The sequence below is a fragment of the Scyliorhinus canicula genome, chromosome 15 (assembly GCF_902713615.1).
Source record: "Scyliorhinus canicula chromosome 15, sScyCan1.1, whole genome shotgun sequence".
NCBI classification, from domain to species: Eukaryota; Metazoa; Chordata; class Chondrichthyes; order Carcharhiniformes; family Scyliorhinidae; genus Scyliorhinus; species Scyliorhinus canicula.
The window spans coordinates 64,968,292-65,112,470 of record NC_052160.1 but is presented as its reverse complement, the minus strand read 5'-3'; positions in this window follow the sequence as shown (position 1 = coordinate 65,112,470).

Genomic DNA, 144,179 nt, shown 5'->3' with positions numbered 1-144,179 from the left:
TCGGAAGACCCAAACCCCCTGCCTGCCTTCCCCTCTGTAGCAGCACCTTTCTAACGTATGGCCACCTTCCCTCCCCATATGAACGAGATAATCATTCCTTCAATCTCTCTGAAAAAAGCCTTTGGCAGGAAAATCGGCAGGCATTGGAACATAAACAGAAATTGCGGCAACACAGTTCATTTTAACCGCCTGTCCCCGACCTGCCAGTGACAGAAGGAGACCATCCCACCTTGCCAGATCAGCTTTTACCCACCCCACCAAACTAGAAATGTTGTACCTACGGAGCCCCCCCCCTCCCCCTTACTCCTGGGCAACCTGAACCCCCAGGTACCTAAAGTGAGTCCCTGCCCTACGGAATGGCAGCCCCCCCACCAGCCCTGCTCCCAGCCCCGCCCGAGACACCACAAAATATTCACTCTTGTCTAGATTTAGTTTGTGCCTCGAGAAAGACCCAAACACCGGAAGCAGATCCAATACTCCCCCTAGTGACACACTCGGTTCCGATATGTATAACAAGTCATCGGCATATAAGGACATTCTATGCTCTGTTGCCCCCCACTGCACTATCCCTTTCCATACCCCCAAACTTCTTAATGCGATGGCCAACGGCTCAATTGCGAGTGCAAGCAGCAGGGGGGGACATAGGACGTCCCTGCCTAGTGAGTACTGTACTTGAAATTATTGTCTGATGTTCAGGTTCTTCACCTGCCTGTTGGTCATCTTTTATCTTGCACTGTTTCTTGAACAATGCATCACGTGCCCCAGGGAGTGTCAGTGAGTGATGACTGGGGAGATCTGTCTGCAGTTGTCTGTTGAATAGTAATTCCATGCCTGTTCTACTGCATGATGTAGTGTGCACCTTTGGAATGAGTATGCATTTTCAGTTCAAATTGTGCTGCTCAGTCAGTTCTGTGTTACACAATTCAGTGATTTTCTCCCAGCATAAGCGGGGTTTCCAGTGTCGCTCCTTGTGGCCTCAAGCCTTTGTCGTTGTCTTGAGCGTCACAGTCAGAACTTACGTGGTTCCTGTTTTACTGCCCGTGATCGAATTGTTTATAAGTAGGGGGTGTGCTTTATTTCAATTTCAGAGTGATTGGCTCCATTAAATAATTCCATCAGCAAGCTTTTTGTGAGTTTTAGAATAAAGAAGGTTATTTATTATCACAAACTTACCTTCGATGTTTAAAATGTAATGTCTCAATCACTCATCTAACACACGCTCTCACACACAGCAAGCTTTTAAAAAAAGAAATTTAGAGTACCCAATTATTTTTTTCCAATTAAGGGGCAATTTAGCGTGGCCAATTCACCTACCCTGCACATCGTTTCGGGTTGTGTGGGTGAGACCCACGCACACACGGGGAGAATGTGCAAACTCCACACGGACAGTGACCCAGAGCGGAGATTGAACCCGGGTCCTCAGCGCCGTGAGACAGCAGTGCTAACCACTGCGCCACCGTCCCGCCCACACACAATAAGTTTAAAAGGCAAATGAAGGTAAAAGAGTACAGTTAGAACTTATAATTATCTCAGTCTCTGTGGTAAACCACTGTATTGTATTATACCTGCTGTATGTAACATGCCTGGGCTTGCCCCTGCTGGCTCCACCTGTGGCTCTTCCCCTTGGGCTCAGATATAAAGTTGGCCACCCTCCGGCCCTTCCTTCAGTCTGGGGCCGGCTGCCAGCAGATATCTTTAAGCTAATTAAAGCCACAGTTTCACTCTCAGCACATCTTCTGTCGTTATTGATGGTACATCAATTTAATTAGCTTAAAGTTTTAAGGTGGACCAATCACTCAAACCTGATCGCCTGGAGCTGGATCCCCAAGCAGCCGACACCACTATCACGTTCTAACACTGGCTACGCTGCTTTGAATCCTCCATGGAATCCTCCGCCATCGCCGTCGCCGAGGCCCACAAGCTGCGAATTCTCAACACCCGGGTGAGCCCGCAAGTTTACCTTATTATCAGGGATGCTGCCTCGTACGCGGATGCGATAACACTCTTGAAAGGACAGTCTGTCAGGAAAGTCAACGAGGTGTATGCTAGGCATATCCTTGCCATGAGGCGACAGTGCCCCATGAAAATCGCAAGCTGAATTTCTGCGCGTATTGCGGGTACTCGGCCGGAACTACAATTGTAAGGCGGTATCGGTTGTCGAGCACACAGTGTTGTTGATCCGGGACGCCTATGTCGCAGGCATAAAGTCAAATTACACCTGCCAGTGCCTACTAGAAAGGGGTACACTCGACCGCCAAGAGACAGTACAGCTTTCGGACTCGTTAGAAGTGGCCCTCCACAACATGGATGCCTCCACCTCCGACCACGCGGCGACCTCGTGGACGTCGTGGACACCGCCATCACCCGACCCGGGGGCGCCACAAGCCTGTGCCGCACAGCAACCCGCCAATTCCGGATCCCCAAAGTGCTACTTCTGTGGCCAGGGTAAGCACTCCAGACAACGTTACCCAGCGAGGACCACGAATTGCAACAGATGCGGAAGAAGGGCCATTTCACTAAAGTCTGCCGGGCCCGTCCTGTTTTTAAACCCAGCAGCACTGCATGTAGCCCGTGGAGGCCGCCATCTTCACCGCCACTCGCCACATGCGACCCCTGGGGGCCGCCATCTTTGAATCACCCCACCGCCTCCCGGAACCCCTGCTCACCGATCGTAAGCTGGCCTCCGCTACCCTCGATCAGCCTGCTCACCTTCTGCAGCTCGCCTCCATCACCCTAGATCAGTCTCGACCGCATCACCTCACCAACTCCATAAGGGTCGTCCGGATCAATGGCCACGAGACGACCTGCCTTTTCGACTCCGGGACCACAGAGAATTTTGCTCATCCAGATACGGTACGGCGCTGCTCCTTCCCAATCTTACCTGCAACCCAGAAACTCTCCCTGGCTTCCGAATCGCATACCGTGGAAGTCCGTGGGCACTGTGTTGCAACCCTTACAGTACGGGGCATTGAGTACAAAAACTTCAAACTCTATGTCCTCCCACAACTCTGCGCTGCCGTGCTACTCGATTTCCAGTGCCATGTCCCCCTCACCGTCTGTAGCCTCTCGACCCTTAAGGTCGTCCCCACCCCGGACTGTAAGCCCGTCGCCACTAGGAGCAGACGATACAGTGCCCGGGACAAGGCCTTTATCAGGTCAGAGATCCAGCGACTCCTACGAGAAGGGATCATTGAGGCTAGTAACAGCCCCTGGAGAGCCCAAGTGGTGGTCGTCAAGACTGGGGAGAAACACCGGTTGGTCATTGACTACAATCAGACTATCAACCGGTACACGCAGCTCGATGTGTACCCCCTCCCCCGCATATCTGACATGGTCAATCAGATTGCACAGTACCGAGTCTTCTCCACCATTGATCTGAATCCGCGTACCACCAGCTCCTTATCCGCCCGGAGGACCGCCAATACACTGCCTTCGAGGCAGATGGCCGCCTCTATCACTGCCTCTGGGTCCCCTTCGGCGTCACCAATGGGGTCTCGGTCTTCCAACGGGAGTTGGGCTGAATGGTTGACCAGTACGAGCTGCGGGTCACGTTCCCGTATCTGGATAATTTCACCATCTGCGGCCATGACCAGCAGGACCATGACGCTAACCTCCAAAAATTCCTCCACACCGCCAAGCTCCTTAACCTCACGTACAATAAGGAGAAATGCGTTTTCTGCACAACCCGCCCAGCCATCCTTGGCTACGTTGTGGAAAACGGAGTCCTAGGGCCCGACCCCGACCGCATGCGCCCCCTCCTGGAACTTCCCCCTCCCCACTGCCTCAAGGCCCTGAAGAGATGCCTGGGGTTCTTTTCCTATTATGCCCAGTGGGTCCCCAATTATGCGGACAAGGCCGGGCCACTCATTAAATCCACCCTTTTTCCCCTGACGGCCGAGGCCTGCCTGGCCTTTAACCATATCAAATCGGATATTCCCAAGGCCGTAATGCACACAGTAGATGAGTCCATCCCTTTCCAGGTGGAGAGCGATGCGTCCGACTTTGCCCTGGCCGCTACCCTCAACCAGGCGACAGGCCCCTGGCTTTCTTCTCCCGTACCCTCCAGAGCTCTGAAATTCGACACTCCTCCATTGAAAAGGAAGCCCAAGTCATTGTAGAAGCTGTGCGACATTGGAGGCATTACCTGGCCGGCAGGCGATTCACTCTCCTCACTGACCAGTGGTCTGTGGCCTTCATGTTCAATAACACATAGCGGGGCAAGATCAAGAATACAAGATCCTAAGGTGGAGGATCGAACTCTCCACCTATAATTATGATATCCTGTATCGACCCGGGAAGCTCAATGAGCCACCAGATGCCCTATCCCGCGGTACATGTGCCAGCGCACAAGTAGACTGACTTCGGGCCCTCCACAATGACCTCTGTCACCTGGGGGTAACCCAGTTTTTCCACTTTATCAAGGCCTGCAACCTGCCTTACTCCATCGAGGAGGTCAGGACCATGACCAGGGACTGTCAGGTCTGCGCGGAGTGCAAACCACACTTCTATCGGCCAGACAGAGAACACCTGGTAAAGGCCTCCTGCCCCTTTGAGCGCTTCAGCATCAACTTCAAAGGGCCCCTCCCCTCCACTGACTGTAACGTGTACTTCCTCAACGTCATTGATGAGTACTCCAGATTCCCCTTCGCCATCCCATGCCCTGACTTGACCTCTGCCACAGTCATCAAGGCCCTGCACGGCCTCTTCACCTTGTTGGGTTTCCCGAACTCCATCCATAGTGATCGGGGTTCCTCCTTCATGAGTGATGAGCTGCGTCAGTATCTGCTTACCAAGGGCATCGCTTCAAATAGGACTACCAGCTACAACCCCCGTGGGAACAGGCAGGTGGAGAGGGAGAACGCGACGGTCTGGAAGGCCATCTTTCTTGCCCTACGGTCTAGAAGTCTCCCTGTCTCCTGCTGGCAGGAGGTCCTTCCCGATGCGTTCCACTCCATCCGGTCACTCCTGTGTACCGCCACCAATGTGACCCCTCATGAGAGAATATTTGTCTTTCCCAGGAAGTCCACCTCAGGGGTCTCGCTCCCGTCCTGGCTGACGGTCTCAGGCCCGTCCTCCTCCGGAAGCATGCGAGGAGTCAAAAGGCGGATCCCCTGGTCGAAAGGGTCCATCTCCTCCATGCTAACCCCCAATATGCCTACGTGGCACACTATGACGGGCAGGAGGACACAGTCTCCCTTCGGGATTTGGGACCCACAGGTTCCCCAGCGACCACCACCACCACCCCCGGCCCTACACCTTTTCCCTCCATTGCTACCCATGGTGCACCAGGGCCACGGCATACTCCACTAGTCCCAGTTCATGGCACGCCAGAGCCTCAGGGTCCATTGCCAGACAGTCGTCTATTTGGTGACGCAGAAGAAGACATGCAGGCCTCAACACTTCATCCGACACCAGTATCCACAGCACAGCCGGGACTGCGGTGCTCACAGCGGAAAGTCAAAGACCCCCGACAGACTCGATATATAATTCAACCGTCCACTTCACCCCCGCCGGACTCCTTTTAAACAGGGGGTGAATGTGGTAAACCCCTGTATTGTATTATACCTGCTATATGTAACATGCCTGGGCTTGCCCCTGCTGGCTCCGCCTGTGGCTCCTCCCCTCGGGCTCAGTTATAAAGGTGGCCAACCTCCAGCACTGCCTTCAGTCTGGGGCCGGCTGCCAGCAGGTTATCTTTAAGCTAATTAAAGCCACAGTTTCACTCTCAACTCATCTTCTGTCGTTATTGGTGGTACATCAGTCTCTTTTGTGGAAGACTAGTTTCTTAGATTAAGCTGATGCTTTAGTTGAAATGAAAGTCGTGTAAAGCAGGATTCTCAATAAGCTGTCGGGGCTTCTTGCAGTCACATTTCCAGATGGATTTGAATATTATGATGAACCCAGACCAGACCCCGACATTTGCTAGGATATCAGACTGGAACCCCAATCACTATTTTAAAATAGGTAAAACTGTGAGGAAAGGATACATCACTCGAGGAGTGATTCCACGCACAAATAATGATCTGGGGCGTGATTCAGGGGACTTGAGTTAAAGTCAGCTGACCGTACATTTAGCGGGTTGTTTGTCGGTGGCTACAGCGCGAAGAAACGTCCCGCTATTCAACGGCCCTTTGCCATTCTCTTTTTTTTTAAATAAATTTAGATTACCCAATTATTTTTTCCAATTAAGGGGCAATTTAGCGTGGCCAATCCACCTACTCTGCACATTTTTTTGGGTTGTGGGGGCGAAACCCACGCAGACACGGGGAGAATGTGCAAACTCCACACGGACAGTGACCCAGAGCCGGGATCGAACCTGGGACCTCAGCGTCGTGAGGCAGCTGTGCTAACCACAAGGCCACCGTGCTGCCCTCTTTGCCATTTTCTTTTGGATTCGGGGAGGTTCGCTCTGCTGAGTCTGCACTTAGAGGCTTCTCACAGATCAGGGTGCTATTGTAGAAGGATACCCCGATCTTTCCACACCCTTTCAGTCCCCTCCCCTATTTTTGTGACCTTCTCAACCCCCCCCCCCCACAACCTTGGGGAGGCCCCCTGGAACTCCCCCTCATCCTCCCCGGGCCTAACCTTTGGCAGTGCCAATCTGTTATGTGGGCATTCTGGCACTGCCAGCCACAGTACCCAGGTATCAGCTGCCCCGTCGCCGTCGACCCGGGGGTGTCCAATGACTTGAGAGACCCTCGCCAGGTGCCTGGTCCACGTTTGTACTAAACGCCGCCTTGACGAGGTCTCCCAGCAATTATGCTCATTTTAATATTCAGATCTGGATCACGGAATCTCACAAGACATTTCAAGCATTGCGAATCTCACAAGAGACCACTCGCGAGATTCAATGCCCTCATCCCAATACCTAGTCAGGTACAATGAGGCCACTGAATCGTGCCCATGGTATATTGAAACAGACTTTATTATTAACACTGTATTAAACTACCTTTAATAGCACAGAAATATAGCTTACAGTTACCAGTTAAACAATACTTAAACATCAAATAAAACACATTAACTCCTAACTGCTAACTTCTTTATTTCCAATCAAGCAAAACTCATCACACGTCAAAACTCACTTTGAAATAAGGTTACCAAACATAGGATTAGGTGCCAGCCCTGATAAAGAATTCCTGTATAGAATCATAGAATCATAGAATTTACAGTGCATAAGGAGGACATTCGGCTTATCGAGTCTGCACAGGTTCTTGGAAAGAGCATTCTACTTCAGCTCTCATCTCTACCCTATCCCCATAACCCAGGAACACAACCTAACCTCAGGGCTATTTAACATGGCCAATCCACCTAACCTGCACATCTTTGGACTGTGGGAGGAAACCGGAGCACCCGGAGGAAACCCATGCAGACACGGGGAGAATATGCTGACTCCGCACAGACAGTGACCCAAGCCGGGAATCGAACCTTGGACCCTGGAGCTGTGAAGCAACTGTGCCAACCACTGTGCTACCGTGCTGCCCACAAGAGACTGCTTGGATAGAGTGAGAGAGAGATCCTGTCAGGAAACAATTCTTGTCTGTGTCAGACTACTGCTTAACTTGATAGCCTTTTGCAGAAGCTGCTGTTCAGTTCACAGACAAATCTAAACTAAAACTGAAAACTGACTGCTAGAGATCTGGTACAGACCTGGCTCCTCCCATTACTACATTATCTTTATCACACTCAAATCCCATGATGTAATTACTTAAGTTTAAACAAGATGGGCGCGGTTCGGCAAACATAAAACTAAGTTTGTTTTCGGCCATATTTGCCGGGGTGTTTCTCAGTGGCTGCAGCGGGATTTTCTCCCCACTGAGGCTGCACTTTAGTAGATTTCCTGGACTAACGAGCTGGTGTTGGGATGAGGTTGTTGAATCTCACGAGAGGCCTCTTGTGAGATTTGCGATGCTTGAAATGAGTTAGCCAGTAGGACCACCTCCTTGCAGATCGGTGAGCCAATTTTAATTGCAGCTCCAACCTCCACGCCCCCTCACCCCCCCCCCCCCCTCCATTTCAGGCCCCTCAAACTTCTTGTGGTCCCAGAATCCTCCCTCTTATGGGCAAGGCCCCTACCCGCCCAACTCCGGGCCTGACCTCTGGCAGTTCCAACCAGGCACCTGAGCACCTTGGCAGTGGTACTCTGGCAGTACCAGGGTGGCACTGCCAGGGTGCTAGGCTGGCAGTGCCAAGGTGCCTGGGTGCCAGAGGAGTGCCAGTATACCACCCTTCCCTGTCATCAATCATCCAGTGGTTTCTAATGGCCTGTGAGACCCCTTGAGGTGCCAGCTGCACAAATTAAATTTGACTCGGTTGATGGAGCAGATGAAGGGGGTCTTCAAGCGATGGGATGTGCTGCCACTGTCGTTGGCAGGACGGGTGCAGACAGAAAGGATGGCAGTGTTGCCAAGGTTCCTGTTCGTATTTCAGAACCTCCCGACCTTTGTCCCGAAGTTGTTCTTTAAAAAGGTTAACGCGCTGATCTCTGGGTTTGTATGGGGGGGGAAAGTCAGCGCAGGTCAAAAGGGCTTTTGGGAGCAGAGGCGAGGATGGGATGTTGATGTTGCCGAATATGATGAATTATTATTGGGCAGCGAAAATTGCCATGGTTAGGAAATGGGTAGTGGGGGAGAGGTTGGCATGGAAGCGGATGGAGGCAGCTCCTTGTAGGAGAATGAGCTTGAGGGCATTGTTCTTGCCGGCCAGGTACTCTGCGAGCTCAGTGGTGTTGTCGGCCTTGACAGTATGGGGGCAGTGGAGGCGGCATTTGAGATTATCACCGATCTGTGATAATCATAGGTTTGCACCGGGGGGGGGGGGGGGGCCTGCTTGTGAGGTTTCGGGGGGTGGCGGCAGGCAGAAGTTGAGCGAATCGGGGACCTGTCTGTAGGGGGCAGTTTTGAGAAATTAGAGGACCTGGAGGAAGAATATGAGCTGTTTCAGGTACTTGCAGATTTGGGATTTTGTGAAGAGCGGGGTGACGTCCGTTCCCGAGTTGCCACCCTTGGGGTTGCAAGATAAGGTGCTGTTGAAAGGGGAGATAGGGGAGGGGAAGATGTCTGAAGTCTACAAGGAGCTGATGGATTGGAAGGGAGCCCTGGTGGGGGATATAAAGCAGAAGTGGGAGGAGGAGCTGAGTGGGGAGGTGGAGGCCGAGACTTGGGAGGAGGTCCCGCAGAAGTGAATGCGTCCTTGGCCTGTGTGAGGCTAAGCCTTATTAAGTTTAAAGTAATTCACAGGGCACATATGACGGCTGCGCAGATGAGTAGGTTTTTTGAGGAAGTAGAGGATAGGTGTGGCCCACGAGTCATGTCCACATGTTTTGGTCATGTCCAAAGTTAAAGGGGTTCTTGCAGGGGTTTGCGGACGTAATGTCTGAGGTGTTGGGGGCCCTGTCCAGAGGTAGCCTTTACCTTCCTGATAGCCTGGAGATGGATCTTAATTGGGTGGAAGGACTAGGGGGTGTAGGTGAGCGACCTGGCAGAATTCCTGAGGCTGGAGAAAAGCAGTTCTTACTGAGTGAGTTAGTTGATGGGTTCGCTCGGAGGTGGAAGCCGTTCATTGACTTCTTTAAGAAGGATTGAGGAGTCAGCAAAAGGGGAAGGGGTGTTAAAATGGGGAAGAAAGGAGGGGAGGAGGGGGCATGATTAGGGAGCAGGGCTGGAGTGGGTGTTGGTTATTTATAATGTTGTATAATTTTACTTCTGCTTAGGTCTGTTTTTTATGAAAATGACTGAACTAAATATTTTTTCAAAAAAGTAAAAGGCTTTGGCTAATGGAGTTTAGTTTTGATTCAGGGAATTCCCTGTGGAGTTAATTAGATTTCAGCTTGGTAAGATGATATCCTTCCTGGGTGGAGCTAAGTTATCAGGCATTGTGCAGGGAAACAGATCAGTGGAGTTCTAGCTGTAGCTGTGACCACAGGTCAAGCAGTTTGCTCTCTGCAATTCAATTAACAGATATGTCTTCAGACAGAAGAGCAGAATGGTTGGGAAGGTAAACAAACCAGCTGAAACGGCTTCAGAAGAAATACAGGCAGATCTTCTGCATGGGTCTGACAGGAGACAGGTCTTTTCTTTAAAGCAGTAACAAGAGATCTCTCTTTCTCAAAGAACATCTCTCTGAAGCAAGTGTTCCTTAGTGCTAGTGGTATTTAATAGTGGATTGAGAGCTCAGATGGTTTTTCACCTTGTTAAGTAGGAATAAAGAGTGTGGTTAAGTGTATTGCATTTGTTGTACTGAATTGCATTGTTTAAGGAGTAATTGTAAGTTATTTTTTTTTAAAATTTAGAGTACCCAATTAATTTTTTTTTTCTAATTAAGGGGCAATTTAGCGTGTTCAATCCACCTAGCCTGCACATCTTTGGGTTGTGGGGGCGAAACCCACGCAAACACGGGGAGAATGTGCAAACTCCACACGGACAGTGACCCAGAGCCGGGATCGAACCTGGGACCTCAGCGCCGTGAGACTGCAGTGCTAACCTACTGAGCCACCGTGCTGCCCATTGTAAGTTATTTTAAGGTGTGATGTTAAATATATTTTAATACAGTATTGGTAATAAAGTTTGCTTCAATACACCATATCCCTATTTCTTGGTGAAATCACTCCTGGAGCGAGGTATCCTTTCCTCACAGTCTAACAACATTAAAATAAGGTATTGGGCTTTCTACCCAGTATCCTAGCCACTGTTGGCGACTGGTCTTGGATCGTAGTACAATGGAATTTAATTAGCATGCAGCTTCTTGCTGAACGTTTAAGTTCAACAATAAGAAGGTTTCATTATCATGTGACTTGCACAAGTTCAAAGTCTTTTCCCTGAAAAAGGGCGGTGTGCTGGTTACACATCCGATGTTGTCACTTGACACCTTGAGAGTTTGAGGGAGCCAGTGCCTCTGTGTTTGAATCACCCATTCAATTTGAAATCATCCTTTGGAATAAGTTGCAGGAACAGCATTGAATATTCTTTTTGTTTCCTCTTGAGACGGGGAAGGGTTTCAATCCTCAAACGAATTCTGCCCATTGTTATTTCTCATTCCAAATGAAGAAACTCATGTTTTGCCATATCGATTTTGAGTAGTCATTCATCCACACACTCTGGAAGCCTGTTTATAGCTCTCTTCATTTCTGTGCAGCTCTCCACATTATCACTCATATCTCCCAATTTGGTAACATCTGCAAATTTTCACACTATTCCTCCAATTTCAAAGTCCACATCACCTATATATAAATTACTGTGATGAACGGTGGACCAACAGAAATTCACACTTTTTGCAATTCCAAGAAACTTCCCTTAACTCCTGCTCTCTGCTGTTTGTTTAGTGCTAATCTTTCAATGTATTCTGCTACACGACCTCTGACTCCACACCTTTGCCATCAGTTTCTTATCTGGCACCTTATCAAAAGCCATCCCTGCTTTCTGTTATATCGGTAAAGAGTTCAATAAGATTGGTTTAGAAACCTGACTTTTAGAACTCCTTGTCATCCTTCATTACGTTTTCCATCGCTCGATAGGTTGTTCTTCGATCTTTTTGTAAAGATCTGATTAACTTTTCTCCATTGACATTAACTGGTTTATAGTTTTGTGGGCTAATTCATCCCCCTTTTTAAATATTGTCAGTGGAGGTAGGCACCAAGAAGAAACTATCACTCATTCAGCAGGAGAAAAACCATCAAGTAGCTATAGATCTCTCGCATCCATCATGCCCACTTGTGAAGTATTGGCAGAAATTGTTGCATTTTGGAGTGGGTTGCTCACTAACATCTCCACTGAGGATTGGGAGAAATTTCCGACGGGTGCTATTTTTATTGCAAAATACTTCAGCACTTAAACTAGATGACTTCTTAACCAAGCTTACTGAATTCAGAATTACAGAAAATACAGTTCAGAAGAAGCCTTTCAGTCCATCAAATCTGCACCAAGGCATGAAAAACCCCTGACCTGTCGACTGAATCCCATTTGTCAGAATCTGGCCGATAGCCTGGAATGTTACGACGTGCCAAGTACTCATCCAGGTACTTTTTAAAGGATTTGAGGCAACCCACCTCTACCACCCTCCCAGGCAGTGCATTCCAGACCGTCACCACTCTCTGGATAAAAACGTTTTTCCTCAAATCCCTAAACCTCCTGCCCCTCACCTTGAACTTGTGTTCCCCTTGTGGCTGACCCTTCAATGGGTGCTCCCTAGGCTGCTCCCTATCCACCCTGCCCATGCCCCCCAAAATGTTGCACACCAAGTTGCCCCTCAGCCTTCTCTGCCAGCGAAAACAACTCAAGCCAATCCAACCTCTCTTCATAACTTAAATGCTCTACCCCAGGCAACATCCAGTGAATCTCCTCTGCACCCGCTCCAATGCAATCACATTCTTCCTATAATGTGGCAACTAGAATTGCATACCGTACTCCAGCTGTGGCCTCACCGATGTTCTATACAACTCCAACATGACCTTCCTGCTTTTGTAATCTATTCCTCGATTGATAAAGGCAAGTCTCCCATATGCCTTTTCCACCACCCTATTAACCTGCCCTTCTGCCTTCAGAGATCTATGGACAAACATGCCAAGGTCTCTTTATTCCTCAGGATTTTGTAGTATCAGGCCATTCATTGAGTACTTACTTGTCACATTACTCCTTCCAAAGTGTTTCACCTTACACTTTTCAGGGTTAAATTCCATCTGCCACTTTTCTGCCCATTTGACCATCCCTTCTATATCTTCCTGTAACCCAAGGCACTCAACCTCGCTGTTAATCACCCGGCCAACCTTTGTGTCATCCACAAAGTTACTGATCCTACCCCCCACATAGCCATCTCTGTTATTTCTATAACTGACAAACAGTAGGGGAGCCAGCACGGATCCCTGTGGTATGCCACTTGGCTGCCAGTCACTAAAGCAACTGTTTGTCATCACCCTCTGTCTCCTGCAGCTAAGCCAATTTTGAATCCACCTTATCAAATTAACCTGTATCCCATGAGTATTTGCCTACTTTATAAATCTCCTATGTGGGACTTTGACAAAGGCGTTGCTGAAATCCATGTAAACTTCATCACATGCACTAATTCCTTGATGATATAACAGAAAGCGTAAACAAGTGGCGGGATTTTCCGGCCTGTTCTAACGGCCAATAGGGAGCCATCTCCGTTGCCGGAAAAGACATCCTGGGAGAACTGGAAAATCCCGTCCACAGCTTTTGATAAGGTGTCACATAGGAAACAGGGCTGGGATTCTCACTTACCCGGCGGGGCAGGGAGTCCCGGCGGGATGGAGTGGCGTGAACCACTCTCTCGTCGGGACGTCCCAAAGGTGCGGAAGTCTCTGCACCTTTAGGGGCCAAGCCCTAACATTGAGGGGCTAGGCCCGCACCGGAGTGGTTGGCGCTCCACCGGCTGGCGTGGAAGGGCTTTGGCACCGGAGCGTCAGCGGCTGCTGATGTCATCCCCGCGCAAGCGCAGGGGAGGGGATCACTTCCGCCTCCGCCATGGTGAAGACTATGGCGAAGACGGAAGGAAAAGAGTGCCCCCACGGCACAGGCGCTGACCCACAATGGGAAATCCCATTGACCAGCCGGCGGGTCGAGGCAGAAATGTGCTGCGGCGGGGCGGAGAATGCAGCCCATGGAGTCAGAGGCCATGTTGCAGAACGCATTGAAAATTTAGTGCTGAGCAGACAGCAGAGAGCATGAGTCAAGGTTTGGGAATGTTCCCTTGTGGTGTGGCCCAGTAACATGCAAAGGAAGCAGATGAGCAAAAAAATTAAACAAATTGTTCCAGATATTGCGCCACTGTGTTATTGCACGACACGTTAATTCCTGAGGGAGAACAATTTCAGCACAACCTCACGCGACTCATATTCATTATCCCCGTACACTCCACCTAACCATATACAGACAAAAGCCATATTAAAAACTACTGATATATTAGCTAGCTCTGACAGCTCAACACAATGTCACACTCATATCACGCTAATTGTTCTATGTGCATACAAGGATGTAAGTCTGTAAGGAAACATGATACAGCATATGTGGGAGATTTGAAGTGCTTAATGAAACTATTCACAGACAATGCCAAACAATGTACGTTTTAGGGTGTGTGAAAAACAACCAATTTAAGGCTACAGGTGGAATTTGGTTTGTTAACCACAGGGAAGGCAGTGGAGCAGCTCAGAAAGGCGAAGGGGGCGATCTACGAGCACGGTGAGAGGGCAAATAGGATGCTTGCACAGCAGCTCAGAAAGAGGGAAGCAGCTAGAGAAATAGGGAAAGTTATTGACGGGGATGGGAACTTAGTTGGGAACTCGGCAAGGGTGAGTAAGGCCTTTCATAGCAGGTTGTATAGGTCAGAACCCCCCTGCGGGGCCAGAGGGGATGAGGCACTTCCTGGATGGGCTGACTTTCCCGAAGGTGGATGGGGAGCTGGTAGAAGGACTGGGGGCCCCGATCGGGCTGGAGGATTTGAAGGGAGGGTTGAAGGCCATGCAGTCGGGCAAAGCTCCAGGACTGGACGGGTACCCAGTCGAGTTCTATAAAAAATTCTCCGGAATATTGGGGCCGGTGCTGATGAAGGACACATAGGATGACCAATGAACACACAGAACACAGCAGCCAATCACCAGACAGGACACAAACACTATAAAGCCAGAGGGCACTAGTTTTCCCACTCTCTGGGGATCCAGCCTCTGAGACAGTCAGCGCCCATGAGAAATAACTAGAACTTATACCATGTGCTAGTAAGATAGTCTGGTCAGGTTAGCCTCAGGTCTCCAGTCAACTCAACATAGTGTCAACTCACAGTTAAAGTATGTATGATAGTTAAGAGTTCTGGAAGCCTGTCTCTCTCACTGCTGCAGTAAATGCAGTCCTCGCAGACCCAGCTTACCCAACACATCAAAGGAAAGAGGCGTTCTGCCCTAGACGATGTCACAGGCCATGATCTCGCTCATCCTGAAATGGGACAAGGACCCGGACCTATGTGGGTCTTACCGGCCGATTTCCTTGTTGAACGTAGATGCCAAACTTCTGGCCAACTTCTGGATGTTATTGTGGAGGATCAGACGGGGTTTGTTAAGGGCAGGCAGTTGGTGGCCAATGTAAGAAGGCTGTTAAACATGATCATGATGCCCCTGGAAGGTAGGGAGGTTGAGGTAGTGGTCGCGATGGATGCAGAGAAAGCCTTTGACCGGGTTGAGTGGGATTACTTATGGGAGGTGCTGGAGCGGTTCGGTTTTGCGAGGGGCTTTATTGGCTAGGTTAGGTTGCTGTACCGGGCTCCGGTTGCAAGTGTACGGACAAACAGGATGACTTCGGACTATTTCAGACTGCACCGGGGGTCAAGACAGGGATGCTCCCTCTCCCCACTGCTGTTTGCGCTGGCATAGAGCCGCTAGCAATTGATCTGGGGGCCTCAAGGGGCTGGTCCGGGGGAGGGGGGGGGGGGGGGGAACAAGGGTCTTGCTGTATGCCAATGAACTACTGTGTCTCAGATGCAATGGAGGGGATGGATGAAATTATGGGAATTTTCGGGGAATTCGGCTGATTTACAGGGTATAAGCTCAATATGGGGAAGAGCGAGATATTTGTAGTCCAGGCGCGAGGTCAGGAGAAGCGACTGGGGGAACTGCCATTCAGAGTGGTAGGGGACAGCTTCAAGTACCTGGGTATCCAAGTGGCGAGGGATTGGGACAGGCTACATAAATTGAACTTGGCCAGGCTGTGGAGCAGGTGAAGGAGGATTTCCGGAGATGGGATGCGCTCCCGCTGATTCTGGCGGGCAGAGTTCAATCGGTAAAAATAACGGTCCTCCTGAGATTCCTATTCGTTTTCCAATGCCTCCCCATCTTCATCTCGCGGCCCATTTTTAAACGGATCAATAAAGTTACTGTGGGCTTTGTGTGGGGGGGGGGGGGGGGGGGGGGGGGGGAACGTCCCGCGAGTGAAGAGGGCAATGCTCGAGCGGAGTCGGGAGGATGGTGGGCTGGCGCTGCTGAATTTCAGCAATTATTACTGGGCGGCTAATATAGCCATGGTGAGGAGGTGGCTGGTGGGGGGGTTGAGCCGGCGTGGGTGCGCATGGAGGCGGCTTCTTGTAAGGGCACAAGTCTGGGGGTGTTGGTAACAGCGCCCCTGCCGTTCCCGCCGGCGTGGTACTCCACCAGTCCAGTGGTTGTGGCGGCCCTGAGGGTCTGGGGGCAGTGGAGGAGACATGTGGAGCAGAGGGGGCATTAGCGTGGTCCCCAATCTGCGATAATCATGGTTTGCCCCGGGGAGGATGGACGGGGAGGTCCCGAATTTGGCGGAGAGCAGGGATCGAGAGGACGAGGCACTTGTTTATAGAAGGAAGCTTCCTGAGTATGAGGGCGCTGGAGGAGAAGTTTGTATTGGCGAGGGGAAATGAATTTCGATATCTGCAGGTGCGGGACTTTCTGCGGAGGCAGGTGCCAACCTTCCCACTCCTGCCACTAAGAGGGATTCAGGATAGGATGGCTTCTAGAGGATGGATAGGAGAGGGGAGCATCTCGGACATATATAAAGAGTTTATGGGTTCGGAAGAGAAGCAGACCGAGGAGCTGAAGCAAAAGTGGGAGGAGGAGCTGGGGGGAGATATAGAGGAGGGCCTTTGGGCAGACGCATTGGGTAGGGTCAACGCGACCGCAACATGTGCCAGGTTCAGCCTGATTCAATTCAAATTCGTTCACCGGGCTCACATGAAAGTGGCCCGTATGAGCAGATTGTTTGGGGTGGAGGACAGGTGTGTGAAGGGCCTGCAAACCATGTCCACATGTTCTGGACATGTCCAAAACTGAGGGGATTTTGGCAGGGGTTTGCCAACGCCATGTCCAAGGTATTAAATACGAGGGTGAAAATGAGTCCAGAGGTGCCGATTTTCAGGGTGTCGCAGGATCCGGGAATCCAGGAGGAGAAAGAGGCAGATGTTCTGGCCTTTGCTTCCCTGGTAGCCCGGAGACAGATATTACGAGCATGGAGGGACTCGAAGCCCCCGAAATCGGAGACCTGGTTATCTGACATGGCAGGCTTCCTCTGTCTAGAGAAAATTAAGTTCGCCATGAGAGGATCTCTGTTAGGGTTCGCCTGGAGGTGTCAACCATTTGTTGACTTCTTCGCAGGGAATTAATAGTCAGCAGAGGGGAGGGGGGGGGGGGGGGGGATTAGGCTAGCGTAGATTAGGGGGTAAGCAATGGTGGGACCTGTGGAGAGCGAGGCGGAATTTGCACTATGTTTATATTTTCCTTGTTATGTACATTGTTGATTGTTGCTGTAACAATGCCAAGAAATACCTCAATAAAATGTTTATTAAAAGAAAAAGAAAAGCAACCAATATGCACAACTACTTCGGCCCCAGACAAACTTATTAAATAACTAGAGATTTATTTCCTCAGTTGGCTGTTCGCTCATTTTTATTTTAGCATTTCACTCGAATTAATGGAAAATTAGCATTTTCCAAGTGTGGAGCTGGTATTTAACTTGCCTTTTGCAAAAAGGTAAGTAGAACAGGCCTTGGGATATTACTCCCAAGTTACCCAGCGTCGCATTTAGGAGATACCCCAATGATATGCTGGGGAATCCTTCTGGAATGTTCCTCTGGATAATTGTGCTGCGCTGGGAACCATCCGGCAGAAGTAATTTAAATTGCTGGCTTTGGATGGCTCTTCCAGTTTTACCCTAATAGTTACTGTGAAAGAGTTAGAGAAAAAAAATTACTTGTAACTCTAGCGTGCCTACTGAAAACACCAAAATCCAGCGTTGCACAGGACACCCTGCACACACACAACCTCCCCAGCGGATCCACAACACAACCCCCAGTCCGAATCGGCCTACCCTCCCAGTTGGGTTAGGTACGTTTTGGCGCAGCCATTTGGGCGCGGCCGTTGTGGCGCGGCCGTTGTGGCGCGGCCGTTGTGGCGCGGCCGTTTTGGCGCGGCCGTTTTGGCGCCAGCCGTTTTGGCGCCAGCCGTTTTGGCGCCGGACGTTTTGGCCATAATAACATTTCTTTATTTGTAAATTAGCCTCAGTTGAGTTGGCTGCTGGTGCGGGTCCGCTGTCACAAGTGTTTCGTTCTATCACCATCTTTTTATATATTTTTTAACTAAACCAATTTGCATACCCATATGATGGCTGAGGAAGTATCAACGAAACGTGGTAAAGAAAAATTTGTTCATAACGGATTCCTTTACGTCTTTGACAAAACAAGCAAAGGTGACAGCGAAGTGAAATTTTGGCGTTGTGAGCAAAAAAACCGGTGCAAAGCACGGCTCCATACCAAAGCTGCAAACGTGGTGAGGCAGCTGAACAGCCATTCGCATGATGCTTCTGCTGCACAAGTAGAGGTTGCACTCGTGAAAACTAAATAAAAAAGATGAGCACAGGAAACCCTTGAGGGCACCGACTGTAGTTGTTAATGAATGTTTGACAGACATATCCCAAGCTAGTCTACCAGCCATTCCTAATATATCTGCTTTGAGGAGAATGATAAGCAGAAAGCGTAATTATGTATTGAACGCCCCCACCAATCCAAGTGATTTACAACAATTGATTGTGCCAGAATGCTACAGGATATATGTCCCTCAACCCAGGAGTGGAAGAAAATTTTTTACTTTGTGATAGCGGACCAGGTCACGACCCGGATATTAATCTTCGAAGACAGAGCTGGCTACAGCACTTATTGACATCTGATATGTGGTTTGCAGATGGCACATTCAGTATTGCTCCCAGCCTCTTTTCTCAGATATATGTAATTATGGTAAAAAAAACACGGAGGAGTTACGCCTACGGTTTATGCTCTTTTGCCCAACAAGCAACGCACCACATATGCGAGAATGTTCGCATTATTGAAAGAAATCGAACCCAACTTGAAACCCAGTTCAATCGTCTGTGATTATGAATAAGCTGCGCACAGTGCTATGAAAGACATATTCCCTGATGTTCAAATAAAAGGATGTTTTTTTCATTTAGCTCAAAATATGCAAAAACATCTAGCTAGCATGGGGTTCCGTAGTTTGTATAACACTGATCCAGATTTTGCGTTAAAAGCTAAAATGATTATTGCCATTGCCTTTGTACCTTTGAACAAAATCGATGAATATCTGGATGCTTTAGCGACCCAACTGCCGCAAGAACTTCAAGATTTACTCAACTGGTTTGAAGATACATTTGTTGGTCGCCTGAACAGACGAGGAAATGGTAGACGAACACCTTTATTTCGCCCTGAGATTTGGAACCTTTATTAGAGAACATTAAACGGGGCAGACCGCACAAACAATAATGCGGAGGCAGCCCACCGTCGATTGAAATATGAACTTGGCATGCATCATCCCACCATATGGAAACTAATTGATGGCCTGCGTAAAATACAGAAAGGTAGAGATGCATATTATGAAAGGTTACTAGCCGGCCATGAACCGCCACAAAAACTAAAAAAGTATAGAGATGCAGATAAAAGAATACATGAAAACTGTTCTTAAATTTGAAAACATGGATGCTATCGAGTACTTGAGGAGCCTTGCTCATAATTACCAAATGAACTAAACTAAATGAACTAATTTAAGGTTTTTAACTAAATGAACTAATTTAAGGTTTTTAATTTACAATAAAGTTAGTTTAAAACCTTTTTAAAGCTCATCTTTTAATTTACAGTTTTAAGCTTGCTTTTAAGTCCTTCCTTCGAATGATACTGAATCTTGCAACAATTTACTTGCAACAATTTACTAGCCACAAAAACTAAAAAAAATTCTGTCGTCTGCGCCCAAACGGCCGCGCCAAATTGGCTGCGCCCAATTGTCCCATGGCGCCCAAACGGCTGCGTCCAAACGGCCGCGCCAAAACGGCCACGCCCAATTGTCCCATACCGCTCCCAGTCTGACCCAGTCTGACCGGCCCCTCCCCCTTCCCATTCGTGATCCGGCCCAATCCCCGCTCCCAGACTGACTGGCACTGACACCCATTCCTCCCGGACTGACTGCCCCTTCCAGACCAAATCCCCCCCTAGCAGACCGAGCCCCCACTATCCGGTCTGACCCTCCCCCTCCTCCCGCACCAACCCCCACTGACCCCCCTCCAAATCAACCCCCTTCTGGACTGACCTCCCCCTCCCAGACCGATCTCCAGTCTGACTCTCCCATCTCCGGACTTCCCCACAGTCCAACCCGAACGTCACCTCCCCCCCACACTGAGCCGACCAGACCCCCACCACCCACATTGGACCAACCTCCCCTCCCGGTGCACCTCAATATGAGCCCCTGCTCCTGGACTGACCCCCCCCTCCCAAACTGACCCCACCCCGGTCTGACAATTCCCCTCTCCAGTTTGTTCACTCCATTCCTGTCCGATACCCTCCACTTCACAGGTCCGACCCAACTCACCCCCCCCCCCCCCCCCAAGTCTTCCCCCTCCTGTGTTCCCCTTTCTCTCCCTCCCCACCTCCTCCATTTCCCCTCTCTCCTTCAATTTAATTGTTATTATAAAAGTTGAGATTATACTTTCGGGAAGACATAGAATAATGGGCTAATAGCTATGCTAATGAAATTGTGACATGTATTGTAATATAACAATGATATCAACAGTCATGTGCAATGATTAAGAGAAGATAGAATAGTCTGTACAAGTGAGAGAAGAACTTGTTTCGAAGCTGAGGATTCTCTATAATGTAAATAAAGTTTTTGAAAAAAGCTAAATCACTTATAAATTGAGGGAAACATTCCCAATGTAGCACAGGCCCCATGTTACCCAAAGAGAGACCTAAAACCTATTCATAGTGGAAACCAAACCGCAAACCATTGTTCGCAACACTTAAATCATTAGAAACAGGTCCTCTTCATTTAGTCTATCTAAATTAGGTATGATTTTAACACCTCCAATCAAATCTTCTCTCAGCCTTCTATACTCTGAGGAGGACAACCCCAGTTTCTCCAATAGATCCAGATAATTATAATCCTTAATCCCTGCAACCATGTTGGTAAATATTATCTGTGTCCTCCCCAAAGCCTTCATATGCTTCCTGAAGTGTGACACCTGGGACTGGGCACCAAACTCCCAATGTGCGATTGTGGACTCGGACCGCGGACTGACATCGAGAATGTAGGCCCCCCTGAGATGGCGCACGCCCGCGGATCCGAGCCACCCAATTGCTGCCCTGGCTGCCCATGAGACACCCCCACCCCTTCCCCGGTGCTCGATTCTCCGACCACCACCAGGGCGGCCGTGGGCTGAATCCGCAGCCACCACTCGAGGTTCCCGACGGCCAATACGTGGTTAGAACCACGCCGTCAGGAAGGCAGCCAGTTTTGCCCAGAGAATCTCTGTCAGTGGTCCCCCAGCCTCACCACGTAATCCGGGTGCGAGCGATTCTCTGGGGACTGGAGAATTGCGGGAGATGCGCCGGCTACGATTTCCGCGTAAAGATCGATTCTCCGTCCTCGCGCCAAACGCGATTTTGGCCGAGGCTGTGGCGATTTCCACCCAAGATGCTTATCCGAGTCCCTGCCTGCCCTCCCTTACATGTAGAAGATCCCACAACACCATCTTGAAGGAGAGCAGGGGAGTTCTCCCCAGTCCTTGCCCTTCAATCAACATCACAAAGACAGATTATTATCTCCTTGCTGTTTGTGGGGGAGTTTGCTGTATGCAAATTGGCTGTCACATTTCCCACATTACAACAGTGACTAGGCTTCATAAGTACTTCAGTGACTCTGAAGCATTTTGAAAGTCGCAATATAAATGCAGATCTTTCTTTTATTTGTAATTATTAGATTTCTAAAATCAATGCAGCCTCTGCACAATAACAATCCAAACACAATGGGCTAGATTTTCAGGCCATTGGATCCAATGGCCGGGATTCTCTGATCCCAGTCCGCCCCGCTACCGCTGCTAGCAAGGACGGCGAATTTGGCGCACAGACAAGTCTCCCATTCACCGAGTGGGCCCGGAGAATCCCACCTGTGTGAATGGACGGAAAATCCTGCCCCATGTACCTTTACCGTGGTGGCAAATGATAGTGCTCAAATTCATAATCAATTTGTCTCTTACAAATTCCTGAGTGATGAGCTCTGAATTGGCACTGGTACAGCTCACCTCCACCTCAGGGTACATTCCGCGCCACAGCGCAGCTGACTCACACGGTTATGGTAAAAATAGACAATTGACTAGGGCCTATAATTTCTGTTGCCCAACTGGTTTCTTTAATCTCCTACTTTCTATGACTCGTTACTGTTTAGAACACATCAATAAAAGTATTGTGAGGCATATTTTCCTCCAATTGATGGATTAGTGATAGCAGAGGATCTGCCCACTAATGTGAATCTTCTCTTTCTTTGGGGGTCCCCAGTTCCTGTCTGTCAGGAGCTTGCATTTAGGAACAGCAATGTTGCTGCTTCTCATTGGATTAGATTTCCCAGTAATGGCAAAACTCACTGAATCACTGAAACCAGGGACGATCATGAAAAATAAGAGCAGGAGCAGGCCATTCAGCCCATCGAGTCTGCTCTGAATTCAATAAGATCACGGCTGATCTGATTGTGGCCTGAATTCTACTTTCCTGCCTGTCACCCCGTTCCTTTTGATTCTCTTTGTAGATCAAAAATCTGCCTAACTCAGAGCAATGGTTAAGAAAACAAGCTCTCACCGGCGATTCAGGTGACCCATTCATTCCTCAGACCCTGCTGCATTTGGATAGTGACCTTTGTGATTTGGGCAGGTGATGTGTATTTGTGACACCATTGCGAGACAAAATTTTACAAAAATGTTAACCATCGTTAGAAATAAGAATATTGCTATGGGAATTTGAACTAAAAAGCTACCATCTTTGATAATGTTATGGCTGTGATAGCTGAAATATAAGCAGGATAATTAGAGATAAATCAAAGGCAACAGAGATATGAGTGATATTTAATAGAGGTGTTGGGGGTCTCTCTAGTTGGTTAGAGAACCCCGCATTACCATTTTCAGGGAAAGCTTGCTATACTAAATGTCTCTTATGCAGGTATTTAAAGGCATGCGGCGGGTCTCCCCTGCAATCAAGGCCGGAATTCTCCACTTCCATTTTCATGGGCGGGAAGGCCAGAGGGGCCAGAGAATCCCAACAGCAGGCTTTTACGCAGGTGGGATTTCCTGTTCCCATTGGATTGGATGCTTCCGCCCCGCTCACATCAAGATCGCCAAAGATGAGACCGGGCTGGATAATTCCCCCTAATTGTCTCCACCCCTGCCAATGTTGTAATGAGTTTCCCGCCATGAAGTGTCACATTACCACATATTTAAACATCTTTAGCAAGCTTCCCTCCTGTAGCATTCCCCTACGTTACGGCCTCACTCTTTTTGACAAACAGGGACCTGCCGACAGTCCCCGCCTGGGACGCACAGGGTAGGTACAGCTCCGGGGGGGAAGGGTCATAACCAGGCAAGTGCTAGGGCATAGTGACAGTGGGCACCTAAAGGGATGGGGACTTCTGTTGAGGATGTTCGTGAGGGGTGGGGAGTTATCCGGGGCGAAATTCTCCGCAACGGCTGACGCAGGCGTGAAACCCGGAGTGTTTCCCCCCCCCCCCCCCCCCCCCCCCCCCCCCCCGGGGGCTAGGAGCGGCGTTGCGGGAAACTCAGCTGCCGGGCCTTGACGCTTGCGTCAAGGCGGCGCACCAAGAATGACGCAGCCGGCGGTGCCTAAATGATGTCAGCCGCCCATGCGCAGGTTGGCCGGCGGCAACCCGCGCATGCGCGGTTGCTGTCTTCCCCTCCGCTGCCCTGCAAGACGTGGCGGCTTGATCTTGCGGGGCGGCGGAGGGGAAAGAGTGCGTCTCTTAAAGACGCCGGCCCGACGATCGGTGGGCACCGATCGCGGGCCAGTCCCCTCCTAAGCACGCCCGTGGTGCTCGATCCCCTCTCCGCCCCCCACAGGCCCCACACTTCCCTGTCACGCACTGTTCACGCCGGCAGCGACCAGGTGTGGTTGCCGTCGGCGTGAACAGGTCGGGAACATCAGGCCGCTCGGCCCATCTGGGCCGGAGAATCGTTCATGGCGACCGCCGATTCTCCAAGTGGGGGGGTGGGAGAATCGCGGGGGTGCCAGAGCTGCCCTCCCGCGATTCTCCCACCCGGCCTGGGGTGCGGAGAATCGCTCCCCCCATATCTGGGGGGTTCCCATATCTTGGGGGGGGGGGTTTTGAGTCCATGGAGGGAGTGTTCCCTGGGGGGGGGGGGGGGGGGGGGGTGCTGGGTAAGATGTAGGGTGGGGGGGTCCTTTTTAGAATTTTCTTAAATTCTCAGAGTGCACTTTAATAAAGGAACCTTGATCTCTTGAAAACCAAGGTTTCTGATGGTTCATTCAGAACTTGCCCGCCGGCGTGACAGCGTGGGATCCGCCTCCAGGGTTTCTTTTGACTCAGTATCAAAAACTATGGCGGGAAAGGCCAGCAGTGGAGCCGGCAGGCTGAACCCCGCTTTTCCTGCCTGAGTTGAGACTTAGTCAAAAAAATGATAATATTCCGCCCCAAGGGTCAGACATCCCCCCAGCAAAAGCTGCCAGCCTCACATTGCTCTTCGGCTTTTGATGGCACTACACCAGAGAGACCAAGGATCAGCAGTGGATCCCACACCAACAGGTGATGGTGGGGGAGGTTTGTGGAGAAAGGGTGGAAGTGGGATGGTGAAAAGGACATCCTTTTCACGGCTCCCCCCCCACGCTGTCCTAATTCCCAGGTCCCTCAATAATAAGGGCCCCCACACCCGAATCCCCTCACCCTCACCCCACCACCCGAAACCCCCAGCATATAAATTTGCATTGTAAATTTAAAAATTTTGTTTGGCTCCCTGTATGGCAACAGGCCCACCGGCCAATGGAATAATATCTCCAGCAGTGGGATGAGGCTTTGAACTGGGCATTAATTACGGGTGTCAATTGGTGGCGGCAGGTTTGGAAGGGTCAGAAAGATCATTTATCAACTTTAGATCGGGTGGACAGTGAGAGCCTTTTTCCTCGGATGGTGATGTCTAGCACGTGGGGACATAGCTTTAAATTGAGGGGAGATAGATATAGGACAGGTGTCAGAGGCAGGTTCTTTACTCAGAGAGTAGTAAGGGCGTGGAATGCCCTGCCTGCAACAGTAGTGGACTCACCAACACTAAACGCATTCAAATGGTCATTGGATAGGCATATGGACGATAAGGGAATAGTGTAGAGGGACTTTAGAGGGGTTTCATAGGACGGTGCAACATCGTGGGCCGAAGGGCCTGTACTGCGCTGTAATGTTCTATGTTCTATGTTCCCGGCTGGACTTAATTTTGGCGAAGGTGAGAAGATTGCATAGTTCCAAGCCACCACCCTCATGCCCAATTAGTTCCCAAAATGTCCTTGGGGAAGGCACGAGGAAGTTTTGAGGAAAGCACGAACCTAAGAAGAAACTTTGCAGATGATCACTGGGAGCCAACTACAATCCTTAGCAAAGAGAAACTAGAGCAGTTGGTAAAACCAAGGCTGCCGGGCGAGAGGAAGACAAAGGAGGAAATACGCTGCCCATTTAAGAAGCACGATAGGTATAGGGGGCGGGATTCTCTTCTCCTGAGGCTAAGTGTTGACGCTGTCGTAAACGCCATCGCGTTTTACGACGGCGTCAACAGGCCCCCAGGATCAGCGATCCTGCACCTCACAGGGGGCCAGCACGGCACTGGAGCGACTCATGCAGCTCCAGCTGCCGGTACCGGCATCAAACGGGCACCGCTGTTCTGCGCATGCGCGCTAAGGCCGGCGCGAATTTGCGTTACGACCGGCGCAAACTCGCGCATACGTGCTAGTTACCTTCTTCACGCCGACCCGACGCTACATGTCAGAGAGCTACAGGGGCCAAGTGCGGACGAACATAGGCCCCCACCAGGAGAAGCTGGCCCGCCGATCGGTAGGCCCTGATCGCGGGCCAGGCCACCGCGGAGGCCCTGCCTGGGATCGGATCCACCCTCCTCCCCACCAGACCGCCCCCCCCCCCCCCCCCCCCCCCCCCCCGCAGGATGAACGGCGAGGTCACGCCGGGTAGGACCACACGTGAACGGCTCCGGCAGGACTCGACTTATCTCGGCGTGCACACAGCCCATCGCGCGCCTAGAATCGCCGGGGGGGGGGGGGCTGAGTAGAGCGGCCCCCGACTAGCGCCGCTCCAATTGCGCCGGCGCCAATGCTGCTGATTCTCTGGTCACTGGAAAACCAGCGGACCCGGGTCAGAGCAGCGTCGCGTGAATCACGCCCCCCCCCCCCACACACACACCGCCGGGTCGGAGAATCCCGCCCAGGATTTGAGAATAGCACCAAGATGTTGACCACTGATAAGGGGCGGGATTCTCCTCTACCCGGCGGGATGGGCCGTACCGGCGCCAAGAAGTGGTGTGAACCATTCCGAGGTCAGGCTGCCCGAAAGGTGCAGAATCCTCCGCACCTTCAGGGGCTAGGCTAGAGCCGGTGGGGTTGGCGCCAGACCCCCGCTCCAGCCATGCCGGAGGTTGACAGCAGCTGGCGTGGAGGGACAGAGTGCTCCCACGGCACAGACCCGCCCATGGATCGGTGGGCCCCGATCGCGGGCCAGGCCACCGTGGGGGCACCCTCCGGGGCCGGAAGATTTTAGTTTACACGGGCAGTATGTTCGGTGCAGGCTTCGAGGGCCGAAGGGCCTATTCGTGTGCTGTAATTTCCTTTGTTCTTTGACCCAGAATCTACTTCTCCCACGCCTGTCTTTGAGCCATGCGTTAACCTCTCCAATCAGATTTGTCCTATACCAATTTTCACGTTGCTCAGGTGATACTCCAGTGATTTTGACCTTTGAGTTTCTGATTCTTAATTTGGTGCCTAGCTCCTCAAACTGTCTATGCAGAATCTCATTCCTTGTACTGCCTATGTTATTGGTACCTACATGAACCACAATGAATGTGTCCTCCCCCTGCGCCTGCAGGTTCCTTTCCAGCCCAGAGCCGATGTCCTGAACCCTGGTACCAGACAGGCAACACATTGACTGGCCTCTCACTCCTTGAACGTCAATATCATATCTCCTTCCACCACCTCCTCTGACGTGTATATAACAGACCCACTGGGGGAATTGCAGGAATTATGGGGATACAGGAGGAATTTGGCCGGTTCTCAGGTTACAAACTGAATATGGGCAAGAGTGAGGTTTTTGCGATCCAGGCAAGGGGGCAGGAGAGGAGACTGTGGGATATGCCATTCAAAGTGGTGGGTGGGAGTTTTAGGTACCTGGGAATTCAAGTGGCAAGGGACTGGGGTCAACTTCATAAACTAAATTTGGGCAGGGTGATTGAGCAAATGAATGGGGACTTCTGTAGGTGGAACATGCTCCCACTATCACTGGCGGGGAGGGTACAGACTGTGAAAATGACAGTCCTCCCGAGATTGCTGTTTGTATTTCAGTGTCTTCCAATCTGCATCCCTGTAGTAATCCACGGGAGGCAGGAGTTCCGTCACCACACAAATATTTATTTACAATAACGATATTACAGGAGCAGCTACAAACAGTGCTGCTAGCAGTCCAGTCAATTTAAGACTGGCTCACAAAACCTACACAGGTGATTATATGGGCCCCCTCAATGAGCTATCATTGAGGGAGCTCATACTCCAATTGGCCAACCAATAAAGCCAATTGGAGTTAATTACAATCCCCAAAGCCCCGCCCTTCCCAGAAATCCCAAAATACAAACCCATGCATGACATAGAAGACAAAGAATTTACAGTGCAGAAGGAGGCCATTCGGCCCAGCGAGTCTGCACCGGTCCCCGGAAAGAGCACCCCACTCAAGCCCACACCTCCACCCCACATCCGTGACCCAGCAACACCACCCAACCCCTTTTTCATCTCTAAGGCCAATTTATCACGGCCAATCCACCTAACCTACACGCCTTTGGACTGTGGGAGGAAACCGGAGCACCTGGAGGAAACCCACGCAGACACGGGAAGAATGTGCAGACTCCGCACAGACAGTGACCCAATCCGGGAATCGAACCAGGGACCCTGGATCTGTGAAGCGACAGTGCTACCCACTGTGCTACTGTGCTGCCCACCATGATGGGAAAAGTATCAGGAAAACGCCTTTACAACGGGTCAAGGATTAAAATCAGTCCACAAAATCACATTGATCAATAGTACAGTCTGTTTCAGTGACTCTTCTGCCTTTCGTTCTGTTCCTCGTTTGCAATCCCTCGAATTTTACCCGTATTTTGTTAGGGTCTGGCTGGAATTCGAATTGCCTGGACTTTGTGTGATTTTGAAGAAAGAATTTTGCAAAATATCCCTCATTTTGCAATTATATCAGATTAGGCTACATCAGCGGCCAAGTTAGCACAATAATTAAAGAGATTGTTAATCATTCCAGAGGATTGTGCAATAACTGGTATTCGTGCCACTACCGCAAGCTCCAATTCATCCAAACACAATAACTACTCCCAATATTTGGAAGCTGCAATCTTTTTTCGGAATGTTGTCCTTGGAAACATAAACAGTCTACATATTATTCTTCCAGTTAGCACTCGTCGGAAGCAGTTCTTAGATTATGTATCATGAAATGCTGATGAAGGGGGGTCTTGTGGCTCAGTGTCTCTGCCTCTGAGCTGAAGGCTTGACTCCCACTTGAGGAATTGATGGTCACGGAAGGTACGCTCGTGATGTGGCCCAACGGGTTGATAATCACTCTGTAAATCCTTCCAATGTGCCTTTGGCAAGTGCTACGGGCAGAAGAATCTCGTTCAGCTAGAAACATGTGATAATCACTATGTAAATCCTTCCAATGTGCCTTTGGCAAGAGCTCCGGGCAGAAGAATCTCGTTCAGCTAGAAACATGTGATAGCTGCCTCTCCACATTAAAATACTCCACTTGCAGCTTCTGGCCAGACGCTGTATTCTGTGGCACATCAGAACAGGAGCAGGCCATTCAGCCCATCAAACCTATTCTACCATTCAATGTGCCCATGGCTGATCGGCCATGCTGCGTATTCATGTTTATTCGTCGTTGGAACAAGGTCTTTTTAAGATTCCGATCACCTGGTGTATTGATGCTTTCATCATCCTTTTGCATGGGGAAACGGATAGTCTATCCTAACAGCCTGTAGAATTAACACCTTTCCAATAAAGCTCCTGTTTGATTGTACCTTTGTGGCCTGCAGGCCTATCCTTTAAAGGTACCGCAGCAAAAACTGGTGATGAGGAGGTCGAAACCACGCTGGTAGACTCCTGGAGCAGAAAATGTATGGAAAAATCCAAAAAGGACTAAGAGGCTACAAACTTGCTACACCAAAGCTGGAGATAGAGGAGTGCCAAATATCAGTAGCAGCCATTCGAAGGAACCAAAATTTAAAGACAGGTTTGGGAGGAAACAACAATATCAAGAAATATCAAGTACTGTGCACAATAGTTTAGAGCTGGGGGTGTTCCAAAACTCGGAAGGAAATAGGCTGAGCTCAGCGGTACCTTGTTTGAAAAAAAAGAAAGGTAGGGCTACAAATGTCATGGCACATCGTGCTTACGCAAAGCCCTTTCCATAGTAAAAATGGCAGGAATTTCTGGCACTGTGGGACTGTATGATGAGAACACCGAGCGGTGGAGCTCATTTACTGAAAGACATGGGGCGGGATTCTCCTGTACCCGGTGGGGCGGGGGGTCCCGGCGGGACGGAGTGGTGTGGACCACTCCGGTGTCAGGCTGCCCACCGCCCATGCCAACCAGCGCCGAAATGCCTCCGCCGGCTGGTGCGAGTCGGCGCATACATGGGAGCGCCAGCGCATGCTGGCGTCAACCCCATGCTTGTGCACAGGGATCCACTTCTGCACTGGGAATGGCAGATGACCACGGCCTCTGGTGCGGAAGGAATAGAGTGCCCCCATGGCACAGGCCCGACCGCAGATCGGTGAGCCCCGGCCACAGGCCAGGCCAGTGTGGGGGCATCACCGGGGCCAGATCTCCCCACGATCCCCCCAAGAACCCCGGAACCCGCACGCACAGCCAGGTCCCGCCGGAAAGGGACCAACTCTAATTTACGCCAGCGGGACTGGCATAGAACGGGCGGGACTTCGGCCTACCGCGGGCCGGAGAATTCGGGCGGCCCGGCACCCATTGAGTCGAGCCGGACCCCGCCATTCTCCGAGGCGGGCAGCGTGACCCACACCGGGCCGGTTTTTGGGGACGGGAGAATTGGGAGGACGGTGGGGGTGGTATTCACGCCGACCCCCGGCGATTCTCCCACCCAGCGGGGCGGGATTCTCTGCCAGCTTGATTCTCCATTTTGCCAGCAGCATGGGGGTTTCCCGTCGGCATGGGGCTGCCCCACAATGGGAAACCCCATTGACCGGCCGGCGTAACGGAGAATCCCGCTGACGGGTTGTGGTGAATGTGATTCACACCGGATTATAATCTGTATATACATGTGTCTGTATTGTAAGTGCAGTTTAATACACTCAGGAAACAGTCGAAGTAAATCATGGAAGCAGCCCTCAAGCCCGGACGCCTAGATCTCGACCCAGAGGATGCAGAGGCTAAGGAAATTTTTTCCCACTGGCTGAGATGTTTTAAAGCCTACCTGGCAGAAGCCAGCACCGCCGGAACAACGGAGGAACAAAAACTCAGCCTACTGCACGCGAGGGTAAGCCACAGAATCTCCACACAGCTAAATCCGGCCGGTTCTTACACCGCAGAGCTGGCAATATTGGACAAAATGTACGTTAGGTCCATTAACGAGGTTTATGCACGCCACGTGTTTACGACTCGCCGTCAGCGGCCTACAGAAATGCTAGCCGAGTTTATAAGGGAATTGAACAATCTTTCCAATGACTGTAATTATCAAGCTGTTACCGCAGCTGAACATAGGGAGCTTGCTGTGTGGGACGTTTTCGTGGCAGGCATTAGATCTAACCATGTGCGCCAAAGACTGCTAGAAAAGGGGGCCCAGGACTTAGACACTACTGTGGAGGCTACTACCACTGTGGAAGTTTCCTTCCGCAGCCCCACCTCGTTTCCCGTGGACCCCGCGACCTCATCGTGGACTCCCGACCAACAGTCCCCCCAAGCCTGTGCCGCACGGCCCCCCAGCTACCGCGCTGCCAAAGCCAGTTACTCTGCTGCCCCAGCCAGCTACTCGGCTGCCCCAGCCTGCCATTTCTGTGGCCAAAGCCAGCACCCGCGGCAGCACTGCCCAGCCCGATCCGCGACCTGCAGCAGCTGCGGGAAGAAAGGCCACTATGCCAGAGTGTGTCTGGCGAAGAAAGCCCCAGCCTCTAACCCTCTCACGGCTCAAAGCACTCATTCCCTGAATTCACAGGCCTGCAGGCCCCGAAATGCTGCAGCCTGTATGCCGACTCAGCCCCCACCCAGCATGTGCAACTCATGGGGGCGGCCATCTTGGAAATCCTCCTCCATGCGGCCGGCCATGTGCGACTCATGGGGGCGGCCATCTTGGGATCCATCCCCTTCAAACTCTGAAACTCACCTCGACGACTACAACCTCAGAGGGCAGTCATCACGGGGCCACTCCAGCACAGCTGATCGAGCCGCCGACTACCCGCAACTCAGCGCAGTCACCCTGGATCAATCCCGCCCCAAGCACCTACGAAGTTCGATGGCGGAGGTCCAGATCAACGGATACAGCACGCCATGCCTCTTTGACTCCGGGAGCACCGAGAGCTTTATACATCCAGAGCTGGTAAGACGCTGTTCGCTTTCTATTTTTCCGGTGAGCCAAACTATTGCCCTCGCTTCGGGCTCCCACTCAGTCCAAATCCAAGGACGCACCGTCGCTACGCTCACAATTCGAGGCGCTAGTTATTCTAAATTTAAACTTTATGTCCTGCCCGACCTCTGCGCGCCTCTCTTATTAGGCCTGGATTTCCAGTGCAATCTCAAGAGCCTCACCCTCAGCTTCGGCGGGCCCCTGCCCCCACTCACTATCTGCAGCCTAACCACGCTGCGCATCTCCCCCCCTCCGCTCTTCGCCAATCTCACTCCAGATTGCAAACCAGTAGCTACTCGCAGCAGGCGATACAGCCTACAGGATAGGGTCTTTATCCGATCGGAGGTCCGACGGCTGCTCAGTGAGGGGATCATAGAAGCCAGTAATAGTCCCTGGAGAGCTCAGGTGGTGGTCGTCAAGACCGGGGAAAAGTTTTGCATGGTCGTCGACTATACCCAGACCATAAATCGCTTTATGCTCCTAGACGCGTATCCCCTCCCAGAATTGCAGACATGGTTAATCAGATCGCCCAATATCGGCTATTTTCCACGGTGGATCTGAAGTCTGCATACCACCAGCTCCCAATCCGCCCGGAGGACCGCCACTACACGGCATTCGAGGCCGATGGCCGCCTCTTCCATTTCCTCCGGGTCCCTTTCGGCGTCACTAATGGGGTTTCGGTGTTCCAACGAGCAATGGACCGAATGGTAGACCAGTACGGGCTGCGGGCCACGTTTCCGTATCTGGACAATGTTACCATCTGCGGCTATGCCCAGCAGGACCACGACGCCAACCTCCACCATTTTCTCCAAACGGCACAGAAATTAAATCTCACTTATAACAAGGAGAAATGCGTTTTCTGCACAAACAGACTGGCCATCCTCAGCTACGTCGTGGAGAACGGAGTCCTGGGCCCAGACTCGGACTGCATGCCTCCTCCTCCCTCATTGCCCCAAGGCCCTCAAACGGTGCTTGGGGTTCTTCTCGTACTATGCCCAGTGGGTCCCTCAATATGCGGACAAAGCCCGCCCACTCTTTAAGGCCACACGATTTCCCATCAACTGAGGCGCGCCAGGCCTTCAGCTGCATCAAGGAGGACATCGCCAAAGCAGCCACGCGGGCGGTGGATGAATCCACTCCCTTTCAGGTTGAGAGCAACGCCTCAGAGGTAGCTCTAGCAGCCACTTTAAATCAGGCAGGGAGGCCCGTTGCATTTTTCTCCCGTACCCTATCCGCTTCAGACCTCCGACACTCCTCAGTCGAGAAGGAAGCACAAGCCATCGTGGAGGCTGTTCGTCACTGGAGGCACTACCTCGCAGGTAGGAGGTTCAGCCTCATCACCGACCAACGATTGGTTGCCTTTATGTTTGACAACTCGCAAAGGGGCAAAATAAAAAATGATAAAAGCCTTCAGTGGAGGATCGAACTCTCCACCTATAGTTACGATATTAAATATCGACCGGGGAAGCACAACGAGCCCTCGGATGCCCTATCCCGCGGGACATGCGCCAGTGCGCAGATCAGCCGTCTGAAAGCCATCCACGTTGATCTCTGCCATCCAGGGGTCACCCGGCTCGCCCACTACATCAGAGCCCGAAACCTGCTTTTCTCCAACGAGGAGGTAAAAGCGGTCACCAGGGATTGCCCGATCTGTGCAGAGTGCAAACCGCACTTCTATAGGCCAGACAGGGCCCACCTGGTCAAGGCTTTTTGGCCCTTTGAACGCCTTGTGATCGATTTCAAACCCCTTACCCCGTTCCCTATGCTGTTGCCCCCTCCACTAACAAGAACATTTATTTCCTCAACATCATCGACGAGTTCTCCCGATTCCCTTTTGCCATTCCATGCCCTGATATGACCTCCCGCACAGTCATTAGGGCCCTGCATAGTGTCTTCACCCTGTTCGGTTTCCCCAGCTACGTGCACAGCGACCGGGGTTCGTCCTTTATGAGCGACGAGCTGCGTCAGTACCTGCTCGATAAGGACATCGCCTCGAGCAGGAATACCAGTTACAACCCCAGGGGGAACGGGCAGGTGGAGAGGGAGAACGTGACGGTCTGGAAGACCATCCTACTGACCCTCCGGTCTAGAAAACTTCAAGTCTCCCAATGGCAAGAAGTCCTCCCAGATGCGCTCCACGCAATCAGATCCCTCCTCTGTACAGCTACAAATCAAACCCCTCACGAGCGACTCTTCATTTTTTCGAGGGGCACTACCGTGGGAGTCTCACTTCCGGCGTGCCTGAGGACACCAGGCCCGGTCCTCCTGAGGAAGCACGTCAGGGGGCACAAAACTGACCCCCTTGTTGAAAAGGTGCGCCTCCTCCATTCCAACCCTCAGTACGCATTCGTGGAGTTCCCGGACGGTTGCCAGGACATAGTATCCCTCCGCGACCTGGCACCCGCTGGATCCAGACCCCCCCACCCCCACTGAGGAACCCCTTACCCCGTTCCCTATGCTGTTGCCCCCTCGCGCCCCCGATTCCACAAGCTCACCCCACCGGTTCCACGCGCCAGAACCTGCCCGCCCCCAGCGCCCCCAGTCTCCGGTCGAGCCAGAGGTGTATAAAGTTCGGACAGGGCCCGCCCCAGAGTCTGCCATCGTACCCCAGCTCTCAACACCCACCCAGCCACCGCAAGAGGCTGCAAGCCCGGTGCTCCGCAGATCGAAAAGAACAATTCATCCACCGGACAGACTAACTCTGTGAGCCACCACCCCCGCTGGACTCGATTTCTTCACAGGGGGTGAATGTGGTGAATGTGATTCACACCGGATTATAATCTGTATATACATGTGTCTGTATTGTAAATGCAGTTGCACTACCTGTCCTCCAGGGGGAGTAGCTCTGGGAATGCTCGAGTTGTATGGGGCTTCTCCCTTGGCTCTGCCCAGGACTCCTCCCCAGGGAGCTGCTGTATAAAGATCAGTGCCACATGGTCAGCCGGCCAGTTCACCGAAAGTTCAATGGCTAACCGGCTGGCTCTGTTGTGAGTATATTAAAACCGCTATTCTAATCCTACAAGCACGTGTCCGTAGAAATGTTGGTTCCAACACGGGTCGATGCTGAAAAGTGGCATGGCGGGGCAGAGAATCCAGTCCATGGTTATTTCGGCCAAGCAAATAAGATTGCAGCAGATAATGTAGTCCCAACTTTCCTGAGTACAATGGGGTGGGGGAGGAAACATTCAACCTCCTATGAAGTCTGTTGAAGCCAGAAAAAACAGGCTTGAAAACCCACAATGAGATTGTGGAGATATTATATGACCACTTCTCTCCTTAACTTTTGATCGTCACCAAGAGGTTCAGGTTCTATAAACGTAACCAACAAGAAAGTGAATCAATCACACACTTTGTACCTACTTTCAAGAAACTAGCTGAATACCGAAAATTATCTTGAACAACATTAAAGACAGACTAGTGTTTGGATTAAGAAATGAAGCTATCCAAAAAAGGCTGTTAACTAAAAGCGCCTTAAACGTAAAGAAGGCTTTATAATTAACAGCTAAGGAAGCCCAACAATTAAGTTTGAGCACTAAAATCCATAAACTGTCGGCTGAGACCTGAACACAGACACATGTTTGAAATTGCCACTGATGTGTAGAAACTGGTCACACAGCAGCAGACTGCTAGTGCAAAGATGCAAAATGCAGGAATTGTGGTAAAAAGGGGCACATTGAATGTGCATGTTGGAGAAAGAAACTTCAAGTTTCACACAAGAACCATAAAAAGCAAGAACAATGTGTATCAAATAAAACATCGAATAAAGGGGAGGAGTATCCACGTGATACAAAAAAGGTGCGAAAAAGGACACGAGCTACAGTCAAATGGCAAACTGTTGTTGAGCGCACTGGTCAGTGCGGGTGCAACAAACCATTACTGGGTCACTCCTTTGCTGGTCGGACCACCGGTGAAAATGGAGGTGGACACTGGAACACCAGGTTCAGTGGCAGCTGAAAATGTTTCGGGAGAAACTATGGCACATTGCCTTTAAACCCGCCAAGAAAACCGTCAAACATATTCCGGGTAAGTAGCCTTGTTGAGGGGCCATATCGTATCGATGTAAACGTGCAGCTAAATGGACAGACTGCAGACTTGTCCCTGCATGTCGTTGAGACAACTATCCAGCCCTAATGGAAAGAACCTAATTTGGAGGCAGTTTCGACAGCACTTCGGGCTGGGGGCAGGGTCAAGGGAAATGCCGATTCGGGGGAACCATAGATTTGAGCCAGGGAAGTGGGATGGAAATTTTCGGAAATGGGAGGAGAAAGGAATTAGGACACTAATAGATTTGTTTCTTGGGGGTCGTTTTGCGGGATTGAAGGAAATGGGAGCAAAGTATGCGCTGGAGCAGGGGGAAATATTTAGATACATGCGGGTTCGAGACTTTGCCAGAAAGGAGATACAGAGCTTCCCAGTAGAGCCGGATTCCTCATTGCTGGAGGAGGTGCTGACGACAGGGGGACTGGAGAAGGGGGTAGTATCAGCTGTTTATGGGACTATTTTGGAGGAGGAGAAGATGCCGCTAGAAGTGATCAAGGTAAAGTGGGAGGAAGAGTTGGGAAAGGGTGTGGGGAGGAGGGGTTCTGGTGTGAGGTGTTCCGGAGGGTGAACACCTCCACCTCGTGAGCGAGGTTGGGATTGATACAGCTGAAGGTGGTGTATAGAGCGCACCTTACGAGGGCGAGGATGAGCCGGCTCTTTGAGGTCCTGTCCAAAGCTGGAGGATTACTGGAAGGAGGTGTTTAGGGTAATCTCTAAAGTGGTGCACATGAAACTGGACCTGGGCCCTCAGGAGGCCATATTCGGGGTGCCGGACCAGCCGGGGGTGGAAATAGGTGCTGAGGCAGATGTTGTAGCCTTCATCTCGTTGATTGCCCGAAGGCAGATCCTGTTAGGGTGGAGATCAACCTCTCCACCCCGTGCCCTGGCGTGGCCGGGGGGGGGGGGGGATCTGCTGGAATTCTTGATGCTTGAAAATGTCAAATTTGAACTGAGGGGAAGGATGGAAGGGCTCTACAATTTATGGACGACATTCATTATGCACTTTCGAGAATTGGATCACATTGAACATTCGGGTGGTCGGGGGCTGGGAGAGTTGGGGGTGGGGGACTGTATGTGTTAATGGTGACTATGGGTGATTCCTAATTCCTTTTTGTCATTTGTTTACATGCGGGCTAATGCTTGGGGTTTGGTGAGAGGATGGGATTGTTGTTATTGATATGGGGATTAACATTACATTTGTTACTGATTATTGTTTATTGTTGGGTATAGATTTGGGAGAAAATGTGAAAAAGGAGGAGAATAAAAAATATTTTTTTTAACTGGGGAGAACCTGGCTGTAGAGAATCAAGCTAAACTGGGTCAAGGTGAATCTCATGTTGGAACCTGAAGACGGTCTACTGAGGATTTTAAAGAAACATCCCATTAACTTTAATGGAGAGATGTGAAGACATCTCAGTCAAGCTAAAGATTAAGGATGAAAGTCAAGCCAGATGCTTAAAGGCTAATGTCGCGAGGCTCAATTAGGGAGGCTGGTCAAGATGGGTGTCCTCAAACCCATAATGTAAGTGATTGTGTATTGTCTCTTCTCTTGCCATCCCTGATGGCTTTGCGGAGGTCATACCTAGATTTCTTGTAAACGTCAGGGTCACCTGTCTTGAATGTCTCAGACCTGGACTTCAGTAGGGAGTAGATCTCCTGATTAAACCATGGTTTCTGGTTGGGGAACGCACGGATTACCTTCTTTGGCACACAATCTTCGACACACTTGCTGATGAAGTCTGTATGGTGGTGGCATACTTGCCTATGTTGGCCGCTGAGTTCTGGAATATGGACCAGTCCACTGACTCGGAGCAATCACGTAGGCACTCATCCGTTGCCTCTGACCAACATTGCATGACCTTCTTAACCAGTATCTCCCGATTATATTTCTGCTTATATGCTGGGAGAAGGAGCATCGTCTTGTTGCTTCACTGTTTTTGATAGTGGTGTACAATTCATTGAGCACCTTCTTCACTTCGCCTGGGGTGGGATGTAGACCGCCGTGATGATAGAAGTGAATTCCCATGGAAGGTATTATGGGAGGCATTTCACAGTCAGGTATTCCAGATCTGGGGAGCAGTAGTTCGCCAGGGTCGCCACGTCTGAACACGAGCAGGAGTTGACGAGGAGACAAACTCCTCCACCCTTCGCGTTGCTTAATGCTGCCGTGTGGTCCATCCGGTGTATTGAGAAGCTGTCAGGTTGTATGGCACAGTCCGGTGAGGCAGGAGTGAGCCACATCTCTGTGAAACAGAGCACACAGCAGTCTCTTACTTCCCTCTGAGTGCGTCTAGCTTGTTTTCGATCGCTGGAATACCTTTACCTAGCGAGTCGTCAATGAAATGAAATGAAAATCGCTTATTGTCACGAGTAGGCTTCAATGAAGTTACTGTGAAAAGCCCCTAGTCGCCACATTCCGGCGCCTGTCCGGGGGGGCTGATACGGGAATCGAACCGTGCTGCTGGCCTGCTTGGTCTGCTTTAAAAGCCAGCGATTTAGCCCAGTGAGCTAAATCAGCCCTTGAATGAATGAATAGGTCAAGTGGTAATATTTCCTATTTTGAAGAAGTCAGTAATATTTGTAACTGCAGGACAAGTTAAGAAGTATATGTGAAATAATCCACTACTGTCAGAGGTTATGGACATGGTACTTGGTTGCAAGACCCCAGAAACAAATCCGGAGTTGAAGCCATATATTACCCGAAGATTTGAACTATCTGTACAAGCCGGTTGGCTCCTCTGGGGAATGAAGACCATCATTGTTAAGGAAACTCGTCCTAAACCAACTTCATGAGGTCATTGTGGGATAGTAAGGAAGAAGGAGAAAGCCAGAAACTATTTTTGGTGGCCAGGACACAGTAGCAAAATCAAGGAGAAGGCTGGCATGTGTTTCGCGTGTGCAAAGGTTAGTAACCTGCCGCCACTTGCGCTATTACATCGATGGGAATGGCCAGAAGGGCCATGACAAGGAGTTCATGTAAATTATACCGCACCATTCGAAGGATGAATATTTTTCTTTGTGCTAGACCCGACTCGAAATGGCCTGAAGTTATCGTTACGCAGATTACATCCTTGGAGAGAACAATAGAAAGACGGGGTGAGATTTTTTGGCAAGATTCGCAAAAACTTGTCCGCGACAATGGGCTACAGTTTATTTTGCTAGAATCCAAAAATTATCGAAAGGAGAATGGAATCCAACACATCTGATCCGCTTCTTATCATCCTGTCACAAATAGGCTGGCTGAAAGGTTTGTTTGGACGATGAAACATTAATTATAAGGAACGCATGAGCAAGGATCACTGTCTATGTGAATAGGTCAATTCTTGATGACATGCAACACATCCAACTGGTTCTCTGGCATTACTCATAGTAAAATGTCAGTTACATGCAGCACTTGGTTTACTGAAGCTGTCTAACACAAGATAAATTGTTGAGAGGAGACAACAAAGTCAGGTTTTGAGACGTAAGAATAAGGCTAAACGCTGTGCTTTTCAGCAATGTCAGGAAATATTGGCAAGGAACGATGCCACCAGTGAGAAGTAGATATCTGCCTTTGTCTTAGCGCAGACAGGTTCTACACTGTTCAAACTTGGGACAATGTATGGCGAAGACACATTGATCAACGTTTAGCAACTAGAACTAATTTGCCTGAGAAATAGTCAACTGAGAGTCCGCATCAAAATGGGCCAAGTGAAGACCTATACATTCCTGAGAACGCGACAATACCAGAAATAACTGTGAAGACAGTGCCCCAGTTGAGGACACTTCAACACCAAGTCAACCTGTGAACACAACATCGACTCCAGTTGAAACTACAGACAGTGCCCAAAATAAGTCAAAAACTGCAGAGGTTGCAGTCAACGTGAAAAAGAAATCGATGTCTCCGAAACATCTAAATATTTTAATTTAAATTTTAAACATTTTAACACTTTTACATAAACCCAACACAAACCTCCACGACCTCCCAAAGTACGCCCCCCACCCCCCACACCGCTTGACGGCAACCGCATCCCCAAAGTGTAAGATAAACAAACCCCATCTCTTGTAGAACCCTTCACCTGCCCCTCTCAGTGCTAATTTCACATTTGCCAAGGACAGAAACTCCATTAGATCCCCCAGCCACGCTGAGGCTGGGGGGGGGGGGGGGGGGGGGGGGGGGGGGGGAAGCTGACCTCCACCCCAACAGGACCCATCTGGGAGCGACTAATGAGACAAAGGCTCAGACAGCCACTCCCGCCCCATTTGCATCTCCAGCAGATCTGACACCCCAAATATGGGGCGGGATTCTCCGATAATGGGGCTAAGTGTTGACTCCGTCGTAAACGGCGGAGCGTTTTACTACGGTGTCATCTGGCCACTAGGAGCAGTGATCCTGAGCCGCACAGGGAGCCAGCACAGCACTGGAACGCTTTACACAGCTCCAGCTGCCAATACATGCCCCAGCACGGCTGGCGCAGGTCCGTGCCTGGCCATCGTGGTGGCCCTTCCCGGAGTCGGATCCCCCCCCTCCCCACAACCAGGACGGCCCCCGCAGCCAGAACGCAAAGGTCCTGCTGGGTAGGACCACATGCGAACGACACCGGTGGGACTTGGCTGAACTCGGCGGGCTTTCGGCCCGTCAAGCGCGGAGAATCGCCGGGGGGGGGGGGGGGGGGGGAGCCAAATTGAGTGGCCCCCAACTGGCGCCACGGCGACCGCACCAGAGCCATTGGCGGCGATTGTCCGGTCGCCAAAGAATCGGCGGCCCGGTGTCGGAGCAGCGTCGCGGGATTCGCCCCACCCTCCCCGCCAATTCTCCGACCCGGCGCGGGATCGGAGAATCCTGCCCCGGTCTCCAGGGAACCAGGCTCCAAATCCACAACTAGGACCTATGACATGGTGCTGAAAAAGACATAATTTTTCCAACTTTGGCCAGGACCAGAACATATGAACATGGACCCCTCCAACATTGTTTGCCGTTAACCTCCATCCCCTCAGCAGCCGGATCATCCTTGCCTTCGTTAAGTGCGCCATGTGCGCCACTTTTAATTGAAACAACTCCAACCTCGCACACGAGGTTGAGGCATTAACCCTCCATAGCTCCTCGCACTATCATCTCTCCTCCAATGCCATCGCCAGCTCCTTCTCCACTTGGCCTTAATTCCCTTTCATGAACACCTTGCGTGGGATTCTCCGGCGGCGGGATTCTCCGTGTTGCCGATACTCTGGGGTTTCCCGACGGCATGTGCTTGCCCCACAATGGGAATCCTCATTGACCGGCCGGCATAAAAGAGTATCCCGCCGGCGGGTCGAGGCAGAAATGTGGCGTGGCGGGGTGGAGAATCCAGCCCTGTACCTTCCTCCATGATTTCCCGATGTGGCAGTCACCACTGATTTATATATTGTATATAGAGGATGGCAGTGTAGGTACTACAGGTACGGGGGTAGTTCCGTGCCTGCTGGCTCCGCCCAGTAGGCGGAGTATAAATATGTGTGCTGCATTAGGAGGCCACACATCTTAGTGTAATAAAGCCTTGATTGCATCCAACTCTCGTCTTTGTGTAATTGATCGTGCATCAATTTATTACACTAAGTTTTCAGAAGATGGACCTCCGCATCAATCCTGATCGCCTGCAGCTGGATCCGCAATCAGACAACGCCAAAAAGGACCTTCAACATTGGCTAGCCTGGTTCGAAGGATACATCGGATCTGCGCCTGATGAAATTCCAGAAGCTCAGAAGATTCAGATCCTCTACACGAGTCTGAGTTCCAACGTTTTTCCACTTATCCAGGACGGGCCGACCTACGCAGAAGCCATGGCGCTACTGAAGGAAAACTACGCTCAGCGGACTAACACGCTCTACGCCAGACACATCCTCTCCACTCGTCGTCAGCTTCCTGGTGAGTCAGTGGAAGATTTCTGGCGTGCCCTGATTCCCCGAGTTAGAGACTGTGACTGTCAGGCCATCAAGGCCACGGAACACTCAAACTTGCTCATGAGAGATGCTTTTGTCACAGGGATAGGGTCCGATTACAGCCGACAGCGCCTCTTAGAAGGGGCCACGCTCGACCTCATGGAGACAAAAAGCTAGCGCTCCCACTTACGGTCATTTCACGCAACATCCAGGCCTACACTCCCGGCCGCGCGGCCCACCCCTCCTGTGCATCGTGGACTCCGCAGACGGCCGCCCCATCCTGGACCTCACCAGCGACCCCCCTCAGCCAACCCAACGCCTGTGCCGTACGGCAGCCCGCCAACCCCGGGAGTCCCAAATGTTACTTCTCTGGGCAGCCTAAACACCCCCGACAGTGCTGCCCGGCCCGGAGCGCCCTTTGCAAGGTCTGTGGCAAAAAGGGACACGTTGCTGCGGTGTGCCAGGCCCACGCAGTCGCCGCAATTGTTCCAACTCCCCCCACGTGCGACCAGTGGGCGTTGCGATCTTCACCTCCTCAGACCACTTTCGACCAGTGGGCGCCGCCATCTTGTTCGACCCCCACCACGTGTGGCCCGTGGGTGCCGCCATCTTGTTCTCCCCAGGATCATCGGGCGCCACCATATTGTCTTCCCCACGACACATGCGGCTCGTGGGCACCACCATCTTACCATGACCCATACCCATCGCCTGCCACTATCGACGACCAGCCGTGTCTCGCCTCGGTCACGATTGACCAGTCCGCCCACACAACCTGTCAACTGCTTCCACCAACGTGAAAATCGATGGGCACGAGATCTCCTGTCTGCTGGACTCCGGAAGCACCGAGAGATTCATTCATCCCAATACTGTAATACGCTGCTCCCTCGCGGTACACCCCGACAATCAGAGAATCTCCCTGGCCTCCGGGTCCCACTCCGTGGCGATCTGGGGGTACTGCATAGCCACTCTCACCGTCCAGGGCGTGGAGTTCAGCGGCTTCCGCCTCTACGTCCTCCCCAACCTCTGAGCTGCCCTGCTACTCGGCCTGGACTTCCAGTGCAACCTCCAGAGCCTAACACTGAAATTCGCCGGCCCCTACCACCCCTTACTGTGTGCGGCCTCGCGACCCTAAAGGTCGACCTACCTTCCGTATTTGCAAACTTAACTCCGGATTGCAAACCTGTCGCCACCAGGAGCAGACGGTACAACGCCCAAGACAGGACCTTCATCAGGTCCGAAGTCCAGCGGCTGCTTCGGGAAGGCATCATCGAGGCCAGCAACAGACCCTGGAGAGCCCAAGTGGTAGTGGTGAAAACTGGAGAGAAACACAGGATGGTCGTGGACTACAGCCAGACCATCAACAGGTACACGCTGCTCGACGCGTACCCCCTCCCACGCATATCTGATATGGTCAATCAGATTGCACAGTACCGGGTCTTCTCAACTGTGGACCTGAAATCCGCCTACCACCAGCTCCCCATCCGTAAGGCGGACCGCCCATACACTGCCTTCGAAGCAGATGGCCACCTTTACCACTTTCTGAGGGTTCCCTTTGGCGTCACCAATGGGGTCTCGGTTTTTCAAAGGGAAATGGACTGAATGGTTGACTGGTACAGACTGTGGGCCACCTTCCCGTACTTGGACAATGTCACCATCTGCGGCCACGATCAGCAGGACTATGACACCAACCATGCCAAATTTCTCCACACCGCCACTCTCCTCAACCTAACTTATAACAAGGAGAAGTGCGTATTCAGCACGAACCGCTTAGCCATCCTCGGCTATGTGGTCCAGAACGGAGTTCCGGGGCCCGATCCCGACCGCATGCGCCCCCTCATGGGACTCCCCCTTCCCCACTACCCCAAGGCCCTCAAACGATGCCCTCAAACAATCTCTTATTACGCCCAGTGGGTCCCAAACTATGCGGACAAGGCCCGTCCACTCATTCAATCCACTCTGTTTCCCCTGACAGCCGAGGCTCACCAGGCCTTCAACCGTATTAAGGCTGACATCGCCAAGGCCGCGATGCACGCAGTCAATGAGACGTTACCATTTCAAGTCGAGAGCGACTCATCAGACGTCGCTCTAGCCGCCACCCTCAACCAGGCAGGCAGGCCCGTGCATTGTTCTCACCAGATCAAGCGCACCTGGTGAAGGCCTCCCGTCCCTTTGAACGCCTCAGCGTGGATATCAAGGGGCCCCCTCCCCTCCACCGACTTAAACATGTACTTTCTTAACGTGGACGACGAATACTCCAGATACCCCTTCGTCGTCCCAAGCCCCGAGATGACGTCTGCCACCGTCGTCAAAGCCCTCAACACCATCTTCACTCTGTTCGGTTTCCCCGCCTACGTCCACAGCGACCAGGGTCAGCTGCGCCAGTACCTGCTCAGCAAAGGCATTGCCTCGAGCAGGGCGACCAGCTACAACCCCCGGGGAATCGGGCAGGTGGAGTGGGAGAATGGGACGGTCTGGAAGGCCGTCTAGCTGGCCCTACATTCCAGGAATCTCCCGGCCTCCCACTGACAGGAGGTCCTCCCCGACGCCCTTCACTCCATTCGGTCGCTCCTTTGCACTGCGACTAACGAAACTCCCCATTAACGTCTCTTTTCCTTCCCCAGGAAGTCCACCTCCGGGGTTCCACTTCCAGGACCCGTTCTCCTCTGCAAGCACGTGCAGCTCCACAAGGCGGACCCTTTGGTTGAGAGGGTACAGCTACTTCACGCAAACCGCAGTATGCCTACAGTACCCCGACAGCTGCCAAGACACATTCTCCCTCAGGGACCTGGCGCCAGCTGGGTCCCCACACCCCTCCTCCCCCTCTGCCCCGGCGCCACCCTCCCTCCCCCCAGCGCATCTCACCACAGCCCCCGCTCCAGGACGATCAAGTCACCGGCGACCGGACCGACACCTGCATCGCCACCAGGACTGCGGCTCTCACAACGAAGGATCAAGGCGTCCCATCGTCTGAATTTGTAAAATCTTCCTATAATGTTAAACATCTGCATGTAAATAGCCTTCCACCACCCTCGCTGGGCTCTTTTCTAACAGGGGGTGAATGTGGTAGTCATCACTGTTGTATTGTATATATTGCATAAGAGGTGTATTACGGTAAGGCTCCTGTACTACAGGTATGGGGGTAGATCCCTGCCTGCTGGCTCTGCCCAGTAGGCAGAGTATAAATGTGTGGGCTCTCCGAGCTGCAGCCATTTCGGCAGCAGCTGCAGGAGGCTACACATCTCTGTGTAATAAAGCCTCGATTACTCTCTACTCTCGTCTCGTCGTAATTGATAGTGCATCATTCGGATTATGATCAAACTTTCAGAGCCGCCGAAGAAAGGAGAAGTAAAAGCTAGAACTGCCAGAACTAACCCACAGGGTAACAACGAATCAGGATCCAACCCAAGCTCCATACTCCCCTGGTGCACACTGAGCAGCCACCCGCAGGGGTACAATAGGATATCCTGCAAGCACAGGACTCGGCTCATCCCCTTGTGCACTGAACAAGCTAGACCCAATCTCCCTGGATGCTCCAAACAAGCACCCTCGAAAAGGGACATCCCAAACAACCAGAGGCAACAGGATACTTACCACAGCGCGGACCTGGCCCAACCCAGCACATCCCGACTCACAGGAAACTATACCCCCGGGCCTCCGGTACACCTCAAAACCTTCATCCCAGCCGAGTCCATCCTCTCCTAACCAATCTGGGGCAATGCACCGTCCCTGCTAATGCTAAGAGGAAGAGGATAATCACTCCAGCCCCAACCGGGATGGGTCCCCAACCCAAGAGGAATAAAAACCGTCAAGACCCCCAACAATTGGGGGCCTTGGAAGGGAGCGCCAATTCCCTCCTCCCTGGTACAACCAGGGGAACCTCTTCGAAACCACCGGACCAGACCAGCATTAGAAACAGTCCCCTGCCCACCCAGATGAAGAGAGAAAGAAAACCCCCAAGGGAGACGCCCAAACTGACTCCAAATTATCGTCATCACAGGAAGGATACCAGGAGCAATCTCTATCCTTAACAACCCAAACAGAATTAGGCAATCTCACCTCAACGTGCGCCATTATTCAATCTTCTTGTTCTAACAACTCATAAAAAAGACCACAGAGAGAGACCCAAGCAAAAGAAGTCAGGAATCAAAAGGAATCCAGTCGTCCCCAGGATACAAAATCTGCCTGGGCCATCAAAGGATAAAGGCACGTATTTTTAAATTCAAGCACCCTAAAAAAATCTGTATAAATCTGGGAAAGAAAACCTGATGTGAATTAGCTCTGACTGGAGGGCTATCCTCAAACTTGGTGAAGCCATCCACCCTTCACCTTGCTCCGGCACCACTCATCTTTCTGATAAACAAGTTAGGGGGCGATAAAAAACAACATTCCTCTGGACTTCCAGTGGCGTTTGCAAGTGGGTCGGCTGCATTGAGGAGCTCCTGCCGGTGGCCACTATTAGCGGCATTTCGGGGGTTTCCCCGATTCTTTGCTCTCCCCCTGATTACTATCAGCCTTTGGGGCAGTTACGGGTATCAAGCGGGGCCGGTTTGAAAACCGGCGAGGAATCCCGCGAGGGTGTCGGGCGGCTGGAGCTGAGGCATCGGCCCCAGCGCTTGTGGAGGTCGGAGCAGCGGGGGCGGAGCCAACCAGAGGTCAAGGCGGCAGGCCCGAAGCCAGGGCGCGATGTAGGTGAGATGTCCCACATCTGGTGGCCCCAGCCTAGAATGTTGTGAGAAGACTGAAGTCCGGTCCCAGGGAAATTCTGGAGGAGTGAAAAAAAGAAGAGGAAGAAGTTTTAAAGAAGCATGGTGTAAGTTTTTTTCTTTTTCTGAAGGAAGAATTTTTAGTTTTTCTAGAAAAAAAAAGATTGAGGGAAAGAAGGGTGAAAAAAAAGGAAAAATAATAAATCATTAAAGGATGCGAAAAGAAGCGTCAAAAAAGGGAGGAAACGCGAGAAAATGAGAGGACGAGCAAAAGTGCTGACAAGATGGCGGATGCCGGACTGCATGGTGGGACTGCACTACTTACAGTGGAGAAGATGACCGAGGTGATGGCTGTGGAGCTGGAAAAGCAGTTTGCGAGGCACATGGAGGCTTTGAGGAAGGAGATGGCGGTCGTATTGAAGTCATTGGTGGAGGAGGCAATCGCCTCAGTGAAGGTAGCTGTGGCAAAGACAACGTCTGAGGTGAGAGAGCAGGGCAAGAAGGTGAAGGAAGTGGAGGAGGCCGTGTCGCAGCACAGCGACCAGCTCACCTCGATGGAGGACGAGCTGCGGAGGGTGGTGGAGGTCAACAGAGGACTCCGAGCAAAGCTCGAGGACTTGGAGAACCACTCGAGGCGGCAAAATCTGATCATTGTGGCTTACCCGAAGGGACAGAGGGCCAAGGCCAACAGAGTACTTTGCTAAGAAGTTGGAGGAGCTGATTGGGGAGGGTGAGAACTCCTTCCGGTACGAGCTGGACGGAACTCATCGGTCATTAAGACCGAAGCCCAAAATGAATGAGCCGCCAAGAGCAGCAATTATCTTCTTCCATGAGTACTGCATGAAGGAGAAGGTGTTAAGCTGGGCGAAGCAGAAGCGCGAGGTGCAGTGAGCTGCTTCTGGAGTCCGATCTACCAGGACTTGACGGTGGAGTTGGCAAAAAGACGAATGGCGTTCGGGCGAGTGAAGGCGGCACTATACAAAAAGGAGGTGCGATTTGGTATGGTGTACCCGGCAAAGCTGAGGGTAACGTATGACACCAAAGACTTTTATTTCGAGACAGCAGAAGCGACTGAGGCGTTCGTGAGGGCAGAAGGCTTGGGACAGACGTGAGGAGCGGAGCTGGAAGAGAGACTGTGGACTGTGATTGGGATGCTGGAGAATGTATAAATGCTATAACTTTCTTTTTACTGGCGTGCATTGTTATTTACCTCACTTCATAGAACGATACAGCGCAGTACAGGCCCTTCGGCCCTCGATGTTGCACCGACATGGAAAAAAACTAAAGGCCATCTAACCTACACTATGCCCTTATCATCCATATGCTTATCCAATAAACTTTTAAATGCCCTCAATGTTGGCGAGTTCACTACTGTTGCAGGTAGGGCATTCCACGGCCTCACCACTCTGCGTAAAAAACCCACCTCTGACCTCTGTCCTATATCTATTACCCCTCAATTTAAGGCTATGTCCCCTCGTGCTAGCCACCCCCATCCGCGGGAGAAGGCTCTCGCTGTCCACCCTATCTAACCCTCTGATCATTTTGTATGCCTCTATTAAGTCACCTCTTAACCTTCTTCTCTCTAACGAAAACAACCTCAAGTCCATCAGCCTTTCCTCATAAGATTTTCCCTCCATACCAGGCAACATCCTGGTAAATCTCCTCTGCACCCGTTCCAAAGCTTCCACGTCCTTCCTATAATGAGGCGACCAGAACTGTACGCAATACTCCAAATGCGGCCGTACTAGAGTTTTGTACAACTGCAACATGACCTCATGGCTCCGGAACTCAATCCCTCTACCAATAAAGGCCAACACACCATAGGCCTTCTTCACAACCCTATCAACCTGGGTGGCAACTTTCAGGGATCTATGTACATGGACACCGAGATCCCTCTGCTCATCTACACTACCAAGAATTTTACCATTAGCCAAATATTCCGCATTCCTGTTATTCTTTCCAAAGTGAATCACCTCACACTTCTCCACATTAAACTCCATTTGCCACCTCTCAGCCCAGCTCTGCAGCTTATCTATGTCCCTCTGTAACCTGCAACATCCTTCCGCATTGTCTACAACTCCACCGACTTTAGTGTCGTCTGCAAATTTACTCACCCATCCTTCTGCGCCCTCCTCTAGGTCATTTATAAAAATGACAAACAGCAACGGCCCCAGAACAGATCCTTGTGGTACACCACTCGTAACTGAACTCCATTCTGAACATTTCCCATCAACTACCACTCGCTGCCTTCTTTCAACTAGCCAATTTCTGATCCACATCTCTAATTCACCCTCAATCCCCAGCCTCCGTATTTTCTGCAATAGCCGACCATGGGGAACCTTATCAAACGCTTTACTGAAATCCATATACACCACATCAACTGCTCTACCCTCGTCTACCTGTTCAGTCACCTTCTCAAAGATCTCGATAAGGTTTGTGAGGCATGACCTACCCTTCACAAAACCATGCTGACTATCCCTAATCATATTATTCCTATCTAGATGATTATAAATCGTATCTTTTATAATCCTCTCCAAGACCTTACCCACCACAGACGTTAGGCTCACCGGCCTATAGTTACCGGGGTTATCTCTACTCCCCTTTTTGAACAAAGGGACCACATTTGCTATCCTCCAGTCCTCTGGCACTATTCCTGTAGCCAATGATGACCTAAAAATCAAAGCCAAAGGCTCAGCAATCTCTTCCCTGGCTTCCCAGAGAATCCTAGGATAAATCCCATCCGGCCCCGGGGACTTATCTATTTTCACCTTGTCCAGAATTGCCAACACTTCTTCCCTACGCACCTCAATGCCATCTATTCGAATAGCCTGGGTCTCAGCATTCTCCTCCACAATATTATCTTTTTCTTGAGTGAATACTGACGAAAAGTATTCATTTAGTATCTCGCTTATCTCCTCAGCCTCCACACACAACTTCCCACCACTGTCCTTGACTGGCCCTACTCTTATCCTAGTCATTCTTTTATTCCTGACATACCTATAGAAAGCTTTTGGGTTTTCCTTGATCCTACCTGCCAAAGACTTCTCATGTCCCCTCCTTGCTCGTCTCAGCTCTCTCTTTAGATCCTTCCTCGCTTCCTTGTAACTATCAAGCGCCCCAACTGAAACTTCATGCCTCATCTTCACATAGGCCTCCTTCTTCCTCTTAACAAGAGATTCCACTTCTTTGGTAAACCACGGTTCCCTCGCTCGACCCCTTCCTCCCTGCCTGACTGGTATGTACCAGTCTAGAACATGCAATAGCTGTTCCTTGAACAAGCTCCACATATCTAGCGTGCCCAACCCTTGCAGCCTACTTCTCCAACCAACACATCCTAAGTCATGTCTAATGGCATCATAATTGCCCTTCCCCCAGCTATAACTCTTGCCCTGCGGGGTATACTTATCCCTTTCCATCACTAACGTAAAGGTCACCGAATTGTGGTCACTGTTTCCAAAATGCTCACCTACCTCCAGATCTAACACCTGGCCTGGTTCATTACCCAAAACCAAATCCAATGTGGCCTCGCCTCTTGTTGGCCTGTCAACATATTGTGTCAGGAAACCCTCCTGCACACATTGTACAAAGAACGACCCATCTAATGTACTCGAACTATATATTTTCCAGTCAATATTTGGAAAGTTAAAGTCTCCCATAACAACTACCCTGTTACTTTCGCTCTTTTCCAGAATCATCTTCGCCATCCTTTCCTCTACATCCCTAGAACTATTAGGTGGCCTATAGAAAACTCCCAACAGGGTGACCTCTCTTTTCCTGTTTCTAACCTCAGCCCATACTACCTCAGAAGAAGAGTCCCCATCTAGCATCCTTTCCGCCACCGTAATACTGTCCTTGACTAGCAGCGCCACACCTCCCCCTCTTTTGCCCCCTTCTCTGAGCTTACTAAAACACCTAAACCCCGGAACCTGCAACAACCATTCCTGTCCCTGCTCTATCCATGTCTCTGAAATGGCCACAACGTCGAAGTCCCAGGTACCAACCCATGCTGCCAGTTCCCCTACCTTATTTTGTATACTCCTGGCATTGAAGTAGACACACTTCAAACCACCTACCTGAACACTGGCACCCTCCTGCGAAGTCAAATCTGTGCTCCTGACCTCTATACTCTCAATCTCCCGTACCCCAAAACTACAATCCAGGATCCCATGCCCCTGCTGAATTAGTTTAAACACCCCAAAAGAGCACTAACAAATCTCCCCCCCAGGATATTGGTGCCCCTCAGGTTCAGATGTAGACCATCCTGTCTATAGAGGTCCCACCTTCCCCAGAAAGAGCCCCAGTTATCCAGAAATCTGAATCCCTCCTGCCTGCACAATCCCTGTAGCCACGTGTTTAATTGCTCTCCCTCCCTATTCCTCATCTCACTATCACGTGGCACGGGCAACAACCCAGAGATAACAACTCTGTTTGTTCTCGCTCTGAGCTTCCATCCTAGCTCCCTAAAGGCCTGCCTGACATCCTTGTCCCCTTTCCTACCTATGTCGTTAGTGCCAATGTGGACTACGACTTGGGGCTGCTCCCCCTCCCCCTTAAGGACCGGAAAACACGATCCGAGACATCACGTACCCTTGCACCTGGGAGGCAACATACCAAACGTGAGTCTCTCTCGCTCCCACAAAATCTCCTATCTGTGCCCCTGACTATTGAGTCCCCAATTACTAATGTTCTACTCCTTTGCCCCCTTCCCTTCTGAGCAACAGGGACAGACTCCGTGCCAGAGGCCCGTACCCCATGGCTTACCCCTGGTAAGTCGTCCCCCCCACAAGTATCCAAAACGGTATACTTGTCACAAGTATACCATTGTATAAACTTCACATTGTTACAGAGTTCAATTATTGGTTGGGTTGATTTGCATTCTGTATTGCGACGGTTATATCTTATTTTAGTGAATTATATGGGTTGGATTGTTATTTTTGTTTTTTCTTTCTCTGGGACTGGGTGGAAAGGGACGGTATACCTTGGCGGGGGGGGGGAGCCACCCGCGCTAGCTAACTAAAGTCAGCTAGTGAACGGAGGTGAGGTGAGAGGAGGGCTGCGGACATTAGAGCCTGTTTAGCAGGTTTTGATGGGCCTACGAGGCGAGCGAGGAGGGTGAAGTGATTGATGCTGGAAGATGGTTTTTCGAGAGGAAATGTAGGAGGTGGGGTTTTGGGAGGGGGGGAAGAGGTTCGATGTTAATAATGGATAGGGGCGGGTCAGGCTCATGGGGCAGGGCCCGGTGGTATGATGATGGTGGATAAGAAAGGTGGGGGGATGAGAGATCCCAAGTTAGGATAGTCACGTGAAACGTGAGGGGGTTAGGAAGTCCGGTCAAGAGGTCATGGGTGCTTGCGCATCTTAAAAGTTTGAAAGCCGATGTAGCAATGCTGCAGGAGACTCATTTGAGGGTGAAGGGCCAGGTGAGACTTAAAAAGGGCTTGGTTAGTCAGGTTGATGCACCATCAATTACGACGAGACGAGAGTAGAATGAAATCGAGGCTTTATTACACAGAGATGTGTTGCCTCCTGCAGCTGCTCCCAAAATGGCTGCAGCTCGGAGAGCCCACACATTTATACTCCGCCTACTGGGCAGAGCCAGCAGGCAGGGATCTACCCCCGTACCTGTAGTTTCATAGATACAATATTATACAACAGTGGTGACTACCACACAGGTGGTCATTTTGGATTTGACGGAAGGGCTCGAGGGGTAGCGGTAATAGTCAGCAAGGGGGTACGCTTCCAGATGGAGAAGGTGGTGGTAGATCAGGGGGTAGATAGGTGATTGTGACAGTGGCGCTGGAGGGGAGGTTAGTGGCGCTGGTAAGTGTATACGGTCCCAATTGGGACGATGTGGGATTCGCGAAGAACGTGTTTGGGGCCATCCCCGACTTGGACACACACGAACTGATAGTGGGGGGAGACTGGAATTTGGTGCAGGAGCCAAGGTTGGACAGTTCATGACCGTTCTCCCTGGTCCCATCGGGGGGGGTGGCGAAGCCGTTGGCTGGGCTAATGGTGGAAATGGGAGGGGTGGACCCTTGGAGGTTTCTGCACCCGAGGGAACGGGAGTAGTTGTTTATCTCAGCAGTCCATAAGGTATACTCGCGGATCCAACATCACTAGTTTGGTGGGGAGAGTGAAAACCAATCTGGCAATGTGGGATGGTCTCCCTCTGTCACTGGCGGGTCGGGTACAGGCAGTTAAAGTGAATGTGTTGCCGTGATTTCTGTTTATTTTTCAATGCCTACCGATTTTCCTGCCAAAGGCTTTTTGCAGGGAGATTGAGGGAAGGATTACCACGTTCATATGGGGAGGGAAGGTGGCCAGAGTGAGGAAGGTGCTGCTACAGAGGGGAAGGCAGGCAAGGGGTTTGGGTCTCACGAACCTGATGTACTACTACTGGGTGGCGAATGTGGAGAAGGTGCGGAGCTGGGTCAGAGGGGTTGATTCCCAGTGGGTCAGAATGGAGGAGAGATTGTGCAGGGGGTCGGGATTGAAAGCACTAGCAACAGCGCCGCTCCCGATAGCTCCGGGGAAATACTCAAGGAGTAATAGTAGCTTCATTGAAAATCTGGAGGCAGTTTTGCCAACACTTCGGCTTGGGGGCAGGGTCAAGGGAAATGCCGATTCGGGGGAACCACAGATTTGAGCCAGGGAAGTGGGATGGAAATTTTTGGAAATGGGAAGAGAAGGGGATTAAGACGCTAAAAGATTTGTTTCTTAGGGATCGGATTGCAGGATTGAAGGAGCTGGAAGCGAAGTATGGGCTGGAACAGGAGGAAATGTTTAGATACATGCAGGTTCGAGATTTTGCCAGAAAGGAGATACAGAGCTTCCCAGAGGAACCGGCCTCCACATTGCTGGAGGAGGTGCTGACAACAGGGGGACTGGAGAAGGGGGTAGTGTTGGCGGTTTACGGAGCTATTTTGGAAGAGGAGAAGGCACCACTGGAAGGGATCAAAGCAAAGTGGGAGGAAGAGTTGGGAGAGGTTATAGAGGAGGGGATCTGGTGTGAGGTGTTCCGGAGAGTGAATGCCTCCACCTCATGTGCGAGGTTGGGGCTGATACAGCTGAAGGTGGTATACAGAGCACACCTCACGAGGGCGAGGATGAGCCGATTCTTTGAAGGAACGCTAATCACGTTCATATGTTTTGGTCCTGTCCAAAGCTAGAGGATTACTGGAAGGAGGTTTTTAGGGTAATTTCTAAAGTTGTGCACATGAAACTGGACCCGGGCAGTATTCGGGGTGTCGGACTAGCCAGCGTTGGAAACGGATGCGGAGGCAGATGTTGTAGCCTTCACCTCATTGATCGCCTGAAGGCGGATCCTGATGGGTTGGAGAGCAACCTCCCCACCCTGTGCCCTGGCATGACGGGGGGTCCTGTTAGAATTCTTGACTCTTGAGAAGGTTAAGTTTGAACTGAGGGGAAGGATGGAGGGGTTCTACAATTCATGGGCATTATTCATTATGCACTTTCAAGAACTGGATAACATCAAACTTTAGTTGGGGCGTGTGGGTGGGAGGGTTGGGGGGGGGGGACACTGTGTGTTGATGGTGACTGTGGGTGATTCCTGATTCCTTTTTGTCATTTGTTTGTGTGGACATGCGGGCTAATGTCTGGGGTTTGGTGGGAGGATGGGATCGTTGTTATTGATATGGGGATTGACACATTTACTGAATATTGTTTATTGTTGGTGGGTATAAATTTGGGAGAAAATGTGAAAAAGGAGGGCACTAAAAAATATTTTAAAAAAAAACAACATTCCCTGAACACAGCCTCAAGGATTATAAAACATAATAACAAAAAGGAGTAAAGCTGTGCACGGATCATATTTCACATAATCAACTCAATATGATTTTGCTTGAACAGCTGATTGACAGCCCCCCCCCCCCCCCCCCCCCCCCTCACGCTCACATCTTATACTCTCTTGCAGGAGAAAGAGCAACATTAGATATTACATAATCAACAACACAATCACAAGAGAGTAACATCAGGATTATAGAAGAATTGCAGGATAAATTGCCGGAAAAGACACCATCCACGAGAAGATAAAGGATAAGGCAGGATCAGCGAACACTCTTCAGGATCGTAGCAGGAGGCACCATTCCTTCCACCATGCTGACCCTCCAATGCCCAGGTGGGCCTCAGCCTAGGCCCTGACCAGGAGGATGATTCGACCCGCTTGGCCATTTCCCCGGCACGCCTATCACCGGGAATAGGACGATATAGATCAGTGGGCCCAATCGACCCCTGGACTCGAAGATCGAATTTGCTATGCACCATTGAATCTGGGGCACCCAGCCTCCAGTTCAAGATTACTAAAATACGGCAGCCAATTTTCAAACTCAACGGAGAACTCGCCTCCCACCTCTCGCCAGGTGGCGAACCCTTGAATCCGTCAGGATAAACAACACACCTTGCTGCAGGATCTGGATGACACAAAGGCGGGCCCTCACTAGAGAAAATGCTCTTTTGAGTACAAGAATTCTCTCTGCGCCTCCGCCGCTCTCCCAAAGGTGCCCCGCAATTCTTCAAACTGAGCTCTGACAACCGGCACCACAGAGCCGAGATCTCCAACCGCGACAACATTCTCAATGGCGGCCATTATCTGGATGCAGTCAGCTTCGCCGGTGTGAGAGCCCGCCCAACAGCAACTCCACCACTTCAAGCTGGGCCCCACCCCAGCCCACTCCCACCGCCATGAACTCATGATGATTTTTGTTTTTGATTTATCTCAGCTCTTCTTCACAAAACACCAGTCAGGATCTTCCAGGGACATAATGCAAGCCATGTAACCCAAGAGAAAGCAAATCTGAAATTGCACCAGGATAAAGCAAAGGAATAAGAGCCAGAGCTCATGAAAAAACAACCGCTCCTGTGCCCACATCATGTAACCCCCAGATTGTCAATTTTCATTGTTAACATTATATTGTGTTTCATTGCAGGAACCTCTGATGTAAAGGGGGAGGAAAGTGTTGTGTATTGAGGACTTCCGGTGACGGGGTCGTGCTGAGTAGTTGCACATCAGGTGGCTCTCCTCTTATGAACCCGAAAATAGGCTCTTTCACTCAAAATAGCCCGCGAATCCGGGGGAAAAAGTATCCCCACAACCCCAACCAACATCAACACCAACGGAGATGCCGAGCAACAGCAACTCCAGAGGCGTAAAGAGACAAGAAATGGGAAAAGCCGGGAGAAGCAAGTGGCTAAGCTGGAGGAAGCACAAGGCGATGAAGCTTGGGCTATGCCAGAACGAGAAGGACCGATCTGCCGCACAAGGAGCACCCCCCACCCCCACCCCCCCCCCACCCCCACCCCCCCCACCCCCACCCCCCACACCCCCACACCTCCGCTCACCCGAGGGTGGTTGGAGGATGTTTCTCTCAAGGGAACTGAGAGAACAGACATGAGACCAAGATTCAGGCTTTGGTCAGGGTGGCAAGGTGGGAGAGGTGATTGGAGGCCCAGGAGAGCACCATAAATGAGCTAAAAAAGGCCTCAACAGACCAGAGCAATTAGATCGCCGCCCTGGAAAAGGAAATAACAAGGTTGGTTGCGTCGCAGGGGTGTCTGAGGGGAAAGATAGAACAGCAGGTGAACCGATCAAGGCGCAAAAACCTGCGGATAATGTGCCTGTAAGAGGGAATCGAAGGCAGTGACCCCACAGATTATGTGGCCCAAATGCTGGGCAACCTGGTGGGAAGAGATAGCTTCCCCAAGCCACCAGAAATAGACAGAGCACACCGGTCACTCCGCCCAAAACCTAAGGCCAGCGAGCGTCCGAGGCCGATAATCAGTAAAATGCACCAGTATCAAGACCAGGAAAGAATCCTGCGCTGGGCAAGACAGACAAAGAACTGTAACTGGGTCAGATCTTCCAGGACATTGGAGCTGACCTGGACAAGCGCCGGGCGGTGTTCAACAGGCTGAAGGCAGCCCAGTACAAGAGCGGTGTAAAATTTGGGATGCTGAACCCAGCCATTCCAGGGCAGGGAGCACTTCTTCACGGCCCCTGAGGACACGGACAAATTTGTCCTGGAAAATGGGCTGGAGAAGCGACAGCAGGGACAACGATGAAAAGTGCACCCGCAGAGATTTTATTAAGGTTTATAACCAACTTGAAGGACGCTTTGCCTGGTTCTGAGCACGGGAGTTGCAGCAGAGGAAGGAAAGAGCGAGGGCAGCAGAGCGCAGGAAAGGGTGAGGGGAACGGTAGATAGGGAGAACAGATAGTGGGCAATGTGGGAATACATAACAGACCCCGGGAGGGGGGGTGCCACCATACCGACCCCGGGCGGGGGGGGGGGGTGTCACCATATTAGCTGGAAAGCTATCACTAGGAAGCATGAGAGAGAGCTGGGCCACGGCCACAAGGGAGAGAGCACCTGGCAAAGCGGGGGGGACGGGGGGCGGGGGCGGGGGGGGGGAGGGGGGGCGCCGCGGGGGGGGATGCATTAGCAATGCGGGGGCAGGGAAAGAAATGGGGGGAAGGAAACATGGGAGGGGGAGACAGTAACAGGAGAAGGGGGGAGGAGGGGTGGTGAAAGTACAATAGGGGAGACAGAGGAACAAAGATATTAAGGGCATTAGGCTGGCTACAACAGGCCACAAGTGGCAACCTGGAACACAAGCAACCATTATGGGTGGTCCCTGAAGAACAGGAAACCCCACAGTGCAGGGCACACCCACATGGCATAAACATTATGATGGGTGGCCCCTGGACAAAGCGAAACCCAGGAGCGTAGGGGCCTGACTCATGGTGAGAACGGTGAACACGGCTATTTTGGACGGCCCCTCAACAAAGGGAAGCCCCAGAGTGCAGGGGCCCATCCACCAGGTAAGTATGGGTGATCCCACAGGAAGCGGGGGAGAAAATCCCCCCGTTAGGATTATTACTTGCAACGTCAAGGGACTTAACGGCCCAGTGAAAAGATCTAGGGTCTTCGCCCAACTGAAAAACATGAAAGACTGTGGTAGTCACCACTAACTGTAGTACGGTAAGGCTCCTATACTAGATGTACATGGGTAAATCCCTGCCTGTTGGCTCCGCCCAGTAGGCGGCGTATAAATGTGTGTGCTCGCCGGTGCTGCAGCCATTCTGGTGGCAGATACAGGAGGCACAACATCTTTGCTCAATAAAGCCTCGATTATTCCACTACTCTCGTCTTTGTAGTAATTGATAGTGCATCAATTTATTGAGCAAAGATTTTAAAACGATGGAACTTTGCATCAAGCCTGATCGCCTGCAGCTGAACCCTCAAGCAGCCAACGCTACGTCCGCCTTTGACCACTGGCTAGCCTGCTTCGAAAGCTACCTCCGAACATCTGCTGAAGAACCCTCGGACGCACAGAAGCTCCAGGTCCTTTATTCATGGGTGAGCCCTGACATTTTTCCTCTCATCCGTGATGCGCCCACTTACTCTGAAGCAATGGAGCTCCTGAAAGGACATTACGTTCGGCCGGTTAACAAACTCTACGCCAGGCACCTCCTGTCCACAAGACAGCAACTCCCCGGTGAGTCCCTAGATGATTTCTGGCGTGCCCTGCACATCCTGGCGAGGAACTGTGACTGCCACGCATATTCAGCAGTCGAGCATACAGAGACGCTTTTGTTACGGGCATGGGGTCGGCGTACATCCGCCAGCGCCTATTGGAATGGGGTACGCTTGACCTTGTGGGAACCAGGCAGCTCGCGAACTCGCTAACAGTGGTCTCCCGTAACGTCCAGTCGTACGCCCCCGATCACACGGCACCCTTGTGGGCATCGTCGGCCCCACCAGCTACTGGCCCCAGCCCATTGCAAGCCTGCGCCGCGCGTCAGCCAGCCAACCCTGGGGGGCCCAAATGCTAATTCTGTGGGCAGACCAAACACCCCCGGCAGCGTTGCCCGGCGCAGAGCGCTACCTGCAAGGGCTGCGGAAAGAAGGGGCATTTTGCTGCTGTGTGCCAGGCCCAGCCGATCGCCGCTATTTCTAGGCCCAGCGTTCCTACACCCCCCACGTGTGGCCAGTAGGCGCCGCCATCTTCGTCTCAGCAAACCACGTGCGGCCCGTGGGCACCGTCAACTTCTTCTCCACAGGCCAATTGCGGCCCATGGGCACCGTCATCTTTAATGAGGCCCGCCATGTGCGCCCTGTGAGAGTCGCCATCTTTGACGCCATTTTGGACGGCGCCTCAGGACCCCTGCTCGTCGGGAAGCTCGTCTGGCCACCCTTCGCCTGCCACCACCGCTGACCAGCCCGAGGCCTCCCCGCATCAGGCGCAGCACGCCTCGATCACCCTCGACCAGTCCCGGCTTCACAACTTCACAACTGCAACAACAACGGTGAAAATCGATGGGCACAAGACTTCCTGCCTTTTTGACTCTGGGAGCACGGAAATCTTCATCCACCCCACGACGGTAAGGCGCCACTCCCTCGTGGTACACCCCATTACCCAGAGAATCTCCCTGGCCTCCGGATCCCATTCGGTGGAAGTCCAGGGGTACTGCAACGCGACCCTCACCGTCCAGGGCGTAGAGTTTAGCAACATCGGCTCTACGTCCTTCCCAACCTCTGCGCTACCCTGTTACTCGGTCTGGACTTCCAATACAACCTCCAAAGCTTAACTTGAAAATTCGGCGGACCCTACCCCCCTCCCCTCACCATATGCGGCCTCACGACCCTTAAGGTCGATCCACCTTCCTTGTTTACAAACCTCATCCCGGATTGCAAACCCGTCGCCACCAGGAGCAGACGGCACAGTGCCCAGGACAGGACCTTCATCAGGTCGGAGGTCCAGCGGCTTCTGCGGGAAGGCATCATTGAGGCCAGCAACAGCCCCTGGAGAGCCCAAGTGGTAGTAGTAAAGACTGGGGAGAAACACAGGATGGTCATTGACTACAGTCAGACCATCAATCAGTACACGCAGCTCGCGCGTACTTCCTCCCACACATATCTGATATGGTCAATCAGATTGCACAGTACCGGGTCTTTTCCACAGTAGACCTGAAATCCGTCTACCACCAGCTCCCCATCCGCAAGGAGGACCGCCAATACACTGCGTTCGAAGCAAATGGCCACCTCTATCACTTCCTTAGGGTTCCCTTCGGCGTCACTAATGGGGTCTTGGCCTTCCAACAGGAGATGGACCGAATAGTTGACTGGTACGGACTGTGGGCCACCTTCCCATACCTAGACAACGTCACCATCTGCGGCCACGATCAGCAGGACCACGACGGTAACCGTCGTAAATTTCTCCACACCACCAAACCCTTTAATCTCACGTACAATATGAAGTGCATGTTCCACACCAACAGCTTCGCCATCCTTGGCTATGTTGTGGAAAATGGAGTTCTCGGGCCCCACCCCGACCGCATGTGCCCCCTCATGGAACTCCCCCTCCCCCACTGCCCCAAGGTCCTGAAACGATGCCTGGGGTTTTTCTCCTATTATGCCCAGTGGGTTCCTAACTATGCGGACAAGGCCCACCCACTCATTCAGTCCACAGTTTTTACCCTGACGGCTGAGGCCCGCCAAGCCTTTAACCGCATCAAGGCAGACATCGCCAAGGCCATGATGCATGAGTCCCTACATTTTCAGGTCTGTCATAATATACACCAGTATATCATGGTGCAGACACATACTGATGGACATACACTAGGACCAATCAACATGCACAAACATCGCAGCCAATCACCAGTTAGAACACACACACTATAAAGGCAGAGGGCATCACTTTTCCCGCTCATTCTGGATGCTGCCTCTCAGAAGCACAAGAGCTCATCAAGTACAGTACAGACTCTCACCACGTGCTGAGAGATTCAACTGGTTCGGACAGGCACAGGTCTCTAGTTAAACTAGCATTGTTTAAACCCACAGTTATAGTATGTCTATTATTTTATAAGAGTTAATAAAATAGTGTTGAACCTTCTTCAGTGTTTGTGGCATATATCTGCTTCACAAGTCCACAGTGCCCAACACTTAGAACATAGAACATAGAACGATACAGCGCAGTACAGGCCCTTCGGCCCACGATGTTGCACCGACATGGGAAGTCAAAAACTAAAGGCCATCTAACCTACACTATGCCATTATCATCCATATGCTTATCCAATAAACTTTTAAATGCCCTCAATGTTGGCGAGTTCACTACTGTTGCAGGTAGGGCATTCCACGGCCTCACCACTCTTTTCGTAAAAAACCTACCTCTGACCTCTGTCCTATATCTATTACCCCTCAATTTATGGCTATGTCCCCTCCTGCTAGCCACCTCAAGGTCGAGAGCGATGCATCGGACGTGGCTCTGGTCGCCATCCTCAACCAGGCAGGCAGGCCCATGGCATTCTTCTCCCGCACCCTCCATGCCTCCGAAATTCGGCACTCCTCTGTCGCAAAGGAGGCCCAAGCCATCGCGGAAGCTGTGCGGCATTGGAGGCATTACCTGGCCGGCAGGAGGTTCACTCTCCTCACTGACCAACGGTCGGTTGCCTTCATGTTCAACAATACACAGCGGGGCAAGATCAAATATGATAAGATCTTGAGGTGGAGGATCGAGCTCACGACTTATGATTACGAGATTTTGTATCGCCCCGGGAAGCTCAACGAGCCCCCCGATCCCCTATCCCGAGGTACATGTGCCAGCGCGCAAGTGGACCGACTCCGGGTCCTACACAATGGTCTCTGTCACCCGGGGGTCACCCGGTTCTTTCACTTCATAAAGGCTCACAACCTGCCTACTCCATTGAGGAGGTCAGGGTTATCACCAGTGCAAGCTGCACTTCTACCAGCCAGACCATGCGCGCCTGGTGAAGGCCTCTCGTCCCTTTGAGCGCCTCAGCGTGGACTTCAAAGGGCCCTTCCCCTCCACCGACCAAAACACGTACTTCCTGAACGTGGTCGATGAGTACTCCCGATTTCCCTTTGCCACCCCATGCCCCGATATGACTTCTTCCACGGTCATTAAAGCACTCAACAGCATCTTCGCCCTGTTCGGTTTCCCCGCTTACGTCCACAGCAACCGGGGATCCTCTTTTATGAGCGATGAGCTGCGTCAGTTCCTGCTCAGCAAGGGCATTGCCTCGAGCAGGACGACCAGCTACAACTCCCAGGGAAACGGGCAGGTGGAGAGGGAGAATGGGACGGTCTGGAAGGCCGTCCTGCTGGCCCTACGGTCTAAAAATCTCTCGGTCTCCTGCTGGCAGGTTGTCCTCCCCGATGCCCTCCATTCCATCCAATCACTCCTCTACACTGCAACTAACGAAACCCCTCATGAACGTCTCCTTGCCTTCCCCAGGAAGTCCACCTCTGGGATTTCACTCCCAACATGGCTGACAGTTCCTGGACCCGTCCTCCTTCGCCAACACCTGCGGACCCATAAAGCGGACCCGTTGGTCGAAAGAGTACAACTACTGCACGCGAACCTGCAGTGCACCTATGTGGCAAACCCCACGGGTGCCAGGACACAGTCTCCCTCCGGGACCTGGCACCCGCTGGATCCCCACCCACGTCCCACCACCCGACACACCCCCCTCCGGTTGCCCCGGCGCCACTCACCCTCCCCCCAGCGCACCTCACCACAACCCCCCGCACCAGGAGGATCCATCCTCCCACTGATTCCACTCGGGGGCGATGAAGACGAGGACAACACACTCCTGGAGTCACAGGTGATAAAGTCGGCTCCCACATCACCACCGGGACCGAGGCGATCACAGAGGAGGATCAAGGCACCCGACTGACTGAACTTGTAGATTTTGCCTGAACTTGTAAAATTTGCCTAAAACTTTCCACCACCCCCGCCGGACTCTTATTAACAGGGGGTGAATGTGGTAGTCACCACTAACTGTATATTAGATGTTGTACGGTAAGGCTCCTGTACTAGGGATACATGGGTAAATCCCTGCCTGCTGGATCCGCCCAGTAGGCGGCGTATAAATATGTGTGCTCGCCGGAGCTGCTCCCATTCTGGCAGCAGCTACAGGAGGCCACACGTCTTTGCTCAATAAAGCCTCGATTATTCACTACTCACATCTTTGTAGTAATTGATAGTGCATCAAAAACGACATAGTCTTCCTCCAAGAGACGCACCTGAGGGAGGAGGACCGACTGCGAGTAAGAAAGGGCTGGGTGGGACATATCTACCATTCCTGCTATGGGACAAGGGCCAGGGGGGTAGCCATTATGCTAAATAAGAAGACAATGTTGACTGCGATGAGGATGGTTACAGCCCCAGGGCCTCGGTACGTCATGGCCAGCGGTGTCCTGGACGGGGCACTGGTAGTCCTGGTGACCGTATATGCTGCCAACTAGGGTGACACAGAGTTTATGACAAAAAAACATAGCTGAAATCCTCGATGTCGACACGCACCGATGTATCATGGGGGGGACTTTAACTGTATACAGGACCCATGGACAGACAGATCGAACTCCAAAACAGGAAAGACCTCTAACATGGCAAAAGAACTCGACATATTCATGGAGCAGATGGGGGCAGTGGACCCATGGTGATTCACCCACCCAGGGGAGAAGGAGGTTTCCTGGCGGTGAGGAAAAAGCTACAGATGGACTTTGACCTGCTCTCCACGGGGAAAGCAGTGCACTCCACCAGCCCCAATCCCTGACATTCCAGGCCCAAAACACTCATTCCAATTTAAGCAGCGTTTCACTTGCACCTCTTTCAATCTGGTCTATTGCATTCGCTGCTCCCAATGTGGTCTCCTCTATATCGGAGAGACCAAACGCAGACTGGGTGATCGCTTTGCTGAGCATCTTCGGTCTGTGCGCATTCAGGATCCTGACCTTCCTGTTCTTTGCCATTTTAACAAAAGACCCTGCTCCCATGCCCACATGTCAGTCCTTGGCCTGCTGCAATGTTCCAGTGAAGCTCAATGCAAACTGGAGGAACAACATCTCATCTTCCGGTTTGGCACACTACAGCCTTCCGGTCTCAACATCGAATTCAACAACTTCAAATGATTAGCCCCACCTCGACCCATTTGTTTTCATTTCATTTTAACTGTCTTTTACCATTTCTTTCTTTCCTGCACCTTTCCTGCACCTTTCTCCTCTTTGCTTCCCCCTTCCCCTTCCACCACACCTACAGTTCATCCTCTGATGTTAGTTTCCCTGCTGTTTGACCTTTCACATCTTTTGTCCTCTCTGGGGACTGCCATTAGCACTCTTTCCCCTGGGTATCTGTGGCCATTAGCACCCGGTTTCCCTGGGTTTCTGTGGCTATGACTCATCTTTCATTCTCACTCCACAGTATAAATATTTCCCACTCTCTCTGTCTGTTAGCTTTGACAAAGAGTCATCGGACTCGAAATGTTAGCTCTTTTCTCTCCCTACAGATGCTGCCAGACTTGCTGAGATTTTCCAGCATTGCCCCTTTCCTTTCAGATTCCAGCATCCGCAGTAATTTGCTTTTATTAAAGCAGTGCACCAACTCCGCCAGGCGTGTAAGAGCACGGCGACGAAGTCAGCCTGCCGGCTCATCAGCTGAGAAAGCAGGCAACTACAAGAGAAATAGCTCAGGTCAGAAACAGCAGAGGCAAACAAGTGATGGAGCCAGAAAAGGTTAACAAGGCATTCAGACCGTCTATTGGGGCTGGACACCTCCAAGCCCCCAGCAGGAGACTTGGGGATGAAACATTTCCTTGATGGGCTAGACATGCCAGTTGTGGGGGATGATAGGAAACGGGGCCTGGAAGCACCATTAGAACTGGAGAGCATTAACTCCATGCAGGCGGGGAAGGTGCTGGGACCAGACGGATTCCCGGTGGACTTCTACAAAAGATTTGCGACAGCACTGGCCCCACACCTGTGGGAGATGGTCACAGACTCACTTGCGAGGGGCACCCTGCTGCCTAAGCTAGCACAAGCCTCAATCTCACTGATACCCAAGGAAGACAAAGACCCAACAGAATGCAGGTCCTACAGGCACATTTCGCTGCTAAACGTAGACTCAAAAATACTGGCCCAGATCCTAGCCAGGAGGCTAGAGGACTGCATACCAGAGCTGATAGCAGAAGACCAAACGGGCTTTGTCAAAGGTAGACAGCTAACATCAGACGTCAGGCGCCTGCTGAACGTGATAATGACCCATCCAGGGAGCGAACACCAGAGGTGATCATCTCCCTGGATGCAGAAATGGCCTTCAACGAGTTGAATGGAAGTACCTCATAGAGGTACTGAAGCAGTTTGGGCTTGGATCAGGGTTCACAGCCTGGGTGGAACTGATGTTCAGCACTTCTGCGGCGTGCATATGGACAAATACCACCAGCTCTAAATACTTCCAGCTGCACAGAGACATGAGGCAGGGATGCCCACATCCCCACTGCTGTTCGCCCCAGCAATCGAACCAACGACCGCGCTGAGGGCAGCAAAGAATTGGAAGGGGATCCGGAGAGGAGACAGAGAGCACAGAGAATTCCAAAGATTTACAACCTTCTGTATAAATAAATTTCTACTTATCGAGGTCCTAAATTCCAATTCTAATTCTTTTCCTGCACCGAGTGGCACATTAAGGCAGACTTTCCGTCTGTTTCCATAGATAGTCATTCCCGGAACAGTCACTAGTCTGTCACCTGGGGCATATAACTTGTGGGGCGCCACCCCACATCCTGAATGGGCTGACCAGGAATCTCTCCAACTCCTACCGCCAGCCATTGGTGTATGGAAGGATTTGCAGGTTGACACTCAATCTGTTTGACTGCGTTATAAACGCACCTTCCTTGGCCGGCAAGTGCTGAGGTTGGATTTGAACCCTGGGTTTCTGGCTCAGAATCAGGGCCACCACAAGACCTCCTCGGTCCTACGCAACATCCCCCTTATTTTGAAATTGTGTCTCCTGGTCCTAGACTCCCCAACGAAGGGATATATTTTATCTGAACCTGGATCTACCCTGTTTATTCCGTGAAGTATTTTGTAGGTTTTAGTGAGATGATAAATATGTTAAGTACCCTCTTCATTTTTGAGGGATGACTCAAAGAAGAATACTGCTGAATGATCTCAAGTTTTTCCGATACGTTGTCCAGTATCTATACTTTACTGTTGGTCTAAATGCTCAAATGCATATGAATTCCCATAGGCAAGGCTTATAGTCCCTTCGGTACAGAATGTTAGGGAGTAATTGAGATGGATATGATGATTAAAACATTTGAAACTTGTTCCTCTGGTGGTGGAGTCCGGAACAAAGGGACATAGCCTTAAAATTTAGAGGTGTTTGGGGATTGACGTCAGGAAACACGTCTTCACACAATGAGTTGTGGAAATTTAGAACTCACTCCCCCAAAGTGTTATTGATCAATTGAAAATTTAATTGGTGGATTTTTGTTTGGTAAAGATTAAGAAACTCAGGAGGGTAAATGGATTAACGTGGAGATTAGTCACAATCTAATTAACTTGCAGAACAGGCTTAAAGAGCTCAATGTTCCTTTTTTTAAAAATGTATTTATTACAAACATGTATCAAAACAGGTTTCAGCAAATAAACAGCCTGGCAAACATACTTCCCAACAATCAACTATCCAGTCTGTACAGAATTTTCCCCTTTTTCACCCCCCCTCCCCCACGATGAACAGCCCCTCAAACACGGTCGCAAACATCCACACTTTTCCTCAAACCCCCCTGAAGAGTCCCTTGGCTCATACGTTATCTTCTCTAATCGCAGAAAGTCGTACAGGCCACCCATCCAAGCCGCAACCCCTGTGGCGATGTCGACCGTCATTCGAGCAAAATTTGCCGCCGAGCAATCAGAGAGGTGAAGGCCAAGACATCGCCCTTCCTCCTCTCCGTGAGCTCCAGATTCTCTTGAAACCCCAAATATCACCACATTAGGGTCCAGGTCCACCTTCCCCTCCACTATCCTGGCTATGACCGCGAACACTCCCGCCCAGAATCTTCCTAATTTTTCACAACCCAAAACATGTGCGCATGATTCGCTGGCCCCTGCCCACACCTCTCATACTCTTCTGCTGCCTCCTGAAAGAACCCACTCATTCTCGCCCGAGTCATATGCACCCTGTGCACCACCTTAAACTGTATCAGGCTTATCCTTACACAAGAGGAGGTCCCGTTTACCCTTCGCAAAGCCTCACTCCATACTCCCCAATTGATCTCCCCTCAAGCCTCCGTTTCTCATTTCTCCTTGATCTTCACCACCCACTTGCCTCCCTGCTCCCCCAGCCACTTATATATAACCCCAATTCTTCCCTCCCCTTCCACATCCGAAAGCAGCAGTCGCTCCAGCAGGGTGTATCCTGGCAACCTAGGGAACCCCCTCCAGACGTTTTGCGCAAAGTCCCTCACCTGCAGATCCCTGAACTCACTCCTCCTCGGCAGCTCCATCCTCTCCTTTAGCTTCTCAACAATGTTAATAATTTACCATTCCTGAAAGGGATTTCAGTTCTGATGTATTTTTGGAGGCCGATGCTTCCTTAACTGATCTTATCTTCTCCCACTCTTAATCCTAAGTACGTCATTTCCTGAGCTTGGAACATACATTTTTTTCTTTTCATCCTTACGCCAGCATTCTTAATCGTTTTGAAAACTTGTTTGAGATTTGCTACGTGCTCCTCTTCAGACACTACTGTCACCAGTACATCGTCTAGATAGACAACCCACCTTGGACAGATCCTGTAATAAGCTTTCCATTGTGTGCTGGAAAATTGCTCACGCCGACATGACTCTGAAGGGTAGCCAGGTATGCTGGTCATAATAATAATAATCTTTTATTGTCACAAGTATGAAGTTACTGTGAAAAGCCCCTAGTTGCCACATTCTGGCACCTGTTCAGGTAAGCTGGTCTGGGAATTGAGCTGCTGGCCTTGTTCTTCATTACAAACCAGCTGTCTAGCCCAATAAGTTAGAACATAGAACAGTACAGCACAGAACAGGCCCTTCGGCCCTTGATGTTGTGCCGAGCAATTATCACCCTACTTAAACCCACGTAACCCGTATCCCAACAATCCCCCCATTAACCTTACACTACGGGCAATTTAGAATGGCCAATCCACCTAACCCGCACATCTTTGGACTGTGGGAGGAAACCGGAGCACCCGGAGGAAACCCACGCACGCACAGGGAGGACGTGCAGACTCCACACAGACAGTGACCCAGCCGGGAATCGAACCTGGGACCCTGGAGCTGTGAAGCATTGATGCTAACCACCATGCTACCGTGAGGCCCCTTAAGTTAAACCAGCATAGGCCTTTGTTGATATTTCTAATAACAAATTCTCTGGAAGCTTCATTCAGTTCTAATTACTGGTACGCACGGCTCATATCAAGTTTAGTGGAAGTTAAACCTCCTACTAATTTGGCGTATAAATCTTCAATTCTTGGTATTGAGTATCAATCCAATTTTGCTGCCTGATTTACGGTTAATTTGTATTCCCCACATATCGTAATGGTTCCATTTGACTTAACTACTGGCACGGTGGAAGCCGCCCACCCTGAAAATTGTACAGGGTTGATGATGCCTAATTCTTCTAGCCGCATGAGTTCAGAATTATCCTTCTCATGTAAGGCATAGGGGATTCTCATAGAATGTACAGTGCAGAAGGAGGCCATTTGGCCCATCAAGTCTGCACAGGCCCTTGGAAAGAGCGCCCTACGTAAGCCCCCACCTCCACCCTATCCTCGTAACCCAGTAACCCCATCTAATATTTTTGTGGACACTAAGGGCAATTTATCATGGCCAATCCACTTAACCCGCACATCTTTGGACTGTGGGAGGAAACAGGAGCATCCGGAGGAAACCCACGCACACACGGGGAGAAGGTGCAGACTCCACACAGACAGTGACCCATGGCGGGAATTGAACCTGGGACCCTGGAGCTGTGAAGTAACTGTGCTACCCACTGTGCTACCGTGCCGCGCCAGGGTCGGACGCTGTAAAACTTAGGTGTAACCACAAGATCTACATAAATCTTTGTTTTTAGGCCTTGTATCTTGCCTACCTCGTCTTGGAGAACCTCCTGATATGTTTTAAGATGTCATGAAAGTCTCCTTCATTAGTTTTGAAGATTTCTAGCCAATTTAATCTAATTTGGCGAAGCCAATCTCGGCCCATCAGACGTGGCCCTTGGCTCCTATTGAAAATGAAATTGAAAACTGAAAATCGCTTATTTTCACAAGTAGGCTTTGAATGCAGTTATTGTGAAAAGCCCTAGTCGCCACATTCCGGCGCCTGTTCGGGGAGGCTGGTCCGGGAATTGAACCATGCTGCTGGCCTGCCTTGGTCTGCTTTCAAAGCCAGCGATTTAGCCCTGTGCTAAACCAGTCCCTGGTTGAGCTACTAGTGTTGAGCTGACTGCTGCTGGTTGCTTACAGGTATTGTGATTGTTCCCAGGACCCTTAAAGGTTCCCTAGTATACGTGGCTAGCCTGGCCATTGTGCTTAATTTCAGGGGCTGGGCATGCCCCTTGTAAATAATATGTTTGCTCACCTACAGCTGTGGGGAGACCACTGTATCCACCTGCATTCGAAGTGGCTGACCATTTACCCTTAACACAATTGTAATAGGGGCTATCTTGCCTACCTTAATATTGTTTAAACTATACTTCAGATCCGTTTTCAGTGTTCTTCTCAATACTGCATACTGGAGCCTTGATTTTTTTTTCTCTGTTGGTCCACTGTAGGCTCTGCTTAGCTTTGCACATCTGTTAATATGTCCCCTCCTATTGAAGACATAACATGTAGCTTCCCTGAATTTACATCTCTCCTGGGGGTGAGCTCCCCCACACCAACAGCATTCTTCATAAATCCTGGTCTGTGGACCCAATTCCCTTTATCTCTGCACTCTCGTTTTCTCTGAGCCTCTTTGCTCATTATTTTTTCTGCCTGGCACAACGACTGCCAGCAGTTTACCGCCAAATTTGGTGGATTGCGCCTACTTGCACGCTCTGCCCCCCTTTCGGCACTTTCCATAGCCTGAGCGACCACTAATGTTTTCTTTAAGGTAAATTCTGCGAACATTTTTCTTTTGAATGGCAATATCATTAACACCAAGGATTAACCTGTCTCTCAACATGTCGCTGAGTGCAATCCCAAACTCGCGATGCTCAGCCATTTGTTTTAGGCATGCCACAACCCTCTCTATCATCTTCCCCAGGGCTCTTGTTGCCAAATTCAATTTGTATTGTTGCATTATCAGTGAAGGCTTTGGGGAATAATTCCTCAAGCTCCTCGAAAGTTTTGGAGCCGGGTGCATCTGTCGAAGTCAGACTCCTAATCAGGTTTTACACTGGGGCCCCATAGACTGTTAATAGGATCACCTGCTGCCTCTCGCCCCCTACCCCCCCCTCCCCCGGTTTCATTGGCCTCAAAGAAATAGTAAGAAGTCTTACGACACCAGGTTAAAGTCCAACAGGTTTGTTTCAAACACGAGCTTTCGGAGCGCAGCTCCTTCCTCAGGTGAATGGCGAGGTATGTTCCAGAAACATTTATATAGACAAAGTCAGAGATGCTGGACAATGCTTGGAATGTGAGCATTTGCAGGTAATCAAATCATTACAGATCCAGGGAGAGGGATAATCACAGGTTAAAGAGGTGCAAATTGTCTCAAGCCAGAACAGTTGGTGGGATTTTGCAAGTCCAGGCCAGATGGTGGGGGGTGGATGTAATGCGACATGAATCCAAGATCCCTGTTGAGGCCGCACTCATGCGTGCGGAACTTAGCTATAAGTTTTTGCTCGGCAATTCTGCGTTGTCGCGTGTCCTGAAGACCGCCTTGGAGAACGCTTACCCGGAGATCAGAGGCTGAATGCCCTTGACTGCTGAAGTGTTCACCGACTGGAAGGGAACATTCCTGCCTGGTGATTGTCGCACGATGCCCACTCATTCGTTGTCGCAGTGTCTGCATGGTCTCGCCAATGTACCACGCTTCGGGACATCCTTTCCTGCAGCGTAAGAGGTAGACTACATTGGTCGAGTCGCACGAATATGTGCCGCGTACCTGGTGGGTTATGTTACCATGTGTAATGGTGGTATCCAAGTCGATGATCTGGCATGTCTTGCAGAGATTGCCCTGGCAGGGTTGTGTGGTGTCGTGGTCGCTGTTCTGAAGGCTGGGTAATTTGCTGCAAACAATGGTTTATTTGAGGTTGCGCAGTTGTTTGAAGGCCAGTAGTGGGGGTGTGGGGATGACCTTGGCAAGATGTTCATCTTCATTGATGATGTGTTGAAGGCTGTGAAGAAGATGTCGTAGTTTCTCCGCCCCAGGAAAGTACTGGACGACGAAGGGTACTCTGTCAGTGGTGTCCCGTGTTTGTCTTCTGAGGAGGTCGGTGCGGTTTTTTGCTGTGGCGCGTTGGAACTGTCGATCGATGAGTCGAGTGCCATATCCCGTTCGTACGAGAGCATCTTTCAGCATCTGTAGGTGTCTGTTACGCTCCTCCTCGTCTGAGCAGATCCTGTGTATACGGAGGGCTTGTCCATAGGGGATGGCTTCTTTAATGTGTTTCGGGTGAAAGCTGGAGAAGTGGAGCATCGTGAGGTTGTCTGTGGGCCTGCGGTAAAGCGAAGTGCTAAGGTGACTGTCCTTGATGGAGGTGAGTATGTCCAAGAATGCAACAGAATTTGGAGAATAGTCCATGGTGAGTCTGATGGTGGGATGGAATTTATTGATCTCATCGTGTAGTCGTTTCAGTGATTCTTCGCTGTGGGTCCAAAGGAAAAAAATGTCATCGATGTATCTGGTGTATAACATCGGTTGCAGGTCCTGTGTGGTGAGGAAGTCTTGTTCAAACTTGTGCATGAAGATGTTGGCATATTGAGGTGCAAATTTGGTCCCCATGGCTGTTCCATGCATCTGGATGAAGAATTTGTTGTCGAAGGTGAAGACATTGTGATCCAGAATGAAGCGGATGAGTTGCAGAATTGCGTCTGGAGATTGGCAGTTGTCAGTGTTGAGGACTGAGGCTGTTGCAGCAATGTCGTCGTCATGGGGGATGCTGGTGTAGAGTGCCGAGACGGTCACCTGGTGTTGTAAGACTTCTTACTGTGCTCACCCCAGTCCAACGCCGGCATCTCCACCTCAAAGAAATAGCGCAAGCATTCACCACATAGCACCCACTGCTCAGTGTTAGGGTCAAACGGCTCAAGTTTCCCTATAAAAGGGCATTTTGACACTCACAGACTGCTGAACAAGTTTGCTGCAAAAGGGAAGGATGCCACACACGTTCTGCTCTCCCTTTTCCTGTAGCAGTAGGCAGGCACTCTGATTGATCCTTGTCGGCAGATGTCGTATGTTGACAGACTGGCGGGCAACAAGTAGGTTAACGAATAAACAGTGTATTGACTATATACAGAGAGTGAAATAAAGGCTACCATACTCCATGACTAAGTGGAGTCCTAACTAACAGTAAAAGCCGTGCTCAACCCCATACTCTCCAGCCAGATTGGCACCATGGGTCACAGGGACCCTCTGAGAACTTGTCCCCTTAAAGAGGCGCTCTACCAAAGTTCCCATTTTCCACTTTGCGTAAGATGGTTTTTCAACAGACAATTTTTGCTTGGTTTCATCAGCAGCTTTATATCAAAGGGTGTTTGTTTTTGTGACGCACAATCTTGGATTCCACACTAATAATCTGCATTTTCTAGAATAAACAATGCTCCATTGAATTACAGCCCTATTATGCTGAACATAGTTACACTATGGAGGAGAAATGCCAGGGGCTGTTTTGACTTAATCTCAGTTAGGAGATTGGCAGGAGCATTACAGAAGAATAGACTGCAGAGCTTTAAAGGATAAGCACTTACATTGTAGAAAAGCAAACTAGACACTTTCAGCACGCACACTTTATGGACACAAGAAATTTCAAATTTTACACTGCTTGCCAAAGGGACAGTGGATTTGTGAACCTGACTCCCAGATTAAACCGTTTAAACAGGTTCTTGCAGTTCAAAGGAATAAACTTTGATAACATTTCAATTTCCAAAGAATAAAAATCAAGATTGATTATGGATAAACGGGAGCAGTGCATGATGCAGAATTTCCTTCCCTTCCACCCCTATCACCACACGTTGTTGGTTTCTACAGACCTTGATGACATTATCCATGATTCTTGGAAACAAATGGTCTGTATAAACCTGATCAGGGACAGAACCTTCAACCTTCAACTCCCACCAGCAGAGGGAATCGTGGCAGCCGGGGGGGAGGCAATTAATGTGCTAGGATGAATTGGAGCTTGCAGCAGGAGTATGCTAACCAGTTATTGCACAATCCCCGGGAATAATTGACTATTTAATTATTGGCCATTGGTGTAGCCTAATCTAATATAATTACAGAATGAGGGCTATTTTGAAAAATTCCTCATTCAAAATCGTACAAAGTCCAGAAAATTCAAAATCCAGACAGACCCTGACAGAATACAGTAAAATTCTGGGGATTGCAAAGAAGGAATAGAATAAAAGGCAGGAGAGTCATAGAAACAGACTGGACTATTGATCAATGTGATCTTGTGATCATGACATTTTCCAGGGCCTGAATTTTTCGGGTGGTCTCACTTCCCACCATCCAAACACTGCCAACTCCAAAAGCCCCAAATCTCTTTCACATTGGGAGGGGTGGGGGTGGGGGGCAGAGGCAGGAAAGGGGGAGGGGGGGTGTTGAGGGCGCTGTAGGAAGTCCAGAAGAGGGCGCCCAAGTTTTGAAAGGGCTGATGGAGGTAGTGTCCCTACCTCTGGGCCAGAAGCTCCAGCTCAGGTTCAAGTCCTACTTCAGGAGTTGGAGGCCACACAAGGTATGTTCACAACATGGCCAAACAGGTTGATTATCAGCCTGTAAATCCTGTAAAGAGCGGGAGAGTTTCCTGGTTAGCCATACTGAAGAAGGCAACAGCAAACCACTGCAGTTTTTTGCCAAGCATATGCATGGGCCAGTCCATTACCTGAAGGAAGAGGATTCTCATGGATGAACTATACAACATTTTCTTTTTATTCTATTTAATGCAGTTGTTGAACTACCACTTTGAGAAAGAAGATCTGGGCTTACATGACAAAAGTTCTGTGCTGATTTCCATCTGCTGGTCTGTGTGATAGCCCTGTGCATTTTAACCGTTAGAGTGTCGGTGGCCCCTAAGAGAATGCCAGTTGGCAGTGAGTACATGGTTCACGTACCCTGACAGAGTGCAAAAGATTTTTCATTTTCTTCCTGCACCACAGGTCGGCCCTTTTTTGGGGCCCCACAAGCACTAACCACCCCAACAACCTCCTCCTAGGCCGCCGTTGTCAGATGGTAAGGCCTCCCGTTCTCATGCTGAAGAAGCAGTGCTTAGGTGCAAGCTGCCACGTTTCCTTGATGGCCTGGCGGAGATTCTCTAGGAAATTGTCATTGAACTATGGGGCTGAAGGATACTTTAATCTCTTCTGTCTGCTGCTCCTGGTCTGCAGTGACTGAATGACTATCTGAATGTTACTTAAATATGGCACGAGAACCTTCGACCTCCAAGAGGCAAGGGCGGGATGAGTAACTTCCTGCCTGCCCCACCACGAGATTCATTGAGCTGAAGAGCAGAAGGTCGCACATGTTCAGCTTTCCCCTCCGCCCCCAACTTCACCTGGAAAATACAGCCCAAAAGGCTCGGGGTTGAGGGCTTGAACACAAAGTCACAGCTGACACTCCAGTACAGTTCTGAGAGAGTGCTGTACTGATGGGCGGAAGTTTCCAGCTTCAACTCCAGTGCGCATCATCGGCTTTTCAGCTCTCCCAAGTTGGCCCATCCTGCCTGCATTGGTGCCCACTGGTGTTGAGGCTGGGGAATCCCAGAATATTTTGGTCAATACCAGCATGCTGGTTCTGGGATCTTGCTTTGTGCAAATTTCCAGGATTGCCACAGTTACTACAGGTTTGCCATTGACACTCGGGAGGCTGACAAGCTGCAGCTGCAAATGTACACTTCACTCTCCACGCACACTCATCCCAGCCAACAAGGTAGCAGCCAGGAGAGCGACTCCCCCTTTCACGGATGCTGAACTGGAGACTTCGTTAGACGCCTTGGAGGAGAGGTGGGTGACCCTGTACCCTTAGGGTGGGAAGGAGGCTGCCAGCCGCCGCCGTTTGCCGTGCCTGTGTGCAGGTGGCAGGGGTCGTGATCGCCGTTGGCAACACTATCAATACGGCCAGCAGTGCAGTGAAAAATTGCACAACCTCTTCAGGGCAGCCAGGATGAATAGGCAGCACTGTGCCCCAAGCACCAACCCCCGTCCGATACACCCGTAACCCACCCCCTCACCCAACCTGCACCACATGCTGGCACCCATACCCGGCTGCCATGGCCAAGTGCCCTGACCACTGAAGCCAACAGCTACCCACCCCTTGGACGGCATGCATCCGACTGTGCACTTTCTGCTCCCCTCCCCCCCACAGGACCTGTGGCCCCTCACCGCAGTGGAACAAAGGTCACTGGATGTGGCTGGTGGGCCGGAGAGAGGGCATTCGCTGAGGCGGAAGTTGGCATTGGGTGAGGAAGTGGCATGTGTGTCACGCCACCACCACCCCATACCTTCCCCCCATCCCCTCTCCAACACTGACATCCCCCCACTATCCCCTCCACACCCCCTCCCCACTCACCTCACCTCCCCCCACACGCACTCACCACCCCCATTCCTTCCCAACCGATGATGCAATCATGCGTCTTGTCTTGTGTCTTGCAGGAGCTCCTGGCGATGGCGGGGGCCCTTCTGGTGTCGACCACCCCCAACCCCAACCAAAACCACAAGCAGATAGCAGCGAGGACAAGGACATGAACAGCAATGGGAGCCTCGACCCCTATCCTGTGACGCCCCGGAGCTAGAGTCTGGGGAAGACACCGTCTTTCCATCACAAACATCTTCAACACCCTCCACCATCCCAGTGAGACTCAAATCGGTTGAGCAATATAGTGACAATGCTCCTGGGGCACTATCTGGTACGCACCACACATATGCCATGGTCCATCAGGTGGAGATAGGAAACCCCGAGGGGACGAACGGTTGGGCTTATAGAACAAACAATCTCATCAATAGTGGAGATGCAGTCGTAGGGGCATGGACTACCTGAGTGGTTGTTGGTACATGGTACTGACCACGCATGCCACTTAGGCCAATATCGCATGCGTGGCGTCCGTGGTGGAGGCCTTGGGGATGAAAGTTTCCCCCCCACCCACCAGCCAGGGGTGCACCTCAAAGAGGCCACGAACCGTCAAATGTGCCAGGATTAAGGCATCTTTCATACTATCCGGGTATCAGGTGCAGATGTGAATGATTTGCAGGCCATAGTCACAGCACGGTAGCATTGTGGATAGCACGATCGCTTCACAGCTCCAGGGTCCCAGGTTCGATTCCGGCTTGGGTCACTGTCTGTGTGGAGTCTGCACATCCTCCCCGTGTGTGCGTGGGTTTCCTCCGGGTGCTCCGGTTTCCTCCCACAGTCCAAAGATGTGCAGGTTAGGTGGATTGGCCATGATAAATTGCCCTTAGTGTCCAAAATTGCCCTTAGTGTTGGGTGGGGTTACTGGGTTATGGGGTTATGGGGATAGGGTGGAGTTGTTGACCTTGGGTAGGGTGCTCTTTCCAAGAGCCGGTGCAGACTCGATGGGCTGAATGGCCTCCTTCTGCACTGTAAATTCTATGAAATACCAGCTGCACATTCATCTGTCATCTGCAGGTGGGTGGAATGCATGGGGTGCTGAGGGTGGGGACTAGGGTGAAGGGGATGGTGTGGTAGGGGCACCCATACGGGCAGTGTCACTCTGCAGAACCATGGGCCAAAGTGGATGGTCAGTGGGCTACACAGCAAGATGGCTGCCTTGCAGGCCGTGGCAATGGTGGTCCGTGCCTTGACACCCCGGTCCCATGGGAGGTCACCCAAGTCCAACCCCTGGTCGACCCGTCACCTGATGTAACCCCCGCCCCTGCCCTGGCAAACCCCCCCCCCCCACCCACCAAGCCAGCCCGGTCAGTGTCAGGACTGGCAGCCCACTGTCGGGCCTCTGCATTTCTTACCGGCCCCCCCCTCCCTCATCAGCCACGGTGCCTGTTTCCTGATTTTTAAAAGCACAAGTGAACCTCGCCATCAGGAAGTCCCCCCGACAGAGGCGGAGGATCGTGGAAGCCCCGAAGAATACCGAGTCAGGCCCACTAATGATATGTGAACGGCTTTTACTGTTAGCACGGAGTAGAATACATTGACGCCACTGTTAGCAAGAGACACCGGAGAATTGCGATTTGATGGGAACCCCGTGCTGGCCATGACTTCAGCGTCAAGATCGATTCTCCACCTAATCGTCTTTCCCAATTTTGGCCGACAGAGAATCCCGCCCCAAGTCTCTAATTTATCATTGCCTTTCACATGCACAATAGGTTCTGGAACCTGCCTCAGTGGTTAACAAGTCTAAACAGGTTCCCACCGTTCAGTCTTTGATAAAATCTATTTCCGAATATAAACAAATCAAGATTGCGAATGGTTAAACTCGAGCAATACGTGCTGCAGAATTTCCTTCTCTTCCAGCACACACGTCATCACCCTTCCTTTACGTCTGCAGAACTTGATGACATGATCCATTGTTGTTGACAAAAGTGGATTGTAGCAACTTGATAACTTGGTTTTCTTGCGCAGTGACCAGTTGATAGCACTGTCAAAGCTGAGTCAAAGGAACACATAATAAATCATTTTTCAGGAAGCTTTTATTTACTTTCTTCAAAACTTATGTGATGAAAATGGGTCTAAATATAGAAAAAACTTGTTTGTTAATTTCCCAACTTTCTTTCCTGGTCCCTATTTTGATAATGTGAAAGCTTCTCTGTCCAGGTACCGTCTCCCTCCTTTTCAAATTCGTTATTACCACCCACCCCTCCCACCCTCACTCAAATAACACACCCTTAATCCCTCGAAAACCCCCGCCACTTCTCCAACCATCTTCCCCTCTCAAAGGTCCATGAAGGCATTGCCTCCTCACAGTTCCGGTGCCCATCTCTCCCGCAACCATTTGGGCCCCTCCAACCAGGTTCCCTGCACCCGGAGGTATTGAGCACGTGGATTATTTTATTTCATCGCAGCATGGGTTCAGACACCCATATACAACCTTATGACAACCCATGTTCCCACGCTCCACCCTTTGCCCTTATATCTTCAGTGCCAACTCACCCAGTTTCCAGCATGGGCAGCCCTTAGGACCCATGCTGAGATTAAAATAATGTACTAAGTGTCTATAAATGACTTCACTTTTATCGTAAAAACTGTCTCATTCATAAAAAACTATTAGCCCTTCTATAAACAAACAAGTCAAGTGCTTAATTCCTTATAACAACAAACATTTCTATTCATAGCCTCGTGCCAAACACTTTCTAATCACTTGGGGCTGTCGAGCAAACTGTGAATTGACAGGTACCCCACTTTGCGAGCAAATTTAATAGGAGCAGAAGTAGGCCATTCAGCCCCTCGAGCCTGCTCCACCATTCAATAAGATCTTGGCTGATCTAATTGTCTTTCAAATTACACATTCCCACTCCCGATAGCCGTCAATCCCCTGACCTAACGAGAATCTATCTACCCCCACCTTTAAAATGTTCAGTGTGCCTGCTCCACCACCTTATAAGGCAGAGAGTTCCAAAGCCACACCACCCTCTGAGAGAAAAACAAAACCTCTCTTCATCACGGTCCTATGAGGGTGATCCCTAATTTTACAACAGTGCCCCTGGTTCTGGACTCACCCACAAGAGGAAACATCCTTCCCACATCCACCTTGATAAGGCATAGAACATACAGTGCAGAAGGAGGCCATTCGGCCCATCGAGTGCACCAACCCACTGAAGCCCTCACTTCCACCCTATCCCTGTGAGGCAATAACCCCATCTAACCTTTTTGGACAGTAAGGGCAATTTAGCATGACCAATCCACCTACCTGCACGTCTTTGGACTGTGGGAGGAAACCAGAGCACCCGGAGGAAACCCGCGCAGACACGGGGAGAATGTGCAGACTCCGCACAGACAGTGACCCAGCGGGGAATTGAACCTGACACCCTGCCACTGTGAAGCCACAGTGCTATCCACTTGTGCTACCGTGCTGTCCACTTACCATTGAGGTACAGGTCCTGCCACACCAATGGCACTACCCCTGTGGTCTCCAACCCCACGATAAAGCCTCCAGTACCCCTCCACCCAGCACCTACCACGAGATCTTGAATTCCCCCTACCTAGGGCTCTAACTCCCCTCCACATATCCAGCCTCCATCCCTACCTCCGAGGCACCCCCTCTGTAGCAATCCCTCTCTGATTGAATCCCCTTCCCCATAACAATATATTATTGATTGGTGTCCCTCTGGTTGGCCCACATTCTTTTCCCTCCTCTTGATCCCTGTCCCAGGACCACCCTGGGATCAACCTCTCTCCCCCATCCCTGGTTAACCCCAGGTGCAGTCTTTAATGCTGCTGTAGCCTTCCCTGAGCAGCCTCTTGCTTAACTGGAGTCCCAGCCTCTCTATCAGACTAATCTCTGAATGGAGAAACCATTGACAGACTTGTTAAAGTGCCACAGAATTCTGAATGATGGGTCCCCCACGATTCTCTGACTGACCTGTTCCCTTGGGATCAGATATGTAAATCTGCTTACCCCCCCGCCCCCCCCCCCCCCCCCCCCCCCCCCCCCCCCCCCCAAACAGCCCCTTATAGACCTAGAAGATTCCGGATGCAATCTTTGATCGATACTGAGTAAGTTATTCTGACCCTTGACAATGCTGGGGCTTTTATGATTTGCTTCACTGTCCCAGGGGTCAGAAAGGGAACAAACCAGTCAGCGATTCCTGATAGGAAGTGCATCAGCACGGATGTCAGGACAGGGTTGTGACGCCTCTCACATCTGAGCAGCTGGTTGTTTTTAACCTCACAAAATTTCCCCTGTAAATATTTCTCTCGTTCCATTCTGTCCTGCAACACACCAAAGTCCAGAGAATTAGATAGAATGTGTGGCACAGTAAAGTCTAAATGGTCAATGTCAGTTTTTAGCCTCCCCTCCCAACCCCCGTTTCGTCTCATCCCATCAGCATAACTTTCTACTCCTTTCCCAATTATGTGTTTTTCTATCTCCTTCTTAAATGCATCAAGTGCCTTGCTGAGTAATGGAAATGGGTGTTGATATTTTTCTGTGGCATCTTGCACAACTGTCCACCATTCATGCATGAGCTTTGTTGTTGGCTCTCAGACATGGGCGCATCACCGGTGAACTCAGTCCTATTGTCACCTCATGTCTCGGCAGGAGCTGTTGGTTCTATGGGAGTTTCCAACCAATTTCTCTTCAAAAGCGGTGTGCCATCTCTGCCAGTGCCATGGCTGAGATTAGCTTGATTACCTTGAATCGTGATTGAGGACAGATGCTCACTTAATCCAAGTACTGAAGAGCTGCTTCCACATGAGAAAGGATTCTGTTGAATTGGGCCAGCACGGCGGCATGGTAGTTAGCACTGCTGCCTCACAGAGCCAGGGACCCGGGTTCGATTGCAACCTCGGATGACTGTGTGGAGTTTGCACATCCGATCCATGACTGCATAGGTTTCTTGCAGGTGTTCCAGTTTCCTCCCACAGTCCAAATATGTGCAGGTTAGGTGGATTGGCCATGCTAAATTGTCCCTTAGTATCAAACGGTTAGGTGGAGTTTATGCCGGGGGGGGGGGGGGGGGGGGGGGGGGGGTTAGGGTGGAGGAGTGGGATTAGGTAGAGTGCTCCTTCAGAGGATTGGAGCAGACTCGAAGGACCAAATGGCCTCCTTTTGTAGGGATTCTATGATCTTCTTCAGGACACAGGGCATGAACCAAAGTAAAATGTCTTCTATTAAGTTGAAAGGAAATTGTTCTAATTTCTTAAAATTGAAAACTCTAAAGAGACGAGGTCACGCATGCATAGAGGAAGATATCCTAATATTGAAACGTTTACACTCAGCATTAGATTAAATTAATCATTGTACTTTGGAGTGACAAAGAGCCAACTGTTTGTGACCAACCGCCATATCATTGTTAATTTTGTAGAGATTACCACTCATTCCATTCAGCTTAGAGTTGTTGAATTTATTACCTAGCAGGTGGAAGACTAAAAGCCTTCCTTTCTTCTCGGTCAGTGTTGAGTGAACCGCCCGATTACACAATCATTCCATTAAACAAGCAGTGATGCACAGAGCCACCATTCATCTCAAACTGGACCTGTCAGCAAGCACAATAAAATGCTCTGAATGTCTAAACCCGAAGCTTTTGACCCAGTGGAGACAGCAACAAAATATACCTGAATTGCATTTCATTACCTTATTATTAAAATGAAAGGCATTTTTGTTATTCATGGACTCAATGCATTCAAACATGATTCCCAGTTGGTTGGTCAGAGAGCTGAAAAAAATTGATTGTACTCTCATTCTAATCTTAACCCAAAGCATGTTGTTTTGCTGTTATTTCTTTTATTCTTTCTTGGGATATGGGTGTTGCTGGCTATTTATTGCCTATCCCTAAATGCCCTTGAACTGAGTCGGCCATTTCAGTGGGGGGCAGTTAAGAGTCAACCACATCGCTGTGTAGGTCTGAAGTCACGTGGAGACCAGACTGGGTAAGTATGGCAGATTTCCTTCCCTGAAGGACATTAGTGAACCAGATAGGTTTTTACGACAATCGGCAATGGTTTCATAGTCATCGTTAGACTTTTAGTTCCAGATCTTTTTTTTATTGAATTCAAATTTCACCATCAGTGAGATTTGAACCTAGGACCCCAGACCTTTACCCTAGGTCTGGGTAGGTCAGACCAAAGTCAAACATGGATTAACAGGCAAATTGTATTCAACAGGAGCCATGGCTGGGATTCTCCGAAATCCCGGCCAAGCGTCAAAACCGGCGTGCGCGATGCCAGCGTCAGCGAGCCTCCAGGCCCAGGCATTCACCACTTCCCAGGGGGCTAGATCAGTGCCGGAGTGCTGTGCGCTGCTCCGGCGCCGAAAGCCGGCCTGCCACAGCCGGCACATGCGCGCCACGGCCGTCCCCGCGCCGGCCTCCGGGCAATATGGCAGAGCCCTACAGGGGCCCGGCGCGGAGGAACATAGCCCCCACCCCGGAATGAGCCTGCCAGCCAACTGGTTGCCCCCGATTGCGGGCCTGGCCGTCTAGGAGATCCCCCCCCCGGAGTCAGCTCCCTTGCCCCCCCTCAGGATGGCCCCCGTAGCCAGAATGCCAAGGTCCCACCGTAGGACCATATGTAAACAACGCCAGCGGGTCTCCGCGGGCACTCGGCCCGTCGAGCACAAAGAATCACTGGGGGGGGGGGGTTTAAATGGCCCCCGATCAGTGCCATGGCGACCGCGCCAGCACGTTTGCCGCTGATTCTCCGGTGACCGGAGAATCAGCGGCCTGGCGTTGGAGAGGCGTGGCACGATTCGCGCACCCCCCGGCGATTCTCCTGCCGTGGGATCGGAGAATCCCAGCCCATGTTACATTTTAAATAGCTTGGTACAACAAAGGTAAGTCTTACACTTGGCATCTTGGGAGATATATGGCACCACATGTCATCCCAGTGCCTCTCACAACTCTACCATCCTCTGGTAGAGTTCATGCCATAGGTATCAGCAGCCCACAAGATCCTTCTGGTGCCCAATGGCGAGCCACCAGAGAGACATTCCCCAGGAGGGGGGAGGCTGAAAATCCTACCTAGAATCTTTGGCGCCTGATGCAAAGAGTTCATCGAATTCCTTCTGAATACTTTGGCTATGGCATCATTGTACAATTGCTGTCTGAGGAATTGGTAATTTTGGCGTCAATGTCTTCTTGTAGCCTCTGAGCGATCTTGGTCTCCTGCCACAACACTTCATTGCAAAAAGCAGCTACACCAACTAGCTGTTGTTCTGAAATATTAGCTGGGCTCAGGGTTAGATTTGGCTGATGTACATAAGCGATGCAGTTCTGCAGATGTCTGCAGGGGCAGCATGGTAGCATGGTGGTTAGCATAAATGCTTTACAGCTCCAGGGTCCCAGGTTCGATTCCCGGCTGGGTCACTGTTTGTGCGGAGTCTGCACGTCCTCCCCGTGTGTGCGTGGGTTTCTTCCGGGTGCTCCGGTTTCCTCCCACAGTCCAAAGATGTGTGGGTTAGGTGGATTGGCCATGCTAAATTGCCCGTAGTGTCCTAAAAAGTAAGGTTAAGGGGGGGGTTGTTGGGTTACGGGTATAGGGTGGATACGTGGGTTTGGGTAGGGTGATCATTGCTCGGCACAACATCGAGGGCCGAAGGGCCTGTTCTGGGCTGTACTGTTCTATGCTCTATGTCGCCATGCTGAGGATTCTCGAGGATCCATTCCAATATATATTTCTCAAAAATCAGTGGCTGTACCCTGTTCTTGTGGAGCATTTGGTCTCGAGCATCTTCCTCAGGGTGGATTCCTTCTTCTTTCATTCTCACACCAGTTTTTCATTAACATCAAATTCCCTCACCTCAGCACAGTCATTTGAAGATTTAATAAAAGTAATGATGTATGTTTTGAAACCAGCTTCATTCTTCTTTCTTCATTTGTTTTGCTAAAGGACCCAGTTCTGTTCTTTGCTCGCCATGTGCGATCTTCCCTGTGTGGATGCGCCTTAAACTCTCGCACATCTTCTTGATGACACGGTCTACATCGCTTTCTCGATCCTGTGCGCTGATTTGTAGATGAGTAAGACGTGCATTTCTGAGGGGGAAATTGAAGTTGACTCCGAATGTGAGTATAATATTTCTCAGCAGAAAAGGTGGAGGGATGACTTGTAAACAGAGTGTGGATATAAAGATGAGTTGTCATATCAAAAAAAGGGCCCATCTTGTATGCCAGGCTGACTTATACTCTATGTTTTAGCACCTCTAACATAGTGAAACATCTGAACTGGGGACAGTAGCCTGGATCCCTGAAGATAGAGGAATATTTTTTTTTGTATCATGTCCTTTCAAAGGGAGCCAAGTTAACGTATCAACTTACGTCCCCCTCCCAGGATAGCATGGTGGCACAGTGGTTAGCATTGCTGCCTCACGGCGCTGAGGTCCCAGCTTCGATCCCGGCTCTGGGTCACTGCTCGTGTGGAGTTTGCACATTCCCCCCCGTGTTTGCGTAGGTTTTGCCCCCACAACCCAAAGATGTGCAAGGTAGGTGGATTGGCCACGCCAAATTGCCCCTGAATTGGGAAAAAAAAATTATTGGGCCCTCTGAATTTAAAAAAACTTACATCCCCCTCCCACCCAGAACTGAAACCATTTTGCCTCCAGAGGGAGATGGATGACCAACATGGTTCAGTTACATTCAACTTGAATGACTTGCACCACCCCCTTCCCCCTCAGATTCATAACCCACAGCTCCGTCAGGAATCCCCGAGGGACACAAACCCAGCCTGAGTGCCAGTGTTGCTGGTTAATAGTTACTCAAGACCCCCTGCTTTATATTTGACCCCACCACCTCAAAGGCCAACTGTTCAACCCTAAGCATGAAAGGAACATTCCAGCTTTTGATATCCAGAAAATGGCCCTTTCATTTGGCGGTCTGAAGTTATTCTGCAGGCATTCATCAAGATACAAATGCTTTTTCATTTCTTGTTTGGCTATAGTTGAATCAGCAGCTGGCAGCATGATTTCAGGTGTTGATGTGTGAAGAAAGGATGCCATGTTTTATCGTAAGTGACCTTGAGGGGGGTTGGGGGGGGAGGGGGGGGGGGTGAAATGATGGTTTGATCTTCTGAAAATGAAAAGGGGGATTTACGAAATTATCTCAGAGCATCCAACAACCACCAAACATATCCTTCATTCTTTGCCAGTTTTATAGTCAAAGGCAAACTGTGCTCTAAGACCTGATGCAGGGTGGCTTCTATAATCCTGTCTCCAAACACGCAAGGATTTTGAGCTAATGCCAAGTTGTAATATTGGTCGACATCTAATGAGTTACCCACAGTTATCCCGACTCCTTTCCCGGTGGTAGGAGGCTCCATTTAAAATAGGAATTATTGCAATAACGGATTAGGTCAATCTTTGAACATTTTAATGCCCAATGAACTTCCATGGAGAGATTAATTGCTCACATCATCCACCCAATAAAATAAACTTTATTGATATAATCATTTATTAAGAAGAAATAACTCTACCCCTAACTTTTATAGAGTTCAATCCATCGTTACCTAATATTATGACCATGACGGAGTCTGTAGGTGTGATGTCCAATACTTGGGGATTCCATCCCCTGTTCCTTATCAAAAGATTTGTATCCATTGTGTTATTAGGATAGGATGTGAAATTAATATTCATGAAGATTACATTAATTCCACATCAAAAACAGGACCTTCAAATACAAATTCCCCTGAGGGAAAAACAGTGTCACAAAACCAAAGTTATAACTCAATACGGAACGTGAAAAAGTTCCAAAATGTGACGTCCCAAAAAGTGATAATTAAAGTCTCCAATTTATAGAGGGAATGCACCCCAGGGTCAGAGATCAAGAAGACAGGAAATTTGCAGAGATTCAGTATTCCTCTCAGGTGACCATTTTTAAAAATCAGTGTTTAAATAATCGCACTTGTAATTTTATTTATACACAGTAACAATATAGCCGATATTATTTTCATTAACTGGTGAACGTCCTGCACTTTGGGTCTTGGTGGAGGGGCTGGAAGGTAAGAGAGATATTCTTAGGTGACCAGGGGGCCTGCTGGACCCATGGTCAGAGGCAGTTGTAGTAGGTAGCCACACAGGTCACTGCCAGGAGTCAAGCCCTTAGTATCCAGATAGTGTCACAAAATGTAAATTTTCACAAGATGAGTATGGTGATATGCATCACTGTAAATACACAAGGGGTTAATGTAAGTACACGTAGACTAGATAGACACTAGAGGGAGCACCAGAGACATGACACACAGACATTCAACCAATAGGTCAGTAAGATAGGACATGACCAATGGGCATTCAAGATACACACAGAGGTGACACTACCACAGGAGGACATTACATCAACCCATATAAAAGGACACAGAACACATGATCTTCCTCTTTCCAGTGGAGACTATCAGTGAATACACAGGGTTGATTTGGAACACATCACACCGACCACGTGGATTGTAGCAGACTGGTTCGTCAATCTGAGTAGCTATAGCAGGATTAACAGGAGAGTCGAATCCAAGTAGGAGAATTGTTAATCGTTTAATAAATGTGTTGAAGCTATCTCCAAGTCGAAACCTTCCTTTGTCAGAGTGCACATCAAAGAAGCAGCTTATGCTACGTCAAGAGCATAACAAAACAATGGGTGGTCAGGGCCAATGAGTGCACCTTCAAATGTTATATCCTACTAATAACACCCTAACGTCACACATTGCTTAACGTAACACCCCCTCCCCACTCCCCATCATTCACTCCCCGTCATTCACAAACCAATATTGACTATCAACCTGGACTCATACCGAAAATGCCAATCCTCCACTGCACTCTCACATTTGTCATAGCTCCAAGTCTCACATTCACATCTCAAAGGTTGTACAGGCTTACAGTTAGTCAACCATGGCAAACTCATCAATCAAATTTTGTGCACTAGTCACTGATACATTTCCTTTTTCCTTGTAGGACAAGGCGAAGTACAACCTGAGGCAGCAGAAGCTAACCAGAGGGGGGAGAGGTTCAGGCCCTCACTGCACCCCCCCCCCCCCCCCCCCCCGCATGGTGGAGACGGTGTTGGCCATTAGTGAGGCATCCATTGCTGAGGGCATGCTCAGTGACAGGCAGGGCTGAAACCATTGGAGATGACGGAATTCTCATTCCTAAATAATAATCATTTTTTAGTGTCACAAGTGGGCTTACATTTACACTGCAATGAAGTTACTGTGAAAATCCCCTAGTCGCCACATTCCAGCACCTGTTCAGGTATACTGAGGGGGAATTCAGACTGTCCAATCCACCTAACAAGTGCATCTTTCGGGATTTCTGGGAGGAAACCGGAGCACCCGGAGGAAATCCACGCAAACACGGGGAGAACGTGCAGACTCCGCACAGACAGTGACCCAAGCCGAAAATCGAACCTTGGTCCCTGACACTGTGAAGCAGCAGTGCTAGCCACTGTGCTACCATGCCACCCATCCATCTCATGTCCCAGCACCCCCTCCCATCGTGCATTCTTTACTGATTTACTAGTTGTAGATGCTGCGAGCATGCACCTCTTGCTTTCCCCATAACTCCAGCACAAAAATCCCTTTGTACCTTTTTTTCCATTCAGGCACCCATGAAGAGCGTCTTGGCCAGGCATTGAGGAACAGCAAGAAGGCAGTGATGGTGATGATGCAGTCACTCGATTTCCCACTCGCAGCTATTGGTTCAAGTACTGAGACTGTGCGTAATATAGAGGTTTGCACTGAGGCGGGATCTACACGTAGTGCGACACCGGGGGCGCGATTCTCCGCTCCCCAGGCCGGGTGGGAAAATCGCGGGAGGGCCGCTCTGGCACCCCCCGCGATTCTCCCACCCCACCCCAAAATGTGACACGCCGCTCGAAGAATCGCCGATCGCCGTTTTTCCCGCCGACCGCCGATTCTCCGACCCAGATGGGCCGAGTGGCCTGACGAGCCCGACGGGTTCACGCCGGCGGCAAACACACCTGGTCCCTGCCGGCGTGAACAGTGCGCGACAGGTAAGTGTGGGGGGTGGAGAGGGGATCGAGCACCACTGGTGTGCTCGGGAGGGGACTGGCCCGTGATCGGTGCCCACCGATCGTCAGGCCGGCATCTCTAAGAGACGCACTCTTTCCCCTCCGCCGCCCCGCAAGATCAAGCTGCCACGTCCTGCGGGACAGCGGAGGGGAAGACAGCAACCGCACATGCGCGGGTTGGAGCCGGTCAACCTGCTCATGCGCGGCTGACGTCACTTAGGCGCCGCCGACCGCGTCATTCTCGACACGCCACCTAGACGCAAGCATCAAGGACCAGCGGCCAAGTTTCTCCCAACGCCACTCCTAGCCCCCCGGGTTGGGGGGGGGGGGGAGAATAGGGGGCGAGGAGTCGCCTCCGATGCCGGAGTAAAACACTTCGGGTTTCACTCCGGCGTCGGCCGTTGCAGAGAATTTCGCCCCGGGTACTTGATGTACCGTCAATTACCACGAGACGAGAATGGTGAAACAATCGAGGCTTTATTGCACAAGTGTTATGCCTCATGCAGCTGGAGCCAGAATGGGAGCAGCAGAGGAGAGCACACACTTTTATACAGCGCCTGCTGGGAGGAGCCAGCAGGCTGGGATTTACTGTGGTACCTGTAATACAGTGGCAGTACCGTAATACAAAGCAATGTGTTACCAGTGGTGTTTACCACATTCACCCCTGTTTAAAAAAGAGTCCGGCGGGGGTGAAGAAAACATTACAGATTGAGTCTGTCAGGGGTTCTGACCCTCCACTGCCTCGCCAGAGCCCTGGTGGTGATCTGGGTGCTGACGTGGTCACCTGCGACTCCGGGAGCGTTTTATCCTCGTCTTCGTCACCCCTCAGTGGATCCAGTGAGGGGACGGATCCTGTTGGGGAGGGGGCTGCGGTGAGGTTCGCTGGTGGGAGGGTGGGTGGCGCAGGGGTGAATGAAGCAACCGGGGGGGGGGGGGAGGAGGAGTGGTTTCAGGTCGGGGGTTGTGGGTGGCGACCCAGCGGGTGCCAGGTCCCGGAGGGAGACTGTGTCCTGTCGCCCGTCGGGGTGTGCCACGTTGGCGTACTGCGGGTTTGCATGGAGGAGGTGGACTTTTTCAACCAAGGAATCCGATTTATGGCTCCGCATGTGCTTCCGGAGGAGGACGGGTCCAGGAACTGTCATGTTGGGAGCAAGACCCTGGAGGTGGACTTCCTGGGGGAGGCAAACACACGTTCGTGAGGGATCTCATTAGTCGCGGTGCACAAGAGCGACCGGATGGAGTGGAGCGCGTTGGAGAGGACCTCCTGCCAGCGGGAGACCGGGAGATTTCTAGACCGAAGGGCCAGCAGGACGGCCTTCCAGACCATCGCGTTCTCCCTCTCCACCTGCCTGTTTCCCTGGGGGTTGTAGTTGGCCGTCCTGCTCAAGGCAATGCCCTTGCTGAGCAGGAAGTGAAGCAGCTCATCACTCATAAAGGAGGATCCCGATCGCTGTGGATGTAGGTGGGGAAACCAAACATAGAACATAGAACAGTGGAGCACAGAATAGGCCCTTCGGCCCTCGATGTTGTGCCGAGCATTGTCCGAAACCAAGATCAAGCTATCCCACTCCCTGTCATTCTCGTGTGCTCCATGTGCCTATCCAATAACAGCTTGAAAGTTCCTAAAAAGTCCAACTCCACTACCACAGCAGGCAGTCCATTGCACACCCTAACCACTCTCTGAGTAGAGAACCTACCTCGGACATCCCTCCTATATCTCCCACCCTGAACCTTATAGTTATGCCCCCTTGTAACAGCTACATCCACCCGAGGAAATAGTCCCTGAATGTTCACTCTATCTATCCCACTCATCATCTCATAAACCTCTATTAAACCGCCTGTCATCCTCCTCCGCTCCAAAGAGAAAAGTCCTAGCTCCCTCAACCGTTCCTCATAAGACCAAGCCTCCAAACCAGGCAGCATTCTGGTAAATCTCCTGAAAGGGGAGGGTCTCGCCGACTGCATGCATCGTTGCCCTGGCGATGTCTGCCTTGATGCGGTTGAAGGCCTGGCGGGCCTCCGCCGTCAGGGGAAAACTATGGACTTGATGAGTGTGCGGGTTTTGTCCGCATAATTAGGGACCCACTGGGCATAATATGAGAAAAACCCCAGGCATCATTTCAGGGCCTTGGGGCAGTGGGGGAGGGGAGTTCCAGGAGGGGGAGCATGTGGTTGGGGTCGGGCCCTAGGACTCCATTTTCCACTGCGTAGCCAAGGATGGCTAAGCGGGTGGTGCAGAACACGCATTTCTCCTTATTGTAGGTGAGGTTACGGAGTGTGGCGGTATGGAGGAATTTTTGGAGGTTTGCGTCCTGGTCCTGCTGATCGTGGCCGCAGATGGTGACATTATCTAAGTACGGGAAGGTGGCCCGCAGCCCGTATCAACCATTTGGTCCATCTCTTGCTGGAAGACCGAGACCCTATTGGTAATGCTGAAGGGAACTCTATGGAAATGATAGAGGCGGCCATCTGCTTTGAAGGCAGTGTATTGGCTGTCTTAGCAGATGGGGAGCTAGTGGTAGGCGGACTTCAAGTCTACTGTGGAGAAGACGCGATACTGCGCAATCTGATTGACCATGTCAGATATGCGTGGGAGGGGGTACGCGTCGAGCTGCGTGTACTGGTTGATGGTCTGACTGTAGTCAATGACCATCCTGTGCATCTCCCCAGTCTTCACTACCACCACTTGATCTCTCCAGGGGCTGTTACTGGCCTCAATGATCTCCCCCACAGAAGTCGTTGGACCTCCGACTTGATAAAGGCCCTGTCCTGCGCACTGTACCGTCTGCTCCTAGTGGCAACGGGCTTGCAGTCCAGGGTGAGGTTTGCAAACTGTAAAGGAGGGTCGACCTTAAGGGGCGTGAGGCCGCAAACGGCGAGGGGGGGCAGGAGTCCGCCGAATTTCAAGATAAGGTTTGGAGGTGGCGGTGAAAATTAAGAGCTAGTAACAGGGCAGCGCAGAGGTGGGGGAGGATGTAGAGCCTGAAGTTGCTGAACTCTACGCCCTGAACAGAGAGGGTCGCGACACAGTACCCCTGGATTTCCACGGAATGAGATCCGGAGACCAGGGAGATTTTCTGGGTGACGGGGAGTACCGGGAGGGAGCAACGCCTTACCGTAGCAGGGTGGATGAAACTCTCTGTGCTGCCGGAGTCAAAGAGGCAGGTCGTCTCATGCCCGTTGATCTTTGCCATCGTCATAGCGGCCGCGAGGTTGCGGGGCCATACTGACCTAGGGTGATGGAAGCGAGCTGCGGGAGATGTTGGGAGGTCCCGGGCTGATCAGCGGTGGCGGAGGAATCAGCGGGCGGCGAACGGCCGACGAGCAGGGGTCTTGAGGCACGGTCCAAAATGGCGCCGAAGATGGCGGCGCCCACGGGGCGCACATAGCAGGCGCATCGAAGATGTCGGCGCCCACGAGCCAAATGTGGCTTGTGTGGAGAAGATGGTGTCGCCCATGGATCACATGTGGGGAGTGGAGCAATGCCGGGCCTGGAAACAATGGCGACCGACCAGGCCTGGCAAACGGAAACAAAGCGGCCCTTCTTCCCGCACCCGTTGCAGGTTGCGCTCGGTGCCAGGCAGCGGTGCCTGGGATGTTTGCTTTGGCCACAAAAATAACATTTGGGCCCTCCGGAGTTGGCTGGCTGCCGCGCGGCGCAGGCTTGCGATGTACTCGAGTCAGCAGCTGGTGGGGGCCACAATGCCCACGTGGGTGCCGCGCGGTCGGAGGTAAAGGCCTCCAGATTACGGGAGGCCACTTCCAGGGAATTGGTAAGTTGCACAGTCTCTGCAAGATGGAGCGTCCCCCTTTTCAATAGCTGCTGGCGAACGTATGTAGACTTAATGCCCGTGACATAAGAGTCTCTGATTAGTAGTTCGGTGTGTTGGACTGCTGACACTGCCTGGCAATTACAGTTCCTACCGAGTATCTGTAGAGCCCGCAAGAAATCGTCCAGAGTCTCCCCCGGGAGTTGCCGTCTCGTGGCCAGGAGGTGCCTGGCGTACACCTGATTCACCGACTTAATGTACTGTCCCTTCAGTAGCGTCATTGTTTCTGTGTAGGTGGGCGCATCCCGGATGAGGGGAAAAATTTTATGGCTCACCCATAAGTAGAGGACTTGGAGCTTCTGTGGGTCTGAGAGTTCATAGAATTTACAGTGCAGAAGGAGGCCATTCGGCCCATCGAGTCTGCACTGGCTCTTGGAAAGAGCACCCTGCCCAAGCCCACAACCCCACCCTATCCCCATAACCCAGTAACCCCACCCAACACTAAGGGCAATTTTGGGCACTAAGGGCAATTTAGCATGGTCAATCCACCTAACCTGCACATCTTTGGACTGTGGGAGGAAACCAGAGCACCCGGAGGAAACCCACGCACACATGGGAAGAACGGGCAGACTCAACCCGACCCAAGCCGGGAATCGAACCTGGGACCCTGGAGCTGTGAAGCAATTGTGCTAATCACTGTGCTACCGTGCTGCCCGTAAGTTCTTCAGTGGCTGCTCTGAGGTCACCTTCAAAGCAGGCTAGCCAGTGCTCGAAGGCGGACGGGCATTGGCTGCATGAGGGCTCAGCTCCAGTCAATCAGGCTTGATTAGGTAATCCATGCTTTAAAATCTTGTGCAAAATTGATGTACCGTCAATTACCATGAGACGAGAATGGTGAAACAATCGAGCCTTTATTGCACAAGATGTTGTGCCTCCTGCAGCTGGAACCAGAATGGGAGCAGCGCAGGAGAGCACACACTTATATACACCGCCTGCTGGGATGAGCCAACAGGCTGAGATTTACTGTGGTACCTGTAATACTGTGGCAGTACCGTAATGCATGCAATGTGTTACTAGTGGTGTTTACCACAGTACTCTCCTTTAGTTAGGGTAGGGGAAAGGACGGCATAGATGCCTGCTCAAAGGTGGGTGAGGTGACACGTGGACCAGGATTTTACCGGCTCCTACGAACTGGAGAACCATGTTGGATTGGCAGGGCTGGACACAGAGAATTTGCCCACTTCTCAGAGCGATGGAACAGATTTATATAGTTAAAGATCCAATTAGAGGCAATTTTACACTCGCATCAGGATTTTACCACTGGCGGGATGATCCAAACAAATGGGAACGGCCTCCCAGTGACAGCATGGGGGTGGAGGTTCGGTAGCACAGTGTTTAGCATTGTTGCTTCACAGCGCCAGGGTCCCAAGTTCAATTCCCAGCTTGGGTCACTGTCTGTGCGGCGTCTGCACGTTCTCTCCTTGTCTGCGTGGGTTTCCTCCGGGCACGCAGTTTCCTCCCACAAGTCACAAAAGGCGTGCTGTTAGGTGAATTGGACATTTTGAATTCTCCCTCAGTGTACCCGAACAGGCGCCGGAATGTGGTGACTAGGGGCTTTTCACAGTAACCTCATTGCAGTGTTAATGTAAACCTAGTTGTGAATAAAGATTATTTTTAAAAAATCAAAAATTTACCTTATTGCCAGTGTAATAACTTGAGGGAGGGGCAAGTTTGGTGGAGGTAAAGGTAGCTTTTATCGAGAAAACACATTGCAATGCTTACATTCCTTCTTGCGGAGGACCCTCCCTTAGTGTCACGCCATGATTGATTGACAGGCGAGAGGGACAAGTAATCCAGTTATCATAGCCATAATCTTGTCAAATGGTGAACCAAACTCAAGGTGCCGAATAGCCTGCTCTTGCTCTAATTCATATGTTTGAATATTTGCATTGCTCGTATGTTCGTATTGCTCCTTGCTGAGGTCCAAGTGGGAAAATTATTCCCTGACCATCCTGGATGGATATCGCCTCCTGCTGAGAACCCTGCATCCACTCCTCCTCCATCTTCTAGCAGCATGTCCTGCTCTGCATGGCCTCTATTCGTTCTCCAATTTGCTCAATTCCAAAGAGGATGCCTACAAGTGCATCCCATATATAGAAGCAGCTAGTTCATATAGAAGCCTTGAGATCCACAGAAACTCCCTCAGGAGTTGCCGCACCACTACCTTTTGCAACTTTAAACAAATTTCGAAAGCACTAAACACTTATAGAATTGAAGCAACATCCAGAGAAAAACAAATCAAACATGCAAGTAGCTCGTTATACTTTTAATTTGTGTAGTTTCCTGCCTGCTACTGAACACATGTCCAGCTTTGAGGTTATGAGCGAAATTAGCTGGTATTAAGTTCCAAAGCGGAACTATTGGCATGAAGTCAATTCCACATTCCACACTGATCAACATCATGATCATCCTTCTTGTATACTCCGACACCCTTCACTGTTTGCACGCTAATGTCTCACTAATATGTTTCCCAGTATGACTTACCATAAAGATGTGCATGCACATCACAGAGCTGATTTTGTGACTCAAATTACACCCCAGCACCAAACACTGACGATACAGATCTTAATTTTGTGTTGACTATTCCGCTCTGAGGTTCACTGTCAGCCGTGTGGCTGACTCATTTGGGTGTCAGACACATGGTAATCCAGAGTAGTCTGCCTGCAATGACACATCATTCCCATTGTATCCGAACAGTCCTCTTCCTTCTCTGCATAAAATAGAAACACGATCAGGGCCGCTTGTTGTTATCTCCCCAACTTCAGAAAAACCAACGGGAACACTTATAGGCCGACAAAAAATAGAAACATTCTTGGTCATTTTAAGAGTGGGTCTTTTTAAATGGCCGCTGGTCGACCAGCCAGCACCTCATGCAAATGGCTGGATTGTTATTCCACCCATTTGCACCTAAGGGATTGCAATCGAGATTCTATAAACAGCTTAGGATTCACCAGAGTAAGTAGCACACTCATCAGAACAGAGGAATTCACAAGTGGATTATTTAAAAAAATAATTTATTCAAGCATTTTCATATAAATAAGCAAAAGCAGAAGAATAACTGAACAACATTGGAAACAACCAACACCCAGGACCTCCCGCTCCCCTAACACCGCCCCCTTCCCACCCATTTCCACACCCCCCTTCGCTGACTCCTCAAACCTCCTTAAAGAAATCAATAAACGGCTTCCACCTCCAAGTAAACCCATCCACCAAACCCCTCAAGACGAGCTTGACCTTCTCCAGCTTCAGGAATTCTGCCAGGTCGCTCACCCACACGCCCGCTTCCGGCAACTCCGAGTCCCACCAGCCAAGTAAGATCCGTCAAGGCTATCAGGAAGGCAAAGGCCAGAATATCCCACTGGACACCCCGAACATCGATACCCCTGGCCTTGGGACCATCTCCACCCCCAACACCTCAGACATGACGTCCGCGAACCCCTACCAGAACCCCTTCAACCTTGGACACGCCCAGAACATGTGGAGATGATTCGCGAGCCCCTTATCACACCGCCCACACCTATCCTCCACCCCCGCAAATAACTTACTGATCTTCACTCCGTCATATGCATCCTATGTGTTACTTTAAACTGGATGAGGCTTAAACTCGCACACGACGAAGACGCGTTCACCCACTGCAGGGCCTCTGCCCACGTCTTGGTCCCCATCTCCCATCCCAGATCCTCCTCCCACTTGCGCTTTATGTCCTCCAGCAGGAATCCCTCCCAGTCCATCAACTCCTTGTGGATTTTGACACCCCCCAAATCTCGTCCCTCGACAGCACCTTGTTTTGCAACCTAAGGGGCGGCAATGGAGGACAGGACGGCACCTCTCTCTTTATGAAACCCCGGACCTGCAGTCACTTAACATCGTTCCCCCTGGGCAGCTCATACTCTTCCTCCAACCTTGTAAATTTGCCCTCTATGAACAGACCCCCAAATTGCTGGATCCCTGCTTGCTGCTACCCCCAAAAAACTTGCATCTAACCCCCCCCCCCCCCAAGCACAAACCTATGGTTGTCGCAGATCAGCGACCACACCAAGGCAACCTCCAGTCCCAAATGCTGCCTCCACTGCCCCCACACCCTCAGGGCCGACACCAGCACTGGGTTTGCGGGTGTACGGCCACCTCCAATCGACCCCATGCCAACTCCTGCCCCACAACCCATTTCCTAACCATAGCAATATTCGTCGCCCAGTAATGATTCTGCATGTTTGGCTGTGCCAGCCCCCCCCCCCCCCCTCCTCCTTTCGCTGCTCCAGTAAGACCCTGCTAACCCTCGGGGTCTTCCCTGCCCACACAAATCCACTGATCAACACATTAACCTTCTTAAAAAACGACTTCACAATGAAAATTGGGAGGTTCAGAAACACAAACAGGAATCTTGGCAGCACCCTCATTTTTACTATCTGTACCCACCTTACCAGTGACAATGGCAGCACTTGACATCCACTTTTATCTGCTCCACCAGCCGAGCCAGGTTCAACGTGTGCAGCTGCGCCCAATCCCGCGTCACCTGGATGCCCAAGTATCAAAAGCTCGCCCCCATGACCCTGAACGGCAATTCCCCAAACCTCCTCTCCTGCCATCTAGTCTCAATCAGGAACACCTCGCTCTTTCCCATATTCAATTTGTACTCCAAACACTGGCCAAATTCCTCTAAAATCCCCATGATTCCCCCGATACTGTCCAATGGGTCTGAAATACATAACAACAGGTTGTCTGCATACAGAGAGACCCAATGCTCGACGCTCCCCGCCCCCCTCCGCACAATCCCTCTCCAGTCCTTCGACGCCCAAAGCGCCATTGCCAGCGGCTCCATAGCCAAGCATAAAGCAATGGGGAGAACGAACACCCCTGCCTCATCCTTTGGTGCAGCCCAAAGTACCCCAAACTGACTTGGTTCGTCCGTCCACTTGCGACCAGCGCCTTGTACAGCAACTGGACCCAGTCCACAAACCCCTGTCTGAACCCGAAGTGCCCCAACACCTCTAGCAGATATTCCGACTCCACCCAGTCAAATGCTTTCTCCTTAGCCATCGCCACTACTACCTCCACTTCCACTGCAGTCCAATTACTGTTGTCACACTACGGTGCTATTAGGGAGGAAGTTCCAGGATTTCAACCCAGCAACAGTGAAGAAACAGCAATATTTCCAAGTTAGGGTGGTGAGTGGCTTGGAGGGAAACTTCCAGGTGGCAATGTTCCATGTGTCTGCTGCACTTGTCTTTCTAAGTGGTAAATGCCACGGTTTTGGAAGGTGCTGTTGAAGGAACCTTGGTAAACTGTGGAGGTGCATCTTGGAGATGGTACACGCAACTGCTATTGTGCATTGATGGTGGAGAGAGTGAATGTTTGTGGAAGGGGTGCCAATCAAGCGGGCTGCTTTGTCCTGGATTGTGTTGAGCTTCTTGAATGCTTTTTAAAATTAATTTAGAGTACCCAAGTCGTTTTTCCAATTAAGGGACAATTTAATGTGGCCAATCCACCTACCCTGCACATCTTTGGGTTGTGGGGGTGAAACCCACGCAGACACGGGGAGAATGTGCTAATTCCATACGGACAGTGACCCAGGGTTGGGATCGTACCTGGGACCTCGGTGCCGTGAGGCAGCAGTGCTAACCCTGCAGTACTGTGCTGTCCCATAGCTTCTTGAGTGTTGTTGGATATGCATTCGTCCAGGCAAGTGGAGAGCATTCCATCACACTCCTGACTTATGTTTTGTGGATGGTGGACAGGCTTTGGTGAGGCAGGAGGTGAGTTACTCACCACAGGATTCCTAGCCTCTGACCTGCTCTTGTAGCCACAGCATTCATAAGACCTGTCCAGTGATGCTCGATCAATGACTCCAGAAGCAAGATTGGACGGCAATTGAAGGCTTTATTGTACTAGATGTTTCCCCCAGCAGCGGAGGTACAGAATGCAGCTTCTGGGGAGATACGGGCTCTTATACTCCGCCTTACTGGGCGGAACCAGCAGGAAGGCTTCACCAATGATACAGCAGTCTCAGATACCTCCCACACCAATGGTCTTACAGCATTGTCCAGGGTACTGTAATACCCCTAATACCGACTACCACATCCAGTTCAGTTTCTGGTCAATGATAATCTCCAGGACGCTGATAGTGGGGGAATTCAGTGATGGTAATGCCATTGAATGTCAAAGTGCGATGGTTAGAACTCTCTCTTGTTGAGATGGTCATTGCCTGGCAATTATGTGGTGTGAATTTTACTTGTCCTTTGTCAGCTCAAGCCTAGATATTGTCCAGGTCTTGCTGCATTTGGACATGGACTGCTTCAGTGTCTGAGGAATGGTGAATGGTGATGAAAATTCTGTGATCATCAGTGAACATCCACACTTCATGGAGGGGATGTCATTGGTGAAGCAGCTGAAGATGGTTAGGCCTCGAACATTTCCCAGCGGAACTCCTTCAATGATGTCCTGGGATTGAGGTGATTGACTTCCAGTAATGTCAACCATCTTCCTTTGTGCCAGGTATGACTCCAAGGCAGGAGGTAGATGCCACTTTGAACTCTTTTTTAATGAAATTCATTTTATAATATCTGTTAGCAGTGCAACACTCTGGCACTTGCCCACACCCTATCCAAAATTGTGGCAGAGTCACAAACAGAACAGTTGTAGAGAGTGTCCACCCCTTTTGCCTCTATGTTACAAAGAGATAGGTGCTCGTGAGACGCAATCAGCCCCTTCATCTCTCCGCAACCTTGGTAGACTCCAAGTTAGCGGCAACAACCTTTCAATGCAGGGCCACTTTAGTAAATATGGTTAAGGAAAAACAAGAAAAAACCTTTAGCACATAACATTTCCCAGCTATGCTTCTTTTTATCTCAGGCTATACAGTCAGAGCCATTCCAATTACTCACACAATTACAAAAGAAGCTTCAAAATCTATTACCAGATTAATTGTGGTAAGTAATGGAAGCTTTGATTCAGCTATATTATCATAGTGACTGTCAGCTCAAGAAAATCTGGCACGTGCAGTTTTCTCCTTTAATTAGGAGTTACTTAACTCCCGCTTCCTAATGAATCACTATTGAATGATTATTGGCGTTTGCTGGAGGCTATTCATTATTATACAATAAGCAGTTGGTGATTTACCAAGGGTTCTAGTTATGTAATCCTAAAATGCACACTGTCCGGGGGCGTAGGGGTAGATAATTATATGTGGTCTATAAGAACAGGATACGCGCCTTGCAGGGTGACTGAATTAGGGAGGAGCCAAAAAGTCAATTTCCTGCCGGTGGTTTGAGATGCAGAGACAAAGAGAGGAATTTTCTGGAAACATGGCATGTTGTCAGGTTTTGACTGAAAAGCAGCAAGTTTCTGCCCAGAAACAGCCTGTTTTCTGTCCTGATCTTCTGGCAGTTTGTCAGAAAGAAAATCAGTGGGCGTGATTAGTATCGGCACTCTGGCGGGGCGGGACCTTGTAGAGCCAATAAGCCCAATTGCGCAGAGATCGTAGTCGCATATTTAAAGGACGCCCCAATCTGCGCTAAAAGTATCTCCCTCAATCTTCCCACGGCCAGGGTTGACCCCTCCAACAGCTTCGGGTCCATACTCCCTTCACAGTAATATTGGGGGGAACTCCACCTACACCTTTCCCACCAACCCACTGAAGTGCGTTCTCTGGTGCGCACTTATCTCCCACCCCCACTATACATAAGGGGAAGCCCCCCGCCCCCAATGAAGAAAGGTTGGCCCCTCTCAGCACCCCCTCGTGCCCTCTTGCACTGCCCCTGGGGACACTGCTCAGCCTCGGCCTTCAACCCCAGGCTTCCAGGTACCTTGGCACCCCCGGCGTGGCCATCACAGCTGGTTCCCATTTTCGAGTGAATAGTGAATCATGTCCACGAGACATCCCTCTGCTGGGCGAAAAAATTCAATGAGATCAGAATGTGTGCGGCACAGTATCACGTGGTTAACACTGTTGCTTCACAGCGGCAGGGACCTGGGTGCGATTCCCGGCTTGGGTCACTGTCTATACGGAGTCTGCACATTCTCCCCATGTCTACATGGGTTTCCTCCGGGTGCTCCGGTTTCCTCCCACGAATCCCGAAAGACGTGCTTGTTAGGTGAATTGGAAATTCTGAATTCTCCCTCTGTGTACCCGAACAGGCGCCAGAATGTGGTGACTAGGGGATTTTCAGAGTAACTTCATTGCAGTGTAAGCTTACTTGTGACAATAAAGATTTTTATTCTAAGCGACTATAACCTCGCTAATGATATTGAGATTGATTCAGTTTAATGCAAATCAGGGGCTCGATTCTCCAAAAATAAGACGATGTCCCAATGCTGGCGTAAAAACGCTGGCATTTCACTCCAGACTTACCACAAAAAAAATAAAGACCAATTCCCCTGCAAGGGGCTGGCAGGGGCCCATCGTGATTTACGCAGCTTTGGCTGAAGATACGGGCCCTCACACTCCCGGTTCCGAGTCCGCACATGCACACAGAGGCGGCCTCCAGCAGCCGCACCACATGCGATCACGGACTCAGCCGGCGGACCTGGACCAACAAATAAGGTCTCACCGATCTGCCCCGCGCTGCTCCATATGACCCGCCGATCTACCACCCTGGCTGCCCATAAGGCCCCCCCTCCCCCGGTGCTTGATCCCCCACGTCGGGAATTCTGCTGGTTGGGACCGGAATATCGCTGGGAAGGCCTCTGGCAATGGCCTCCCAGCCGGGCCACGTAATTTGCGCGCGAGCAATTCTCTGGGGATCGGAGAATCGCGGGAGCAGTGCTGGGCCCGATTCTCGCGTAAAGTTCGATTCTCCGCCCCCGTGCCAAACGTGAATTTGGCACGGGGCTGCGGAGAATCTAACCCCAGGTTCTTGCCTTTCCTGGGAGTGAACCTGAATATCGCGATGGGAAATCTGTTGCCGCAAATCCCATTTTTGGGGTCTCACAAGGGTTTACGGCCATTACAGGATTTGTGCCCTGACTACACTGCTCTCTGGCAAAGTGAGTCCCAAAAATGCACTATCCTCTGAGAGAATAAAATTCTTGTCATCTCTGCTGTTCTTTTTGAACAGTGACCTCTAGTTCTAGTGTATCCTAGAAGGGATGCCTTCCATTCTCTCAGCATCCACCCTGTCAACCCCCCTCGGCAGCTTATATGTTTCAACAAGATTACCTCGCATTCTTCTAAACATCAGTGGATACATGCCCATCATGTCCAACATTTCCTCATAGGATAACCCACTTACATCCCAGGTAGCAATCAAGTGAACGTTCTCTAAACTGCTTCATTTTTATCCTTCGTCACTAAGGAACCCAAGATTGTACACAGTACTCGAGACGTGCTGTCACTAATGTTCTGTACAACTGTAGCAAAACATCCTATTGTTATGTTCCATTCCCCTTGCAATAAATGACAACATTCCATTTGGCTGCGAATCACTTGCTTTACTTGCGTACCAACTTTCCGTGATTCTAATCACCTGCAGTACTTGCATAACAACTTTCCGTGATCCGAATCACATGGTGTACCTGCGCTTAAACTTTTTGTGATTGTGGTTCTGTATTATACTTGCAGGGTAAATAATTTAATTCCTGAAGCATTTTAGGGTTGAACACAATAATCAACAGAGTTTTCCTAGTTGTCATGTGAGAGTACCTTTAAGAAATGGGTGTTTATTACGGCAGTGATGTCAGAGAGTGGGTGGAGCTGGGCTGTCTGTCAGCTTTTTACTTTTGATTTTGAGCAGGCTGCAGGGTGTGTTTTAGTTTCGTTTTCAGTGTTGGAGCTGAATCCAGGTCAAGCAGGTGTACTGCTGTTCTCTCTGCCATCAAAAGGCTATCTCTTGATCATTTAGTGAATTCAGAATTACAAATGTTTTCAGTAGTGACTTTAACCAGATGTGCTTCTGATAAAGGTTTTGTTTTTAAGTCGTATGGATGTTAAAAAGGAAAGCTTAAAGGTGTACTTAGTATTGTAGTCTTTGGGGGTTGTATTTGAATTAATGGTTGCTACAATGTTCACTGTATGTTTTAAAAAGTTTAACTTGAGTTCATAGAATAAACATTGTTTTGCTTTAAAAAATACTTTACCATTTCTGCTGTACCTGTAGAGTGGGCCGTGTGCTCTCCATACCACAATCTATTAAAAGTTGTGGGTCAGGTGAACTCCATGATGCACTTTGAGGTTCTCCAAACCCTGGCCCATAACATAGTTTAGATGGTTATTAACTGTACAAAGGCATGGTCTAGATGAATTCTAAGCCCTTGAAGTAGCCAATGACATGACTCAACTCTTTTTTTAAATATAAATTTAGAGTGTCCGATTAATTTTTTAAAATTAAGGGGCAATGTAGCGTGACCAATCCACCTACCCTGCACATGGGGGCGAAACCCACGCAAACACGGGGAGAATGTGCAAACTCCAGACGGACAGTGGCCCAGAGCCGGAATCAAACCTGGGATCTCGACGCCATCTGGCAGCAGTGCTAACCACTGCGCCACCATGCTGCCCGCATGGCTCAACTCTTAAAGGAACCATGCAACAGGACAAGAATATCAACCCACATGTATAACATTCCTCCCCAACACAACAAATAACTATAGTATGTTTACATTGTAATTTACACATATATACAAGGGCAGACATTTCATTATTAAACAGAGTCAATAGAAAAGACGAGCAGGTGGGCGTCTATTCCGCACTGGTTGATTGTGCACTTTAGGGATTTGATTGTTCTTGATCTTTGGTTCATCTGTGGATCCCTCTACCCTGGAAGACATCACAGTCTCCTTTGCAGAAGGAAGACTAGAAGCAGCAGGGGATTTTTCAGCAATCTCTGCTTCAGTGGATTAACCAGAAGTCACAGTCACATGATTTGGCTGTGTGGCTGGTGTTTCTCCTTGAGGTTATAGGAAGGAATAACAACCTCAGAGAACCATAGATTTTTTAAAAATATGTTTTTATTCAGGCAATTATAATTTTAACAATTTTCAAGAAAATAACAAAGTGACCTACCCAACCAGCAACCAACATGGCTTACATGCACAATTCCTCAATCCCAATTTCCCACTAACTATTTCCCACCTTAGCCAAACCCCCCCCCCCCCCCCCCCCTCCCTCCCGCCCCCTGCTGACAGCTTAATTTTCCTCAAAGAAGTTGCTAAATGGCTGTCACCTCCGGGCAAATCTGAGCATCAATCCTCTCCTTTGAACTTGATCTTCTCAAGTCTGAGAAACCCAGCCATGTCGCAAACCCAGACCCCCGATTTCGGAGAGAACCATAGCTAACCAGAGATATTCAGGAATACGATGAGAAGGAAAAGAGAGGCGTTTAGCAGATGCAAGGGGAGCAAAGCAGAGGAGGCATTAGTGAAGTACAGAAAGTGCAGGATGGAGCTTAAGTAAGTAATTAGCAGCGCAAAGAGGGGATTTGAGAAAGCTCTGGCTGGTAAAAGTAGGGACAATCCCAAGATATTCTATAAGTATATCCATGGGAAGAGGATAACCAGGGAAAGAATAGGACCCATTAGGGAACCAATGAGGAAATCTGTGGATAGAGCCAGAGGACATTTGTAGGATGTTGAACAAACACTTCATACCTGCCTTCACCCAAGAGAATGGGGAGGTAGATATGGGACTCAGGGAAAGAGACTGTGAGGCTCTTGAGCAAATTGACAAAGGGAGTGACAAGGTATTGGAGGCATTGGCAGGCTTAAAAGTGGACAAATCTCCAGGTCCAGATGAATTGTGTTCCAAGCTACTGTGGGAGGCATAGGAGGAGATTGTAGGGGCTCTGACCTAAATTTTGTATTTCTCTCTGGCCGCAGGGGAGGTGCCAGAGGACTGGAGAACAGCTAATGTGGTCCCACTATTTAAGAAAGGTTGTAGAGACAATCCAGGGAACTATGACTAGTGAGTCTCACCTCAGTGGTATGGAAACTACTGGATAAAATTCTGTAGGAAAGAATCTATCTCCACTTGGAGAGGCAAGGTTTGAGCAGGAAAAGGCAGCATGCCTTTTTCTGAAGGACTTTATGCCTAAAATATTTGATTCAATTTTTTGAGCATGTGACCAAGTGTATAGATGAGGTTCGTACAGTTTACATGGATTTCAGCAAAGTCTTTGACAAGGTCTCACATGGGAGACGTATAAAGAAGGCACATGGAATACAGGGTAACTTGATAAGGTGGATTCAAATTTGGCTTAGCTTTATGGAGACAGATGGCTGCTTTAGTAACTGGAAGCCAATGTCGAGTGGCATCCCACAGGGATCTGTGCTGAGTAGCTTATTATTCGTAATTTATATAAACAACAGAGATGACTACATGGGGAGTAGGATCAGTAAGTTTGCGGTGATTGACCGGGTGATTAACAGTGAGGTTGAGTGTCTTGGGTTACAGGAAGATCCACACTGACTCTTGCCAATTTTTACAGATGCACCATAGAAAACATCCGATCTGGCTGCATCACAGCCTGGTATGGCAACTGCTCGGCCCAACACAGTAAGAAACTACAGAGAGTCGTGAACACAGCCCAGTCCATCACGCGAACCCGCCTCCCATCCATTGACTCTGTCTCCACCTCCTGCTGCCTTGGGAAAGCGGGCAGCATAATCAAAGACCCCTCCCACCCGAGGTTTTCTCTCATCTAACCTCTTCCATCAGGCATTAGAAACAAAAGTCTGAGAACAGGCACTACCTGATTCAAAAACAGCTTCTTCCCCGCTGTTACAAAATTCCTGAATGGCCCTCTTATGGACTGAGCTGATCTCTCTACACATCTTCTCTACTGAGTAGCACTGACTTGAGTATTTATCGTATGTCCTATGTTTCTCATGTATGGAACTATCTGCCTGGTCTGCATGCAGAACAATGCTTTTCATTGTACCTCGGTACATGTGACAATATATCTAAATCAATATCAATGTGATGGTCATGGGCATAAAAGTAGCAGATGGAATTTAACGCTGAACAGTGTAAGGTGATATGCTTTGGCAAGAGTAATTAGACAAGGAATTATTCAATAAATTGCCTGACACTGGGAGTTGGATTGGATTGGATTTGTTTATTGTCACGTGTACCGAGGTACAGTGAAAAGTATTTTTCTGCGAGCAGCTCAACATATCATTCAGTACATGGGAAGAAAAGGGAATTAAACAGAATTCAAGAAAATACAAGAAAATAGATAATAGGGCAACACAAGATATACAATGTAACTCCATAAGCATTGGCATCGGATGAAGCATACAGCGTGTAGTGTTAATGAGGTCAGTCAATAAGAGGGTCATTTAGGAGTCTGGTGACAGTGGGGAAGAAGCTGTTTTTGAGTCTGTTCATGCGTGTTCTCAGATATCTGTATCTCCTGCCTGATGGAAGAAGTTGGAAAAGTGAGTAAGCCGGGTGGGAGGGATCCTTGATTATGCTGCCTGCTTTCCCCAGGCAGCGGGAGGCGTAGATGGAGTCAATGGATGGGAGGCGGGTTGGTATGATGAACTGGGCGGTGTTCACGACTCTCTGAAGTTTCTTGTGGTCCTGGGCCGAGCAGTTGCCATACCAGGCTGTGATGCAGCCAGATAGGATGCTTTCTATGGTGCATCTGTAAAAGTTGGTAAGGGTTAATGTGGACATGCCGAATTTCCTTAGTTTCCTGAGTAAGTATAGGTGCTGTTGTGCTTTCTTGGTGATAGTATCGACGTGAGTGGACCAGGACAGATTTTTGGTGATATGCACCCCTAGGAATTTGAAACTGGACTGAGGAATAAAGTGACCTTGGTGTGTTTGTCCATAGATCTCTGAAGGCAGAAGGGCAGGTTAATAGGTTGGTGAAACGGGCATATATAACACTTGCCTTTATCAATCGAAACATAGATTACAAAAGTAGGGAGGTCATGTTGGAGTTATATAGAACGTTGATGAGGCTACAGTCATAGCACTGTGTCAATTTTGGTTGCCACATTATAGAAAGGATGTGATTGCACTGGAGGGGGTGCAGAGGTGATTCACCAGGATGTTGCCTGGGATAGAACATTTAAGTTATGAAGAGAGGTTGGCTAGGCTCGGGTTGTTTTCGTTCGAGCAGAGAATGCTGAGGGGCGATCTGATCGAGGTTTACAAGATTATGAGGAGTATGGACAGGATGGATAGGGAGCAGCTGTTCCCTGAAGTTGAAGAGTCAGTCAGGAGGGGAACACAAGTTCAAGGTTAGGGGCAGAGGTTTAAGGTGGATTTGAGCAAAAACGTCTTTACAAAGAGGGTGGTGACGATCTGGAATGTGTTGCCTGGGAGGGTGGTAGAGGAAGGTTGACTCAAATCCTTTAAAAAATACCTGGGTGAGTACTTGGCATGTCTTAATGTTCAAGGCTATGGGTCAAGTGCTGGCAAATGGGATTAGGTAGCCAGGTCAGGTGTTTTTCATGCGTCGGTGTAGACTTGATGGACCAAAGGGCCTCTCCTGCACTGTATGATTCTGTGATTCTGTGAGATAGTTCTGTCATGCATGGCACTGGCACATCGATGCATGTAAATAGCAGTTGATCTGCACATTGGCTGCAAACTTACTCATCTCCCGTTTGTACAGTATAAGTTGATTGGACCTGTTTGAGGCAATACAGTTGCAGGAACTCACTTCTCACTAGTGGTATAGCTGCATGCCAACACATGCTCTCCAGTTTAAACAAGCATCTTCTCGAATTACCTTCTCTCCTCATGATCTGCTACTGCTGATTGTTCTACTATCACAGACGTCTCCTGTGGTAAGACTATCAAAGAATCACTTCAGTGCAGAAAGAGGACATTCGGCCCATCGAGTCTCACTGACCCTCTGAAAGAGCATTCCATCTAGGCCCATGCCTCCACACTCTCTCCGTAACCCATTAACCCAACCTAACAATGGGCAATTTATCATGGTCAATCCACCTAACCTCAAATCTTTGGACTATGGGAGGAAACTGGAGCACCCGTCGGAAACCCATGCAGATACGGGGAGGAAGTGCAATCTCCATACAGACAGTCATCCAAAGGCCGGAGTTGAACACGGGTCCCTGGCGCTGTGAGGCAGCAGTGCAACCGTTCTGCCACTGTACCGCCCAATAGTTTTGATCCATTGATCTCTGGGTTATAAGGCTCAGCACTCTTCCACTACGCCACTCTGCTAATGGATCAAAGGTCGTTCTCCGCTTCCTCTTCATTTGTACTAAAGCTGGGGATCTCTGTGTAGTCGCATGTGTGCTTTTGCAAACAAACTGTTTAAGCGGTGAGGTAATGAACATTAGTCCTTAGAAGCTTTCAGTGCATGCTTCAAAGACTGAACAAACCTTTCAGCTAAAGAGTGGGTGGTAAAGAGTTGATTTTAATTGCTGAAAATGACTCATCTTCAAGTCGTCCTCAAACTCCTGAGCCGTGACCTGTGGACCATTGTCGCTCACGATTTGTTCTGGTTTCCCAAATCTGCCTAAAATCTCATCAACGTCTTTCAGTGGTTTGTTCTGCGGTTGTTGATTTCATCAGGACCACCCAGGCCACTGTCTATCTGTGTCTACTACAATCATGACCATGTGCCCCTCGTATGGACCAGCAAAGTCAATGTGTAAACATTGTTAAAACATTTTAGGCCACTCCCATGGGTGCAATGGGGACATGGCAGTGGGTTCTTACCCTTGCATATGACCGGCACAGTCCAGCTTTTTCCTCTTTCTGGGCATTGATTCCTGGCCACACAAAGTAACTTTGTGCTAGTTCCTTCATTCGAACTATACCTGGGTGTTCTTCATGTCATTGTTTCAGTATTCTTTGGCACAAATTTGGAGGAATTATTACTCTCATCCCCCACAACAGGCATCCGCCTTGTACCGTCAACTGGAGATTCCTGGAAATATACAGCTTTAATTCAGGATGCATTCCCGCTCTCCTCCCCTTTAACACCATTTCCAGTACCTTCCCCATCATAGGATCATTTCTAGTATATTGTTAGACTTGAGGTGCAGCCACTGGAGCCTGCTCTATCTGTGCACAATAGAAGGCATTTTCATTACTGAGTGTTATCTGAACATCAAGCAAAGGCAAATGTGACATGCATCAGCACTGATGTGGCTCTCTGACTGATGGTATTTGATTTCATAGGAATGTGCAGATAGTATTAAAAACCATCATTGGAGTCTACTTGCTGCCAACAAAGGAATACCTTTATGTAACCCAAATGTAGCTGTTCAGGGCCTGTGACCTGTCAAGAATGTGAAGTAGCAATCATATAGGTATTGGTGACATTTTCTCACACCAAAAATAATACTTAGTGCTTCCTTCTCCAACTGAGCATAGTTTGTTAAGATACAAGATGCAAAAGCTATTAGTCTTTCTATCCCTGAAGGTAGTCCAACACCACACGATGAAGCATCTCAGACAAGTTGTAATGGTTACTTCAGGTTTAAATGTATCAACACTTCTGACTTCTACAGTGCTGGTTTAGCTGACTTCTTTTTCACATTCTGGTGTCATTGCCATTCTTTTTCACACACAATAAGGCACGTAACGGTTTGAGTAGGGTTGCCAAATTCGGGACAAATTTCCCATAGTGGTTATGACCTTATCAAAAAACCTTCCTGAAATCCAAGTAGACTACGTCGAACGCATTGCCCTCCTCAACACATCTGGTCACCATTTCAAAAAATTAAATCAAGTTGGTCAGGCATGACCTCCTCTTGCTGATTGTTCTTGATTAATCCCTGCCTCTCCACATGCAGAGTAATTTGGTCTCTCAGAATTGCTTCCAATACTTTCCCCATCACTGAGGTTCGATTGACTGGCCTGTAGTTTCCTGGTTTATCCCTTCCTCCCTTCTTGAATAATAGTACCACATTGGCTATCCTCCAGTCCTGCAGGGCTGGTTTAGCACAGTGGGCTAAATAGCTGGCTTGCAATGCAGAGCAACGCCAACAGTGCGGGTTCAATTTCCGTACCGGTCTCCCCGAACAGGTGCTGGAATGTGGCGACTAGGGGCTTTTCACCGTAACTTCATTGAAGCCTACTTGTGACAATAAGCGATTATTTTTATTATTATTATCTCTCCTGTGGCCAGAGAGGAATTGAAAATTATTGCCAGCTCCCCTGCTATTTCCTCCCTTGCCTCACTCAATAGCCTGGGATACATTTCATCTGGCCCTGGAGATTTGCCTACTTTTAAGCATGAACCTTCTCTCTGTCTATGTTAATTATATCACTGTTCTTCTGTCTGATTTCTGTACCTACACCAGCCCTTTCACTAGTGAATACCAACACAAAGTATTTATTCAGAACCCTACCTATGTCCCGGGCTGGCTCCACACACAAATTACCACGTTGGTCCTTAATGAGCCCGACTCTTTCCCTTGTTTCATTACAGGTACAATAGGGGTTGCCAAGTTACTGATAGTGACAGGTGTTGTGTTCTTTGTTTTTTTTTCCTTTCAGGATGGTGAAGGTTGTAGTGCTAACAAAGAACAGCAAGCTGTGTTTAATAAACAAAGCTAATTTATTACATGGCACTGAATTAGATTCAAACATATTATGAAGGAATTAGGTAAGTAAAGATTACCCCATACACCTACACTATTAACTATACTATTAGTTCAACTGTCTCACAATTACTCTGTCTTGCTCTCTCCCTCTCTCTCCAGCTATCTCCATCTGTCTCCCAGCGGTCAAGAAGGCATGTGATATTTATATGGTTGCTCTATTGCACCATCTAGTGGCTAGAGTAGTAACATTACATTAACTCTTTATGTGCTTTACAATATCCACATATTGTGACATCCCCGTTCCTTTGAAAAATTTGAACTTGCATTCAAATATATATCCAGGTACTGTATGGGAATTGTACAATAATGAACATCATGACAAGTTACACATGAGTTAAATCTGTGTTTTACAATTCATAAATTGAGATGACCAGGTTTCTTTCTTGATCTCATTGATCTTCTCAATCTAACTGTTAGTGAGTCAGAATTTTTCGACTTCTGATTGACATTTGTATCAAGAAGTTGAGTATCAGATATCTGAAAAGATGATGTTCTTTTTCTTGAGCTTGTGGTGTTGACTTTGTGACTCCATTGCCCGAAAAATTGGTTTGATTCCTGGTCTTTGAGCAAGTACCAACTCTGCTAATTTGGCGGAATGAGGATTTTTTCTGCTCTTTTCTTCCCTGACATTAGCACCATCATTCGTGAACTTGGTATGACCTACTCACACTTCTGTCTGTGCTATCATGAATGGTATATTTTCTTCAAAAAATGTCCTGCAGTCCCTTGCCCGGTTGCTATCTGGATTGATTTCCATACTGTATGGTTTGTCAAGTGGGACTGCAAGTCCCAATACTTTGTGGTCATTGAATTGCAATGCGTTGGTTATATATATTTTTTTAAATACTGTACATTTAAATTCAATCTTGCTGTATATAGTTCTCCACCACCCCCGCCAGACTCAATCTTAACAGGGGGTGAATGTGGTAAACCACTGTTGTACATATATTAGGTGATGTACGATAAGACCCTGTACTACAGATACAGCGGTAGCCCCTGCCAGCTGCTGTAGGAGGCCACACATCTTAGAGTAATAAAGCCTCAGTTGTGTTCAACTCTCGTCTTTGTCCAATTGATCGTGTATCGGGGGAAGGGTCGGTGTCGGTGCGGATGGAGGCAGCCTCATGTAAGAACACTAGCGTAAGAGCATTATTGACGATGCCTCTGCTGTTCTCACCGGCCAGGTACTCCACAAGTCTGGTGGTGCTGGCGGTCCTGAGGGTGTGGGGACAGTGGCAGCAGCAACTGAGGCTGGAAGGTGCCATGGCGCCGTGGTTTGGGCTCCGATTTGCGGGAATTACAGATTTGTTCCGGGGGGGTTGGGCATGGGGTTCCAGGGGCGGTGGTGGGCAGGGATTGAGCAGTTTGGAGACCTTTTTGTGGGGGACAGCTTCCCGAGCCTGGAGGGACTGGTAGAGGAGTATGAGTTGCCCAGTGGGAATGGGTCCCAGTACTTACAGCTGCGTATCTATGTGAGGAAACAGGTGCTGTCCGTTCCTGACCTGTCACACCCAGGATTGCAGGACAAGGTGGTGTTGAACACAGGGGCTGGTGAGGGCAGGGTGTCAGAGATTTACAAGGAATTATTACAAGGGTCGGGGGTGGGGCCGGGCCAGAGATGTGTGTGTGTGTGGAACCTGCTGGTGCCAGGTCCCTGAGGGAGACAGTATCCTGGCGGCCGTCGGGGTACCCCACGTAGGCATACTGGGGGTTTGCATGGAGCAACTGCACCCTTTCCACCAACGGGTCCGCCTTGTGGAGTCGGACGTGCCTACGGAGAAGAATGGGTCCTGGAGCTGCGAGCCAAGTCGGGAGCGACACCCTGGATGTGGACTTCCTGGGGAAGGCAAAGAGACGTTCATGGGGCTGTGTTGTCAGTGGCGGTGCACAGTAGTAACCGAATGGAGTGTAGTGCATCAGGGAGGACCTCCTGCCAGCGTCTCGTCTGCTGCGTGCATCGCGGCCTTGGCGATATCGGCTCTGATAAGGCCGAAGGCCTGTTGAGCCTTGGCCGTTAGGGGAAAATGGGTGGATTAGATGAGTGGGCGGGCCTTGTCCGCATAGTTTGGGACCCACTGGGCGTAGTACGAAAAGTACCCCAGGCAGCGTTTGAGGGCCTTGGGCCAGTGGGGAAGGGGGAGCTCCATGAGAGGGCACATGCGGTCAGTATAGGGCCCCAGAACTCCGTTCTGGACCACATAGCCGAGGATGGCTAAGCGGTTCATGCTGAACACGCACTTCTCCTTGTTATAGGTGAGGTTTAGGAGAGTGCCGCTGTGGAGGAATTTTGCAAGATTGGCATCGTGGCCGCAGATGGTGACGTTGTCTAGGTACGGGAAGGTGGCCCACAAACCGTACCTGTCGACCATTCGGTCCGTCTCCCTTTGGAAGACCGAGACCCCGTTGGTGACGCTGAAGGAACCCTGAGGAAGTGATAGAGGTGACCATCTGCCTCGAAGGCAGTGTATGGACGGTCCACCTTACGGATGGGGAGCTGGTGGTAGGCGGATTTGAGGTCTATAGTTGAGAAGACCCGGTACTGTGCAATCTGATTGACCATATCAGATATGCATGGGAGGGGGTACGCGTCGAGCTGCGTGTACCCATTGATGGTCTGGCTGTAGTCCACGACCATTCTGTGTTTCTCCCCAGTTTTGACTACTACCACTTGGGCTCTCCAGGGGCTGTTGCTGGCCTCGATGATGCCTTCCCGAAGCAGCTGCTGGACCTCGGACCTGATCAAGGTCCTGTCCTGGGCACTGTACCGTCTGCTCTTGGTGGTGATGGGTTTGCAATCCGGGGTTAGATTTGCGAAAAGGGAAGGTGGATCGACCTTTAGGGTCACGAGGCCGCACACAGTAAGGGATGGTGGGGGCCCGCCAAATTTCAGGGTTAGGCTCTGGAGGTTACATTGGAAGTCCAGGCCGAGGAGTAGGGCAGCGCAGAGATTGGGGAGGACGTAGAGGTGGCTTCCATGCTGAATTCAATGCCCTGGACCTTGAGTGTGACTATACAGTACCCCCGGATCGCCACGGAATGGGATCTGGAGGCCAGGGAGATTCTTTGATTGGCAGGGTGTAAGGCGAGGGAGCAGCGCCTTACCGTATCCGGGCGGATGAAGCTTTCGGTGCTCCAGGGGTCCAGTAAGCAAGAGGTCACGTGTCCATCGATTTTAACGCTGGTCGATGCGGTGGCCAGGTTGTGCGGGCGAGACTGATCGATGGTAACCGAGGTAAGTCATGGCTGGTCGTCGCTGGTGTCGGATGATGGGGTGCCCGGGGGGCACGGGTCCTGGAATGATGGTGGTGCCCATGTGCAGTGGGGAGACAAGATGGCGGCGCCTGCAGATCCTGGGGAGGACAAAATGGCGGCGCTCATGGGCCGCACGTGGCGGGGGTTGAAAAAGATGGCGGCGCCCATGGGCCGCACATGTTCCGCGGAGGGGAAGATCGTGGCACCCACTGGCCACGCTTGGTCTGAGGGGGACCCCTGCACCTTTTTTCCTCAAAACATCCATCCTACTCTCTCCGTGTCTGCGTGGGTTTCACCCCACAACCCAATGATGTGCAGGGTAGGTTGATTGGCCATGCTAAATTGCCCCTCAATTGGAAAAATAATTGGGTACTCTAAATTTATAAAAAGCACTTCCACCCCACAAACGGGGAAAAGGTCCGAAAAAACAGCCTCGAACGGGAGCTGCCAAATGTGCGACCACTCACACCGTGGCCGCCACCGGATGTCTCCCAGATGACACTGGGAGAACACACTTAATCTATGTGTTGAGTTTAACCATAGAATGAATGGGGGTCACAGGTTAAGAGCACAGAGGGTTGCTGTGTTTTCACGGGCTCTGACTCTACTCGTCTTTTAATCCTTTATTTTATCCTAATGCACATTCCATAATTATCTTTTTTGGGATATATGTCATTTACTATGTCCCTGGATGATCCTGGTCGGTGTTTGGTGATGAGCGGCCGAGTTAAATCAGAGAATCCTCATTTGATTGAGGCGGTCGGAGGTGGCTGGAGTGGGGTGCGGGTTTTACTGACGAGCGGGTCATGCCTCGACGGTGCTACTTGCATCGGGAAGATGGCTGCCATTGCGAATGATGTTTTGGAAGATGATCGCGACTCCACGGTGCAGGTCTTTGGGGCCCAACTTTGATGAACTGTGAAATATCCTTGGGAGAATGGTGGGAGCGCAGAGGAGAATCCAACAGGTATTATTTGATAGAGCAATTTCCCTGGTGGGTCCCATCTTGTCCATTCTGACCAATTTGGAAAGCGGAGGCCAGACAAGGAGTGTTCGTGAGCCCGGTCTCTTGAGAGATGCGGGAGGCGAGTTCCTGACTGAGTTTGAAAATTGACTGCCATACTTTAGTAATCTTGATTTGAGAACTTTAGCAATCTTCAGCCATCTTGATTTGATGGTTCTGTGCATCAGGCTCGGCGGAACACATTGGGCTGGTTTCTCCGTCCCTCCGCACCAGATTTCTGGTCAATGGGGTTTTCCACTGTGGGGCAGCCCCACACCGTCGGGAAACCTCCGGGCTGACGGCAAAACGGAGAATCCCGACGGCAGAGAATTCAGCTCATTGTATCCGGTCTTTGAGATCTTGGGTCGGTTGGGCCCCCGATCATTAGATTTATATTATCCGGTTCTCAATGAATGTCGTGAGGGGTTGGAGGTGACTGGTCATGTTGTGCCACAAACCCCCCCCCCCGCCTGGCTGGGGTTTAAGTTCCTAGGTGACTGGGTTTTGGGGTGACAGCATGGCAGAGGTGACGGTGCTTCATCCGATGGAATCACTGAGAGATTCCAAGGGTCATTCGATGGTCCTGTCACCGCTTTAGCCTTTCCAGGCAACATAGATGGTATTATCCTGCAATTCAGCAATAATCCTGGACTTTGCTCCCGTGTGATTATGCTGTTGTCTTTTCTCCGAGTAAGGTTGGGCAAAATGTGTGCACGAGGGCGAACGTCATCTATTATCCTGTTTTAGCAAAAATCATATTGAGTCAGTGATGCGATAACTGGGGCTGGAGTCTCTGTTTATGGGACTATGTCCCCACGCCGTCATGAAAACTGTGGTCCTTTACGCCAGGAAAACTGGCGTCAAAAGGCCACAGATTCACAGTCCTGCAGGGGACCAGCAGGCAGCTGTCCTGGCACTCGCAGCTCCAGCTGCCGATACGGCCCCCTGTACTTCCGGGTCAGAGGCCGCGCATGCGCACGGCGGCGGCCTCCAGCAGTCGCCCGTGCGCCACGGAGGACTCAGCTCACAGAACTGGACCGCCAAAATAGTGGCCCAAATCGGCCGCTCGCCCGACCTGGACCGCCCGCACACATAGCCCCAAATCCCGAATGAGGCCCCCCTGCCCTCCGATCAGCCCACCCCCCACTGTGGCGGCCGCGGATAAATTCAGTAAAATTCAGCCTCATTTATTTAATGTGTATATATAAATAAATTTATGCCAGCAAATTGTCGGTAAGTCTGTGCACTTATTAAAATTTGTTTGCCAAAGGCAGTATGATACCAGCACGGTAACAAAAAGGGTTGAGTAAGGGTTATATGACAACTGAATCACTGATAGAATACGTGCTATTTTGCACTCACAGAGTTCCTTCCCAGCACCTTTTGAGTTGCACAATCTCAGAAGAAAGTTCGGCAGCACCTGCTACGTTGGGCATAGACCTGTAGAAATTTTCTGGTCAACTTTTAAAAGGCAGTCAAAACACACGTTGCAACAACTCCCCATCAGTACGCTGCACAGCCCCAGAAAGCATATAAAAAATGTCAACACCTCAGAGCAAAGTTCCGGTTGTAATTATAGAAAGATAGACTTGCATTGATACAACACCTTTTATGACCTAAGGACATTGCCAAAGAGTTTTTGACGTGAATTCACAGCAAACAAAAGTGAGGAAATGCAGCTACCAATTTGTCTGTGTGGGTGTGATATGTACACATCTTCCTTCTTTTCCTGTATACAGGGGATTACCTGATTTAAATTTACAAATTGCAATTCCACATTGAGGACTGTGTTTCGAATGAGCCATTGCAGTAAATTTTTTCCTCAATCCGTTTCTATCCTCAATTATAACTGTTATACAAATTCAAAAATGCTCAACATTACAACAATGACTGCACTTCAAAAGTACTCTGTTGGTTTTGTGTATTGGCGTTTCCAGGATTGAAGGCCGCCTTGCAGAACGCTTACTCGAACATCAGAGACTGAATGCCCTTGACTGCTGAAGTGTTCCCCGACTGGAAGGGAACATTCCTGCCTGGCGATTGTCACTCGATGTCCATTCATCCGTTGTCGCAGCGTCTGCGTGGTCTCACCAATGTACCACACTCCGGGACATCCTTTCTTGCAGTGTGTGAGGTAGACAACATTGGCTGAGTCACACGAGTTGTGGTAGTCACCACTGTTGCATTATATTGTATATATGGGTATTACGGTAAGGATCTACGGGGGTAGATCCCTGCCTGCTGGCTCCGCCCAGTAGGCGGAGTTTAAATGTGTGTGCTCTCAGAACAGCAGCCATTTTGTAAGCTGCTGTAAGAGGCCACACATCTCTGTGTAATAAAGCCTCGATTACATCCTACTCTCGTCTCGTCGTAATTGATAGTGCATCACGAGTATGTACCACGTACCTGGTGGGTGGTGTTCTCACGTGTAATGGTGGTACCCATGTTGATTATCTGGCACGTCTTGCAGAGATTGCCATGGCAGGGTTGTGTGGTGTTGTGGTCGCTGTTCTGAAGGCTGGGTAGTTTTCTGCAAACAATGGTTTGTTTGAGGTTGCGCGGTTGTTTGTAGGCAAGTAGTGGGGGTGTGGGGTGACCTTGGCAAAATGTTCATGCAGGGACCGTGATTGTGGCGAAGGTGCACTGGGTCTGCTGCGTGGAACAGGGGATTTTGATGTCTGCTGACTGCACAGCTACTACTTGGGCGAAAAGGTAAAATAAACTCAGGCAAAATGGGGGAAAGAATTCCTAGTTGTTGTTCAAGGGATTGTTTTGCGCCAGACTTTCCAGTACAGTCGGAAGGGAGAAAATGTAGACCCTGGGAGCCGGGATCCAAAAATAGTGGGGTAAATGGGGAACAATGGATGCGTTTGATGAGGATTATGAATCATGGAAATCATATGAAGAAAGATTCCAATTGTTTTTAAAAGCTAATCAGACACGGAGAACCTAAAGGTTGCAATATTTCTCAGTTCAGTTGGCCATAAAACATTTATGCTGCTCCAGAATCTTGTTTACCCAGCAAAACCAGGAGATAAAGTCCTTCAGTGAACTAATGAAAATATTAGAGGAACATTTCTCTCTTGAACTGTTATTGATTGTAGAACGTTTCTGATTACATCGCCATAGTCAGGAAGGAGGTGAAAGTATTTTGCAGTTTGTAATTTCTTTCAAAAGATTTAGCTAGATATTGTGAATTTGGTACAACACTTGATAATACTCTTTGAGACGGGCTAGTTTGTGGACTCCGCAGTGGAACTCTTCAGAGAAAGCTGCTTATTGTAAGTGATTTAACTCTGAAAGCTGCTGTGCAAGTTGCCACATCTGTGGAGCCCGCAATGAGAGGAGCATCACAGATAGGGGCTGGAGCGAAGATCCACAAAATGGATACTTCAAGGAACAAGGCTGCAAAGGTGCAACCAAATCACTGTTGTCCACAGGTTGGACACTCAGCGGGAGAATGCTGGAGTAAATCAAATACATGCAAGCACTGTGGCAAGAAGGGCCACACTGCCAAGGCATGTTGGGTTCAGCAAACCCCTCCTACATCAAGAAGGTGCAAGACGAAAAATACAGTGAAACAATCTAGTTTACAAATTAATGGATGAAGCTGAAGATCATTCAGAAGACAGCAAAACTGAGCTACCTCATGGACTAAAGCTAGGTGTTTTCTCAATGCAGGGTGATCAACAACGTTTCTGGGCATATCCAAAACTTGGCGGTCATGAAATTAAAATTAAGTGTATAAGGGTGCAGCAGTATCACTAATACCTGAGAAAATTTAACATCGAAAGCTGAGGCATCTGCCTTTAAAACTGTCAGATGTGACCCTAAGGATGTACACATAAGAGTTTGTACCATTAAAAGGATACATTATGGTGAAATTTGAAGCAGATGGGCAGACAGTGAAGTTGCCTCTTCACGTTGTCCATGGAAACTTTACTACTCTATTTGACATAGCCTGGTTGGCTCAGATTAGTCTTAACTGGGAAACAATTAATTAGTGGATTCAAAGAGCAACTTGCAACAACTTCAGAAGAAGGACGAGAAGGTGTTCGAAGATTCACGAGGCTCTACGACTGGTCTTGAGGTACATCAAAAAATCAAGCCGGACAGCACACCCAAATGTCTCAAAGCTGGAACCGTACCACACGCCATCAGACCTAAAGTTGAAGAATAACTCAAAAAATTGGTGAGGAGTCATTGAACCTGCTCCAAATGGTTGAGCAACACCAATCGTTCTTGTATTGAAGAGGGATGGTTCCGTGAGAATTTGAGGAGATTTTAAAACTACTATTAACCCAGTTTTGAGCGTAGATCATTATCGATTGCCGCTGATTGAGGGTTTATTTGCTTGCCTTTCTGGAAGACAGAAATTCAGTGAAATTGATCTTTCACACACATATTTGCAGATGAATATGGCTGCTGGGTAACAGCCACTACCCACCATCGTGACGCACAAAGGAGTGAATCGTTACACAAGACTTCCTTTCGGAATAACTTCTGAGCCTGCTCTTTTTCAAAGATCCATGGATCAAATCCTCAGTGGGTTATATGGAGTGCAATATTATTTAGACGACATACTCAACACCAGTTCAAATGAACAGGAAGACTTGACAAATTTGGAAGCTACCCTGAAGCAGTTACAGAGCAAGAACCTGAGAGTTAAGGGAAAATGGGACTTTTCAACATCCATAAATTACTTTGGTCATATCATCAACAAAGATGGTTTACACAAAGAATCAAAGAAAATGTCAGCAATCTTAGAAGCACCATATCCTCAAAATGTGACACAATTAAGGAGGTTTTTAGGAGTGATCAATTAATATGGTAAGTTTGTGCTTAATTTAGCCTTTACACACATTTCTATGATTCTATGATTGCTATGTGTCACACAGGCATGGCACTGGTCAGAAGAATGTGAGAATGCATATAATGAAGTGAAAGAAACTTTACAGAAGTCAGAGCTGTTGGTTCATTGTAATCCCACGATGAAGTTGCAATTAGCTTGCGACTTGTCATCTTGCACATTATGCCTTCAGGAGAGGAACGGCTGATAGCATTTGCTTCATGCGCTCTTACTAGCGCAGAAATAAATTGCATTCAGTTAGAAAAAGAATCTTTGAACCTCATTTTCGGTGTAAGAATGTTCCACCATAGGGCCAGCAGCTAGTGCAGTGGTAAGCACTGGGACTGCGGCACTGAGATCCCGTGTTCGAGTCCCGGCCCTGGGTTACTGTCCATGTGTAGTTTGCACATTCTCCCTGTGTCTGCATGGGTTTCACCCCACAAAGATGTGCAGGTTAGGTGGATTGGCCACACTAAATTGCTCCTTAATTGGGAACTCTAAAATTTAAAAGAATGTTCCACCATTAACTTGACGAAGAAAAACAATATTTCGTATTTCTCGCTTGTGGATAGTGTACCTGTGACTTCATCTCAAGTTCAACGATATACAAGAACTGATTCAGTGATAGGGAATGTGATGGACCTGGTCCCAAAAGAAAATCTGTTAAACTTTCATAAGCAAAATCCAAACTCCAAGCCCTACATCACATGAAGACTTGTATTGACAGCACAGAATGGAGTTCTATTGTGCGGAATCTGGGTGATTATTCCTCTGTGCTTGTATAGTAGAGTCCTTGGCCAACTGCATGAAGGGCACCTGGTGTGGTAAGGATGAATGAATTGACACGCAGTTATTTTTGGTGGCCAGGATTTTTGGTGGCTCAAACTGAAGTGAAAGTTGGGCAATGCCAATCTTGTACAACTGAGGAACACTCCACCACTACAACAGTTACATCCATGGGATTGGCAGACTCAGCCATGGCAGTGAATACACATCGATGATGCTAGTCCACTGGAGGGCCATGTTCTTAGTAATTGTGGATGCACATTCGAAGTGGCCAAAAATTACGTTCATGAAGTCAATGATGACTGAACAGACCATCGACAAACTAGATGAAGTATTCACAAGATTTGAAATACCAGAGTGGATTGTCAGTGATAACGGTGTGCAGTTTACTTGGAAGGAGTTTGAGGACTATTTGAAAGGGAAAGGTACACACCATATCAAGTCAGCTCATATCATCCAGCAATGAATGGATTGTTTGGACGTTTTGTGCAATCATTAAAGCATTCTATCAAAGCATCAAAGGACCAGGAGACATTATCAAGAAAAGTAAAACAAATGTTTAATATTTTATCGGAACACTGTACATGCTACCACACAAAGCTCACTGGCAATGCTATTGTTCAAGAGGAAACTGCAAACAGTTTGATTTGTTAACTTCACCTGATACTTCAGAGATTGTCAAACGACAACAAGAAGCACAAATTGCTAGGAGGGAGAAAATTTCTAAAAAGCGAGTATTCACCCAGGGAGCGTGTTAGCTAGGAGTTACACCACCAACAAGAAATAGGTACCAGCTATGATCCGAGTAAAGGCAAATCCAATATCATACACCACACAGACGGGTGATGAATGAGTTTGGCTACGTCATGTTGATCAGTTATTTGCTGCATGAAGTGAGTTGGCAGAAACTTCTCAAGAAGTTCTATCTTTAGAGGACCTGGAGAAGCAAACTTTGGAATAGAGACCAGAGACAGTGACAAGTTCAAATTCTGTTCTTGAGGACTTTTCTTGCCTATAGTGACAGATACTGAAATAACTACTCAAGAAGTACCATGTACAGAAAGGAATGAGGACACCTCTGAGGTCATAAGGAGCCAAGTTCAAGAACTCTAAATTCTACCAAAAAGGAATAGATGACCGCCATTGAGACTGTCTTATTGAATTGTATATATGTATAGAAATAACATGTCAAGGGATCTGTTGTATAAATATTAATTGTTGTTGTTGCACTAATAAAGTAACGGGGGAGGGATATTATGTGTCTGGAAACACATTCCTGCTGGTTCTGCAAGATGTGATGTGTAATGACATCAGCGGAGTGTTTGCGTGGGCTTTGGGCTGATCATCATCTTGATTGTATGAGCAACACCCTTAATAAACCTCTCATCATGTTTTACAAGAACCCAGAGTGTGGGCACCTCCATACTTGTTCTCTTTGTGGCAGCAAAGAAATAGAACAGTCTTGTTTGCATTATCTTAAAGTGCCCTGTTCAGCTTCAATACTGCTGGTAAGAAATCATTATAAATCCAACAGTTGGATATTAAACATGCTGGGACATCCAGACGTCCTGAAAGGCACTAAATAAATGCACACCTTTCTCTTTATGCACTGTGTCTTTTTTCCTGTTAATGGTTACTATATATAATAATCATTATGAGTGTCACACGTAGGCTTACATTAACACTGCAATGAATTTACTGTGAAAATCTCCTCGTCGCCACATTCCAGCGCCTGTTCAGGTACACTGAGGGAGAATTCATGCCTTTCGGGACTTGTGGGAGGAAATCAGAGCACACGGAGGAAACCCATGCAGACACGGGGAGATCATACAGACTCCGCACAGACAGTGACCCAAGCTGGGAATCGAACCTGGGACCCTGGCGGTGTGAAGCAACAGTGCTAACCACTGTGTTACCATGCTGCCCACTGTGTTAATGCTGCTCTGTAGCTGTCAATAGCATGATTTGTGGGCAAGTAACTGAGTTGAGAGTAGTTGTTTTCAAAATTGTTTGTTTCGTCGAAGGCTCTCCAACTATTGACATTCTAGCTATGAGACTCCATCCATCCTAACTCCTAAAAAAAATCAAAACAGCTAAGCAAAGTAGAAGAGTACGACAAAAATAGGGGTGGGGAGGGGGTGGATAACAAAACACACAGCCAAGTGTTGTGTGCACTGTTCCTGGTGATGTCCTTGAAGAAAACAAAGGGAGGCCGCTCAGAATATGCCCCATTTCCAATTTTAAAAACAAGTTTGAAAGATCCCACGGCAGTATTTCAAAGAAAAATAGGGGTGTTCTTCCAGGGCAATGGCCAACTTTAACATCCCAACCAACAGCACCAAAAGAAAAAAAATCATATTGCTGTTTCTGGGATCTTGCTGTGCGCATGTTGGCTGCTGTATTTTGTACATTGCAACAGTGACTGCACGTGCTACTCAGTGGTGAATGTGTCAAACAGTTCAAATTTCCATTGGCCAACGTTTTCTGGCCCTTCCTGCCTTAGGGATCTTCCGGTCCCGTCAATGGTGACCACCAATGTCAATGGGCTCATCAATGTGAAAATCCACTTCCCACTGGTGGAAGGTGTTTGCCCCAAAAAAACAATCCCGGTTCGGCTCCCCACGTCCAAGGTGAAAATTCAACCCAAGTTGTGGAACAGAATACAATCAGCAGAGGCTGCCAAAAGTCTGGTTGAGCCCGAACACCTTAGGCAATAGATGGGTTGAGGTTAGTCACATGGGTGCAAACAAAAACAAGGCAAAAGCTGAAAAACTGAAGCAAGTACTGAATCATGCTTTGGATTGAAACCGTACAAATATACTGATCATATCGGTGAGGAAACTGAGGGAGTAGAAACTGGAAACAACAGAGGGAGGTGGTGACATAGTGGTATCGTCACTGGATTAGTAATTCAGGGACCCAAGGTAATGATTGTTGAATTCAACTTAAGGGAAATAGGAATTAAAAGTGTAATGATGATCATAAAACCATTGTTGATTGTTGCTAAAAACCATCTGGTTCACTAATGTCCTTTGGGGAAGGAAATCTGCCATCCTTACCTGGTCTAGCCTACATGTGACTCCAGACCCACAGTAGTTGATTCTCAAAAAGAAAATGTCCTCTGAAATTGCCTAATCACTCAGTTCAATGGGTACCAAAAGGCTGGCCACATCCCATGAATAGAAAAACGCCAGTTTGGAGGAAGTTACTGGAATCTTTCTCCAGAGACTGAGTGCTGAGCTCTTGGGCAGCCCTTCCTGCCGATGGGATCTTCCAGACCTACCAAAGGCGATCCCAGAGACATAAGCGGGACTGTAAAACCCCCTCCCCGCCTTCGGCCAATGCGGGCCACCTCCACCACCGGAAATCAGGCCGCAGGAGGAACTGGAAAATTCTGGCCAAACTTGGGTTTGTTGCGCATAGGAAGTTGATGAATTTTCTCTGTGTGGTTTGTCAAGAAGATAGCATCATGATTCACAGAGAGAGCCCTCACCAAACTCCTGGATGGTGTTGAACAGAGGCGTGACATCTTCTACCCACGATCGGCCAGACATCCAGCAGGTAAGGTGACCACCCCGCTTAGGAGGCTGTGTCTGCCATAGTGAGTGCCAGCTCACTCCATACGGGGCTGGGACTACATTGCCAAAAGAAGATGAATGACCTTCTTCGTGCAGCCAGGGTAATTCTGCCTCCTCACGTCTCCCGCTGCACCCCTTAACACGCCCATCACACCTCCATGGTGGTCTCTCTCCCTGCCACCTCAAGGGAACACTTGTCATGGCACCCTCCCCCCTTCTCCATGGTTCCCCCAGTAGGTACTCTGCTCCTCACATCCCCGCTCCCAATCATCTCCCATGCATGCCAGACTTCATCACCATCTGACCTGGAAGGACTCCAGCCTACATTCTCCGCATCTGTCTCATGGCAGGATAAACTCGAACACAACTGGCGTAAACGGGCACAGCCAGCCAGAGTTATGCCCGAGCTGAGAACTCTAACCCCCTTTGAGGAAAAACCACTTGAGCTGGCTGGCGAGGAGCAGGACTGCATCTGTGCAGAGGGCGAGGTGGGGGCAAGAGACAAAAGTGAGAACCCTCAAAACATGGTGCAAGCCTCATGTGAGTTAACTTTCTCCCATCTGTTTGTCCATGTGATGAACTAATGGCAGACTGTGTTCAGCTCCCTGTCGGGCAGGAGCAAGGTATTTCACAGAGGATACGAGGACATTGTTCTGTTCTCATTGCAAGTCATCATCATTCTCCTGCAGCATTCGGTCAGTCACTTTAGCGCCCTGCCCATAAATGTAGCCACCATCATGATGACCTCCCGCAGGCATTACAGTAGAGAGAAGATGCAAGATCCCATAGTAGGAGCGGTCTTCACATCCTATTCCTGGCTTTCTCCATACTGAGAGGCTATGGGGGTGTTCCAAGTCTTGCTACCCATGCAGGTCCTGACCAGTGCCCAAGATTCTTCCTCCTCCTCCAGGGGTTGCCCCTGGCCACCTTCCTCGACATCCTCCTCATCCAAGGAGATGTGACGCTCCTCCATCACCTCCTCATCCAGCTGCTCTCCCCGCTGCAGTGCCAGGTTGTGCAGAGTGCAGCACACTACTATGAGGCAGGACATCCTCTGCAGGCTTTATTGGAGAGCACCTCCTGACCAGTCCTGGGACCGGAACTACGTCTTGAGCAGTCCAATTGCCTGCTCAGCTAACGCATGCATTGATGAACGAACCTCATTGCAGTAAATCTCAGCTGGTGCTTGTGGCATTTGCACTGGTGTCATCAGTCTATGCCGATAGACCCATGGCGGTAATGTCGCCTCCAAGGCTCAGCCATCTCTGGCCCTCCTCCCGGAAACCAGTGGGGCCTGCTCCCCCTCCTCTACGGGGCGCTGGTCCTGGCCGTGTGCAGCAGCTCATTGATGTCGCTTCTGATGCTCCATTACAATCAAACAAATTGCCAGCTCGACTAGCTCCATGATTCTCCAGAATCAAAAACTGATAGGAAGAGAACGTCAAAGTGAGCGATGAGGAGTCCTGACCACGCCCTGACCCTCAGCCCTCTCGGGATCTGGGACATCCCCCCCATGCGCATCCTCCTATCTGGGCATCTTTCCAATGAGCCTCACTCCCTTCCGTATCGCATAATAGCTACTTCCCCACAGTTGCCCCTCTCAGCCCCCACCTAAATGAAATGCTTTGACCCTAGAGAGCCTCAGGTGTCCACATGCTGTACCCCCCCCCCTCCCCTCCCCTCCCCTCCCCTCCGCCCCACAGCCAAAGGTGAGGAGTGAGCGGGTTGAATGCATTGAATGGGCCTGCATTCTCACCTCACAGGAGAATGAGATGCTGCCACCCGTCATGTCCTAAACTAGGTGATTGATGAGCGACCTCTACCTACCACATTTGGGGTAAACCAATTAAACTAAATCGATTGAACTGAGGGACAAAATAAAAGAGGCAACCCTTTTAAGGATGCAGCCTTGAACAAAAACACCACATGCTCCCTCTCCATGGGAAACCTGGCTGTGAATGTAGCTGCGGTAGAGAGTCAGAGAGTCGAGTCAGATGACCCCATTGGTCACTCACTTCAAAGGGTTAAAATTAGGCAGAAATCAGTGGCACACTCATGCATTGCAATGCTGGCTAAATTTGCACAATTAACTCATCAAGGGTCAGTGAATTGATTTGACTACTTCACCTTGGGGAAGACAAGGCACACCTGATGGAATACTGCCTTGGACAAAATCAAATCACAAATTAAACTTAAAACATCAAGCCAAAACGTGACTAAGAGGGTCAATAAGGCATCCCAATCCCCGTGGCATCCATCAGGCACGGAAGGCCACAACTGTGCTAGTGAACACCGCATCCTCTTTCCCCAGGGATACCCTACCGCAAATGTAGCCATGATACAGGGCAGACAGTTAAGTTGGATGACCCCCTCGGTCGCCTGCTACATGGGCCTGTTGATGACAAGTTTGGACAAGCTCAGCAGCAATTTCACAAGGAGGTCCTCCTTCTACCCCGCCCCTCTTCCCACAGTATGGCCATAGATTAGGAGCATGGGATTGAAGTGTAAAAAAAAGGGGCGCGATTCTCCCAAAGGTTTTGGGGGGGGGGAGAGAATCGCGTGCGGGCACGGGGCGGCGTGGCGGGACTCGCGCCCCAACGATTCTCTCACCCGGCGTGGAGGGGGGTAAATTCCACCCAAGGTTTTTAAATAACTAAAAAGGGGATGCAGTCTAAAGCAACCTAAATATGCACAGTCCAGGGACTCCACAAGGGCACAAAAAGGGCAGGCATCGTGGGAGTCCATGAAACGGTGCAGCCTACGGTTGTATGGGATTGCCTCGTGCAAAACCCTCCACCCCAGGTGCCTGATTCTAAGAGGGAGGACTCTTCCCTAGAAGAAATCCACTAGGACCTCTGCCGCTGGACTGAACAAGGCTCACCCAGACATGTCTGGGCGATGGTCGAGGGCAAGGAAGTGAAGGGTGTGCAGCAACAGCCCACACGGGAAACCCCTCCCTGTGGTGCAGAAGGGCATGGAGAATGTCAAGGGCAAAAAGGGCAACAACACAAAAAAAACAAGTAAACTAAATGAGATAAACATCTCATGCCCTTAGGTTGCAAAATGCAGCCTCAGTGTGCGGGTTCATTCTGACTGCACTCGTCCTATCCCCTGTGTGAGGGTCCTCAGTCCTCATGGGGGACTCTGTCACCCCTTGTCAGAGTCCCCCACTCTGCCCATGCAGCCTGGCATCTCACAGGAACCCACCCAGGGACCTCACACTCACTACCATTGTTGATCCTATGGATTCACCTGTTGCAGCTGCCACTCTGGAAGGTTAATCCCTCAGTAGTGATTTTGCCAGAAGCCCAGCAAACCAGCCACCAAACCCCCTTAAAGCTGGAGGCTCACAAGAAAGGCCGCTAAGGCCTGAGAGTGACCCCACCTCTGGGGTACCAAGACTGAACTCCACCCCATCCCCCCTGCCCCGAATTGCACTTATCTGGGTGCCCCGCATCGTCTCCAGTGCCCCTTCTGCAATTGCCACCCTGAAGGTTGATGGTGACATGAGCGCGCTCAACTCAGATATCCCAAAAGACTTAGGAGCAGAAATAGGCCATTCGGCCCATCCCCTTTGGAGGTGAGGTCACCAGGTTCTTGTTTTTATACAGCTGTTGTAAATCGCGCTGCCATGACGTCACGTGGCAACTGATGAATATTTAGTGACGGGGAAAGTCTTGGTGGGAAGGTTTGCTAATGAGATGCTAATGCATTTAAATGAGGCTCCCGACCTTCCATTGCCACTGGCGAGGGGCGTGGAAAATCAGGAAACACGATCTCGCCGGCAAGAATCGTGGGCTGGATTCTCTGGTTCTGAGAATCGCCAGGGGCGGCGTGAATCCCGTCCAGCCGCTCTGACACCGGCTGCCGAGTTCTCCGGTGTTGTTTTTTTGGCGGGGGCAGGGATCGCGTCGCGCCGGTCCGGGGCCGTTGGCAGCAGCCCCACCCCCCCCCCGGCAATTCTCCGGGCCCCGATGGGCCAAGCGACATCCCGTTTTCGGCCACTCCCGCCGGCGTGGATTCGACACAGTCCATACCGGTGGGACCTGGCTCTGAGGGTGGCCTGCAGAGTCCACCGGGGCGGCATGGGGTGATCCGGCCCCGGGGGGGGGGGGCCCCATGATGGCCTGGCCCGTGATCGGGGCCCATCGATCTGCAGGAGGGCCTGTGCCGTGGGGGCACTCTTTCCCTCCACGCCGGCCTCTGTAAAGCTCCGTCATGGCCGACGCGGAGAGGAAATCCCCTGCGCATGCGTAGGGATCATGCCAGCAGTTCTGCGCATGCACCAGAACACGCTGGCGCTCCTGCGCATGCGCCAACTCGCGCCGGCCGGCGGTGGCCCTTCGGCGGTGGTTGTCGCGGCACCAACCACTCCAGCGCCGGCCTAGCTCCCGGAAGCGTGGAGGATTCCGCAAATTCCAGGCGCCCGACACTGGAGTGGTTCATGCCACTCTGGTTCTGCGCCCTTGTCACTGTTCTCATTGACGGGCAACATGGGTTGGGCAGCACGGTAGCATAGTGGTTAGCACAGTTGCTTCACCGCTCCAGGGTCCCAGGTGCGATTCCCGGCTTGGGTCACTGTCTGTGTGGAATCTGCACGTTCTCCCCGTGTCTGCATGGGTTTCCTCCGGGTGCTCCGGGTTCCTCCCACAGTCCAAAGATGTGCAGGTTAGGTTGATTGCCTATTCAAAATTGCCCTTAGTGTCCAAAAAGGTTAGGTGTGGTTACTGGGTTACGGGGATAAAGGGGATAGAGTGGAGGTGTGGGCTTAAGTAGGGTGCTCTTTCCAAGGGCCGGTGCAGACTCAATGGGCTGAATGGCTTCCTTCTGCGCTGTAAATTCTATGATCTATGGGCTCAAAATTGCCCCCATATTCTGATTGACAGGATGTGACAGGCGGAGATCCGGGGTTCTGTACTGGAGTAGTTCACCTCTCATCAATGACTTGAATGAAAAAATAAAGAGTTACAGAGAGAAGGATGACACTGAGTAAGTAATTACAGTCACTGGTACAGATTGAAGCAGGTTAGAAAGGGACATAGACGAGGGCAGCTCAGTGGCGCAGTGGGTTAGCCCTGCTGTCTCACGGTGCCGAGGTCACAGCTTCGATTCTGGGTCACTGTCCGTGTGGAGTTTGCATATTCTCCCAGTGTTTGCATGGGTTTCGATCCCACAACCCAAAGATGTGCAGGCTGGGTGGATTGGCCACGCTAAATTGCCCCTTATTTGGAAAAAATGAATTGGGTACTCTAAATTTATTTTTAAAAAAGAAAGGGACTTAGACAGATTGAGGGTCATTTTAAATATGAACCATATTACAAAATGCGCGATCTCGGATATTCAACTGCCTGTTCTACCTCTGATCCAATTTCAGGTCATCCAAGATACTACATTTCGCAGCAGAAATCAAATTTAAATTAAGCGAGTGGCAATTGGAGAGCAATATGAGGAAATGTTTGATCACCCGCTTTGGATCGACGAAAAACAAATTGGGATGTTTTGTTCATGTGAGATATCAGGAAATGTGGTGAAGTAAAGGTAGTTGGATGTCCATGCATACAAATTATTAAGAGATAGTCTGCTGGGACAAAGAGGAATCTAGTTGGCCTTTGCCTCAACTGGGCTGGAATACAATGGGGAGGAAGTGATACTTGGTTGCACATCTTCACTCAGGCCTCATCTGGACACCTATAAAAATTCAGGAGGTCCTAGAAGGTAACTTGAATAACATTTATTTAGTTAATTCAAAGTAAAGGCCGCAATGCATCTGACAACTCAAAGGTCCCAGTCGGGACTGCTGGAAGTGGCGGACCCAGTCTGGGCCTACTTTTAAAGGGTGAGTTATGAGCCCCAGCTGGCTGGACATCTGCCCATTAACGGGGAAGATCATAAAATCCCTACCGTGTAGAAGAAGGCCATTTGGCCCATCAGGTCTGCACCGACCCTCCGAACGAGCAATCTACCTGGTCCACTTCCCTGTCCATCCCATCCTAACCCCGTAACCTAACCTGCACGTTGCTGGACACTAAGGGATAATTTAGCAGGGGTAATCCATCCAACCTGCACACGTTTGGACTGTGCGAGGAAACCGGAGCACCCAGAGAAAACACGCGCAGACACAAAGAGAACATGCAATCTCCACATAGACAGTAACCCAAGACCAAAATCAAACTCGGGTCCCTGGCACTGTGAGTCAGCAGTGCTGACCACTATGTCACCATGCCGCCCTCACATTCCATGAGTCCCAGAGGGAGATCGATTTGCGTATCCCCGTGGGTCTCTTGAGGATTTGTTTGCAAATTTTACTCTTCATGGGAAGTGGGTTTGCTGGCTGGGCCGGTACTTATTGCCCATTCCTGAGGGCATTTAAGAGTCAACCACATTTCTGTAGATCTAGAGTCACATATAGGCCACACCAGGTAAGGACGGCAGATTTCCGTCCCTAAAGGACATTAGTGAACCGGATGGGTTTTACGATAATCAACAATGTTTTCCGGACTTTTAGTTCCAGATTTTTATTGAATTCAAATTTCACCATCTGCCATGGCAGGATTCGAACTCGGGTCCCCAAAGCATGACCCTGAGTCTCTGGATTCCTGGTCCAGCGACACTAACACTGCAGTATTGCCAGAAAGGTATCAGGGCTAAATTAAGAGGACAGGTTACATAATCATAACTTTTATCATTCTCAGTTTAGATAGCTGAGAGGCGATCTAAGATATGGAGTGGGATTCTCTGTAGGCCGACGCCGAAATACAGGATAATGTGGTGTTGAGAACAGGAGTAGGAGAGGGGAAAGTTTTAGAGATCTACAGGGAACTGATGGAGTGGGAGGGAGCCCCAATAGGGGAGGTGAAGAGAAAGTGGGAAGAAGAGTTGGGTGGGGAGTTGGAGGCCAAATTATAGGAGGAGACCCGGAGGTGAGTCAATGCACCCTCGTCGAGTGCCAGGCTCAGCCTGATACAACTTAAGCTGGTCCACAGGGCACACATAACTGTGGCCTGGATGAGCAGGTTCTGTCCATATGTTTTGGGCATGTCCAACGCTGAGGGGTTTCTGGCAGTGGTTTGCTAACATCATGTCAGAAGTTTCAAAGGTGAGAAAGGTGCCGAGTCCAGAGGTGGTGATCTTTGGTGTGTCGGAAGACCTGGGAGCCCAGGTGTGAGAGAGGCCGACGTCCTGGCCTCTGCCTCCCTGGTGGCCCAGAGACAGATCTACTTGGATGGAGGGACTCGGAACCCCCAAAGTCGGAGGTATGGGTTAGCGACATGGCGGGGTTTCTCAGGCTGGAGAAAATTAAATTTGCTTTGAGAGACCGTTGCAGGGGTTTGCCCAGAGGTGGCAGCCATTCACCGACTTCTTCGATGAACAAAGAAGGGGAGGGTGCCGGGGGGGTGGGGGGTGGGGGGGGGGGGGGGGAGGCATGGGGGGGGTAGTAAGGGCAGGGGAACCAGTGGAAAGAGGGCTGGGGAAGGTGGTCCTGTTTGTGTAAGCCATGTTGGCTGGAGTTTGTTACTGGGGAGTGTGTTGGTTATGTTGTTTTGTTCTCATTGATACCAGATGTTTAAAATTGTTAAAATTATAAATGCCTTAATAAATTATTTTCCAAAAAAAAAATTGTGAAACCGGTGGCTCTTTAGGGAGAGAGATCGGTTATGGATAGTGTCCAACATCGCCAAAGTTTGCTGACAGTTGTGCCATTGGATGGGTGGTGGGGGGATGGAGTGGGGGGTGGCCAGGAGGTGGGTTGTGGAGTTGGGGTGGATGGGCACAGAACACCATTGCATAGCCGGCAAGTCAGCCATGCAGCTGCACCTGCCACTGACTGCCCACTGAGAACTTAGGGCCACGGGGTGTACACTCCCTGGGTGCCCTCTGGCCCCTGCCGACCCATCAGCTCATCCTCTCCCTTCGCCTCGTGCTCTCCACCTGTCACAATATTGGTCACAATTTGTATCAGCTATGCTGAATCACCCCCTCTGATTCACAGAGCACAAAATACCATGACCAACTCTTCAATACAACTCCAACAACACTAAAAAAGCTCAACAGCATTCTAGACAGGGCAGCCCACATGATTGGCACCCCATCCACCATCTTGAACATCACCCCCTCCAATATTGGTGCACAGTGGCAGTAGTGTGTGCCATCAATTCACAAGACACGAGGTTGGAAGTGAACAGTGTTTTTAATAGTCTTACAACTGAGCCTGCCTGCGACAAGATGAACTGGCAGCAGGCTCATAACTGCAGATCTTTATACTTCCAGTTAGTGGGAGGGGCCATGGGCGGAACCATGGGCGGACCCAAGGGCGGAGCCCAGTACAATCTCCTCATCTCCCCCTATGGGCAGAGCCATGCTACTGCTCGTATACCGCTTACAGAGACACAACACATACAATATAACACAGTGTGAATTACTAGGATTGTGATTCACCACATTCACCCCCTGTAAAAAAAATCAAGTCCAGCGGGGGTGATTGGTTTACAAATTGAGTCGGTCCAGCGGTCGAGTCGTTCTCTGAGATCTACGAAGCACCGGGGTTGCAGCCTCTTCGGGTGGCTGGGTGGTGGCGGTCGGCGAGGGTACCATGGCGGACTCCGGGGGTGATTCGGTCCGAGCTTCGTACCCGACTGGTTCGAATGGTGGCGGGGAGCGCCAGAAACCCATAGGCATGGGGGCGCAGAGCACGGGCAGTGAACCTGCAGGCATGGGGGAGCCGGGCGCGGGAAGTTGGGTGGTGTGTAGTATGAGGGGCGCCTTGGCGGTAGTGGTGTTGGAGTTGGATCCTGCTGGTGCCAGGTCCCGGAGGGAAACAGTGTCCTGACGGCCGTCAGGGTATTCTATAGACGCGTATTGGGGGTTTGAGTGGAGTAGGAGCACTCTCTTAAGGGATTAAGGGTTATGGTGTTCGGGCCGGAAAGTGGAGCTGAGTCCACAAAAGATCAGCCATGATCTCAATGAATGGCGGAGCAGGCTCGAGGGGCCAGATGGCCTACTCCTGCTCCTAGTTCTTATGTTCTTATGTTCTCTCCACGAGTGGGTCAGTTTTGTGTGTCCAGACGTGCTTCCGGAGGAGAACCAGGCCCGATGTCTCAACCATGCTGGGAGCGAAACCCCCGTGGTAGTACCCCTGGAAAAAACAAATAGCCGTTCGTGAGGGGTCTGGTTGGTGGCCGTACATAGGACGGACCTAATAGCATGGAGCGCGTCGGGGAGGACCTCCTACCAATAGGAGGTTGGGAGCTTCCTGGACCGGAGGGTCAGTAGGACGGTATTCCAGACCATTGTGTTCTCCCTCTCCACCTGTGCACTCCGCACAGGTCGGGCAATCCCTGGTGATGGCTTTTACCTCTTCGGTGGAGAAAGGCAGATTTCGGGCTTTGACGTAGTGGGCGAGCCGGGTGACCCCCGGGTGGCAGAGGTCATTGTGGATAGCTTTCAGGCGGTCGTCTTGCGTGCTGGCGCACGTGCCGCGGGACAGGGCATCTGGGGGCTCGTTGAGCTTCCCCGGTCGGTACATGATATCGTACTTGTAGGTGGAGAGTTCGATCCTCCACCGTAGGATCTTATCGTTTTTAATTTTGCCCCTTTGTGAGTAGTCAAACATAAAGGCAACCGATCTTTGGTCGGTGATGAGGGTGAACCTCCTACCTGCGAGGTAGTGCCTCCAGTGACGTATAGCTTCCACGATGGCTTGTGCTTCCTTTTCGACCGAGGAGTGTCGAAGTTCCGAAGCGGAGAGGGTTCGGGAGAAAAAGGCGACTGGTCTCCCTGCCTGATTCACCGTGGCTGCTAGAGCGACCTCTGAGGCATCGCTCTCTACCTGGAAGGGGACGGGTTCATCCACCGCCCGCATGGCCGCTTTGGTGATGTCCTCCTTGATGCAGGTGAAGGCCTGGCGAGCCTCATCTGATAGAGGAAAGAGTGTGGCCTTAAATAGTGGGCGGGCTTTGTCCGCATACTGAGGGACCCACTGGGCATAATATGAGAAAAACCCCAGGCACCTTTTGAGGGCCCTGGGACAATGAGGGAGAGGGAGTTGTAAGAGGACACCGTTTTCCACGACATAGCCTGGTCGTGCGGAAAACGCATTTCTCCGTGTTATACGTGAGGTTGAGTTTCTGGGCAGTCTGGAGAAATCGATGGAGGTTAGCGTCGTGGTCCTGCTGATCATAGCCGCAGTTGGTGACGTTGTCCAAGTACAGAAACGTGGCCCGCAGCCCGTACTGATCCACTATTCGGTCCATTGCTCGTTGGAACACCGAGACCCCATTCGTGATGCCAAAGGGAACCCGGAGGAAATGGAAGAGGCGGCCATCAGCCTCGAACGCCGTGTAGTGGTGGTCCTCCGGGCGGATTGGGAGCTGGTGGTATGCAGACTTCAGATCCACCGTGGAGAAGACTTTATAATGGGCGATCTGATTCACCATGTCTGCAATCCTGGGGAGGGGGTACGCATCGAGGAGCGTGAACCGATTAATGGTTTGGCTATAGTCTACTACCATTCGGAATTTTTCCCCGGTCTTGACGACCACCACCTGAGCTCTCCAGGGGCCATTACTGGCCTCTCTGATCCCCTCACGTAGGAGCCTATGGACCTCGGTTCTGATAAACACCCTGTCCTGCAGGCTGTACCGCCTGCTGCGAGTGGCTACGGGTTTGCAGTCCGGAGTGAGGTTAGCAAAGAGTGGAGGGGGGTCAATTTTTAGCGTAGTGAGGCTGCAGATGGTGAGTGGGGGCAAGGGCCCGCCGAAGCTGAGTGTGAGGCTTTTCAGGTTGCACTGGAATTCGAGTCCCAGTAGGAGTGGGGCGCAGAGTTCAGGGAGCACGTACAGCTGGAAGTTAGAGTAGCTAGTGCCCTGGATCGTTAGGGTCGCGGCGGTGCGCCCTTGGAGGTGAACGGAGTTTGAGCCCGAAGCGAGGGAGATAGTTTGCCATGCAGGGAAAATAGGGAGTGAACAGCGTCTTACCAGATCTGGGTGTACGAAGGTCTTGGTGCTCCCAGAGTCAAAGAGGCACGGTGTCCTGTACCCGTTGGTTTTAACGGTCATCATAGAGTTGCGGAGGTGTTTCGGACGCGACTGGTCCAACGTGACCGCGCTGAGTTGCGGGTAGTCGGCGGCTCGATCAGCTGTGCTGGAGTGGCCCCGTGATGACTGCCGTCTGAGGTCGTAGTCTTCGAGGTGAGTTTCAGAGTTTGAAGAGGATGGATCCCAAGATGGCCACCCCCGTGGATCGCACGTGGCGGGCGGCGAGGAAGATGGCGCCCAAGATGGCGGCCCCCATGAGTCGCACGTGGCCGGCCGCGTGGAGGGGGGTTGCCAAGATGGCGGCCCCCATGAGTCGCACGTGTCGGGTGGGGGCGGAGTCGGCATACAGGCTGCAGCATTACGGGCCTGCGGGCCTGTGAGTTTGAGAAGCGAGTGCTCTGGGCTGCGGGAGAGTTTGGAGAGGGGGATTTCTTCACCAGGCAGACCCGGGCATAGTGTCCTTTGCGACCGCAGCTGCTGCAGGTCGCGTTGCGGGCCGGGCAGTGCTGCCGTGGGTGCTGGGGCTGTCCGCAAAAATGGCACACTGAGGGCTGCGTAGTGGGTGGGTGGCCGCGCAGCGCAGGCCTGGGGCAGTCGCTGGTCGGGGGCCCAGGATGGGGTCGCTTGGTCCGCGGGGAATGAGGTGAGGTTGCGGAACGAGACCTCCATGGTAGTAGCCAATTCTACAGTGTCCTCCAAGTTCTGGGCCCCTTTTTCAAGCAACTGCTGGCGCACATAGTTTGGCCTGAGCCCTGCCAAGTACACATCTCTGACAGCGAGCTCCACATGCTGGAAGCTGATACAGCTTGGTAATTACAGTCCCGAGCTAAAGCTTTTAAATCCTGCAGGAATTCATCCAACGACTCCGCGGGGTGCTGGCGGTAGGTCGTAAAAATGTGGCGCGTAGACCTCGTTGATGGGCCTCACTTACATTCGATCTAGCATGGCTAGGGCCCCCGTATACGAGGTAGTACTGATAAGTTGAGTAGAGATGCGGTGGCTCACCCTTGCGTGCAGTCGACTGAGTTTCTGCTCCTCTGTACTTTCTGATGTGCTTGATTCAACCATGTAGGCCTTGAAACATCTGAGCCAGTGTTGAAAGATTTATTTTGCCTCTACAGCCTGCGGGTCGAGTTCTTGTCGATCAGGTTTGAGGGCTGATTCCATAGTCATTTTCTTCAAGTTTCCTAAGACTATTAAATTGATGTGACTCAATTCACAAGACACGTGGTTGGAAGTGAACAGTGGTTTTAATAGTCTTACAACTGAGCCTGCCTGCGACGAGATGAACTGACAGCAGGCTCACAACTGCAGATATTTATACTTCCAGTTAGTGGGAGGAGCCATGGGCGGAACCATGGGCGGGGCCAAGGGTGGAGCCCAGTACAAACTCCTCATCTCCCCCTATGGGCAACTGCTCAACTGCTCGTATACCGAGCTTACAGAGACACAGCACATACAATATAACACAGTGTGAATTACTAGGATTGTGATTCACCACAGTAAGACCATAAGAAAAAGGAACAGGAGTAGGCTGTTCGGCCTCTCGAGCCTGCACAGCCGTTCAATAGGATCATGGCTGATCTAACATTCCTCACATCCTCCTTTCTGCCCGTTCCCAGTCGCCCTTGATTCCCTTTCTGATCAAGAATATATCTATCTCAGCCTTAAATATACACAAGGACTCTGCTCCACAGCACTCTGTGGCAAGGAGTTCCAAAGGTTCAGAACACTATGAGATAAAGTGAATGATTTAGGATTTCAGACCTGGATGATTAATCATCCTTGTCTGTTTCTGACTAAACCACCAAAAGAGGGAAAGCTATCTTCTTGGACAGAACAATGAGTAGCTCACACTATGGGGAGATAACCGTCAGTTCCCAGAGTAGTCAAAACACCATCAGTTATGTCCCAATAGAGATTGTCCTGGTAAGTCGCTCTAACTAAACTGTTACTTTTTTAGCATGGGTCCTTGTCTCTTCGGACATCCAAATGAGTGTCTAGGAACTTAAACATACTCAATATAACACATACACAGTTGTATTTTTAGTGGAGTTTTATTATAAACATTTTAAAATATAAAACAGATTTTCAGAGTCTACAAAATGTAAGTTTGATAACAAATTGTCATTATTAAAAGAGAAATAAACTTAAATATGGATATAGAATCATAGAATCCATATAGTGCAGGAGGAGGCCTTTCAGCCCATCGAATCTTCATCGGCCCTTGGAAAGAGCACCCTACTTAAGCCCATGCCTCCACCCTATCCCTGTCACCCAGTAACCCCACCTAACCTTTTGGACAATAAGGGACAATTCAGCATGGCCAATTCAGTTAACTTGCACATCTTTGGACTGTGGGAGGAAACCGGAGCACCCGGAGAAAACCCACGCAGACAAGGGAAGGAAGTGCAAACTCCACACAGTCACACGAGGCCAGAATTGAACCCGGGTCCCTGGAGCTGTGAGGCAGCAGTGCTAACCACTGTGCCACCGTGCTGTTCAAAAGGCTATCTACTACAAACTTTTAACAAAGTAACAAAGTCATGCTTCCAAAAACAGAATAACTTGTTTGACAAAACAGGCAGGAACAGAACCTTGGCTCGTCTCTCGCTCTCTCTGAGAGCTGCAGGACAAAGGACAAGTGTCAGTTCATTCAAATCTGTCTCTTCTTATATATTTTTCTTCCCTTTCTCTAGATTATCTAATATTCCTTATCTCTGTAAGCAGGAAGCAGCCTATACCTCGTTATCTCAAAGTTAACCAGTTACATTTGCAGTTTATTTGATCTTCATAACAGTCGGTCTACAGAAGGGGATTTATTGGCCCTTTAATAACAGTTTAAGTGTCAAAAAGTTTTAATATATGGTCGAACAGAAGGTTACTTGAAAAGTGGTTACGTGCTGTTATCTTTTGTCAGCCTCTTTCTTTCTGCTGCAATTTCTTAATTCAAAGTGATTTGTGTTTGTTAATCCAAGGTCCTTATAGTTTACCCCCTTCATATTACTTTGATTATCTGAAGCAATCTGATTTGTCTAAGACTGAATTATAATTTATGTATAGGATGTTTTCTTTTCAATGTGTATTATGGATTCTGAAATTGTATGATATTGCTTTACTTGTACGGTTTAGCTGTACAGAAACTGGTGGCACAACTGTTTAAGTTACACACTCTGTGCGTCAGTTAAACACTTGGCCATGAGTTTGATTCTGAAGAAGGATTTAATTTTATCGGACTCTGTGGCCAATGTGATAGTCATCGCAATAGGAAATTCCTCCTCGTCTCAGTTTAAATGGGCACCCCTTTATTCTGAAAGTATGCCCCCTGGTTCGAGACACTCCAATGAGGAGAAATATCCTCTCAGCATTTACCCTGTCAAGCCCTTTAATAATCCTTTATGTTTCAATGAGATCACCTCTCATTTGCCTAAATTCCAATGAGTCCCAACCTGTTTGACTTTAGAGTGGTTTCACAGGTCGGCGCAACATCGAGGGCCAAAGGACCTGTACTACGCTGTAATGTTCTATGTTCTATGTGAAGGAGGCAATCCCTCCATGCTGGGGAGCATCTGAGTGGACGTTCTCTGAATCGCCTTCAATGAAATAATGGGCGCAATCTACCATCAACGTCCTGGCCACATCGTTGGTGGTTGTCGGGAGAGGCCTCTTCCGGGATCTACCTGGCTCGCCTCGCGAGATCGAATGGGATCTCATGAGATGTCACATTCTGGAACCCTCCGATTGTGGGCGGGATCAGTATTTAGCAAATCTGAACAGTTAATTTCACTCTAATATGCACTCGCCTGATCTATCCCAGGCCTTAGGATCTAACCCCTTCACCTCAGGGACCTGAGGCGAGCATCGTTCAGTATTCGTCCCCACAAATGGGGGCCAGGCACGACAGCACTGTGGGGGGGGGGGGGGGGGGGGGGGGGGGCAGGTGAGTGAGGGGGTCCCCCAGGTGATTGATCAGAGGCCCCTGGGTTGTTGGTCTCTGGGTAGGGTGGCACCCTGGTGCTGCTGGTGCCACCTGTGCACCTTGGCACTGCCAACCTGGCTTCCTGCCACTGCCACCTGTGTGCCAGTCTGGCACTGCCAGGGTTCCCAGGTGGCACTGCCAGGCTAGTCATGGCACTACCAGCTTGCTAGATGGCAGTGCCAAGGTGCCAGACTGGCATTTTTCCCAAGCTGGGAATTGGGCCAGGGGATGCCCTGCCCGTGTTAGGTGGGATGTTGGGGGGGTGGGGGGGGGGGGGGGGGGGAGGACCCCCTTATAGGTGAGTTGGGACATCGGGGGTGCAGGAAATGCGACTGAGTGTGGCCTCAGGGGTGGGTTCCCCACTGGGGCACCAATAAAAACCAGAGTGCCGTTAGACAGCAGGGTCATTCCCGCCGCTATTAGCACCGGAAAGGACCCCTAAATTCCTGCCCGGAATGGATGCTTTTTTTTGTTAGATCGCACCAAATATCTTTCCTTAAATATGGAAACCAAAACTACTCACATTTCTCCAGCTGTAGTTTTGCCAGAATCTTGTTGGCAGCAAGGGCCAACATTCTATTAGCCTTCCTGAATACCTGCTGCACCTGTGTGCTAGCTTTTTGTGTTTCGTGCACAAGTAGCAGCATGGTAGCACAGTGGTTAGCATTGTCGCTTCACAGCGCCAGGATCCCAGGTTGATTCCCGGCTTGGGTTACTGTCTGTGCGGAGTTTGCACATTCTCCCCATGTCTGCATGGGTTTCCTCTGGGTGCTCCGGTTTCCTCCCACAAGTCCCGAAAGACGTGCTGTTAGGTGAATCGGACATTCTGAATTCTCCCTCTGTGTACCCGAACAGGCGCCGGAATGTGGTGACTTTTTCACAGTAACTCCATTGCAGTGTTGATGTAAGCCTACTTGTGACACTAATAAAGATTATTAAAAAGAAGTATCCCCAAGTAACTTTGTCTTGCAGTTTTCTCCATTTAAATAATACTCTTCATTTGTTCTCCCTTTCAAAATGAACAAAATAGTACATTGCAACCCACAGCATTGACCATGCCAAGAAAAATATGCAGAGAAGGCCGACATTCATTGTCAGAGAGATTATTTTAGCACATAATGGGCTGAATCTTGTACTGCTCCTGGGCACATGCAGGTGGGTAGGCGAGCGGGCGGGGAATTTAATTGAATGGGAGGCCAGAAATTAACTTCCTTATGGCAAGAATGACCTTTTGTCATTAGGTTCTCAGATAACGGTGGATTGAGCTTCTTAATGACAATTTTCGGGAATCCTATTGCATGCTTTGTGCGTATCACGTTCACTAAAAGGCCAGTTCACCAGAATTAAGTTCCCCTCCCAATTAAGCTATTAGTGAGCGAGAAATATATGCAGCCAGATTTACAACTGCATATAAATAGGGTTCAGCAGATGAGGCAGCCACCTTGCTGGAGTCCCAGTGAGTGGCCATTGTTTCTTCCTCTTTAGGGAGCGCTGATCAATAAGGTGTTAATTAGGAGACAGCGGCTTAAGGGGCACAAGCAAGGGAGGCTGGCCTGGCAGGGAGGGAGTCCAGAGCAGGGACGCAGGATGTCGGGTCATGGGCACAGGCATAAAGGGAGATAGGCTGTCTGAGATAGTGAGGGAGGCAGGCTCACCGACGCAGTGACAGAGGTAGTGAGGGAGACTGGCTGTCTGAGGCAGTGACGGTGGTAGTGAGGGAGGCAGATTCATCAACGCATTGAGGGAGGTAGTGATGGAGGTAGTGAGGGAGAGTGGCTGTCTGAGGCAGAGACGGTGGTAGTGAGGGAGGCTAGCTGTCCGAGGCAGTGAGGGAGGTAGTGAGGGAGGCAGGTTCATCAACGCGTTGAGGGAGATAGTGAGGGAGGCTGGCTGTCTGAGGCTGTGGGGGACAAAGTGAGCGAGGCTGACTATCTGAGGCAGTGAGGGAGGCAAGTTGTTTGAGGCAATGAGGGAGGTAGTGAGGGTCGCAGCCTATCTGAGGCAGTGAGAGAGGCAGGCTGCCCAAAAAGCAGGGAGGGAGGCAGAGGAGGAAGGCAAGGATGCAGGCACATGGGAGGGAGTGAAGGGCCTTGCATGTTGGGTGCTGTCGGGGCAGAGTGACCAGATTGTGTCACTGCAGGTGGAGATGAAGTTGACAGTGGCAAAGTGAGCTACTGAATAATCTGCTTTATAAAATTATTTAGAGTCTGAATGGCTCAGTTGGTCAAGGTAGCTTCCAATGTCGTTCCATACAGGTTGAGGAAACTGTTGGGTTTGCTCCGTGGATATTGCTGAATTAGCAAATGTGAGTCAGGATGACAATTGATGCTACAGTTAGTCTGAAACTTCTGATTCCATATCAAAGTCTAAATGAGGGTTATGGCACTGTAATAAGTGGAAAGTCTCTTTCTTCCCACCCCCTCCTCCTCTTCTCCAAGACCACACTGTGCATGTACTCTGTCCATTGACAACGCCCACCTCAACCATCATCACCCCAATCCTCACCAACCTCCCAAAGAACTGCCTTTGTCACAAAGATCCTCATTCACATTCACAAATCCATCCTTATTACACAGCCAAGCTGGGGCTCTTGAAAATTAAAAATTAAAAATTAAAATCGCTTATTGTCACGAGTAGGCTTCAATGAAGTTACTGTGAAAAGCCCCTAGTCGCCACATTCCGGCGCCTGTCGGGGAGGCTGGTAAGGCTTGAAAGGAAATAACTGCTGGGGAAATAGTTATTTGGCTCACTGTAAACCTACTTCCTCGTTTTCTTCCCAATCGATCCCAATTCCAGGACATTACTAGCTGCTGGTGAAATAGCTGCTGGGGAAATAGTTACTTTCCTTATTTCCACATTGTTCTGGTAAATCTCAAACAGAACAAAGGAAATGGCTTGAAAACAACCTATGCCAGTCTGGAGAGGTGGATTCTCTCTTGGTACCTGCAGCTGCACTGAGCATGAGAATGCAGAAAAGGAATTGGAAGAATTTAGTGCTCGGAAGGTGGGAAGAGGATAATCAACGCTGGTATCTTTGAACACCAAACAAGCTTCCTTTCAGAAAATACATTCCCTCGCTCCTTTTTATTTTGTTTTGTGACTAACTTTTGAAACAGGGTACTTCACCTTCCGCAACCTAGGAGAAAAATAATAGGAAGTTCCTGTTTAAAAATATTGATGATGGGGCATAAAATGCTCTTTGATGGAGTTAGGAGGGGAATTTGATAGGATGGGGATAATGTGGTGACATCTCCAGGAATCTAAGGACAGCTGTCAATCTTGGCTATACCGACACCAGAGTTCATAAGGCATCGCAAAATCTTTTTTTTTAATGTTTCCAATTATGGGGCAATTTAGCATTACCAATCCACCTACCCTGTACATAGAACATAGAACATAGAACATAGAACAGACTTTGGGTTGTGGGGGTGATACCTACGCAGACACGGGGAGAATGTGCAAACTCCACACGGACAGTGACCTGGGGTCGGGATCGGACCCGATTCCTCAGCAGCGTGAGACAGCAGTGCTAACCACTGCACCACTGTGCCGCTAGAATCTCAAAAGTTCGTGGACTCATCAAAACTCAAATATCTAGCCCATTCCATTCCATTCCCCACAATCAATCATGGGCCGGGAAATGCGGGGGGGGGGGATAAAAAGTAAAAAAAACATGTAAACGGGCGGCATGCTGGCGCAGTGGTTAGCACTGCTGCCTCCAACGCTGAGGGCCCAGGTTCGTTCCCGGCCCTGGGTCACTGTCTGTGTGGAGTTTGTACATTCTCCACGTGTCTGCGTGGGTTTTACCACCCCCACAAGCCAAAGATGTGTAAGGAAGGTGGATTGGACACTCTAAATTGCCACTTAATTGGAAAAACAAATTGGGTAATCTAAATTTATAAAAACGACCGAGACATACACACAAAATGAGGCACCTCCCCTCTCAAGGCATGCCTGCTGAATGACACAGAGGACACATATTGTTAAGGGCACCTGGTGCAGGTGACCATGTCGTGGTATTGTCACTCGACAATAATTCCAGGGCAAGATCTGGAGACCAAGGTTCAAATCCTGCCATGGCAGATGGTGCAATTAGAATTCAATAAAAATCTGGGATAGAAAGTCTGATGATCATCATGAAATGGCACGGTAGCAGTGGTTAGCATTGTTGCTTCACAGCTCCAGGGTCCCAGGTTCGATTCCTGGCTTGGGTCACTGTCTCTGCGGAGTCTGCACATTCTCCCCGTGTCTGCGTGGGTTTCCTCCGGGTGCTCCGGTTTCCTCCCACAGTCCAAAGATGTGCAGGTTAGGTGGATTGGCCATGATAAATTGCCCTTAGTGTCCAAAAAGGTTAGGTGGGGTTACTGAGTTACGTGTGGGCTCAAATAGGGTGCTCTTTACAAGGGCCAGTGCAGTGCAGACTCGATGGGCCAAATGGTCTCCTTCTGCACTTTAAATTCTATGATTCTATAGAAACCATTGTCGGAAATACCCATTTGGTCTGATCTAAATGTTGATGTGTTGGGTACTCTTGTTCCGTGGAGACTGCGTTTCCCTCAGCAGTAACACATACAGGCTACCAACACTTGAAATGGTACAACACTATTTGGATTGGATTGGATTTGTTTATTGTCACGTGTACCGAGGTACAGTGAAAAGTATTTTTTCTGCAAGCAGCTCAACAGATCATTCAGTACATGGGAAGAAAAGGGAATTAAACAGAATTCAAGAAAATACATGAGAATACATAATAGGGCAACACAATATATACAATGTACTACATAAGCATTGGCATCGGATGAAGCAGACATGGGTGTAGTGTTAATGAGGTCAGTCCATAAGAGGGTCATTTAGGAGTCTGGTGACAGTGGGGAAGAAGCTGTTTTTGAGTCTGTTCGTGCGTGTTCTCAGACTTCTGAATCTCCTGCCCGATGGAAGAAGTTGGAAAAGTGAGTAAGCCGGGTGGGAGGGATCCTTGATTATGCTGCCTGCTTTCCCCCGGCAGCGGGAGGTGTAGATGGAATCAATGGATGGGAGGCAGGTTCGTGTGATGGACTGGGCGGTATTCACGACTCTCTGAAGTTCCTTGCGGTCCTGGGCCGAGCAGTTGCCATACCAGGCTGTGATGCAGCCTGATAGGATGCTCTCTATAGTGCATCTGTAAAAGTTCGACTCATTGATCGACAGTTCCACCGCGCCACAGCAAAAAACCGCACCGACCTCCTCAGAAGACAAACACGGGACACCACTGACAGAGTACCCTTCGTCGTCCAGTACTTTCCTGGGGCGGAGAAACTACGACATCTTCTTCGCAGCCTCCAACACATCATCAGCGAGGATGGACATCTTGCCAAGGTCATCCCCACACCCCCACTACTGGCCTTCAAACAACCGCGCAACCTCAAACAAACCATTGTTTGCAGCAAATTACCCAGCCTTCAGAACAGCAACCACAACACCACAAAACCCTGCCAGGGTAATCTCTGCAAGACATGCCAGATCATCGACATGGACACCACCATTACACGTGGAAACACCACCCACCAGGTACGCGGCGCATACTCGTGCGACTCGACCAATGTAGTCTACCTCATACGCTGCAGGAAAGGATGTCCCGAAGCGTGGTACATTGGCGAGACCATGCAGACACTGCGACAACGAATAAACGGGCATCGTGCGACTATCAACAGGCAGGACTGTTCCCTTCCAGTTGGGGAACACTTCAGCAGTCAAGGACATTCAGCCTCTGATCTCCGGGTCAGCATTCTACAAGGAGGCCTTCAGGAGACGCGACAACGCAAAATTGCTGAGCAAAAACTTATAGCTAAGTTCCGCACGCATGAATGCGGACTCAACCGGGATCTGGGATTCATGTCTCATTACATTCGGCCCCCACCAACAAGCCTGGACTTGCAGAGGCCTACCGACTGAACTGGCTTGGGACAATTCACACCTCTTTAACCTGGAGTTACCTCTCTCTCTGCATCTTTGATGATTTGATTGCCTGCAGGTGCTCGCATTCCGGGGCATCTCTGACTGTGTCTATATAAACATTTCTGGAACAAGCCTTTCCATTCACCTGAAGAAGGAGCCGTGCTCCGAAAGCTCGTGTTTGAAACAAACCTGTTGGACTTTAACCTGGTGTTGTAAGACTTCTTTCTGTAAAAGTTGGTAAGGGTTAATGTGGACATGCCGAATTTCCTTAGTTTCCTGAGGAAGTAAAGGCGCTGTTGTGCTTTCTTGGTGATAGCGTCGACATGAGTGGACCAGGATAGATTTTTGGTGATGTGCACCCCTAGGAATTTGAAACTGCTCACCATCTCTACCTCGGCTCCGTTGATGCTGACAGGGGTGTGTACAGTACTTTGCTTCCTGAAGTCGATGACCAGCTCTTTAGTTTTGCTGGCATTAAGGGAGAGATTATTGTCGCTGCACCACTCCACTAGGTTCTCTATCTCCCTCCTGTATTCGGACTCGTCGTTATTCGAGATCCGGCCCACTATGGTCGTATCGTCAGCAAACTTGTAGATGGAGTTGGAACCAAGTTTTGCCATGCAGTCGTGTGTGTACAGGGAGTAGAGTAGGGGGCTAAGTACGCAGCCTTGCGGGGCACCGGTATTGAGGACTATTGTGGAGGAGGTGTTGGTGTTCATTCTTACTGACTGTGGTCTGTTGGTCAGAAAGTCAAGGATCCAATTGCAGAGTGGAGAGCCAAGTCCTAGGTTTTGGAGCTTTGATATGAGCTTGGCTGGGATTATGGTGTTGAAGGCGGAGCTGTAGTCAATAAATAGGAGTCTGATGTAGGAGTCCTTGTTTTCGAGATGCTCTAGGGATGAGTGTAGGGCCAGGGAAATGGCGTCTGATGTGGACCGGTTGCGACGGTATGCGAATTGAAGTGGGTCAAGGCGTTCCGGGAGTATGGAGGTGATGCGCTTCATGATCAGCCTCTCAAAGCACTTCATTACAACTGACGTCAGGGCCACCGGGCGGTAGTCATTGAGGCACGTTGCCTGGTTCTTCTTTGGTACCGGTATGATGGTGGTCTTCTTGAAGCAGGTGGGGACCTCGGAGTGGAGTAGGGATAGGTTAAAGATGTCTGTGAAAACCTCTGCCAGCTGGTCCGCGCAGGCTCTGAGTGCACGACCAGGGATCCCGTCCAGGCCCATTGCCTTCCTTGGGTTCACTTTCAGGAAGGCCGATCTGACTTCGGAAACTGTGATGGTGGGTATGGGTGAATTATGGGCTGCTGGGGCACTCGATAGCGGGTTGTTGGTTACCTGCTCAAACCGAGCATAGAATGCGTTAAGTTCATCGGGGAGGGGTGCACTGCTGCCAGAGATACTGCTCGGCTTCGCTTTGTAGCCCGTTATGTTGCTTAGTCCTTGCCA